This window comes from Rhea pennata, chromosome 3 (genome assembly GCF_028389875.1).
Source record: "Rhea pennata isolate bPtePen1 chromosome 3, bPtePen1.pri, whole genome shotgun sequence".
Lineage (NCBI taxonomy): Eukaryota > Metazoa > Chordata > Aves > Rheiformes > Rheidae > Rhea > Rhea pennata.
The window spans coordinates 44913085-45057263 of NC_084665.1; the positions used below are offsets into that span (position 1 = coordinate 44913085).

Below are 144179 nucleotides of genomic sequence, written 5' to 3' on the forward strand. Positions count from 1 at the left end.
TTTTATCAGTGATCTGTAAAAACTGCTCACAGCTTGTGCTACAAGACTTTAACCTACTAAATGAGGGTAAAGGCTTCGGTGATATGCCATCAGCCAAAACAACAGGATTTTCAGATTGCAATACACTTGAAACATACTATAAAACAGAGAAGCGGGAATCCATTTCCACACCACAAAGTTCTGGTTTCCCTTAATGTCCTTGTGGATCTGACTGCCAACTTGTGATTCAGGGCAGTATGTTGTAAAAAGCCACAAAAAGCTGCTGTTTCTTCGATCAGGTATTGTCAGGGATAGCAAAGAATAGCAGGTGTGCAGACCATGTTACAGACGTCCTTGCCCACAGGCAAGGTTGGCTGGGAAACCCTGCACTGCAGTGTTAAAACTTTTGAATAGATGAAACTTCGCATTCAGATCTCCAGTGCCTAAGGACTTAAACCACAGTTTGGTCTTCATCAAAATCCTACTGCCTAAGGATGTTGGGCAATTCCAAAGGATTTGTTTATATTAATATTTTCTTTCTAAGGGTCAGTGTCCAAGGGAATAAACAGGAGCGGAGCTTGATGGTTCAAAAAGTTGCTTAGCTACGCTGTCACACTGCTATTTGACTTCAAATGATCACAAGTAGATAACATGAAGTATCTGCTTTCTGAGAGTTGAAATGCTGCCCTGTTCCTGAGTAGAAAGGTCTAGGAGTCTCATCTTTGACATTACTTGACCTTAAAAGAGTCTGCTGGGAACACTGTTAATGAATCACTGTGTCTTAAAGTACTTTGCACCTAATGATTCTCACCACCTAGAGTATAGTTTAAAAGGTTTTTTAGAAAGGGCTTCACAGGAAGTGGCACTTCTGGGGAGCGAAAAAATAGTTTAAAATGCTGTTAGATACTGAAACTTCCACAATTTGATTTTATACTTTGATAATCCAGAGAATTGTCCTCAGTTATATTGGTGTGCTTTTCAACCTTTTGAGGTTTCATGCTTTTTGGAGATTCTGTTTCTTACAAATATCTGGTTCTCATGGTTTAACTCCTGAGTACTGAGTAAAGAAACACAGCAGGACCTAACAGTGTGTCCTTCTTTAAAACTTGCTTTTCCTTCAAGTTGTCTGAAAAAATTGTCTGAGGCTGCTCCATCCAGTTCTACCTCAGCTCAAGCATACCGGGACAGGCTGCCAGGCAAGTAGGACTCTTGCTGAATAAAGGAAAAAGAAAATGGTGTTCAGGTTCAGCATTTCTTTTTGCTCTGCACAAACATCATAAGGCTTGTGATTACCAAAACTCAATATCAACATTTCAAAGGAAATAACTCTTGCTATTTCTACTAAACAAACAAGTGGGACAGAAACTTGCTACTGAACAAGATCAGTCAATTAGCTGGTTGAATGTGGAAGTATAGAAACTATTTGGACTAGACAAAAGGTAAAGATACTGTAAAGATAAAGAAACATGATGATTTAATTCATCTGGCCACACTTAAAACTCAAGATCACGTCCCTGCAGTTCACTACTTACATTTTTTTCCTTATCCTGGTTAGGACTTTTTGGAAAGGCAAATTCCTCTGAATTCATGTAGCTATTAGTGAAGAGGAACTTAACTACCTGCCTGTGTCTACTACTTAGGCCACTGCAATTCGGTATGTTAAATGACATCAGGTATCCTGATGAGAAATGGTGACTAGGATGCAGAAAAGAATGGACATTTTCTTAGAGCAGGTTCAGGAATGTGACTTAAGTATAGGACAGGTATCTAGGCTAATGTATGTTCAGCACCATGGATGAATTAACCAGCAAATCTTGAAGACATAATTTCTCATTTGTGTTTAGATTCTGAGAAGCTTATACTGGAAGCTTTCTGAATGCTATTGCATTGCAGAGCATGAATACTCAGCCTTGGAAAACACTGTCGATGGGATACTTCCGGCCTTTGCTCAGTGTAGGCTCATCTCCAAGTCATGGACTACGTCATCATCTTTGGGATCCAGCATCTCTGTGCCATTCAGTATTTAGCAATTCTGACAAAAGCCGAACAGAGGGCTGGGAACCAGTTTTCTCAAGGGAAAAAATGTCCTTTCATTATTGGGCTTTCCCTGTGCCTGGGCATGTTAGATTTCATTATTAATCCTGACACAGACCTCATACTCAAGCTATGTCTAAATAAAGCCCTCATAATAAATCAAGATTTATTATTCTAATCTCATTTAGGTCATACAATGATGTACAACAGTACAAATGTAGGGCCCTAACCTATAATCCTTAAGGCAGCCAAAGCTTCCAGCGGTTTCAAATAAACCAGTGCCTATGCATCAAAGGCAGGATGCAATCCTCACAAACTAATCTGAGTAATTTAAGTAACTTTAAAGTAAGAAAATTGAGATTTGATATTTTCAGCTGATATATTTGGCCAGAAGAAATTTGTCTAGAATTAAATATGTTACTCAGTGAATGAAAGATTGAAAGAGATGGATTTTGTGAACTGTAAGCATCAGAATGTCAGCATCTTTGTTTCATTTTGGAGTTCTGTTTCTATCTGGTGGTTATAAACTGATTCCAGGCTCTTCTGCAGATTTCCCATTGCACAATACACAATAGGAACAGATTTGAGCTTGGAGAAGACCTCTGCATTCCAAACTAGTCAGAAGTCTTCAAAAACCTGAAATTTCTGTCTATACTCAATGTTCCTTGGAGTTTAAAACAAGACTCAGCAATCTGCAGATCTAAGATTGAAAAGCACCAAATAGGCTTTGTTGCTTTTCATTGCTTAAATAGTTCTTTGCAACCTTCAGTTTCCTGGGTACCTCCATAACTTCGGAGACTACTTTAAATCCATGTTAGCTCAAGTGGAATGTATTTTCCCTTTGGTAGCCTTCTCTGCTGGCTATGACTTAGGATTTAGCCTTTCTCTGCATTCTACCCCCCACTCCCACAGCTGGAAAAAACCCCTAAAACAGGCACCAAAGCTGCTGGGTATTTCCTTTCAATGGGGATTTCCCTCAGATATCTCAGTCAGCTGGGTATGAGCTGACTGAAAAAGGGAGGTGGACTAGAGGCAGACCCACAAAAGAGGAAGGTGGATTAGATTGCTAAGGATCACTTGCCCAGTGCCTGGATTTTTCACGTAATCTATAATGCATCCTTGCAGGGAGGGCGTCTTCTCTTTATAAGAACCTTGACGAATACAGAGTAAAAGCCCATTTAAATAGGTATGACTTTAGCCACATCCAATAAAGGGAGTTAAATTAATTCATTCTCCTCACTTGGCTTCTCATACTTAGACTTATGAAGTGTCTGGCTCACATCAATAAGGTTCCACATATTAGACATTAACTTACCTGTTTCAGCCCTGACTGTCTGCTAGTCCCAGCAGCTGAAAATTCAGCTCTGGAAGCAAAAAATACCTGAATCCTGCTGAAACCTGCTGAAGTCAATACCGGATGAGGACTTTTAACTCCAGCATCCTGTATCTGCTTCAAGAAGCGCCGATGTCCAGATTAGCTCAGAGGATTGTACGGCGTTAGGGAGCAGGCTCAGATACCCGCAGCAGCTTGACGCTCTCTCTGCCTTAGACGCTGGGTTTGGCAGCGCTGCCTTCTGAACGGCTGCGGAAACTGTTTGGCTGTAGGGCTGTCCTTGGATTATTAACAAAGATGTCGTCGTTGGTGAGAGGCTCGAGCCTGTTCTTTCTGGGATATTAAAAAACAGGGTGGAAAGGAGTGGCCAGCGTGGCTGCAAGCAAAGATGGAGCACGGTTGGGACTTCAGGCTTCGAGGTCATACAGCTGTGCAGAGGGACAGGGAACGCTTGAACTGCACATCAGAGCTAGTGCTCAGAGATGAGCTACTGCACAGTGAGGTTTCCTTGATTAGCCCATCTGCACTTGTCTGCGGACCAAAGACCTGAAAGGCAGCTGTAACTCCAGCGCTAAAAACAAAATAGGAAGCAAAGCTTTACAGCAAACTTACTCTCAACGTTTGAGGTTAACACAGAAAATTCAGCGAACAGCACCCCCGCTCCCCCCCCCCCGATGTATGCCGGTGTTGTATGTTTATACGCATGTACTTGGGCTCTCATTTGGCTGCTGCGGCTGCCTTGAGCCTGAGGGGTTCAGCTGCTCCTCAGCTGCTCCTGCAGCGCCAGCGCAGCGAGCGGGCGCCTCCCCCGCGGTGAGGGGAGGGCGCCGTCGACCGCCCCCTGCGCTGACCTGCGCCCTTCCCCGCTGCGAGGTGGCTCCCTGTCAGCAGCGAGGAGGCGGGGGCGCCTTGAGCCGCCGGCCGGCCGGCACGGGGGGCGCCGAGGACGCGCTCCCGGCGCCGCCGAAGCGGGCCGGGCTCGCAGCCTGCGCCGCTCCCCGGGCCCTGAGGGCGGCGGCGCGCCCCCTGGTGGCGCAGTGCAGCCGCTGCGGGGCGCCCCGCCGCTGTAACGGTCGGTAACGGCCGGAGGCGGCGGCGGCGGCGCAGCCGTTGGAGGGGGCGGGGGGAAGGGGCCGTTTTTGCGGCCATGTTGCGGCGGCGCGAGCGCGGCTGCCGCCTGCGGTACCGCCGAGGCAGTGCTCTGCGGGAAGAGGATGAGGAACGGCAGGGGCTTTACCAGCTGTTGGGGTGCTTTGAAATTGCAGATTTTGTATTCTTAAGAGTTGCATGGTGAGCTTAACGGCTTCTGTGTAAGGCTTTTAAGGCAGAGCCCTGGAAGCTCTGTGCCAGGGGCTGAGGGCAGCAGAGCACCTAGGTTTGCTGGGCTCGAGATGCGCTGCGGTCCCAGCTTTCCCGGAGATGCCTGCGGCTGGATCCACGCGCCAGCGGCACCCGGGCCCACCTGGCCAACGTGCTGTAGATAGCGCTCGTGTGTACTATGAACGCAGTCATTTTCTACATCCGTAGCAAGTCTGAATCCGAAGAGAACTAAGCCATGTCCTGTGGCAGTTTGTGATTTTTATGGCTATAAAGAAAACAAAAAGATCAGCGTTTCAAAGAAGGAGCCAGGTACTGAGCCTGATTCCATGCAGTGAAAGAAGCTGCACCAGGCCACCTTCCTCCCTGGTCAGCATCAAAGAAACCCTCGTGCTTCTGCGCCCTGCAGTCTGGCCTTGGCTACAGGGCCACACCACAGGGTTTCATACCACAGCTCTGCTAACTCTCTAAGCTGTTCCCCCAGACCTCTTGGTAGGTTCTGCTTTCCTCATAGGGCTCTGGGTTAGACTTTAAGCTCTTTGCAGTGTGTGTATTTCTTGTCTTGGTTAGTTGCAGGCTGCTGCACATCTATATTCAACACTCAGAGTTACGCAGGAGCCTGGAGTCCAGACACATAGGTGACTTGTCTCTGCTCATCACCTGAGAAGGATTGATTGAGAGGAGATTGTAGTTTCTTTTTGTTTCTGTACCTCCGTCTGCCCTGAGTACATCTGTTTTTTCTGTATTGCCTGCCTCTGAAGATGCCTGTTTTCTGCATGAAGTTACTCTGAAGGAGAAACAGAAAAGTTACGTAGGTTCGTGTCCTTGAGCCAGCTGTGTTTAGGCAGACAGCTTCCTGACCCAAACAGCAGCTTTTCCAGATTCACCTGGCTTTGTTGCAAAGCAATAATCAGAATGGCCTTGTTCTTAGTTCTGATTCCTTACCAGGCAATTAATTTGTTCATAAATTGTGACTCAGTGGCAAAAATCAGTTGTGCTTCGTCTCCTCTAACATCATTAGAATACATTTCTATTAAATACATATTTAATAGTAGCTGGTTTAGCAAAGTGTTGTTTTTGTTTATGGAAAAGTTCCAAGAATATATTATACGCTTTTCTAAATCAAATTACTTTTACTTTTGACACAGTGAAATAAGAGATGATCATTCCATGAATTTAATGATCATGCGAACCACGTGTTTGTTTGTGCTGTGATGAACTTTGCATACATCAGACTAAATGGCCTAGCTGGATAATTGAGTGAGTGGAAGCAACACAGCAGGGAGCTCTAAAAGTGTAAAAAAAAAAAAAAGGAGAAAGTGTGAAGAAATAAAGCTGCAGATGTTGTTACGTGTTTTAGATTAAAGAAAATCAAGCCTGCTAGCAGGATGTAAGTATTATGCAGATCTCTTAACCTTTGGGAAGTTTCTGTAAAATTCATTAAAGCAAGTGGTTATATTTCCTGCATATACTCTCAGATTCAAAATTAGAGTTTGAAGACATCATCATGCAGATAGTAAAGCATTTGTCATTCTAATGTCTTTTCAGAAACCTATCTTTAAGCAATTATAATAATAAAAAATAAGATACTATGCAATTACTTAAAAACTGAGAAATGGTGGAGTTAAGATTGTCAGTGCAAGCTTAATTTGAACCCATTTGCAAATGCTTTTTGGTGTTTTCTTTAGTGACTTTTTTTCCCCAGGACCTTTGTTTCAGTCAGAGGACAGGCTGGACAGTGCAACAAGTGTTCAGGGAGGAACCAGAGTTAATAGGGAGTGATACACTTGTTTGTAGGATAGAAGGTGTATGAGAATTGGTGTTTGGCAAAATAAAGGTTTGTCTTATGACACCAAAAGGTCTTTGTAATTGTAGGCTGCTTGTCCTCAGTATCGTAGAAAGTATTTTGGTGAGCGTAGGATAAAGACAACTGAGGAGCTTTGCAGAGAGGATAGAAACTGCCCAGTGCTACATGCTGTAAAGGGCAAAGAGGCAGAATGATTTAACAGCTGGGATGGAGGGTTGGGAATAGGTATTTATCCTGGACATACTTCTGTCATCTCCGGCCATGCTGGCTCTAGTTTATTTTGGAGCAAACTCCTACATAATACAATAGCAGATTTCCAGTTCTACAAATAGAACAGACAACATGCAGTAAAAAGACTTCTTCAGTCATTTTTGCTATTAAGATATATTATGAAATGTGTTCCTATATGCAGCTATATTTGCTTCCTCTTAATTATGCCATTGCAGAGCATGTTCTATCAGAAACTGTTGTCTTTTGTCTTAATTTCTCAAATTTTGATGTCTCAAAGCTGAAAAAGTCTAAATCTCAACTAGGCAAAGGTAGTACAACCATTTTGGTAATGAATAGAAAAAAATATATATATAATTTCAGAATACTAAAATGAAGGAAAATGAGCAGCTGATTTTGAGTCTGATCAATCAGAAGAATTTTGAGATATGCGTGATCTGATTTGTGTGCATTAAAGAGACTTTTGTCAGTGGGATCACTAACAAACTAAAATCAAAAGCGCTAAGTGACAATGCTTGTTGAGATTGCCATATTTTGGGACTCGTCTCAGTTATTTCTCATGGGCAACATCAGATGCCCATTACACACATCATGCTAAATGTTGTTTTTTGAAAAGAGGATACAGACTGTAGAGAATCACAAATATAATAAAATCATAGTCTTAAGAGCTCTACAGCACCAGGCCCTGTATTGCACCTGGCTAAAAGAATGTTTCCTGTGTTCAAAGGTATGACATAAAAGCATAAAGATAGTAAGAAGAAAAATTTGCCAGGATTGTATATTTGAAGATAGACTATGCAAACCTCTGCCTGTGTTTTCAGACAACTGTGATTCTAATTCAGTTACGATCCTCACAAATCTATTCCAACAGCTTACCTGTTTTACTGTGTTTATGTTTATCGATAAATTTGAATTAAGAGAGGCAAAATAGTCATGTGAGAGAAAGGTTGCAATGAAAAAGATAGTGTGACCTGACCTGGTAGTCAGAAGCAAGTTTGGGGGTCAGTCTCATGCATAGATTTGTATAAAACATTAGTTGCACAAGCAAAGTATAGTCTTTCAGATGTTTCCATTGAGGCATACTAAGTGTAGAATAATTTTATTTGTTTAATTTGTAGAATTTTGTAAAAATAAAGTAGTTTTTAGGAAATGATGTGAATAAATGAAAGTAGTTATTTGTGCAGTATGTTCTGTTTATAAGACATTATAATAATGGCATATCAAAAGTGATTTTAACGTTAGGAGACGTAAGGTTTGCGTTGGAAAAAAGTAACTTTTCATTAAAAAATAATGCAACCATCTCTCCTTTTATGCATTCTATTAAAACCAGTAATTCACTGTAAAATGCAGCGATTAATAAAGAGAAGATAAAAATGGTTCTAACACATTTTATGTTTCTTATAAGAAAAATGTTGTGCCTGTGTATGCAAAGTGGTTAACCAGCCCAGAAACTCAGATGCAGGCCCATTTTTCAGTGACTGCTCATTATTTGGGAGGATTCCACCGGTAAAGATCCAGCAGTCTGACTTTGTAAATTAGCTTTAATTTTTTGTTTTTCTATTTTTATTAGTTTCAACCACATTTTCCATGGTTTTTACATTTAAACATTTTTATAAGGTAATTTTTTGTTAACTTTTCTAATATACAATGTGGGCATTTCTAAATGTGTAAGACTCTACATGCTGCCTGAATATTACAAGGAAGCTTGAGTATCACTAGAAACCAAGCAGGTAAATTTACCAGCAATGCCACAACTTGTCTTTTGGGGCAGAAAGAGGTGATGTTGATTTTTATCTTGCAGTTCAGGGCCGTATTTCTGTCTTAGAAGTCACTGTGTATATGTTGTTTTCACTCAAGTTATGACAACATACTGGCTGAAGATCTAATCCAGTATGAATTCCTGAACATAGTCAAGGCAAAATTTGTCCAAGAATTTGTAATAAAAATAAGAATTAATCCAGTCATTACATATATATTCTGTGTCCATCCACTCACATGATCATGGAGACTATATTTCACATTCTCATTTGAATTCTACATAAATCTCCAAATTCCATGCAATTACAGTAAGCCTATGTAAGGACTGCAAGTGACCTTTCCCAGTTTCAATTAAGTATTTTTGGTTATCTAATTGGTAAAAAAAAAAAAAAAAAAAAAAAAAAAAAAAAAAAAAAAAAAAGCAGAACCAAATATACATTTCAGTCAGTTCTTGGAATGACTGCTGCTCTGCAGGAACAGCCACTAAAATAAAAATACGGCGTATAGACATGCGTGGATGCACGTATGTTCAAAGAAAAAAAATGCAAAAAATATTATGTAATCAGATCATGAATTGATTTAAATATGCCATTATTTTCAGTATGGCCCTTCTGGCAAGCATCCTCAGAGAAAAAAAAATGCATTTATTTCTGGAAGATACTCAGACTGTGGAGTGAGTTTTATCAAAAAATAATCTACTAGTATCTTTTTACATCCTTACATTGCTACTTTATTTTTTCTAAACTTGGGAACATATGTAGACTTGAGCAGGTCTTTACTATTACAACTTTTTCAATAATACAGAGCATCAAACCTGGTCTGTTTTATGCATCTGCATGTATCTGTAGTATTGGATACCTCAGTATGACTGGAAAAAGATTTTCCACATCTACACAAAGCAAAGATATGTCAATTGATAATTTACAGGTGATCTTCAAAGAAAAAATAACTTAGAATGTGCTGACTCTGCCTAATCACAGAGTGTCACTGTTTACTACTTCTAGGTCAAATGAAAGAAACTGTTTATAAATTCTCATGCACACAGACATCTTGTCTTCTCATGTACAGTGGGGAGAGTAGTGATTTAGATCGTCTGTTTTGCCTTTCAGATTTGAATTTTGCACATATCCAACTACCAGAAGTCTTAGAGGAAGAAAAAAATATTGATGATGATTCTTAATCTTACATTTACCTTTTTATTACCACCCCTGAAATAAGGTCAGTACTGTAATTAATATGTTAATTAACCTTTGTCTGTTTGGGAAAAGTGCCTTTTTATATATGGAATCATAATTTATAATACTTATTATTAACACTATTATTAAGTACATGTTCTGTGCCTGAGCTTTAAAATCACTACCCCTATTTTTAAAAGCATATGTGTATAGTAACTGGAGGCTGCTGCAGGCCACTTAGAGAGGAAACCATTTATTAGAATGATTAGTAAAAAGATCTAGGCTTAACAGATCTAGTAGCATCTCCAGCCAGCCTGTTTACTGCAAGTGACTTTATAACAGGGACCATCAGAGGGTGCTGTTGGCACTTTCCTGTAGTGAAGTATGGTGAAAAAAAGGCTGCAAATAGCCTTGTCCTGGGAGATGTGTAGTGTGAGGTGTGGGAAGTGGATGTCCTGCTGTTCTCCAGGCATGGCCTTGTGCAAACTCCCGCCCAGGACAACCTTAAAAGTCTACAAAGTAATTGGAAGTGGTTATCAGTGAGCACTGTCTCCAGTTTGAAAGATACAGTGTGTTAGCTGTGGTGAGCTGGGGAGAGGTGTCCTGGAGCAGGAGAGGAAGGGCTTTCTACCTGTGAGCACAAGTAACGCATAGTCCTTCAGCCATGGTGTGTTGCAACTTCTCACCCTCCTGTTAGCTACTTGCTTCAGGTTAGTCTGAACGCAGGTCTGGGGACAGAAAGGGTGTATGGGGCCTTGGACAAAGGGTGACAAGTGCCACCAAAAGGTTTTGCAAAGCAACATCAAGGTGTAAGTAAGACAGCCACCTTTTGCAGGGTTGGCCATGGCAGTGTGGAAGGTATTTCAGGTCTGATGTACAGAGAAGCCCAGGGAATCCTGGAGGTCTTTCCAGAGGAAGGTGAGCCAGGAGGCAGCTACCAAGCACATCACATGGGGCACTGTGATTGCCCTGGATGAGTCCGTGCTCTGAAACATGAAGCCTGCACCCTGTACAGGCGTAGAAGCTGTGCCTGTCCCAATAGGATAGCAGATCACAGATAAGGCTGAGCAGCTGCCTCCTACCACCATACATAGCTTTTTGCAGTGTTCCACCACAGACTCTCTAAATGATCCCATGTGGAAAAAACTATGTATGGTGGTGGGAGGCAGTTGTTTGTCTCAATTTAAATGTAAGAGGCTTGACACATTGGCAGGCAAAAGGTTCCTATCAGCCAGTGGTTTCTCTCTGCCTTGCTAACTGTTTAAGTTTGTCTGAGCTTTGTCTCTATTTTGAAGTAACTCTGCAGAGCTGCACAGATAAGTATTTACCTCCTTTAGCACAGGCTTTGACTGCATAGAGAACATCCTTTGTAGTGAGCTTTTGCTTCCCTTGTGGTAGCTGTGGCTACTTGTCTGTTTTCAAGCAATCCCAATGCCAAATTTGAAAAGACACCTTTTAAAGGTTGCAAGGTATACAATACTAAAAGTATCATGTATTGCATCCCTTGTATGTTGGATGGCATATACCTGAAGCTTTGTTCATTGACTTAAGAGATTTGGAACACCTCACAAGGAAAAACCTGTTGGAGCCCTCAGCATCCGCTTCATTATATTTTCAGTCTGTGAGATGTCCTAAAGAGAAAGCCTGAAATGCCGGTAACTCTTTAACAATCACTGAATGGAGCCAGATGATAGAAGGAGTTTATTAGATAGGAGAAGCCCATTGACCCTTGTTGAGTCAATCTCAACAAGAAGCAACCCTCAAAAACACAGTTTAAGCCTCTTAATTCCTTTGTGTGCTGCTCTGTCTTTTTGGTTAGCACCAACTTTGTTCAGTCTATGCTCTTTGGATGAGTAACAGTGCCTACTTTGGGCCCAAAAAGTCACGGATGCTTGTGTCTTTCCTCTCTCTAATCAACCTTCCTGAGTAGTAAGCAATAGCAGTCCTCCTTTACTTCAAACATTCTCATTTTCAGAATTCACCCGTGTTAGCTGAGTGTTAGTCAAGAGTGTAAGTGAGATCTTCAATCAAAGAAGAAACTTGTGTTTTTTTTGTACAGGTGTCAATACCAGCAGGATCAGCAGACCTTGCTGGGTTTCATTTGGTTGGGTTGGAACTGTATGCATACCCAAGTTTTTCTCTTCTGCTTGTCATTGCAATGTGATCAGCCCCCTCAAAGTGAATGAGGTTATTCTCAGGCACAAATGCTAGCAATGTCAGGGCTTATCTTTCTTTCTTGTTACTCAAAAGGCTCAGGTCTCGTTGTCTTTCCTACCATCCTCCTCTCATTTGACTCCTTTTCCAAATCCCCTCTTTTTCCTTTGTGGTTTGTCCCTTCTCAATTTAAAAAAAGACATCTTCCAAAGTAGGTGAGGTCAGTGAGGCCAGTGGAAGTGCAGCAGGCTTCCTCTTCTCTTTTCTGAGTCTGGCTCCACCACAGCTAGGAAGAGCTGAGAGCAGCTAGTGCTGCTCAGATGCTGGGACAATGACTGAGTAACAGCTCAGTTACTCTGCTGAGACACCACATGCAACATCTGGTTATATCTAGTACCAGGAGAGATAAAGCATGATTAGTGAGGGAGGGATTCTTTGGAGATGACAGCATTTTTCCTTGTCTGTAGAAAAGGCTGATCAGTTTGGGGGAATTTATGTTTAAATTTGTCTGAAAGGCCTGAGGAAACTGTAGGGCATGCTCAGAAATCTTAATAACTAGGAAAAACTACTGGAGTTAGTGGTAGTGAAATAATAAGGGTAATGTGCTTATAAATTCTTCTGTACTTGCAATATTTATGATGCTAAATGTAAGCCCAAGTCTGCAAGTGCTTGAGCAGGACCATTCCCAAGTATTTGAGAAAACTTAGGTGTATGAAATGTGGAGAGCACACTGATGAGTGGTTCAGTGTCATAGCAATATATGTGAAAATCAGCATTAGTAAACAAGAGAAATTGATTTTCGTCAGTTTGCTGTGTCAAATAGACCTGAGGCCATTCAGACTTGAAGGGTAAGGTGGTATTCAGCACAGAATCATTTCAAGCAGTTTTTCTGTAATTTGTATTTTATATTTTGCTGTCTTTGGGTAGAGAGTTATGGAAAAGTATTGTCCTGTCAGAGGTGATCCACTACTGCTGTTGTGTCGAATTAGCCTGTTTGATGTACTATACTCTGAAGTGTATTTCCTGTTTTCAAGGTTATGGCAGAATTTATAGAGATCAGAATTGGCTTGTAGTTATTTAAGGCCATTCTTTTAATGCCTCCAACACACCGAATGGAAATTGTTGCAAAACTTTTAGATCCTTCTCTACTTACTGATTTGTATTTATCAATTCTCTACTTGCCAGTAAGGCTGAATTTGTCAGGCTGCAGCAGAATTCTTCATTACATATTTGTCTTTAAAAAGAAAAAAAAAAAAGAAAAAGACAATACTGTAAATCTTCCAATCTTCCTTGTAATCTTTTTCATTAATTTCTGCTATGTAGGAACTCCCTGAATTATTTGAAGTTGGTGAGCTTTCCTGAGGTTTCTGAGCATTAAGAGTGAAAACACAGCTTCACACTCTGGATACCCACAGAGATAGTTAATGGCTGAAATGGTTAGTTAATGGTTAATAGTTAATGCTTACCTTGGAAAAGAGCATGATCTGGTGCAGTTCAGAAAGCTTTCTGTTTGTCAGGAAATCTCCACTGAGTTTCCTGGGTATCTTCTCATTCGCCATGTAGAATCATAAAATCATAGAACCAGTAAGGTTGGAAGGGACCTCTGGAGATCAGCTAGTCCAACCTCCCCGCTCAGCAGGGTCACCTAGAGCATGTTAGACAAGGCTGCATCCAGGCAGGCCTTGAATCTCTCCAGAGAAGGAGACTCCACAACCTCCCTGGGCAACCTGGTCCAGCACTCCGTCACTGTCACAGTGAAGAAATTCCCCCTCACGCTCAGGTGGAACTTCCTGTGCTTCAGTTTCTGCCCATTGCCCCTTGTCCTGTCACGTGGGACAACTGAAAAGAGTTTGTCCCCATCCCCTTGACACCCTCCCTTCAGGTACTTGTACACATTGATCAGATCCCCCCTCAGTCTTCTCTTCCCCAGGCTGAAGAGGCCCAGCTCTCGCAGCCGTTCCTCATAGGGCAGGTGCTCCAGCCCTCAGGTGGACAAGCTGTAGTCTTTTGGTGCCTTCATTTTTCTGTTTGTGTTTTGAGATGACATAATAATAATGAGAGAGCTGCTGAGACTATTACATTGTAGTTGCCATATGAAAATCTACTTTGTGCTTTAATGCTACTGCAGGAAATAAGTTGGAGAATACAATTACATTTTGAATGTGCTGAGTACTAAATTGTAGTTACTAATATGGAAGAAACAGAGTACAGTAGACTTCCCTCAGTAAGAGCACAATGGTCTTGTTTGTTCAAAGGCCATGACTCATTCTTTAGAATTTAGATTCTCTGATGATAAAAATGTAAGTATCTGTAAATCCACAAAACTTAGGTCTAATATCATGCACATTTTCCACTTTGTTCTCAATAATTGTGTTCAAAGATTTTCCAGTTGTATAAACTGTGTACACATGGTGAAAAGAATTCTCTAAATGGCAATTTTGTATTGTGTTTAATAGGTGTAAAGGTAGATGGGGATTTCTGGATTGGATCTTTGTTTAGGGGACAAGTGCATTAAATACATTTTAAGAATTTATTAGAATTACTGTATTTCAACAAAGAATTGAGAATTGAGGACCAGATTAAGATAATCTTACTTTAAATAATATGTTTTTATTAAATGAGTATTTTCTTTAAGTTCAGTGGTCTTGTAAATAAGCCAGCACTGGCTGACTGGGCTTTTAAAGGTCTGTGCTGTTGGAAGACATTAAAATGTTTTCCATGCAGGAAGTTTGAGAGAATCATAAAAGATTTTGCAATTAAAGGAAAACAGACATGAATTTCTCTGAGAAAGAATTCCAGGAATGGTCAAATAAGCCATAAAATGGGTCAGCCCTAAGATCCCAAAGGGTTACTAAAAAGCCTGTACTGGTGGACAAAGAGGAGAAAGGAAACAAAAAAGAACATACTGGTACAGAGTTAGGGGCTCTTGTGGGGAAGAAAGGGTAAAAGAAGGAGGATGTTATAGATGGTTCAAAGAGCTTAAGGGGCATTAAAAGGAGAGGAGACATAACAGGAAAAATCATTTAGAGAGAAGTCCAATAGTGGCTGGTGAACAGCAAGAACAAATAATTACCTGAAAATGTCTTTGATATCCCTTTTCTTTTGTAAGTATAACCTTTCAGATGCTGCCTGTCTTCCTTGAAAAATTCCCTGTAAATACACTTCTGATAAACTCAGGCTGCAGATACATTAAGTACATCTATAGTGTTAAATAAAAGAGGGCCAGAGATCTGCTTCATGCACTAGACCTCTGAATATCCAAGCTGCTTAAATTTTAGCTCATTTCCTGCCTGCTCCAAATGATTGTTTCCAAGACAAAACCCAGGAACAGTCTGGGGACAGTTTCGTTCAAGGACCATGCTCAAAAGGCAGCTGTGCACAGATCAGAACCAGTCTTGGTCTCTACCCTACACAGTCTTTGAAAACAAACCCCAAAGCTTTGCAACTTCAAATACCTGCACATGCCCTCATGTCACAGCCTATGGCATGTGACATGTACCCTCAGTTTTATGTTGCAACTAAACCACTTACAGACTGCGTAATGGTTCACTGTATTTTAACCACTTTGAACTGAAAGAGCATAAACGAAAACTATTTTTGTGTCTTAGGGCTACTGGGACTGAGCAGAGATCTGGACAAATGCTATGTAGTTTGGACACAGCCAGAATGCTCTGGTAGATGGCTCTAAGCAGTTGGGATACAATCCAGTCCCTGCTACTTGTCCTCAGGGATCACGCTCTGTCCCTCTTTTAATCACGAGTATGGACTACCACAGAATCTGCTCTCAGCAAGCTCTTGCAGGAAGAGCTGTTCTTGCGGCAGCCCTGTAACTTCACCAGTGAATAAGAGCTATTGCATCAGCCCTTGTGTTTCCAAATAATGCCTGTTTTCCCAGGGGCAGTGATTATTCCTGTGCAGAGTTGCTGTAATGCAGATCTTAATGTTTTATTGTTGCTCTGTGACAAAACTATGTTAAGAGCTAAGCTGAAACATTAAACTAGGTTTGGGAAGAAATGAGTGAGCCACTGTTTATATTAGTCTGCAGTTTCCAAGTGAAGTGAACAGCGACATAAAATCCTTGGGTCAGGGAGAATAAATAGTTGTAATTCATTGAATTACTCCTGGTTCTTGCATCTGGACTGTTTCAAGCTAGGGGAAAATTCACGAACTTGATACAAAACAGTTTTTTAAGAGAAAGAGAGAGATACCTTCACTCAGCGTTATAGATGCATAGTATGTTACAAACAACTATATGCATCATGTTCAACTAATTTTAAAAAATAGTTTGTCTCAAAGCACAGAAATTAACTCTTCAGGCTAAACATGTACCGTAAGTTCTTAAACTTTTGTGTATCTAATCTAAGAAGAAATGGTTATATTTACAGCATCTCAGAGCTTCAATTTTAACTACAAGGACTAGAAATCTTATGAGGAAAAGAATGAAAAAGAGATGAGAAAACTGTTGAAAATACTAAATTGTTATCCACAAATTTTCACTAACATTTTGTATGTCTCTCCAATATTTTGCCTGTTCTTAGAGGCTGAGGTTATGATTCAACCATCCTCAGGCCAGCTTTTGAGAGAGTATTTTTGCCTTTAAGCACATGCTTGAGTCCATCCTCTTTTAGCAAAATAGCTTAAGTTCGCAAATAAATTTTGGCAACGTGGTGAAAACTGTGATAGATGCTGAGTGATGCTGTGATAGATCCTGAATACAGAAAGCTTTTTGTTCAGCATGTGCTTAAGTCCATCACTGAGGAGACTCATCACACTGCTGAAGATGCATGATGTAATGAGTGAGTGTAATGAATGTAGAAATTTGGTCAGAGCTTGCATAGTGTTAGATACATAATCATTTGTCAGTAAACACAAAGGACATAAAAATAGATTTCATAAGTTCCACAGCTTCTAGAGTTACTACATGCGAAACAGCTGCTTTACTTTTATCATTCAAGACAAACCTTCAGACAAACTGAACAGTTGACCAGGAGATGTCAGGAAACACAAGTATCTTCTTTTTCTTAATGGAGGAAATTTCTCCTTTCTTAGCAGATCCTGTCCAACAAAGAAAATATTTACAAGCAACCTCGCCATAGGAAATATTAATACCTAGTGTTCAGTCTGGCCGAGGATAGACTCAAATAAGGAACCTTGTCCTCCATCTATGCAGGGTTTTCACAACTGTCTCTACATGTAAAGATGAGCCACCAGATTGTTTTGAGACCACATTGTAAGAACCAGTGATTACTTTACTAAAGATCTCTAATCTTATCCAATCCTGTTGTAAAAAATGGTAATTAAAATTGTTGGCCTTTGTTGCACCACAGCATTGTCTACCCTGATTGAAAATCCATTTCTCTGCTTTACTCACAGCTGCCCAAGTTAATGACATGTTCTTCTTGATGAATTTCACCGGCTTAGGCAGTGGATTCCACTTCAGAAAATCAGTTTCAGAAAAAAAGTCCTTTACTTTCTAAAAGAGACCATCGAATCATGGATAGGGAAAAATTAGGAAGTGCCTTTTCTAACTTGTGGTTATTTAAACTCATCTGAGACCATGTGTTCCCTTTCTAAATCATAACTGTTTTAACTTGAGTTACTCTAGCAGTCAGAGAATCGAGTCAGAGTTAGGCTCAATGAGACTGGATGCTGTAAAGGCACATACTGCAGTGAACTGTGAGATAATAGCTTGGATGTCACTTGAAAATCTGTGCCAATGTTTCTGGCTTTATTAGCCCTTTTGAATATATCTTCATGGAGTAGTTAAGGCTGAGCTTCTGTAGTATCATCTGTAGTTGAATTTCTAGCCACCGCTAACATCAGACCAGCAGTTCGCTTTTCTTTTCTTGTTCATTACCATCTAGAGGCTTTACTGCTGGGATTTATGCAAAAAAAATCTGCACTCTGTGTAGCTGAAATTCACGTTCATTTTCATTGCAGTAAAAGTCTGGATGCCTAAGAAAAACAGAAAGCAAAATTCAGCAATATTTTTTGGGTTGAGTGCACATTTATTCTAAAGTGATGGTTTAACATGAGATGCATTATATACCATCTCATCACCGGACTACAAGGAGATGTATTTCCTCTGTGTTTACTATTTCTATTCTGTCTGATACAGTAAGGTATCAGTGGGATAGAGTACTTATAGAATCATAGAATCAGTAAGGTTGGAAGGGACCTCTGGAGATCAGCTAGTCCAACCTCCCTGCTCAGTAGGGTCACCTAGAGTGTATTAGACAGGGCTGCATCCAGGCGGGCCTTGAATCTCTCCAGAGAAGGAGACTCCACAACCTTCCTGGGCAACCTGGTCCAGTGCTCCATCACTCTCACAGTGAAGAAATTCCCCCTCACGTTCAGGTGGAACTTCCTGTGCTTCAATTTCTGCCCATTGCCTCTTGTCCTGTCACACAGGGCTACTGAAAAATTTGTCCCCATCCCCTTGACACCCTCCCTTCAGGTACTTGTACACATTGATCAGATCCCTCCTCAGTCTTCTCTTCCCCAGGCTGAAGAGGCCCAGCTCTCGCAGCCATTCCTCACAGGGCAGGTGCTCCAGCCCTCTGATCATCTTTGTAGCCCTACGCTGGACTCTCTCCAGTAGCTCCATATCTCCCTTGTACTGGGGAGCCCAGAACTGGACACAGTATTCGAGATGAGGCCTTCCCAGGGCTGAGTAGAGGGACAGGATCACCTCCCTCGACCTGCTGGCAGCACTCTTCCTAATGCACCCCAGGAGACCGTTGGCCTTCCTGGCCACAAGGGCACATTGCTGGCTCATGGTCAACCTGTCATCCACCAGCACTCCCAGGTCTTTCTCTGCAGAGCTGCCCTCCAGAAGGTCAGCCCCCAGCTTGTACTGGTGCCTAGAGTTATTTCTCCCTAGATGCAGGACCCTGCACGTGCCCTTGTTGAACCTCATGGGGTTCCTCTCTGCCCAGCTCTCCAGCCTGTCCAGATCCCTCTGAATGGCAGCACAGCCCTCCGGTGTGTCGGCCACTCCTCCCAGCTTGGTATCATCTGCAGACTTGCTGAGGAGGCACTCCGTCCTCTCATCCAGGTCATTGATGAAGATGTTGTACAAGATGGGACCCAGTATTGAGCCCTGGAGGATGCCACTAGCCACAGGCCTCCAACTAGACTCAACGCCAGTGATGGCAACCCTCTGAGCTCTGCCTTTCAGCCAGTTCTCAATCCACCTCACTGTCCACTCATCTAACCCACACTTCCTGAGCTTCTATAGGAGGATGTTATGGGAGACAGCGTCAAAAGCCTTGCTGAAGTCAAGGTACACGACATCCACTGCTCTCCCCTCATCTACCCAGCCAGTCATTCCATCATAGAAGGCTATCAGGTTGGTTAAGCAGAATTTCCCCTTGGTGAATCCATGCTGACTACTGCTGATCCTTTCAGTCTCACAGTAGATAGGATACAAAGGATATCTTTTCCATATCTGTCTCCCTGTCTCATTCAATTTGCTTTTCCATGTCCCATTCCCATTGTTTAGAAAACAATGATCCTTCGTACTGTAATCATTTTTTTGCATATATGAGAAGCTGGCTGTACCTTTTGTCTTCCTGTCTCCTATGAGGTTTTTTGCAAATATGAAGTCTGTTCTTAGTGTCTTTGTTTGCAGTCTGTTGTTGCATAGAGCTTAAAATTTTAGATAATGACAAAAAAGTAAAACTCAGAGTAGGTATAGTAGTTTTGTGCTGTGTTGCGTTTTTTAATAGAAGGCTAACTATAAGTCTTCTTGCCCTATTGCAAGTATCTTTTACTTCAAAAGAAGTCAGATTATTTTTCCTGGGGACTCCTTTCTTAAGAAACAGCGGGCATTAGGATGTAAGAATATCTTTTTATGTTTGAAAAAAGCCTCATATTTTTCATGTGGCTAAATCACAGATGGGAGAATTTTAAGAACGCTTTCTAAACTAGCCAGTTGCTGTGAAGCTATTACTTTTCTATTCCTTTTTCAGTCTCATTTTTCTGAGAATATAAACTGGGATGAATAAAACTGTTTGTGCTTCTGTATAAGCATAATTTTACTGCATAGATTCCTCTGGGATTATTTTTTTCTGTTCTTTGTTGATGTAATTATCAGTTCTAGTAATGGGGCACAGAAGTAATTGAAGGTAACCTTAGAAATATAAGTAGTTTCTCCTAACAGCAGACCAAGCAAGAGCCTGAGAACTATTGTTTCTCCCATGCTTCTTCCCCTACTTCAGGCAGTAAATAATACATTGCTGCTCTACCATTATATCCCAGCAGTATATCTCTTCTGTGTTGACCAGGTCATTGGCCAAGTGTTACACATCCCTATGTCTGCCCAGCTGTACTCCAGAGCAGGATATGAGTTCCCAAGGAAGTTGTCCTTTTGTTGCTTTGTAATATTTCCACATGAGAGAAAAAGAAGGTATTTTACCATCTTTTATGTCAGTACTAATGCAGAGGGCGTGATACAATATTGCCTTCATGCACATCTCTTAAGCATCTAATTGTGCTTTAAAAATTAGTCTCTTTCTGTATAGCTCAGCTGCAAAATATTTTTTTTTTTTTTTTTTTGTGGTGTTCCTAAATTCTGTGACCTCCTTAATGATATTGGGCTCATGTAGAGTTACAGAGGGGAATCTCATAATGTTCCACTCTAATGAACAACAAAGATTAAGTGCCAAGCCAGAGTGATTTAAATTTATGAAGCTCACTCCATGATCTCCCTGCAAGCCTTGCCTTTGCTTGTGACCCTCTGATTCCCATGACCTTATGTCTCTAAAAAATGTTCCTTCTCAGCAGACTCAGTTCTATTCTTTCCTGTCATTATCCCAACTGTCCAATTCTTTCCAGTTTATCACCACACGATTTCTTTTGATGATCCATCCACTAAAATGCTTCATCATCCTTGGACAGCTGAAGATCCTCATGAGAAGCCCATGTCATTGTTTTCCTTCCCCCAGTCATGCCAGCAAAGGGAACATTTTAGCTCCCTCTCTCTGTTACTAGAACCTGGGGAGGAGGCTGAGAAGGTCAAGAGGGTGATGTCCAAAGCAATATCTGCAGTCACCTTTTCTACATCTCTTTACATCTAGGCAATGGAATTTTTCAAAGATATGCACATGTATCTCTGTGAACTATTTAAGTAGCATATCAACATAGAAACTCAACTGAAAAATCTGTTGGATTTTCTCATCCCAAGACCAAATACAGAGTTATTCCTCAAGGTTTGTTCTTTAGTAATCCAATCAACCTAGCACTGGGCAACTCAAAGGTTTCTATCGTTCTGCTGCTACTATGCCAGATATATGGATTTCTGAAAATAGACTCCATGGTTGAGAAGCATTTTCTAATGTTTGGTTTCATGGTTTTTTTTAGTTACTTTGATCTCCTAGTTACCTATACTTCTCAAACTTGCACTTACAATTCCTCCCTCTGCTTGACACCCTTAAGATATTTGAGTTGAAGACATCTCATATCTTTAACATGAGATGGTAATCAGATTTCCTCCCTGTTATCATTTAGCTAAGTACACATGTTCTGTTCTTTAGTAAGTCTTTGTATTCACTCCTTCTGGTCCTCTGAACTTTTTAATTGTTTCACTCTGAATTCTCTCCAGTAGTGCATTTTTTGTGAGGTCTCTTTATCTCACAAAAAAAAAAAAAAAAAAAAAAAAAAAGTGGAAAAATAGTGTCATTATTATCCCTTTAGAAAAGGTCATTTGCCTCCTTATAATTAATAAAACCTGCTCATTTGTAGCACAGGATCTAATTGGCTGTTCTGGACATAGTGTTGCTTTGTAAACTGCTGTCATACCTAATTTATTATCCACTAAAAATGTGATGTTCTTTTCAAGCATTTAATGTGTATGTTTTGAAAGATTTTGCTCCATGGTATATTATCTGGCATTATTCCAGTTGGTCTCGGAGTACATTTTTTTTCATCTTTAGTCTCACTAAAATCTTTTGCATTCTCCATTCTGATTGGTGTTTGCAATTAGTGTCTCTCAAGTTAATTACACCATCTGTGAGCATGTTTTTCCATCCCTTTTCCAAATCATTAATGAAGATACTAGAAAGGACAACTTAAATATTTCTTTGAGTCTAGAAACTAATGATTCTCATTACTCATCACAGTGGGAGCTGCATATGAGGTAAACTTATTCAATTATGACAGAAACAATACGATCCTCTCAATATAAGAATAGACTAAACAATTGCAATATATTGACTCATGGACAGAGGATTTACTATCATAAAGCTATTAGCGATTTAAATACAGAGCTGTATACATTTAACTCTCTAGCATTCAAATCAATTTCAAATTTACTAAGTATAAACACTTGTATGGGTGAAAAGATACAGACTGCCTAATTGCTTGTAGTTTAGGTATCTTTTTTGTCAGATGAGGAAGAAAGAAAGATAAGTCACATAGGTCTTCTGAGGATAAACCAATAATGACTACTCTCAGGTATGGTGATCTAGCCAAAAGTCTACTTTTGTAGCACTAATTGGCCAGATATCCCTGAATCCACTGGTTACTGTCTTTTGAGATGTGAAAATACAGAGAAGTTGGAGAATAAGCTACAGATAGCACTGCATTGTGTAGAAAGAAGGCTTTTCTTCCCAGACCACCGTGCTACTCGTCTCTGTGGCTGTCTTCCCTGAACACAGAAGTCAACTGTAAGTAGTTGCTAGTAATAACAATGTTCTTGATATACAAGTGCGTTTAGCTCTATTAGGCATAGTTATAACATTACCTTGGAATGTCCTGTGCTTCTGTAACCTACTAAAAGCAAAATTGTGTTCTCTTACCAAAAAAAACTTTTATAAGATTTTAGGAAAAAGAAACAGATGAATGAAAGACAAGGGCAATTGAGAGAAATGGAATGAGCAGGTGTTTAAAGAAAAGCAGTGTTGCATCTGGGTGTGTAAAAAGGCTATGTGAGTAGTGTTTGAGCTGCTTTCCCTTGTGTGCTTTTCTGCTATAAACATTCTGTTGAAATACTATGGTGTATGCTCTACTGGACAAGACTGAATCCTTAAACACTGCTGTTCACGTGAGAGCTTAGAAGATCAAATACATTGGTTCTTCAGCTGATTCTGAGTGTTTCTTGGGAGCAGTACCAAGACTATGAGGCAGGAAGGCGGGGTCAGAAAGGTCCTATATAGATATTTAGCTCAGTTGGTTAGAGTGTGGTGCTAATAATGCCAAGGTCACGGGTTTGATCCCCGTGTGGGCCACTCGTGGGGTTGGACTAGATGATCTCCAGAGGTCCCTTCCAACCCTCCTGATTCTATGATAAGAAACTATATTTCTTTTGTATAAATCTTGTATCATAATTTTTCATTTACAGATTGTGTTTGAATTTTATTTTACAATCAAGTGCAGCTCTGACAGTGGAGTTAATTATGAAACACATTTCAGCTGTTTCTTCCCATAATATGCAGGTGGTGTTGGAAAGATTTCAGAAAACAATGTAAGAATTCATAATTTTTATTCAGATTGATTTTTTTTTTTTGATCATACTTTGTTTCAGTGTGTTAGCTGTTGGTATACTATCATGATGTACTGCAGCTGTTGGAAAAACGTCCAGTGTGACCACCACGAGAAGACCCCCCCCCCCCCCGCAGCGCTGGGGAGTGAGTGAGCCGTGGCCTCGGAACCGCCCGCCCGATTCTCAAGGAACTGAACCGATCTCGGATCCGAAGCTGCTCGCTCACGGACGACCCACTCGCGCCGCCACAGCGGGGACGGTGCCGTGAGCTCGGCCTCGGCAGAGGCGGCGCGCAGACCATCCCACTGCGGCAGCGCCGGCGCAGCGGTAGTCTCGCCACTCGCCCGGCCGCGGGGAGCCCGGGGCTGGTCGGGCTCGTTCTGCCCGCCGCCTTACGGCAACCTGCGGCTTCCCGGGGCCGGGCCGGGCCGGGCCGCCCCTTCGCCGTCATTGGCGGCGGCGCCGGCCCCGCTCCGCCCGGCCCCGCCGCCCGCGCTTATAGCTGCGCGGCGCCGCCGGGCCGGGAGCCGCCAGCATGCGCGTCGTCGCCTCCTGCTGCCCGCGCTGGGCGCTCCTGGCCCTGGCGCTGCGCCTGGCGCTGGCCGCGCCCGCGGAGCGGCCGCTGCTGCTGCCGCACGGCGTGGAGCGGGGCGACGCGGCGCTGGAGCCCGGCGACGACGCGCGCTCGGCGGCGCTGGGGCTGCGCAGGGCGCTGCGCTTCTACGGCGCCGCCGTCCGCTCCCTCTACGTGAGTGCGGGCGGGGGTCGCGGCAGCTGGAAGGTTGGCAGGTCTGGCTGGGCTTCCCTGCGGGGTTGCAGCCTCCTTGCCTGGCTTGGGTCGAAGCGTGGTGGTGCCCGTTGGGTTTTACATTGTGTTACAGCATGGTCAGATGCTGGTCTGCAGTAGTTCGGGTCAAAAGAGCTTATTTGTTCCAGTTGGGTTGTATCAGGTCTGTGCGCGTTCACTTCTTGGTGCCGTGGCTGTTGTTGGTTCTTTGTGGTACACGCAGCCTGCCTGGGAGGTGATGCCACAGATGGGAGAAGGGAAAGGAGCATTTAAGTAGTTGCTCAGAATGAATGTTGTCCCCAGATAACTTCTATGCCTTCTGCATGGGATATGTTAACAGCTAAGAAAAGTCCTTGTCGTGGTATGTGTTTGTGTGCTCGATTGTGCCCAAGTCACGCAGCTTCAGCAATGGGTGTCTGATCAGCAGCCTGACATGTCCAACACTGGCATCTCTTAGCATCGTGGGTGTTGTTCTGTCTCTTAGTGTGATGTTCATTGCTTAAAGGTTTGAGGGCGTGTGGGAATGCACAGCCAGAGCAACTGCGAGCTTCATGCTGCAGACAGACCTCTGCCATGTGTGCATGCCTTTTAGCAGAATCTGCCTCCCAGAGTTGGGTGTGCGGGATTACAGCTCGTGGAGGACATTTATTATCTGAAACAGGGATTGAAAACAGATTGCCTGGAGCAGAACTGCTCAAAGATAACCTGAAGAAAATGTTGAAGATAGCAGTGTGTCTTCAGAGCTTTACTAGTGTCCTGGCTTGTAGCTCTGTCTGTTTTACTACTGATTCTTCCTTTCCCCTGAGGCCTCATCTAGGCTGGCAGTTGAAGACGCTAACTAGCATATTTAGAAGAGACTTATCAGGGAAGACCCGGTGTGTTTAACATGCTAATCTGATTAAGTTAAAACCCACCTTTCTATCCAGATAAATCAACATGCTTTAGCCTCATGGGTCTAAGATATGACTTTTGGGACTAATTACATGGAGACGCTCAAGAAATTGTAACTTCACAACTTTTAACTTCTTTGCTTTAAAGAATGCAAGACCCTTCACATGGCTGCTGTCATTCCGAGTTTGGTGCAGTTTTATATACTTGAGTCTGCTTTACTACCAAATGAGAGTTCACATGAGGATTCAGCATGCTTGAATTACATTGAATTGCACTATCATTACCGCTTTTTTCACTCTTTTTCATTTTCTCCACTGTCCCCGCTTAGATAAACTCTGAAATAGTGTCTGAAATCCAAGATCTAGGGGTATTCAAGTTATGCCTCGATTGAAAAGGGATGTTTGACACTAGTAGCAAAGGCGAAGTAAATTGCACTTATTAAGTGGAGTTCAGACTGCAGTTTGACCATTAGTTCATTGCTGTGTCTTCACTTGAAGCTTGGTAACTGATTAGCCAACCCAAGTAAAAAATATACTTTTTGGCGTATGGACATCTTGAAAGATAGTGGCTGTGTATCCAGTCACTGAGAAACACAGATAACAAGTAATGTGTAGGATAAGAGTTGAAAGGGGACAGAGTTTTCAAAGAGCAGTGAATTGGCTAACAATATGAGATTTCTTTAGTTTAATGATCTTGTTGCTTGCTCATGTAAAGCAGAGGAATGCTGCTTTTTTTTTTTTTTTTTTTTTTTTTCTTTCCTTCTTTCCTCTTTCTTTTTTGTCTGGAAGAATGCCTGTGTAAGGCTACTCCAGAATCGCCTTTAGAGATATTTCAGCATAATTACTGAATACTAACGAGGAGTGATTTTTTTTCATATAGGCAGAGTTAGATAATGATATTTCAGTATCAGTTTACATAATACCCAGAGATTTCATTTTGCATTTAATCTGTTAGAAGTATTATGAAACAGAAGCACAGTACCAAAAGTAGGGCAATAGGGAAAGGAAATGCATATCTGTTAAAGAAATGTATTGAACAGTCCTAAATGCACAGTCACAAGACACAGTTTTGTTGTATATTGATTGTAAGTACTTACTAAGCTATATGGTACTGTTCTGTAAGCAAAATTTACTGAAGTATTGCTAGCTAATAGTAAATGCTATCAATTATTTGATAGTAAATATTACCAATTTATTAGCATGCAGTTATTTCAGAAATTTGTAGATGAGATTGAGTTGTGCAGGTGAAATACATATTTTCTTATGGTTGATCAGAATAATGTGTAAAGCTTACCCTAATTACTGAGTGCTTGACTTTATGCAGCTTTCAGCTTTGATCAGCTCAAAATTTACATGGCGTTCTGCCTCTGCTTCTCAAACAGTTGAGAAGCTGAGTTGTTCAAGTTAGCTCTACATATGAATAAATAAGGCAGGGAATTCTAAGGAAAGATTGTTTAGTACTGACTAGTCTTAAAATCCTTGGCAACAAAACTTTTTTCTTTTTATAGCCAGAAGAGATAGTAACTTTTTATATAAATCGAAACATGAGGCTTTCACATACTAAAATCTTATGAGAGTATCTTCAAGGAGAATGTGGTGTTTTCCTATGCAACAGTAAAACAAGGTTTATAACATTGAATCCTATCCCTAGCTCGTGTTGATCTCTTTGTTTTGATAGGATGCATTTAGCAAAGTTTTATCTTGTTTATGCTAGGGCTCACTGAGGAGAAAAAGCTGAAGGATTTGGGATTGCTTCCTTTTAGGGAAGAAAGAGAGTCCTATAAGTCAAGCTTAGATCAATTTGTTAATTGTTACTTTTATTAACTTGATGAAGGAATACTTGGCTATGTTTATTTTAGAAAGTTCTACTGCTTTAACTCAACTAGTACTTGGTTATACAAACAAGTTCAGTTGTTCCAAACTCTCTTAACTAGAAAAGTTCATGTCCTCAAATGCCTGCTAACTGGTCAGGGAAAAATAGCTCATTTGTCTGAATTTTTGATTTTATGTTATACATGCATAGACGTGCTTTGCTCTTTCCCGCTCACGCACTCTTTCCCACGCATGCTCGCTCGTTGTCTTGCTTGTGCTTGTGCACGCTCTTTCCCACACACGCTCACGCTCCTCACGCGCGCTCCCTCTCCTTCTCGCACTCGCTTGCTCTCGTGCTAGTGCGCGCCGCTTCTCGTGCGTGTGCTCGCTCTCTCTCTCTCTCCTTCTCACGCACGCACTCTTTCTCTTCTGCCTTCTGCCTCTCTCTGTCTCACACGCGCCTTCTGTCTCTCTACCTGTGTCTCTTTTTCCTGGAGTATTTTGTTGTTTCTTCTTATGCCCCCTTTTCCTCACTTGCTTAGTTGAGGTAGGACTATGTATAGAGTGTGTGTGTGTGATTTGTTCTGGTACAAGCCATGAATATATCTTAACTGTCATCCAGACGTTTAACATGCTAAAAATACATCTGTTTTAGTTCCTGTCAATTTAAATAGGATTATACCCTAAAAGGAAAGATGTACAGTACAGCTGGTCTGGAGACAACGCCCCCCTGCGGCCTTTTGTTTTTCTTTTCTTTCTCATTTGACAGGAGTGCTACTTTTAATAAAACCCAGTGCTTACTCTGAATTACTTCTCTTTCTGGGGGGGGATTCTCACTTTAACCTATCAGTATGAGCTTAAAAGGAATAGGATGAAGTTAAATAATACTATTCACCATCTGTGTCAATATAAATGTATTGTTAAATATGAAAACAGTTTTTTTCAATAATGATGGATGTTCATTCTCTACACTAGAATCTCTTTACAAAATGCTCATTTAAATATTGCAAATATTTTCGAGGTAGTAGAGAACCTGCAAAGTTTTCAGTCAAGTGTTCCCTTAACATTGAATCTGAACTCTCATTTGTAAGCAACAAAAATGCCAATCATTTTAATTCTATGCTTGTATCTCCTTAATAAAATTACTTGGTACAGTTAATTTTTTAGTAATCTAAGAAATAAATAGCTAGAAGCATGCCCCTAATGAGTGAAAAAAGTGTTAGACAGTTTCTTCTGATCTCTGCTCCCTATTATGTAATATTTAGTAGTCCTCAATGAATTTTCTCTTAATGTTATTTTAATCTGTGACATAAATGGGGGACCATGTAGACATAAAGTCTGCACACTTAAACTCTGATAAATATTTTATACTAATTCTCTGCTCTTTCAAACACCAGTCATCTCTTACCAGAAGATTTAGAGTGGGACTTGGGCTGCTTGTGTAAAATAAAGTATAAGCACAGAGAAGGAAGGGAGAAACTTAGACCTGATACTATAAATCCTTACTCTCTACCTACAACAGGTGCTCTGATGTGCCAGTTTTAAAGGTGGGGTCCACCTCATGCTAACATGCCGTAGTAAGCCCACTGTAATGTTCACCATCTTTCTTATTGTCTTCCAATGGTACAATACAGCTGATGGCTTTTAATTTTTAGGATAAGTCTTGGCTTTGTTTTACAGTGATGAGAGGTATTTTATGGTGTGTGGGTGTAACAGATGTTCTGGGAACCGTTCTGAACTAGCTTTCTGTTGCATTGCTACTTGCAGTTGGAGAGTCTACACTGGGTTGACCCATACTGTCTCTTTAGTTTTGTGTTCCTAAAATTCATAGTTCACTTCAGGGTCTGAGGCCACTGTAAGTCACAAATAGGAGAGAGGAAAAATGATCACTCTATTTTCTTCTTCTCCCCTTTTCTAACATGACCTGCATTCCCATCATGCTTAAATACATTATATGTGCTGTTTATGACTAAAGGCAACTTTGTGGTTTTTACATGACTTTAACTTTTGTACCAGTATTTTTCACTGTAGAATTTAAATACTGATTTATAACGTCTAACTGAATTACTTATGTACCTGGTGATGATACAGCCCATATAGTTAAGCATTCTTTTTTTAATCACTTCTGATACACCATGTTAGCTGTTTGCAAAGTTGACCATGGTTAACCGTTATTTTGTATCAAGATGACTGACCGTTGGTCTTTTGCAGGGCATGTGTTCTGACTGTGGGTGGTCAAGGGAGGGCCCAAGGGGTAGGTGTGTGCAAAACGTGAAGGGGTGATTTGTAGCTTAAGTACCTGCACCAGCTTTTTTGTGATTTGCTGTCTATAGCAGTAGTAATGGAGGTCTGCATGTTGAAGGATGTTGCCAAGACGTATGCAGCCAGGATCCCTGACAGACTTGCATGGCCCACACTGACTGGTTACTTACTATTGATACCTGTGCTAAATAAGCCTACAGCAGGTGTGTTGGAATGTGCTGTAGTTGTGCTGGGAACAACTTGCTCTGCATCTTAAATTTTCATTTCCATCCCCTTGGAACAGCCATTTCTGTCAGGTGCTGAGTGGACTAATTAAAATTTAGATTGTTTTCATGAGGGGCACCAAATTCTGTTTTCTTCTTCTTTGTATTTTCATTCTACATTGTAAGCAACAAATATGGTAACGCTAGTAGCATCTGAATTCTGGGGTGTTTAGATTTTTGGCTTGGTTTATTGAGAAAGCAAAGATTATGAAGCGACTTCTGAACTATTGGTGAATTTCAATAAACTAACAGTTAGGAGCCTAAAATCTTTATGATCACTAGAAGTTTGACGTCAATAGGCTTCACAGTTCTTGTGAAGTGGTCTTTAATAATGTTTCCTCTGAAAGGAATTGTGAGTGTTGTACTTATTAGATGCTAGAGAAAGTCCTGGAAATGACCAGAAAAGGCAATGAGCAGTGAGTTGAGCAAGCCTGCTGATGAAACCTAGTTATTCAATACAGTTAGGATGAGGGAGGACTAGGAGGTGTTTCAAAAGGGCCTTACAGGACTGAATGACTACATAATAATTAGCAGATGAAATCTTCTGTAGATAAATGTGAATAAAGAAAAACAATCCTAGCTTCACAGGAAAATGGTAGACATTGTCATTCTGGAGCAAGACCTTGGAGGTGTGATTTTAAAAAAGAAATCCATGAAGACATTGGCTCAGAAGTAGTCAAAAGTGTTCAGAAGTATTAGGAAAGGAGTACAAACTGGAAGTCATCATTATGTCACTGTGAATCTGGGGTTCATCCATGCCTTGACAGATATACGTGGTTCTGGCCTCTTTGTTTTCCAAAGGATAAAGCAGTGGAGGGGAGGAAAAAATCAGAGACAATGAGAGCGATCAGAGACATGGAACAACTTTTATGCAAGAAATGAGTAAATAGGCTAGAGGTCTTTGTTCTGGAGAAGAGATTACACATGAAGAGAGGTGATAGACTGGGCAGGATTTGACAGTGTGTCTGGAGCTAGATTCAAAGAAAAAAAAAGAGCAGAGTATGAGTCACAGATCTGTGGAATTTCTTTTTAAAGGATTTTGTGGATGTGTAAAGTTTGTGTTCAAGGCTAGACTTAACAGATATTTGGAGGAGATCCACTGAGGGTGACTAAACAGTCAAACCACAGGGAATCCCTCTGGTTGAACATAATTGGAGGCTGGTTAGTATTTGGGGAAGTATATGTATGTCTTACTCTTGCTCTTCTGAAGCCGTAAGCTAGAGGCTATAGTCAGGGATAGGATGCTGGACTAGCTGGTCTCGCAGTCTGAGTAACTGTGGCAGTTCCTATGGTCTTCCAGGCATTCACAAAGGTTACGTAAGTTCTGAATGTTTCAAACATGAAAAAGATCAAGGGGAATTTGTTCTTCTTGGACATGCATGTGAATGAGACAAATTTCTAGAAAACTGCTCTTTTAGTTTCATAGCTTGTGGTGCCAGTTTGGGGATTTCTGTGCCCATGTGAGCCAGCTGGATGTGTGGCAGCAGCTCCAGAGTCCAAGTGCATGGCTGCCTGCAGGTAGTCAGATGGTCTTCTAGTATTAGGAAGTCAAACATGTGAAAATACATTTGTATGTGACTGATTCATGTGGTGTTTATACATCTGGAAGAAGGGCCTGGAATAAAAGGGTGTGAGGGTGCAGTCTATGCACTGCAAAATCTGTTACCAGTAGTCTTGTTTGCCCCTTCTGTGAGAGTCAGCTCTGGTTTTCTGCCTATATGTGGAGTCAGAAGTGGTGGGCTGCAAGTAATCATCTCACTGGTCATTTAAATCTCCCTGAGCCAGTCATGTTTGCAGTCTTCAGACCAAGAGTTTCACTTGTATTTATTACTACTAAATCTTTTTCAAGTAATGGAGCCAGTTGTCCGTAATACTGTGACAGGGCACCCGAAGAGGAACTGTCATTGTACTAGCCTGTACCTGTCACAGAAACTCTGTCTCCTTGGCTTTTGGAGTAAGCAGAAGCTTATTGTGGTCAATCTTGCACAGTGTCAAAAAAAAAAAAAAAAAAAAAAAAAAAAAAAAAAAGTTCCTAGAAGGATGGTTATAATGAAGTGAAAATTAGAGCAGTCCTGGCCAGTCAAAGTAAAATCTGTCATTGTCTCTGAAGACTTTCATCTAAGCTTCTATAATATTTAAGCAGAATGGAGCAGCTTTTTGGGTGGACATCTGTGTAGACTGGTACTGTGCCCAGAAATTCTCTTATTGCCTTCTGAGACAGTGCTATAATATCAAAGAAAAGCTCAACTGAACTACTTCTCTCCTAACAGTCTATCCAGGATTTCATGGAAATGGTATAACCTGTTGTGGTATGACTTCATCTTTGTGTGTGAGGGGAATAAGAGAGAGCTACTTACTTTCTGCTTTCCCCCTTTTCATCAGTGCCAGTCTTTCATAGGAATAGACGGTTTTCTAAACTGTTCAGATTAAGCCTCTTCTGCTTTTATAGTGGAAGCTATATTCTCAGGGGTCTAACTTTGTTATAGCTTCTCTGTAGTCAGCTCTGTTTTAAACACCAAGAGAAGAAACTCTTGCAAATACTTACTTCCTCCCCACCATCCTCAGTTTTGCTGTTGTAAAACTACTTTGCAAGAGTAATAGCGAAAAAGTGAGATGAGTTTATAATAATCTAAGCAGATCTGTGCACAATTCTTGACAGACTCACAGAAGGGATGCACTGGGTCTTGGTCTGTGAGACAACTGGAAAGAGGTGAAATGTGGGTGTTCTATACATCTTTGTTAGAAGAGACAATAAATATTTGAAATACCTGAATACCTAAAATCTTGTTCTGGGAGGAGAAGGTTGGTTTACCCCTAAAGTAGACAACTGTTTTGGGAAACTGAAATCCCAAACTCCTGACTTGGGATATAAAACAAAACAATGTGTGTAAAATTACAGTTACTTCACAAATACCAAAGTGACTTTTGGCTCAATTTAGTTTAGAAATGCAATGAAAATACCATGATCTCAAGCACATAGATGTGAGAGACAGTCATATGAACAGTATTTATCTTACGATTTCCACTTTTTTATTAGGTTGCCACTAACGGGATTATTGCAGTGAATGAACCTTCAAATGAAGAAGAATATCTTGGTGAATTCCCAGTCAGTTTTGGGGCTATTGCTCCCTTTATGGCTGATCTAGACACAACAGATGGACGTGGAAACGTATATTACAGAGAAGATTCATCCCCAGATGTTCTACAGCTTGCTTCAGACTACATCAAAAGAGGTTTTCCTGAGACCACATTTGATCCCAGCAGTGTTGTGATTGTTACATGGAAGCGTGTGGCTCCTTACCAGGCACCTGGAGAAGATGTTACTTTGAATGAAAAGGTGAATGTTCAGCAGAGCTTTAGTACATGTAGGACAGCAAGTTCAGTGAAGTTTAACACCATAGCCTATTGTTCTGAAGGCTTGAATTCCTTTATGTGTGAATAAATCCTGTACAGTTAAGAATGTATTCTTTTGTTGTTGAAAAGAGTGTAGCAAGATGGGAGCTTCCAGAGTTTTTACTTGACTTCTATTTTATAGTATTTTAGTCATTTAGAAGAAAATGCTTAAGTCTGAATAGATACATTTCTTTGTGTTGCCTGACAATCCTTATTTTGAATCTGTTAGTTGCGATGTATAACTGGAAATACATGGCAGGACATCCTAGTATCTGTGCAGTATAATCCAGTTAAGAGTTCATTGAACAGTGTAAACGAAGTCATTTTATCTAGTATCAAATTATTCAAAATGTGATAGGTATATGGACTGATGGAAACTTTAATTGTAGTGAACTATGAACTCATTTTTGATGGATGCCATTGCATTCACAAAAAGCCCATTCATTGTAGCTACTATTTTGGTAGGAGACTTATCTTCCTTGAATGAAGAAATAGGTAGCTTATGTGTAAGGGGCTTATTTTTTTTGTATTACTTGCATTTCATCTTCCCATTTGAAGTGTGTTGGGTCCTGTCCTGTGAAGACTTCCGAACATGTGTAACTATGCACCGTAACAATCCCAGCTTATGGATCTGCTCACAGTGTATTAAGTTGAGAGCATCACTGTGACTTAGCAGATCTTATTTTGCCTAACATAATTTCTTGTACCTGACTTGACACACCAACTATTTCACAGTAATGGTTCCACACTGTGGTGGTGATGAATAGCTGATGTATCAGGTACTGTGCTGATGATTCCTACAGTATGTAGGAGTGCTCCTATAAAGAATAACAGAGTTGCAACAACATAAAACTTGAGTTTTTCTTTAAATATTCTGTTTATAAACATATCAACTTTATACATCTTTCTGATTAGTCTAGTACATCACGCTGTTTTAAGGAGACTGCCTAGCATGCTCTGCATTTTATAGAATTTAGAATTGTTGTGTTTTAGGCAGCCTCTATGGCTATTTTGTAACACGTTCAACTTTTTATTATTTATGGATATTTAAGGAAAAACTATTGTAGCAAACTATAAGCTTAATGTTGATTTATCTGAAAAGTTGATTGATCAATCTGTAATGAGTACATGATACATTACCTTTTATGGAAACTCAGATTTTGATTCTTTGTTTATAAAATATCATCCTCTTGTCTATCTTGGCTATTTTTCCATGAGTAAGTGGATTTTAAATTTTCTTCACAGAGAAACACATTCCAGGCTGTTCTAGCCTCTTCTGATTCCAGTTCCTATGCTATTTTCCTTTATCCAGAAGATAGTTTGCAGTTTTATAGTACGTACTCCAAGAATGATGATGGAAAGATTCCTGCTATGGTTGGCTTTAGTCAAGCCTCTACAAATTACTACTTTTGGGAAAAACCAGGATCCTACAATATCATTGCTAATGATGAAGACACCATCAGAAACCTACAGAAGTATGCTTCTTTTGTTTGTTTAAACTCCCCAAGAAACACCAAGGAGTTCCACGCTCTTTTTAATAATTGCAGCATGAGACAATGAGAAATAACAAGATGCCATTAGCAATTGCATGAGAAATTGCAAAGTCTGCCTGCCAGTGATAAATATATACCCTCTCAAAGAATATAAGGACTTTGGTCTAATTTGTCAGAAATCCGTAGTCCTGTTGTCCCTGGCAGCTGCCAGGGACAGTACTTAGCCCTTCTAAAAATTAGACCTCTTGTTTAGAGCTTTAACTCTTAATACTTTTATGTGCACAGTCTTTTCTGCAGAAATGTGGGCAAGAAGAAAGGGGAATGTGTTAGAAAGTTCTAACAATTGCTAACAAGACCTTTGTGGTTCAAATGTCTCCTCTTTTTGTTCTCATCTCTTTGGAGACAAGGAAGGTAGAAATTCTCAAGGAAAACTCTGACTGTGGAAGGGAAAAGCTGCCCAAACGACCAGGGATGTTTTGTAGCTTTATAAAATGTACCTATTTAGTACTATGTAGAGAAAGATAACTCAGCAGTTTTATCCTGGTATTTCTCGATGGAGTATAATCTCCACCGATAGAAACAGATTATTTATGTGTAGGATGTAAATATCACAGAATTTGTACTTGACTGGTTTGATTTGGCATATGCTTCTCTTTGACAGAAGTAGCAATGTTGGCAGGCAAGGTGTCTGGGTGTTTGAGATTGGTAGCTCTTCTGACAGTATTGTGCCTGCCAAGATCAGCAGTGTTTTGGAGAGCCTAGAGTCCAGCGAACAAGACCAAGAGATGACTTCAAAACCATTTATGTCAGATTATGGCTCCACTGAAATAAGACTGGAACATGTAACCAGCCCTATGGACAGTACAGAAGGGGATCAGCACCACCTTACATATAGTGTTCCTCACCTAGCTGCAGAGGACTTTATGACTTCGTACCAAGATGTAACAGAAATACCTTCCACTGAGTCTTTGTATGGTCATCAAGATTTCCCAACAGCAAAAGCTCCACCTCGCCAATTCCAAGTCCAGCAGTTTCCCCCACAGCAACCCCAGGTCATAGACGTGGAAGAATTTGATGAAACTGGGATAGGTAAGGTCTCTTGTAGTGCTTGTGTCCTTGTACAGAGAGTAGGTTGGAAGAAATCAGACACACATGAAACTGAGCTATTAAAGGAGTAATCTGTTTCTTTTTCGCTACCTTTGTATCTAAAAATCTGTGCATATTTAGTAGATTTGTGTTATTCATGGCGGCAGTTAAGTTGGATGTCACCTCTGATTCAGATCCTGCCGGTTTAGTCAGCTAATCCTGCTAATCCGGCTCACAGGAGAGCAAACCTGCGGTGTCTCTCTGAGACCTCAATCTGTCGTAAGGAAAGCCTCCTATAGAGGTGCTGATATTTCTAAAGCTAGCACATTCTTGGTAGAAACTACTTTATCCATGTATTTTGCCCAGGAATTCTTGTTAAAGGTATGATCTGGACTTCAATAGCTGCATTAACTGTCTGTTCGTGGTGAGGATTTTATGATCAGTTCTATTTAAAACTGGATTTTTGCCTTTCATAAACATACTATTGAATAAAAGTGATTTAATAAAGGATGAGACTAGCATCTACTGTAAAAATTGTCAGCTTAGGAGTTCATGACCTCTTGTAATACAAGGACAGGATTGGCAAATCTGACTTCTGAGGGAGTGTTTATAGAAAATTCAAAAAAGTATGGCTTACTGCCCAGATGTTAAATGTTCCTTGAACCAGATAAGATTGCCATCTCTATGAATGAATGGGGTAAGCCAACTAGAATTACAGGGTACATCAGTTGGTACAGGCTCTTAAATATTTTATTGATGGGATTTGTTCTGAGTTTAGAGAGGCTGCTTTTTGTTTTGGTTTGGAAAGCAGAACGTGTTAAACTTTCTATGTGTTTAGTTTTACTGAGACAGTTTATAAACCACTGTATATTAATATAGGTCCACTGAAGTCAATAGAACTACACAGATTTCTAGCATCTGAAGCCCTGATGTTTTCTGGAAAATAGTGGACTACTATTTGCATAATTCAGTGTTAGCAAGTCAGCTGCAATTGTTTCTTTTCCATAATGACAAAATGAAGAACCTATTTCAGTGAGTCTACTGGGATTTTGAAACTACACCTGGGATGTGTGAATACTGCAGTAGCTATGTAGTTTAAATGACTGGTCTTATTTTCTGCAGTGTTCCGCTACCACACAGATGTCGAACAGACCTGTGCTAACAACCGTCACCAGTGCTCCGTTCATGCTATTTGCACAGATTATCCCAATGGATTTTGTTGCAGTTGTATTGCTGGTTACAAAGGAAATGGCAGACAATGTGTACCAGAAGGTAACTCTTTGAAAATTAGACACACATGCAGCAGTTACACATGACATTTTTGAATGGGATGACCTATTTTCAAGAGTTTTTTTTTTTTTTTTTAAAGATATGTGGTAAATACTACTTAAAAGATTTAGCAATAGAAATGTTTTGAAAGGTGTATTAAGAAGTGAAATATACTTTAAAAGGATTGGGTTTTTAAATGAAGCAAATTTATTTTGATCAATTAAATGCATAGTATTTTAGCATGACTTTTTAGAACAAATAAGCTGCTATGTAATGAACATAATTTAATTGATAGTGTAACATTCAGTGTTTATTGCTGAAATTATAGTCATGAAGTTCTTCTACTGTGTTGTATAATCTGATCTGGTCTCCACTGTAGAAATGGACAGTTTAAAAGGGATGAACAACTTAACTTTGATCATCAAAGTAAAAAGCATGGCTCCTCTTTATCCAGTTCTTAAGCTTCTGTACTAAAGGGCTAATCTGCTAGATTTTTGTTAGATAGCAGTTTAAACTTTGTTCCTGTGTAAGATCCATGAAGGAATTTCTTATGTATACACTTGTAATCCTCACAGTAATTTCACTCAGACTATGGATGCATTTTGACAACTAAAATAGCTGACTGCAGACTTCGTGTTTTATAAGGCAGGAAAGCAAAAACTACTGCTTAGTATTCAGTTGATGGATTTCCCAGAGAAGGAAACAAAGTTTCTGATGATAATGCTACATGAACTTATCTTAGGTACTTAGGGAATTATATATAGAAAAGACAGCTAGTAATCTGAATGTCTAATGGTGGTAGCCTTCTAATAGGGGATGACCAAATTTGCATTCAGGAGGTATTGATATGAAGTGTGATCTTCCACTGAAATTACTGTATGCCACTTGTGGTCATAGATATTGTAACAACTTAATCTGTTCATTGAGTTATCCACAGATGAAAAATTGTTAATGAGGATAACAAATATCTCTTAAGGCAGTTATAGCCACTCAGTCACAGTGTAATGACAAAAACATATATAGACAAATTCACAGGTGATTTGTAGGCAGTTTCCTGTCTAGCCTGTCTAATTAATTGTTATTTGCTTGTTTGTTTTTGCTCTTCATGTTGGTATTAATATCTTTGTTTGAAATAGTGAATGCTCTGAACATGTTTCTTGAGAGTATGTGAGAACTACCATTTTATTCTGATTCATTGTATTGATTTGCCAGGATCTCCTCAGAGGGTCAATGGGAAGGTCAAAGGAAGAGTCTTTGTAGGAAATAACCCAGTTCCAGTTATATTTGAGAATACTGACCTCCACTCCTATGTTGTGATGAACCAAGGACGTGCCTATACTGCCATCAGCACAATCCCAGAGACTTTGGGGTATTCTTTACTGCCGCTTGCCTCTATTGGAGGTATCATAGGATGGATGTTTGCTGTGGAACAGGAAGGATATAAAAATGGATTCAGTGTTACTGGTAACTTTTTAATTAAAATAATGTTTATAAATGGTGTTGTTCTTTTGTCTGGCTTGAGAGAAAAGAAATGTTTATCTAGTAGAAATACAGGGTGAAAACTTGCTTGCTTTGAGTTGAAAATGGGTTGTTTTGTCAAGAAACTTATCATTTTTCCTATTTCCGTTATATAGATATTGAGATTTTTATTTTTCGTCAGTGCACAAGCATGTAAGTCCCTTTCAGAGAAGGATAATGAATTGGCCAATTCCCATATAAGAAACAGATTATTAGAAACTATCTTTTTTTTTTCTTTTTTCTTTTTTTTTGGTAACAAAGTATACAGAATTACTGCAATAATACTACAAGAGGTGTAACATGTTTCTTGCCAGTGGTCTTCTAGAGCTACGCTCTAGCTGCGTTTTCACCTCCTTGATGCCTCCCATCTCTGCTGCTGACTTCATTCTCCTGACAGACTTATTTTCAGGGAATTAATATCTGATTAGGTCTGTGTTTACTGCCCTTGGCACAATCTAAGCCAATGAAAGTCTCGCCTCATGAAGGTCTGAAATTCTGAACAAGCAATTTCTACGTGAATGTAGACTCTAATGATTCTTTTAACTTGTTTGAGGGAAAACCCCATTTCAGAATTCAGGCTCTTCATAAGTAGATAAGGGCCTAGATTCTTATTTGTGCACATGAATTTAAGCTGTAGGTCCAGCCTGTTTTAGGAGAATGTGTACTTTTTTTTTCTTCTTTATGATGCTATTGTGTGAATTTAGATTTATATCATCATTGTGTTAACTGAGCATAACTTTTTTTGATTTTGTGTGTTTAAAGATTTTCCTGGAATTTACAACAAGCATTTCACTTGATTTTGATTTGGAAATAAGTGTATTGAATCTCCTTAACTTGACTGTATTTTCAATTGAGATATTCTATGATTCTGTGATTTTCTCTAAAATGTGCAACTCCTTTCCCATTGTAACTAATACAATAAAATCTAAGGTTTAAGTTTTTTTTTTTTTTTTTTTTTTTTTTTTTTTTTTTAACTACAGACTTCCTTGCAGTTCAGCATGTTCAGTACTTAGGAGAAAGTAGTTTACTTACAGTAGCCAAGAATATTATCTATACAGCTCTGGAAGTTATTTCTGTAGGAAACCAAACTGTTAGCAATTACACTGCATAAAAGCTGGCAGAAAGTACTCATTTATATTTTAGCCACTAGAAACAATAGTTTGATAGAAGGAGTCAGAAATTACTGTTAAGTGGTTTAAACTAATACTGTTTCTTTAGGTGGTGAGTTTACACGGCAAACTGAAGTTACCTTCCTTGGCAACAACGAGAAGCTGGTTATCAAACAGAAATTCAGTGGAATTGATGAGCATGGTCACCTTACCATCAGCACAGAAATGGAGGGCAGAATACCAGAGATCCCTTCTGGTTCATCAGTCCACATAGAACCGTACACTGAGCTCTATCACACTTCTAGTTCTGGTAAGGTGCCCTAAGAATGAAATGATATGAGAGTGCACATTTCTCAGAGTGGAAAGTAAGACAATCTGAAAAAATGTTATTTTATTGCATCCTTCAGATGTGTTTGTGACCAATTAATACAAAGTTGCTTTTTGCCTCTTAGGAACAGGTCCTGGAAAAGGTGAATTATAACTGAGACGATGCAAATACTTCTAATCTTTTTATTGAAGAATTTCTGAGTTTAACTTTCTCTGAACTGATGTTTGCAAAACACACCAGATTCTCATTCCACTGGTCTTGTTCTTATACTACTGGTGCAGTCATACAAATTACAAAACTTTTTGTGATGTGCACAGCTCTTCAGTAGGAGCTAGACTGGAATATACCTATTTGTAGGGATTTTGTCATTAAGTAGGCTTTGATCTTGTCCAGGGAAAGTGTACAGATTGCTTATATACCAGTACATGTTATGTAAGCTGCATAGGAATGGCCATGCTGTGTGCTAGTAACAAGCATTTGTCAGCATAATTTGAATTTAATTTGAATAACTGACCAGAAAATAAGACACTCTTAATTTCGGTACCAGTTTTTTTCCCACCGTTTTTTCAGTGCTTCTCACAATTCCTTTGAAGTCTGAGATTTGGTAAGAGTGATCTGCTTTTCATGCCACCATTTACAGTGGGATACCTCCTCTTCTGCTTTCCTCTTCTTGGCTAAAATTATGGGTGCTTCAATACAACAAAATCAAAGTGTCGCTGGAGTGTTGCTGCCATCCATCCAGCCCCACTGTCAAAGAGCAATAAAGATGCAGTTGCCTTGGGTGTACCCAAGCACCTGAGTACGTTTGGATACTTGGGAGAATAAACTCCAAGAGCATGCTCTGGTTGCTAGAGACAGCTCCAAGTGATTTAGCTGCGTTGTTGCTGCTCTATTTTCAGTAGTCAGTTTTGAACTCCTTTTCGTATTTTGCCTGTTGTTTTGAACTGTGATGCCTTGGAGGCAACAAGAAGCTTCCGCTTTGTGCCAAGCTACTTCAGAGTTTTGGAGGAGTTGTTTGGGCAATGTGTGCTGTGCTGAACATCTACCTGCTCTGTAGAAAGGCTGTCCCCTCTGGTGAAATTGAACTTTACTCTGTGGAGTGACAATCTTTAAATTTTGTCTAGATATATTATGTGGCTGGTTCTTCAAGGTTTTGCTATCTGAGGACAAAATAAGCCTAGTCAAGTGACATTTTATTCCTTTGCCTGGAAATAGGTCTGCTTTAATAGCTTCTTGCTGTTTGTTGCCATTCTGCAGTGATCACTTCATCGTCCACCAGGGAATACACAGTGACGGAGCCAGAAAGGGATGGGATTGCTTCCTCATACACGGCTGCCTATCAGTGGCGACAAACCATCTCCTTTGATGAATGCGTTCATGATGACTCTCACCATGCTGCTTCTGCTACTCAGCAGCTCTCAGTAGACAGTGTGTTTGTCTTGTATAACAAAGATGAGCAGATTCTGCGATATGCCATGAGTAATTCCATTGGCCCAATCAGTGGTATGTATGAATTGGAAATCTTTTTTTCTTCTCTTTTGAGAATAGTTGAGAGCCAAGCTCCTATAATCTTCTATCTTAACTTAGCTAGGTGCTAATTAATTAAATTTATTAGCTGCATAGGTCCTTGAAAGTCCGGTTCCATCCATTAAGAAGAAAAATAACCCTGTTGAAGGGTGTATTTTTACTTGGGGAAGGAAAACTAAGGGATTTTCTCCTCCTGAAATCCTGTGGAGTTTGTGTGCCATGTTGGCTTGAATCTAATGCTGTTTGGATGCATGGAATGTATCATTGATTTTTACCTGAATTATAGTTCCTTTATGAATATTTTCTTTTTTGCATTGATAGAACAAAAGTTAAAACAGGGCAATAAGGTCTGCTATTGGAAGGACTACTTTCTATAGTTCATCTTGAAACATGACATTATATCTTTGGAAGTTAGACAGCTTATGAAATGTCTTACTGGGATTAGGTGAAAACTTGCCAGCATTTTGTCAGTGTGTTTCCTTAATTTGCAGTTGCTCTGTTTTTTTTGTTTTTGTTTTTTTTTTTTTTTCCTCCATGAAAAGGTTGCTTGTGAGTCTGTTTCCGTTTTTTCCAAATGCATTAAAATCAGAAGAAAGCAAAGGAACAATTTGATAATGCATACCAAATGAGCACAGGAACCCTGTATCCTTCCTTTTTATCTATCTATCTATGTATTTATCTATCTGTCTATTTTTATTCTAAAGATAAAGTTTGACTAATTACAATGAACAAAATAGGCATTAAGAATCATATTTGGGGCCTGGAGTCAGGTATCTTTGTCAGTTTTGGGGGGTTATGTTTGTTTGTTTGCTTGTTTGTTTTTTAACACTCAACAATTATTTGCAGAAGTAACAAAGAATACAGGTGCTGTTGTCATATTTGAGACCTGTGTCCTGCATATTGCCTGGAAGGCCCCCTCTTCCTGGTGCAAAACATGTCCTTTTTCTTTGACATGTACTACAAGCAATTGTCTGGGCTGTGTCTTTATCCTTCTACTTGGACAGAGTCATTACAGCTAAATGTGATCTCTCTTGACAGATGGTTCTGCTGATATTAACCGAAATCCTTGCTACACTGGTACCCATAACTGTGATACCAATGCAATATGTCGTCCAGGAACAGGGAATCGTTTCTTCTGTGAATGTTCAGTTGGCTTTCGTGGAGATGGACAAGTTTGTTATGGTATGAGGAGCATTTTATTACAAAATAAATGACAGCTAACACAGAATCTGGTTTCTGTGGAGTGTATTGACCTTCAGGACTAGCTATTCCAGTAAAATGAACTGTCCTAAGAGATTGGTTTGGGGGGAGATAGTTTAGAGAGATGCTGAAACAGCTGGCCTATCTGAATAAGCAATTTAAAAAAAATTGGTCCCTCTGGAGGGTCACCTTGAGTATTTCTTGCTAGCCTACAAGGCATCGTTCATAGCTAATTCCTATTTTCATAAAAATTGTAAGAACTTACCTGTGAGAATTTTACTGCTCAGTAAAATCTGGTTAAAATTGGTCTGCTAAATTAGAAGTTGTTGAGGGAGAGGAGGAATGGCATATGCACGTGCATACAGAGCACAGGCATGTAGGATACAGGGCTGTGATGGAACCCCTTGAAACCATCTAACCTGAAACTTCCTTTCAAGGAATCTTTTATTCACAAGCTCTGTATAGCATTCTTGTTGCCTAAAATCTTCTCTCTATACTATAATGACAGGATTTTGTAATAGTTACAGAAAAAGTTAAAGTTCCACTTATTTTCTGGCATCTGTGTTGAATGCAGCATTGTAATAACTGGAATCCTTACAATAATCTAGATGTTGATGAATGCTCAGAGCAACCAGCATTATGTGGCATTAATGCAGTATGCAGTAACCAGCCAGGAACCTACCGATGTGAGTGTGTTGATGGATACCAGTTTGCAGAAGATGGACAGACGTGTGTTGGTGAGTTTCAGACTTCTTAAAGTGCTGCCTGACTGGTTTTGGGTTGTGCTTCATCTAGCAGAACCAGAAGACAGAGCTTCTAGAAGCTGTTCTACTTCTAGCTTGAGTTGAATTTAGGAGTTTGTGCAGCAGTTATTGATTACAATCCGTTAGGTAACCAAAGAAGGTGCCTACAGTACTTTTGTTTTCCTCTCATAAAAATTGCCCATTCATGCTCTGTCCAAATATAAAACAGAATTGTTTATGGAATGCTTCTACCTTTTCTGTACCATTATTTAGCTTCAGATTTCACACAGAAGTGAACTTTTTTCTTTTACAAATTTAAATTTAACAGTAGCCATTAATATGCCCTCATTTCACAGCATCTCAGTCTCAAGACTAGGTTGCATTTAATACACCATCGCTTTAAATAATTTTCTGTAGTCCTGAGCTTTGGCTTTTTGGGATTTTGTAGGTTTTTTTTCTCTCTTTGTTAATTCTAATTCCAAATAAATGTTTATGATTCATCATTTAAACAGGGCAGTGCCAGGTCAAAACAAGTGTGTCTAAGTTATATGCAGGTTTATACTGAAGTGATGATTAACTATACTGAAAAGAAATTATAACTACAGATTATTTCACTGTTAAAGTCTTTGAGGTTCTGAGGAAACCTGGCTGGTGTAGTAATGGACTATTAAAACTCCAAATTCAGTAGTTGTCACTGAATTATGTTTATTTAGTGTTTTAAAAACATTTCTCTAGGAGAAGCCTGAGTTAACCTGTACTTGCTGGATAAGATTATCTTACCAAGGGCTCTTTTTTCTTATTTGTTCTGGGTTTTTTTCCCACTAAAATTGTAAAAATTCCATGTAGTAGCTACAGAGTTTGAAGCTGTTTATGTGGAATGTGTATTGAAAGCAAATTTTCCTTATAGAGGGAAAACCGTTAAGCTTTACCCTAGTGAACATAAAGCTGATTCTCTTGGGTGTCAGTTACATTGCAAGTATCAAAGGCTATAAACCCCCAAAATCTACAAATGGCAGATTTGAAGAAAGGGTTGTGACTCTTCTGCAAGAGCTCCAACTGTTCCCCCCCTCCCCCCCCCCGTTTCACTGTTAAATAATATTTAAGGCAGGGTGTCCTGCCTACTTCCAGTCTGGAAGTCTCCTCATTGGGAAAATTTCTCTGGTCAAAGAGGATAGGAGATTATCTTTTTGTAATTAAAATTTTTGTCTTAGTTTTGCAGACTGGCAGTTTTCATAAACACTTATTTTTGTGTCATACTCTCCATACCTGATATCAAGGGACATGTGAAAAAGTTTTTAAAATGCAAAAAACAATTGCATGCTTTCAAAGCCTTGGTTTTACTATTCCATATATGGCAAGCCCTTTCAGCCTCATTTTATTTTAAAATAGGCTTTATTTTTTCCCCATAATTCTCTGATTGGTATATCTCTTGATAACAAGACCTGTACACACTATTCCAGTGTGATTGTACCAATTCCTCTTTCTCTTGGAAATAACTGAAACGGGTGAGGGTCACCTTTGCTTCTTTCATGACTGTTTCATGGTGGTAGCTCAGCTAACCTGTGATCAGCTAATTTGTTCAGCTCATCATACCTGTTCCCAAATGAAGAGCCTCTATCTTACATCAGGAAGTTGCATTACTTCCCCTAGGTGTGTGACCTTGCATGCTGTGTATTACATTCCAGTGCAAGTCCATCTCTCTCGTCCAGTAGGAATTACCATTTGCATCTGCTCACGTGCACCCTGACCCTCCCCTTTATTGCAGAGCATTTGGAAAAAGCAACTTCTGCTGAGACAGTGGAAGGGGTAGGGTGCAATGTGAAAGAAGAGCATTATATTCTTTCCATTATATCCACCACTGCCCTTTTGACACTTCAACCTGAAAGGACTCCTTCTTCTCTCCAGCCATGACCTCACTGGCTTCATTCTACCACTTCCCTGTGAATCTGACACACTTGTTCCAAATGCTATGCAATTCCTTGCTTAGTTTGAAAGATTTCAGTATGATTGCTTCCTTCAATCAAAACCAAACTTTGCATCCATAAGACTGAGTAAGCAGAAGATGAACTGTATTTTCCCAGCAGGCTGAAAAGAAATGTTTTGGTGTTCTTGTCCCCCTTCCCGCAGAGGGGTGCTTTACAGCTCAGAGACAACATGAACTCCTGAAGAGGCAGCAGTTACCATCTTTGTGCTTTTGTTGCTTGCTTTGGGATACCAGGTCTGACTCAGCTTTTTTAGAACTGCAGCTTTTTCATACTAGCTCTGTGAATCACCAAATGGTGCGAGAGAGTTGTAAATAAGTGCTGTTCTGTATTTGTAGACTGCAGAATAGAAGGACACGGGGACTTATTAGGAACTAATAATCTAAAATGAGTGCTTTTAAAATGCAGTTCTAAAAAGGTAATTTTGTAGTCTAAAACTTACTTCATCAAGTGGAACAGATCTCCTAAATGATTTTAACAATGTTGCCTCCCCCAGAGAAATGGAGAAAATAATCTTGCAATTGTAGCAAGATCTGAAAGCAGTTTTGTTATTTTCATGCTGATACTGTGGTAGTTTCCGTCCATGTATGTGGTGAAAGGAGCATTGTAGAGTCTGGTCTCAGCATCTGACAGCTCTTAGTGACAACTATGTAAAGAAAGCCTCAGTGACTTTTTGCTATAGCAGCTGAAAGTCTATTCCTAGATGCATATGCTGCAGACTTGTGTATTTCTGGGTTCAAGAATTTTGTAATATTTTGCCCCCCTCCTCTTTTTTTCTTTTTTTTTTTTTTTTTTCCTTCCCTAATATCATGGTCTCCTTTACTCTTCCTTGGCTTATCAGGTAAGCATGGGGAGAGTTCTGGAGAGTAGCTGAAACATTTTTGTGTGTAAAACAATGAAATGCTTTCAGAGTCACTGCTGTCAACACTGAGAAAGTAAGTTATGAAAAGCTGCAGGACTGGCCCCAGCTGCCTTAATTAGTCAAAATCTCTCCATTAGTTGACAAATGTGTTTATCTCCGATTGAGTGAGTCATAGTTCCTATTTGTTGCCAAGTGACAACAACCCTGGGTCAATGCTAGGTTAGTGTAGCAGGATATCTAATAATTCCCAGAGCAGTAAACTGGCCACTTAGCTAGTATGTGAGGTGTCTCTGTGAGATTCCTTACATTTCTTCATCCAGGACTCTCTTGTATAAACAAAAGTATCTTGGATGTTAGAGTCTGTGACTGTGGTAGCCTTTCTCCCATACTGCATGTTAACAAACATTTGTGCAAAGCTGAGAGGAGTCAGGCCCTTGCTTTAACAGTGTTAAACATGTAGCATGAGTGGAAAGGGAGATCTCAGCATAAAAACCTTTCTCCTTCTCTTTTGTATGCTTTTATGGCTGTTCTCTCTCTACAAAGATATTACAAGCTTCAGAGTTTGAGGAGGGAAATCCAAATGTTCATCTCTCTTTTCTTTTTTCTTTCTTTTATTTTTAATGCGTATTACCTGCAGCTGTTGAATATACCATAAACCATTGTCAGACAGGCACACACAACTGTGACATTCCTCAGCGTGCCCAATGTGTGTACACCGGAGGGTCTGCCTACATCTGCTCGTGTCTCCCTGGCTTCTCTGGTGATGGGCGTGCCTGTGAGGGTGGGTAGCACTCTTGTTTGTTTTTTTTTTTTTTTTTTTTTTTTTTTTTTTTTTTTTTTTTAATACTCTTTATTGTACAACTTGGCTGGTTATTGCAATGTCCTGTAGTTACTTCTGATTTAATATAGGAAATGTCATAGCTTAAGCCCCCCAGGCAAGCACTGCATTAAGGTCTTGTCCTTTCCTCTCTCCATGTTTGAATTCACTCTTCGATATTTGTGCTACAGGTGGTCAGAGATGAGGTAGGTATAAAAATTGGAGCAGTTGCAGTTAGCAGATCAGATTGTCATCTGATGGAACTGTTTGCACTAGGCTGGTTTATATTATTAAGGTAATACTTAGAATTCTGAATTTGTAGAAATACTATACTGTGTTTCATTTCTTTGGGTAGAGCTGCTTCCCTGCTACACTCCAGCTGACATGTTGGAAATCTTGCTATCCAAATTCTATCCCTCTCTCTCTGTTTATTGGTCTGTACCTTGCAAAACATGGGCAAGTTATTCTAGAATACTGTGAGTTAACAGTGCTAGTTACTCATCAACATTGTTCATTTAAGAATAAGAGGATGCAGGGATTTAAGAGCTAGAATCTAAAATACGTGTATATTTTTTTCTTAATGTTTTTGTACAGATGTTCTTTCAAATTCTAGTAATTCTACATAAGTTTATAATTCTGATCAGATAACCTCAAATAGGTGCCTGAATGTCATACAACAGACTTGTACTTTAATTAATCATTATAATTTGTAAGTTATTGTTTGTCAGGAAGAACAGTTACCGGAAATTGATCTTTTATCTTACAGATATAGATGAATGTCAGCAGGGCCGCTGTCATCCAGATGCCTTCTGCTACAACACACCAGGGTCCTTCAGTTGCCACTGTAAGGCAGGTTATCGTGGGGATGGTTTCCGGTGTGTGTTAGGAGGTAAAATTTTATAGTTCTTGAAAGTAGGACCGGAAATATAATTTGGGAATTGGATGACATGTTAATTTGGTTTTGAACTTCACCATGCTGGTGTTAAAATCTGTTGCTTGGCTACTATCTCTTTTCCTGCTCAATATCCCCTGTATTATGTTTTAATTGTTCTATTCCCAGCTGTCCTTGGTTCCAAAGTAGTGGTGTTTTTTTTATTACATTACATAAATATTTGGCAACTGACTGATTCTTTGAATTCTTTGTTGCATTTCATTTACATTAACAACAGTTCCAGATGTTTTGGGGCAAGAGGCTACTGTGTATGCAGAAGAATTACAAGAAGAAAGTAAAGGATAAGACCAGAGTACCCGCACTGGTGTTTTCAGTTGGATCTAGATGCCTGACTCGAGTTTCTAAATAACATTTAGATGTTCCTGTTTTCACTCAGCAGAAAGTTTTTCACCCCCTTGCATTTCTGGTCTTGCGTGTATGCCCTGCAGTTTGGGCCCTGAAGTATTAAACTCCTGATCTTGAAGGCATGCTAAAAGTAAGAAGTAAAGAACACTGAAGCACGAAGTAGTCTTGCTGTGGTTACTTTCATTCAAAAGTGTGGCAAAACCAGGAGACAGCACCCAAGTTTTGCAGAATAGTGCATGCTCTCATTCAGGAAGTAAGGCCTAATTTCTGAGCAGATTCAAACCCACTTTTCCTGCTTTCTAAGAGTCTTGCTGCCAGACAGAAGACCTTGCGTAGATTGCAACTCTGAACTATGCGGCCAAGAGTACGAAAGTCGTAGGACCAGAAGGAAAGAAAGCAAGAATTAGTGTATCTGAGTAGGCTGTCTTTATGAATCCACCTCTGCATTGTAGTCTTAATGATGTCCAAAGTCCTTATCTTCATGACACAACATCATTACCTGCTGTGTAGCTGGAACGTACTTTCTTTCTTTGTCCCTCTGCCTGCCACTGTCATCCCTAATTCTGAAGCTTTTACTTTTATTGCACAATTGGGGACTAATGCCTTGAACCAAAAGAACAGATGAGCATTCATTGGAAAGACAAAAAATAATTGCAAGGTGATTTCTGTTTATAGATCCTATTTATAGGACGCTTCCTCACGTGCTTAGCAGCACATGTGGTATGTCAAATCATCCAATGTCTGTAGGTTTTTCTCTTTCTTTCATAGGTAGGATTCAGGAGGTTTTGCAGCATTTAGTTCTAAAGCTATAGGTTTTGTCACTTTATGCCAGTCTTTCAATGTTATTTTAACTTATTTTTCATGCATGAATGCCCATTTGTATTTTTCCTTTTAATGTCAGATGAATGGAGAATTACCTAGTATTTCTGGCCTCTGTTAAAATATTTCTCCAATGAACCTGCAGATAAACCTGCAGGGTAATTCTTTCTAAAGGAGGAACTTGATGTGGATAGCTTGAAGCAAAATCAGACTGTAAAGCTTACAGTTCTTCAGTAAGATTTGCAGAGGCAGAATTATTTTGTCTGGCACATCCTCTTTCCTGTAGCTAAAATGGGTGATTTGGTAGACTGTGATACTTTAAACAAATTAATTTTATTACCACGATATATTTAATTTTTTCTGCATATAAATGATGGTATATTTAAGTTTTTTCATTGAAAACAACATCTTTTTGCATATAGTAGTGTATCTATTTAACTGCTAAGTACAGTCTACTAGTTAGTAGTAGCTTTATATTTTTACTGTAGATTTCTTGATTTTTTTCCATACTCCTTGCAATTGTACCTTGAGTGTGGATCTCTCCCAAAATGGTATTAATAACAAATTGTTTTGGAGGGCTTTGTAACTATTTGTTCAATGGGAGGGGATCTGCCAGGTTTTGTTGATATATACTTTTTTTTTTTCCTAATATTCTGTTGTGTACTACCAGTGGAACAGGCTTTAGAAACACTTATATCAGTTGATTCTGTTCATGAAATGCTGTGAGCAGAAAAACTTGGTAGATAAGAAATCTCACTTTTGCTGACTCCTGTACAGGAAACTATCACCTGTGCTAGTCTGCATCGATGGCAGTGTTCAGAATAAACTTAGCTGCTCTTCCCTCAGAGGAGAGGTAATGGAACGACTGCTGCCCTTGAGATGTCATCTATTGCTAAAGCAATATGTACTTTTACAAGTATATATCCAACAATCCAGCAGCTAATCATTTCTTGTAGTTAGGCTCAAAATATACTTTCTGAGGACTAATGAAAAGCGACTTAGTTTATTTTAGCACCTAATTTGCAAAGCAATTTCTACGATGGAGCTTCCAGATGATAGTCCTTTGTATTCAACTTTAATTAGAGGCTCTTTCTTCTCCTCTTTGTTTGCTAATTTTTTAAATCTAATTAGCCTCAGCCAGGTCACTGAAATCCTGGTTGTTAACAACATGGAAAACTTTTATTAATCCAAATACTTGGTTCTTTTTACTCTATCTTTCTACAAAGCATGTTTACAATTGCTATTTGCATGGTATCTTTATTATTTTATAAAGCATATTGTTAAATATAGCTACTGCTGAACAGGAACTCTTAAGTACATTTGACAAGTAAAATGAGTTCAAGTTGCATATTTTGGTCTTGCATCAGAAATTTACAAAAAAAAAAAAATCAGTTTTGGTCTTAGAAATTGCTTTTCAAGTCTTGTAGTCAAAATACCAAGGAAAATGTCTGTAGTATTACAGTTGTTCTAGAGTACACCAGTGGGTTAATGAAAGAGTTAATAATGTTGGAATGTCCCACTGCTTGCAGCTATTAAGAATGTCTGTACTTCATTATTTCCTCACGCTTCATTTTTCCATTTCAAAAAACCAGATGTCTGAGTGTTTCTACCCCTGCAGACCCCAGACACTGTTTACTAAACAGAAACAAATCCAGATTGTTAGACAGGGGTATGGCCCTTAAGAGCCCTACGCTAGTCCTGCTAGTCTGTATACAATCCATTTCACATAAGAAATGCACTTAGGGAGCAACATTGTAAGTGAAGGATTGCAAAGCAAAATGAACGGACAAAGGGAAGTGTGTTATTTCTTTACTTTTGTTTTTACCTCTTGTTTTTTTTGGCAATGTCTGAGAACACCAATTAAAAATCCTAGTATACCTTCTTGTAATATGTGAGGAATGAAGTGATTCAAGTAAGAAATTTAATAGTACTTTCTGATTCTGGATAAAGTTTTAAAGCACTTCTGTAGCTTTAGCTTTCCAATGTAAACCTGTTTGAGTAGCTGTATCAAGTCTTTACAAATTTTTGAATGATATCACAAAACTAAATAATTGAATTTGGTATAGTGTATCAGACTGTGATTCCTTCTGCAAAGTGGAAAGGAAGATGTCCTGTACATCCCTGTTTCTCACCCTTTATTCTCAGCCTCAGTCTTTCTAGAAAAATCCATAAACTATCTTGTGCAGTGCTGCTGCAAGAGCTTTCCTTCATGACCAGAAAGACTTTGAATGTTCATATATGGCTTTTATTTTTTCCACATTCTATGTTTTTTGCTTATGTGGGGAATTTGTATATGCATATTTTTAGTCTGACCCACTTTCAGTCTTGATGCTATTTTCCATTCATTTTTTTCAAGTTCCATGATATACTTTAGTGACTTTTAAATTCTAGATTGCTAATGGTGGGTTACAAAGCAGATGCAAAAAATTGTCTAAAACATAGTATAACAATTTAATTTTCTGAGGAAAGCAGTTCATTTTGCTGTAGTTCAAAATGCACAATCCTGTGTATCTAGTCCAACTTGTGTGTAATGTGGTCCATGAAACAGTACTTCTTTGTCTGGCTCACGATCCCTGTTCTGAACTACAGCATCTCTTTTAGGGGGAATTTTCTGTACACTGGTTCAAATTTTGACTAGTATGTTGAACTTTGGATATCAGAACTGGATACAGTAATCCATGAATTGTCTCACAAATCTCATGTACAGCAATAACATTGCTTCTCCATACCTGTGTAGTGTTCCCCCTGTATATGCTGAATTCTTTTTTTATATCCTCTCACACTCGCTATGGCATTCAGCTGAGTGATAACATTGAACTGACTGTCTTCTGATAGCTTTTTCTTAGTCATCATTTTCCAAGAAAAGTCTCCATGTTTAGAAGCTGGTCTACACAGTATATTCCTAGAAGTATAACTTTCCATTTGACTATGTGAAATGACCTGTTGATTTAATGAGCTCAGTTTATCTAGTCACCAGGTCATGTCATTCTCATCTTTTGCAGCTTATTTGTCTTCTATAAATCATGCAAACTATGTTTGTATATATTCCTCTAGAATCCTAATGAAGAAATTAAATTTCTTAATAAAGAAATTTAAAACCAAGACTAAAATAAGGTGGAAACTTACTGAAGATACCAATACTTCATCATATTTGCCCATTGACTCAGGTGTTTTTCAGGTTTTAATCATTTATTGAATTGAGGTAACCTATAGTATAGTGCTCCGTTTTAAAAAAATAACACGGTCTTGTATGCCCAAGTAGAATGCCATATAGAAATACAAATGGAGCCTTGAAGTAGGTATGACTTAATTTCCGTTTTCTAGAATCAGAAATAGGAGTAGCTGTAACAACACAGTTATACCAGGTAAATATTATTTGCTCTTAACTCCTATTGTAGTTAATGGAAGTTTCTGTTATACAAGAGTCAAAAAGATCAGAAAACTTTCCCTAATGTTAATTGTTTTGCATCTTTGAAGAACTTCAATTAGATGAAATATTGCTATGTTTATATAAAATGAGAAGCATTAAGAATCTTTATCAGACTGGTGTGCTGAAGGAAAGAAAAATTACTAGACATAGTGTCTGTCTGGAAGCTGATTTATAAAGTAGCCCCTGTACTACCTAAATACAGGCCAACTCTTGCTGTATGTTTTGTCTAACTTGTACTGTTAACTCGTCAAGGGAAGGAATGTACTGTATTTATTGTGTCAATCCCATCTTTCAAATTTAGTCATAGCTAGCCTCCTTTCAGACAGTTAATTAAAACAATGTAAGGTTCGCAAAATCAGATCATCATGTCTTAAGAGCACTGAGAAAATGTGTGACTATATAACCAGACTGTTCATCACAACCAGCTGTCACCTGTATCTAAGTTTATTGTGCTTCCATTGCTCTATAGGCTACAATGCTGGTCTGGGTTTCAGCTTGCTTTCTGTTAGGTGTCTCTAGTTAAGCTAGCTGTTGAGACTGTCTTTATAGTGAGTGGAAATCTAAGCAGCAGTTAGTTCAGGGCTTGATTTAGCTGACTAGATGTCAATGTCTACTTCAGGATAACACGAATTGCCCCTGAATAATGTGCTATGTTGACTAGATTTCTCTCCTCTTCGAAGGAGACTGTGGCTGTGATGTAGGTACCCACACTTAGTCAGACTCCTCACTCCTAGTTGAGAACCCTAACTCTTAAGTTAAGAAGACTTTCTTGTGTTTGCTGACCCAGTGATGTCTGACTAACACATGCTCAAGGGAGCAGCTGCAGTGTGCCTAGAGGTGCAGGGAAGATGCTGTTACAGGATGTGGGAGATGATGTTTACCATTTGCCTGGTAAAGGAGAGGTACATGCTCTCACTGCTAATCTCTTGGGTAAAAAGTGTTTAAGAAGGATTAACTACTTCCTTCCTCTGAATAGGTTTTGAGGAAAGTTTAGCAAAGATGTCTACCTGCAAATCAGTGAGCTGTAGCATGGAGCATAGTAATTTGTCCCATGATTCAGAAAGGAGGAGAAAAAATACAATATGGATACTAAGCAAGTAGTTTAGACTGACATAACTTGTTAAGTCTTTTTTCCCCCAATTATAAGTGTAATATTAGCTAAATTCATGATTATTAATTGAAATTGGTGGAAAACAGCCTTGGAGGACTAGTTAAAATGACTGAGTCTCCATCAAATGGAAATGATGACACTGCTTTTATTTCTTTTCAGAATATTTATTTAAGGTAGACAACATATTGTGCTTTATAGTGGTAATGTTTATCATAAATATATATAAGAAAGACTTTCAGCAGCAGGGATAGTAAGAGATCTAGTTACTACTGAAAGTGAGTGGAAGTGGGTATTTAGCATCTTCTTATGCTGTAGAATATCTGTGTTAATAGGCTTTTAAAAAAGAAAAAAGTATACTATGCAGTCTTCTAGAAACAGAGTTCTGACTTTGAAAACTAGTTTTTGACTAGTCTCTTGACTAGTTGCATAGGCAGGATATTTGTGAGGTGGGTTTGATCATTGCAATGTAGGTAATCTTCAAAACTTCCGTCAGTATTCCTGTTTGAAATCTACAGATATAAATGTGAGTTGTCTTGAAATTTGAACAGACATCAGTATTTCAAGTTCTTAGTTATAGGAGTATATTCTGTGTATAGTAGCTGAGTCCCAGCTGGGAGTTAATACATTTGTATGCATAGTTTATATCTGCTAACTCCTTCATAAAATTTATCTAATGTTCTTAATTTGAAAAATTGCAAGCCATTTATAAGATATTTGAGATTTTTTTTAATTCTGGGAGTTGGGGACAGGAAGCACAAATGGCCAGCTTCTAGACTTTTTTATTTATTTATTTATTTATTTATTTTTATCCCTGCTGAGGAGGAGCTAATAGCGCATCTCAAAGATAACACAGATGGATTGCAAAACAAAACCAAGATGGGGTCAATTTACCAATACTCTGTACCCCCCTGCTTTCTCTTGTGAATGATGCACGTAATATGACCTCGAAAAGAGCAGTGTGGGAAAACTCTCTATTACTGGAACTCAGTACTTTTTGTCTTTTTCTTTTTTTATTTCATTGAATGCATGCAAATAAAGTATTAAGTAGATAATGAACGCCTTCCTTTGGGGTCTAGTTGTGTAGGTTGTCTCAAGGCTCCCAACAACCCACATTAAAGTTGAGGCCAAATATTTCAGTTGTTTAGAGTGAGCTGTTCTCCAGACATTTATATTTCTCTAATTGTGTCCAGGTGCATGAAACTTATCCAAAGCTTTTGCTTGCATAACTAGTGTAAATAAATAATAAAAAACACAACTATGCTGTTTTGTATTTATATGACTGTTACACCGCAGTAGTTCACAGGCATATGGGATTAGCTGTGTGTTCTACAGGGCTGGGTCTGGCTTGAGCCACACATAACTAATGCTGTCTACCAATGCAGTCCATATATAAAAGCATGCAAGGAATAAATAGAACTGTGGTGTTTAAACCTCTTCATCAGGCAGTTTGCAGTAAGTATTTCTAACTGTCTATGGAAATCGTTGATAGGAAGAAGATAGGTGTCATAATTACAGCTCTTTCTCTCCCAATGCACCGAGTGCTTCAAGGGTCTCAAGGGGAAGGTAGATCTGACCCAGATTTGGTTATCTGGAGAAGGGAAAAGGTTATATTAATAAATGTTTTAATTTCATCAGGCTGTTTGACATCTGGAAAGATATATTGATCTAAAATTGTGTTCTCTATTGCATAAGGGATAGAAACACGCACACTCAGAGAAACATATGATACAAAATAGCTACATCACCTAAATGTATATTACTGTAGAGATTACAGAGGAAAGATTAGCTTCCAAGATCATCAGGAAGTTCAGAGATAATCAGTTCTTTTGATTTTGATTTTAAAAGTCTAGACTGAAAAAAAAATTTTCATATGTTACTATGTGTACCAGGCAGTGGACAATCTGTCCTTGCATTTCCTTTCTTTTTTCCAAAAATATGAAATGGATGCTCAAATTTGATGCCTGAACTTTCAAAATCCTAATGTGTGTCAGAGCAATGAGTTGTCACACTTCCCAATTCCTATAGGGACATGGTGTCAGCCTCTTCTCATGATTTTCTCATGTGACTCTGAACAGAGACTCCCCTTTGCACTACACAAAAGAGCTTTATCTACTGTATTGCCTGGCTAATTAGTCAAACTTTAGGACCCGTGAATAAATGCAAACTGATTGGGCATTGAGGTAGGCTTAGTTCAGCTCCATTCACATGTTTCTTGCTGATGTGCCCCAAAAGAAAAAGACAGGGATTTCCAGCTTTTGTTTAGGGCCCTATTGGGAAGGAAGCTGCAGAGAGGGCGACATTGAATATGACATAAATTTAATGCAAACATGTCACATTTACATAGGGCAGAGTGTTCTTGAAGGTGCCCTGAAGGCATATGCCTTCAAGATTTGTAACAGTGCCGTGGTCCTTTGAAGATGTGGAATGTTTATGTTGTAATTTTGTTCCATTCATAATTAACCAGATATTAGTTAAAAATAAGAGTATTCATTGAACTGTATCTTTTCACAGAAGTAGAAAAGACCAAATGTCAGCATGAACAAGAACGAGCTCTTGGAAGCGGAGGCACTTTCTTCCCAAGAGAAACAAGAGTTGGTCAGTTCATTCCCCAGTGTGATGAGCATGGGAATTACCTACCCACTCAGTGCCATTCCAGCACAGGATATTGTTGGTGTGTGGATAGGGATGGAAATGAAATTGATGGCACCAGAAGTGGCCCAGGAGTTCAACCACCATGTAAGTGGTTAAAGCAGCTGTTTCTTGTGGTGATGTCTTTGTTGGGAGTGCATTGTTTCCCAAATGCGGGGCTTGGTCACATTCCTGAGATAGTGCTGGCTTAGGGCAAGCGCTATCTGTTATCCCAGCAATCATACGCCTTGTGTGTGTGCACTCCAGCCCTTTGGAGTTACCAAAGTATACTGTTGCTCTAGCTAGCGCATCTGGACAGCTGTAGTGAGCTCTGAATGAAATGGTTATCTATGTTCTTCCCTGCTTTAAAACCATTGGATTCTCTGTAGTTCCTGCCTTCTGGAAGCTGTGGCAAATATGAATGTATGGCAACTAACTATAACTTCTGGATACAAGGAGCTTCCTCACTTCAGCTGCAAAATAGCATGAATGTTCAAATAAGCTTTTTCAAACATTTGAAAGAAAGCAGTTAAAGAGCTAAGCAGAGTATTATGTCAGCTGCTTCTTCTCTGTCATCTAAGGAGAAAAATTCAGAAGCTTTCCTCATCTGATTACTGTTATTAGTTTTCACTTATAGGGCTGTTTCCTTCTAAGAGGTCTAGCTGTAATTGTGTCTCTGTAAGTAACATGGGGCCTTGTTATGTTGTACAAGCTAATTTTGTTTCCATCTGTTTCTTTCTTTATCAACAAGGTTTGAGCACAGCTGCTCCTCCTGTTGTTATTGGGCCCTCCGTTCGACCAGACACAATACCTCTCCCCCCTGGAACGCACTTGCTCTTTGCCCAAAGTGGGAAAATTGAACATGTTCCGCTGGAGGGAAACAGCATGAAGAAAAATGGAGCAAAAGCACTCTTGCATATTCCAGTAAGTGCCCTTCTATAAAGGGCCATGTGCTGTGCAAAGAACTGTAACAAAGATGAGAGATTTTGTTTTCTGTGTCATTTGATTATTTAAGTTCCAAACTCAGTTTTTACTCTTCATTAAAATTTCAGTATCCTGTCACTTTGTTATTGAAAATTCTTGATTTGATTAGTAAAAGACCATAAAACTGAGCTATAGATAAAAATATTTGCCTTTAAAGGAATGAATCATATAGCAAAAATCTAATATTTGTGATCTTGCATGCCTCTAAGAACACGTCATACAAACATTGCTACACTCACACTTTCATTGGCTTTCTGTTCATTTTTGACTCTGGTATAACTCCAAGAGACCTAGAAGAGCAATAGGAGAAACAATTTTTTCTCAACACTGCCTCAAAATTCTGTCCTAATTGCTTTTGTTTTCTTCAGTTGGTACTCTGCACTTCTTGGCTATAGATATATAGTCCCCCCTCTCCTGCCCGTTTCCATCTCCATTTGTAGGCCCAGTGGGTGGTAAATCTTTTTCCCACGCTTCTCACTGCTGTCTGGAAAATCTTCCTTGAAGATGAATCTCTGATAGTGAGAACTTATCTTTTCCATTGCCTATGACACACTAACTCTTTCCATCTCCAGCTTTATCACATACATTTATTCTATCTGAAGCATGAGATTCCTGTTTTTCACTCCAGCATTACTGTATTTATAACAGCTACCAGGTAGTGTGCCTGGTATCTTCTGTGTGTTGCTGTGAATATTTACTAAACCAAACACTGACTAAATTAGAGTCAGTTCAGTGAATAGTATCATGAATTGTACTGTGAGGTAAGGGAAAAGTCAAGCTCTGTCCCTTGTCTAAAGCAGTGCTACAGTCATGTCTTCAGTAAAATATGATCTGCAAATAGGGTAGTTACATTCATACGCAGGCACAATTCTGAATCCTTGTCAGCTAGTCACATTACCTACCTGATCTAGCTTAAATAAATTCATTAAGAGTACCTTCAGGAAAGAGCTTCCAAAAGATAAGGTGCAACTCTTAGTTAAATCTTTTAATTAAAATTAAACTTGTGGGTTTTTTTTGCTAACAGTGCTGCCTCTATTTTTGGTTTTCTTTTTTTAAGACAATAGAAATTTCTGTAAATTTTAGAACATTGCAGCATAATTGGGAAGAGACAGTGTATAGCAGCAGGGAGATGTTCAGATTGTTTTATAGTATGCAATTCTATTGTAGGCTCAGAAATAAGCAAATCTCTGTTTTAATTAATATTTAGAGGGGAAAAAACATGCTTAGAAAGTCAGAAACTTTCTAAGAAGGTAATGACCTTCCATTTTTTATCCAATGAATGAGAATCTTAAGTTACAAAAGCATCAAAAGGCACAGGTTGAGGAATCAATGTGAAATCAGTGTTTTGCCCATGAAGTCTTTCTCATTTGCTTGGAGGAAAGAGTTTCAACTCTAAATTCAAACTCTAGTCCAATTTTTTTCTGCCTAGACTATTACGTGTGTATGTTCCTGAGCATGTTCACTGCAGCAGAATGGTTTATGGAGTATTTATTTTACTGGATAAACTGTTTATGTTTAAATGTACTTTGATAGAGTTTTTTTGAGTCTAATGATAGGTAGCACTGCTGAAATGCAGCCATTTTGCTTGGACTGGTGAATACAGAAAAGCAGTGAGACTTTGTGAAGTCATTATTCCTCCTTAAAGGCAAAGAATGATTGAGAGGTAAAAGTAGATGAGGAGTAACACAGTCAAATAACTGTATGAAGCTTCTTCAAAAGGATATGCAGATGAAATCAGATGAAATAAAAGTGACCCACAGTTCAGCACTAATATCTACAATACTTTTTTTGAGATAAAATACTTTTTTTGAAATAAAAGAATTGTAAATGGTGTCTGCTAGTTAAAAGGGACTTAAAACTGAAAATACTATTCTAAGCTACTCTTAGACTGTCCACCCTACCCTTTTCCCTGCTCACCTTCCTCTGCAACTCTGTCCAAGAATATTGTTGCTTCAGGCTTAACTTAGACCCATAATTGTTATTTATTATGAGCTTTGCTAATTTGCTTGTTAACAGGACAGAGTTATTATTGGAGTTGCATATGATTGCATGGACAAGATGGTTTACTGGACAGACATCAGTGGCCCTTCAATCAGTAGAGCTAGCCTGCATGGTGGAGAGCCAACAACAATCATCAAAACAGGTAGCAACATAAGTTTCTTCATCTTGTTCCACCCTAGGAATGGCGGTAGGGACTTGAATTTAGTAACAGACACCTTCCAGGTGTTGCCTGAGCTCTAGCATTACAAGTTGGTACTAGCTGGATAAACAAGATCCAAAGAGCGTAGATAACTTAAATAAAATCTATTTCTTCTGCAATAGCATTTCATCAGCTTCCTCCTCCTGAGATGGGCAAGAAGTCTGTTCTTTTTATATAACCTAAGTTTAAGGCCAGGAATGAGAGCAGCTCATCAGTGATATGTTTCTATTCTTACTTAGAATTGCCGTTATACAATACTGTACCTATCTAAGCATTGCATGTTTTGTGAACAGCATGGGAACATTTTAAAGGAATATTGGGGAATTTGAAGGATGAATTGAGCTGTTGTGGTGTTTTTAAAGCACATGTGAAAGTATTAACAGGTGTTGGGTTCAGAGCCTCACAGTTTAGAATTTTGAGTGTGCCCCAACTGATCCTCCCACAAATGTTTAGAGGGTTTCTTACCATTTTACAGCCTTAGGCCATGTTCTTGCTGCATTGAAAAAAGAAAAAACAAACAATCAAAAAAACCTAAAATTCTCCTTTGGATGCTTTGACACTTCTAGGAACAGGTCTTGAGGCAGGCTTGAGGTCTGGTTCACCACCCCTTAGTGCTCTCCACCTGTGTTGGCAACCTTCGGGGTGCCACCAAGGTGGGACAGGGCAACTAGTACTTCCAAGGCAGATTCCCCATGTAATGAAACATGCTCAGAACCTTACTTTCCTATGACCATTGGCCGTGCTATGCTGTGTCGAGCCTGGCAGCCTCTGAGTAGCCCACCTATTTTATAGTAACATCATGGCAACCATACTGATCAGAAAGGGTGGTCCAGCATCTTTTCTGAAAGGTTCTGGTGTCCCTGGCCATAAGGAGTGGAACATATGGGTAGCCTAAGCTCAGACTGCTGTAGATGGAGACGTTGTTCCTGGTTACAATGTTTTAATGGCCCTAAGATGTAAATATGTGAAGAAGGGGAAAAAAGCATAAATAAAATGAAGTTGGGAAGAGTTAACAGTTTGGATTAGTTTTTTATGGAGGAAAATCACATCTTATCTTTGAGAGCTTTTCAACAGAATCAGTGAGCATATAGGTAAGTGTGATCCAATAAGTACAGTGTACCTGGATTTTGAAAACCTTCAATGAAGTTCTTTGCAAAGGGCCTTTGAATAGACTAAGTTGTCATGAGATTAGGGGGATGATCCTATAGTGGTCTAACAGCTATTTATTGCCTGATTAAAAGATAAGCGACAAAGGGTAGCAGTAAATAGCTGATGTTCACAATGGAAGTAAGTTGCCATTAAATTCTAGGTCATGTGCTAGGGCAGACCCATGTTATTCAATGTATTTATGATCTGGAAAAGGGGATGAATGGTGAGTTATCAGTTTTGCTGTTAGACAGGTGCTGAATATAATTAAAACCAAAACTGACAAAGGACTTGCAGACAGGTCTCATATTTTGATATGTTCACACAGAATACCATATGTGTGTTTGACTTAGATTTTCGTTCTGGCAAGTAAAGAAGGTAATCCAGTGGCCAGGTGAGGTTTGGTTACGTATAGACCTTTTCTCTTCTGTTCTCTGCCTCTGAAAGCTGCCTTTCTGCTGAGAAGGGACTGATAAGAGGGGAGGATGAAAACTCTTCTCTGTTCCTGGGCTGGGGGATCAAACAGCTGAAAGATGGTTAGAAACTGTTTCAGCTGTGACTTTCCTTGCTTATCATTAATACTGTAAAAGAAAAGTGAGTAAACCCATTTTGCTCATTTCTAACCCTTAGAGTTGTTCTAGCCTTCAAGAATTAGGCTAGAGGATATTGTGCTTTTACAGTTCATGTGTTGTTCTTATACTGATTCCTGAAAGCCTTTGTAGCTGACTCCAGTCTGTGTTCTTTTTCATAAGAAGGATAAGTATACACCCATCTTGAATATAAAAACCTTTTGTAAATGGAGTGGAGTGAGAGAACAGGTAGGGAACCAAGTGAATGTGGAGGCATTAAAAAACAGCAGCAAAAGAGTAGCTGGAGGAACTTTCTGAGTGCTGGAGTCTTCAGGAAACTGGAACAGTGAAGGCAAGATACTGATGTAGGTTGTCCTTAGTTTTGAACCTTTGCAGCTGTCATCGCAAAGATTTAGGAAATTATTTTAGCAAAACAATCGATCAATTTTAAAATTCTACAATAAATGTACCTTTGTATTGTTTTGGATATGTTAAGTACCTGCACTTGGAGCCTGTGTTTCAGAATAGCCATTGTTTGCTGTGACTGCATTCAGGCTTTCAGGGGTAGCAGAGAGCTGGGAGCAGCCTGGATCCTGCCATTGCCCTAGGAAGAAAAGAGGGGGAGCTTAAATCCATCCCTAACTAATGTAGCAGCTATAGCGTTTGATCTTTCTGTCCAACTTGATGGCTGAGATACTTGAGAGACTTTCTTTTCAGCCTAACATACTTAATATAAAAGAGACTCTTAACTCCTAAAGTGAATGTGTACCTCTGTAACTACGAATTCAGTGGAGGAAGGGTTTCTAATTTCCACTATCAACTGACAGAGTTGTGCGTGTGTGCACCAAAAATCTTTCAGTTTATAATACATTTTAGAAATATTTATGAAAGCTTTCAACTAAATTTGATTATTTTAGGTTATGCAAGGTGCTTACAACATAGCAATGCCATATGGAAATAATAACCTTGTGGTTTTCATCTTCTGCAAAAATATCATGTGTAAAGGCATCTCATGATTTCTGTTGTCCTGTTACTTGTATAGGATGTGGATGGCACTCCTGAAGACACATTAACTAATGCTGCTTTTTGCTTTCTATATGAAATGTTAACTGGCTCTTTGATAAAGAGTCAGAGCAATACAAGGCTGAGAACTCGGTATTTGAATGGATGTCATCTTTGCTGGGCATGGCTGGCCAAAACTGAAACTTTAAAACTTTTAGGAAGAAGAAACATGTCTCTTAGAAGGCCCATGAGAATTTCTGACTTTGTTCTGATCTTTGCCTTTTCCCCCCTCTGTGAGCTGCAGCTGCTTGGTTTCAGTTCACTTGTATTTTTGTGGAATGCACTTTTTTTTTTTTTTTTTTTTTTTTTTTAAGCTCTTGTTATTCAAGTTGGGTTGCTTTGCAGAGACATGTTTTATTGTGGGGCCCCATCCACCTCTCATCTGCTTCTGCAGCTGTATAGCCTGTGGAGGCTTTCTGAGCTCTGCAGCTGTGGAGGCAGGTCTGGAAGGAGAGATTTCTCCTTTGTGATAATTGCTTAAATCATGTCAGTCACACATATCTGTATGAGCCTGTCTTTTTCCCAAGGACAGAGCCTTTGACAGGACCCCTGAGCTCCTGGTGATATAGCAGGAACACAGTTGTGCTCCTGGAAAGATGGTGAAGTGGAGGATGGTGGTACATGAAGTCTGTATGTTTCCTTACCTCTTCAAGGAGGCCGTTTTTTTCTGACTAATTGTCAACCAGACAGGAAAGAAATTTACTTTAATTTAGCTGTCCTAGTTCATAGCTGAAACAGGAAGTTGGCCAGGGAGCAGGGGCTCCTGGGAACCAGTGGTAGAAGATCTCTTCCCTACTGCTTTCTTTCGTTTCCTAAAAAGAGACTGGGAACTCTCTTGCCACCATTCACTCAGTGATCTTCTCCTCATCCTGGTGATGGGCTAGGGATTGTCCATGTCATCACCTCAAAGTGAGGCCATCGTCAGCAGCTCCTGCCTTTAGCAAAAAGGAGGTAGGAACGTTTTTGGGTCTGACTTACGTGAATCATAGAATTGATAAGGCTGGAAGGGACCTCTGGAGATCATCTAGTCTGAACTGCAAATAAGTAGTCTGTACAGGGATTGAACCCACAACCTTGGCATTATTAGCACCATGCTCTAACCAACAGAGATAAGTGGTAGTTCCTTGCAGATGACAAGTTTAGCTCCACATGGGCACTTGGGGAAATAAAGGCAGCGGTGTAAGGTCAGTGCACCCAAGTTAAAGTATGTCTAAATGCCCTTGAGAGGGGTAAAGAGGGAGCTGATCAGCAGCTTTGTTGGGAGCCTCCTTATGCATGAACTGTGCATCAGAAGTGGTGAGATACTTGCGCAAATCTTATTTGTTCATTTCCACCTTTTTAGCAGTGGACATATATCCAAAATGACCTGTGTCCAGGACGGGTTTAATCTATCCAGATTTAAAGTATTGTGCAACTTATTCACAACAAAGTTGCAGTAGCAAATTTAAGACAGCTCCATCCAGTGTTCTGGCCCAAATGTCTTTTCTCCAGAAATGCAGTTTGTGCATTGTGCGTACAATATGCAAATGCATATTATTTGTTTAATGGCTATCAGTAAATAAACTTGAGAATTAACAGAAGGCCACTATGCCTCATTCCCTCATTCTTGAACATGTAAATTACATGATGTGTGGATCTATATTTGAAAGTTTCCTTTGTGAAATGACAAAGGGTTATTTTGCCCTTTTTCGAAGTGACCTTTTGTTTGTTTGTTTGTTTTGGGTTTTTTTTTAAACTGGAATTGAAGTTAAAAATCTGTTTATACCTGCCTTTGACTTTCTTATATCCCACATAGCCTGTTAGTTCTTTTTCAGTGAATATATGGACCTTGAAAAGCATAGAACAATTTTTGTATTGGCTGAATTAAACCTTCAACTGCTATATATTTATTCTACATCCTTCATTTGAGTTAGAAACTACTAAGACTAAAGCAGTAAGGTCATTATTTGCTATTTCCTGTTGCTTTTGGAACAGCTAACTGTCCAGGGAAAGCTGCGCACATACAGTACCAAAACATGTTCCAAAAATTGCTTTGCAAAAACAAAGAAATTGATCTAAATTTCCTCAGTTAGCTAATGTCATTATCTCTAGTGCTTTGGAGCTTGATTATCTTTAAGTATTGCATTGGCTAAAATTAGAATAAATCAAGGGTTTCAGAGGGGTGTATGCCAGTACCAAAGATGGGGGATCATTAAAGATTATGAAATCCATTCCATGTCCTGGCTTGCTGAAGAGGGCAAAGAAAGATTCTGATAAACGCTACTGTGTTTTTTTTGGCATCAACTCTTAGGGTCAGGGTATAGCAGAACAGTCTGTGTAAATGGGGTTAGACATTGGTGAAACCCTAATATACTGAAGAGAAGATTGACTAATGTAAGACTTTTATGTTAGACAGTTTCTGCTGGCTAGTACCTGGGCACTGTGACCCTAGGCAGAGAGATGTGCAGCTCCATCAGTGTCATCTAGCTGCATTTGTTACTACATCCCAGAAAATCAATGCCCATGTAGTACAAGAAACTAAGAGCTGGGAAAGCTGCTGCCTGGTTAATGTCCTGCCATTTTGCTATTCTTGAGCCCATTAGGCACTCCAGTGCTCCAACCACTTAAAGGTGTACTGGAATTCCAGACAAAACGCGGATGTATTCAGTAGTGACACAAGTATTAGCACTTGGATTTTCTGTCTTTCACTGATTATAGATCTTTTATTTGTGCATCAGAGGCATCTCCAAGAATACTATGTATTTAAACTTCATAAAGCAAAATACATACTCCTCTTCTGACATGCTAACATATTCCATGTGAAGTGGCTTTTGTTAGACTAGAGTCATAAAACTGAAAGAAGACTTCTAAATTGAAAGCTGAAAATGCTTATGAGGCTGATACTGTATATTGGGAGTAAATGTGATGGCTAAGGTTGTTCTTTGTTCTCTTGCAGACTTGGGAAGCCCTGAAGGAATAACTGTAGATCATCTAGGTCGCAACATCTTCTGGACAGACTCTCAACTTGATAGAATAGAAGTGGCTAAGCTGGATGGACGCCAACGTCGTGTCCTCTTTGACACTGGCCTGGTGAACCCTAGAGCAATTGTAGCAGATCCCATGAGGGGGTATAGATATGTTTTCAAGATATGCATGCAAAGCTTGATTTTTTTTTTTTTAAAAAAAAACTTTGTTTCTTTAACATGAGCGTATACTGTATGTCCATGTTTTAGACCTTCTTTAGAGAACAATAGGACTGTATTTTCCTAAAACAGCTAACAAACAAAAACTGAATAAACTACTTGAGTGTCCTATATCTGAGTAGTATATTGGAAATAAAACTTGTTTAAAATGTAACTATATAATCTCATGATGTTTCACTGAGAGGAGCATGAAATGCTTGTTTGTACCTTGCATTCATTACAATTTTTTTTTTATAAGATGACAAGCATTTCCCCTATCTAGAAGAATTTATTTTTGCAAGATTCCTGGATTAAAATACTAGATTAAGCAATTTGATAGTTTCATTACCCTAGTGACAGACATTTTTCTTGTACGGTGTCCCTTCTTCAAAAACTCTCATAGTGTGTTTTCTGTCATCATTTTCATTCCTGTCATTCAGTTGCCTGTGAAGGTCCTATTAAGCTTTTATCTGAAGATATAGATAACTATATACTTTAAAATTGGACTCGTAAAATGCAATCACAGAAATAGCCCTGTGGGGTTTCAGTAGGAGAATTTAAATTTTTTCAGACTGTGGCCTAGGTCTGCAAAAACAGAAGCAGACATACTTTTATGTAGTCTTTGATCTATCAACATTATTTTCTGTGAATATGGAAGAAATACAGGGAAAACTAGAACAAATAGAGCACCCATGGTAATGCTGAATGAGTGTTCATGAGTTTCTGAATCAGTCTGCTATTGTCCTAGTGCAACTTTATGCAGCAAGGCCACTGCTGAGAAGAGGCATTTCAGTCAAAAATACTCAGAAGCAGAGAGGCTTTTTTTTTGGTCATGAATTTCTGGAAAGCTGTAATAAATGATTATTCAGTTGATGTGAGGCATTTGGAATGCTGTTATGTGAGAATTCATTTGTGAACACATGTAGTATATTGTTCAGTGAGACATTTTTGGAAGATGCATCCTCATTCCAGATGTTTGCAAACAAGGTTTGTAGTGGAAAAAAAAAACAATGTCTGCAGCATTTGAAATTGCAGGTGGTTGAAAATTAAGTGAAAAAGTAATGGTACTGACTTCTCTCATTTATATAATATAATATAAACCTTTCAACTAAGTCAGAAAATTGTGAGGTGAAAACATCTGTGGATGAGCAGCAAGTGGCAGCAGGGTAGAGAAATCAAATGCACTTAATTGTGTGAAGTGAGGGGAGAGGCACAAGCATAATCAGACTGAGGGGGATCTTCCATTAACAACCCCACTGACTCTGGCAGAGCCCTGGGTTCAGATCAAGCAGCACGGACTTCTCAATTTCCCAGTAGATTTATTTTTTAGTGTTAGAGAATGAACAACAAAGGTGCTTACTTTTAGGGGCTATGTTAATTCTCAGCCACAGAAAGTGTATCCAGATTAAAAATGGTCACTAACAAATGGCTGTTAATAATAAAGCATTAGTGAACTAGTAGTCTTGCCTGGGTTTTTCTCATGACCATAAGCTGCTTTGATCAATTCTGTTGTGAATTGCTTATTTAGTGCACTGAAAAGGAAAATGTAGTTTTGAATGAATCCCATAAATGCTCCTGGTGCCTAACCTAAGCAAATGTTACAGGCAGTGAGGAAGGAAGCTTTAGGCGAATGTTCAGAACAGTTCAAAACTGTTGAAATAGAGATGTTTTTGCCTGGCATCTTGCAAATAATATACACAGTAGAGTGAAAGCATTTTGTGTGTGTGCATATGTGCATTTGCTTTTTTTGTTTTTTAATGGGGGTTATAACATTTGATACATCTTTACTACTCTTATGTATTCAAGTGCAATATGGTGGTTCTTATGGCTTTAGCCTTTGGTCTGTTTTGTTATTTTTGTTTCCTTAGCATTTTCCTTAAATTAAGAAAATCATTTAGGATCAATCACTGTCTTAATTCTTACCTTTTTCTTCCTCTTAAGGAACTTGTATTGGACTGACTGGAACAGAGAAGCTCCCAAAATTGAAACTTCCTACATGGATGGCACAAACAGAAGAATTCTTGTGAAAGATGATCTGGGGTTACCAAATGGGCTGACATTTGATACTTACTCCTCCATGCTGTGCTGGGTAGATGCAGGTAAAGAGATGATGAAATGTAACTTCATAATAATAGAAGACTTAAGTATCTCCAGTCCTGAAAGATGGACAGCTAATTAATGTTTATAGTTCTGTGGACTACACCTTAGACTTCACACCTTGCTTTTTGGCTTTAATAATCTCACCTGATTTGTTATTAGCACTGTAGAATTTGCATGAGAATGTGTGCAAGTTGAAAGATTTAAATTCTGACTAGGTAACTTTCTAGGAATATTAACAGGTTTACATCTATGTTTCTTATATGCAGATATATTTAGCCCCTTGTATAAGAAGTTGTGCCTTCAGAGATAAGAGTTTAAGACCAGAAAAATGCATAGGTTCATCTAATGTGGCCCTAAGGAATATCATCTTGTCATTATAAAGTTGCATTTCTCTCTTCTTCCATTTTCCCTAATCTTGAAATTCCCTACTTGAAAGAAACCTGTGACTGTTTATGCTCACTGGTGGTGTTTTTGGGGTGTGTAGTAGGATGCTTCTATCTGTACCAAGAGAGTTAGCTTGTGAGTGATGGCCATGGCTAGAGTGGACATGTGAGAACCTGCAAGTTAGATGTTGTGCTGAACAGTGCTGTCACAGCAAAGTACTTTCCCATCCAGTCTTTGGCACATACAGATATGTGGCACGGGCAGGGCTTTGGCCAAGTATGGTCCTGGAGGACTTCCAGGAGATTTTACTCTGTTCATGCCTGTGTGCTTATGCTTGTCCTTCATACCCCATGAGAGCTCTCTTATACAAAGACTTAATTGTTTCACTGTACTCAGGCACCAAGAGACTGGAATGCATGAACCCTAATCAGCTTGGTCGACGAAAGATCATTGAAGGAATTCAGTATCCTTTTAGTGTTACAAGCTATGGGAAGAATTTATACTACACAGACTGGAGAAGGTATGTTATCTGCTAAAGAAATTATGGAGTGCTTTAATTTGTTCTTCCCTTTGGCACAAACTGAAGTAAATAAGTAAATACTGTGTTTCTCATTTTTGACCACTTGCGTGTTCCTTTCTTTTCTTCTTTTTTTTTTTTCCTGCTTTCCTGGCAATAGCTGATAGAGGGTGGAGTGGATATGTAGAGTTGACCTCTTGGTGTTGCCAGTTAACTGGGAGGGGGGGGTGTCAACTTAATGGTTTGCCTTCTAAGAAAATGCTTTTAACCTTGAACATTTTTGGGAAAGGAGTGGGAGTTAAAATGTTTGCCTTGTGGCTATACTTACTGTCATACAGAGGGCAAAAATTAGTCATTTGAGGCTTTCTATCCTTAGTATTAACTGAATATTCAACAAGAAATAAGAAAAAGACATTTTTTACTGTCTTGACAACATTGTCTTCTGTTGCAAATGATTTTAAATATCTAGACATTAGAGTTTATTAGAATTCCCAGCAAAAATTACAGACTGTGTATTTTTAAATCTATAGTTTTACTTGAGGTTAATTGTGATGTAGGCTGTATCTGCAAACCTGTTATAGGAATGATTCCGTCAATTGCGGCAGGAAGAGCTATTAATAAGCGTTCTTATTCTTATTAATAATAACCTTAATTATTAAATTCTTAGTATTAAATTCTTTTATTAATAAGAATTTCCAATGTATACTGTAATAGCTCTGAAATACTGTTCTAGAATAGTCTTGTATAAATGGGAAACAGTGTTACAGTTCTGGTAGTTGACTGCACCTTTGTTTCTATAGAGAAGTGACTGCTTCTGAATGTGTATTCCTGTCTTCTGGATATCAGGCTCCAGCTGAAATACAACATTGTTCATAATCATTATGCATAATAACTAATGTCAGCTATGCCACTGAAAATATTGGAGAGGCAGAATATGGAGAAATGTGTCAAAATTACCAACAACTGTGTTCCTTCAGAGGGATATAACTATGTTGGAAGCGGCTCCTTGATGCTAGATCTCTTTGCTGCCTAGAATGAGAGTTGTAATGTGTTTGAGTTGTCCAAGAAAGATGGGGTCTAAAGGGATTTATGCTTGTGAAGTCACTGGCATATCATGAAAAAAAAAAAAAGCAGCTCCAGATTTCTTCCCTCCCCCCTCCTTTTATTTTTGTTCCCTGTACTTCCAAGTTCATCTCACTTCTGTATATTCTCTCCTGCATACTGAAGGGATGCTGTTGTAGCTGTGGATCGCTCACTTTCAATAGAAAATGATAACTTCCAGCCTCACAAGCGTTCTCGTCTCTATGGAATCACTACAGCCTTTGCTCAGTGCCCAGGAGGTAATCCAGATGTTCCTCAAATTTCTCCAGTTTGCAGCACCTCAGCATGTAAATTAATTTACCTGCAGCTCCCACTGGGAGCCTGCAGACCAGTCTAGGTAGTTAGTTAGTGAAGAGCTGGTTATTGTTTAGATTCCTGTTTGCTGAGAAATTAAAAAATCACTTTAAAATTTGTTCTAAAAAAGCAGTTTTTGTAGTTGCCATATAGAACCAGAATGGGGAGGGTAAAAGGGGCCTATTTTGTCCTTTATGGAAAGATCAAGAAGAGAATTATGAACAAGATGAAGATCTGATATAGCAAAAGCTATTATGTTGCCATCATCTAAACTGAATGCTATATTCATGGCTGGGGCCTTTTATTTGCTTATTCTTAACTTAAAACTATAGAAACATCGTGGTTTTCCAGATGTCCTTAGTGGACAGTATTTTAGAGAATGAATGTTCAGAAAACAGCAGGTGGTGGGGTGGGTGGACTGATCCTTCTTCTCTGTGAATGTTAAGCTTCTCAGATGTATTATTGAAAAGCCTCATGTGAAGCTTAGAACAGAGGAAGTTGATAGTCTTGAAATAACAATTTGTTCTTTGAGAAGCAATACCACTACTCAGTTATGTTGTTTTTAGCAAATTGCAGTTAGGAGAAGAGTTTGCATTTTTATTACTACAATTCTGCTAGAATTGTGGTTCTGGTCTTTTACTGCAGACCAACAGCTCCCTCCACCCCACCCCCTCCCCCCCAAAAAACCTAAGATAACTTGTGTTCAAATTGTATATGTTTTTTTTATTTTATATGTATTGCATAATTTAAATGAGTGTTTCACTCAGAGTACTTGAGAAGCCAGTTATTTTGTTACTACTAGTTAATTCACAGTTCCATTGTGGTAGGCACTGCGTGAGCATAATAAAACAACATTGTGTGCTCTGAGTAAATGCTTATGTTTATATTATTCAGAACCTTGGCATCATTTCTCTCTTGCCATATGTCTGTTATGTGTTTCATTCTCTCAGGCTGATTTCCTGTCAGCTTTTTCCATGACACTGTCTACTTTTTCATTTTATCTCTCAACATCAGTTGTCTTCTCCATCACTCCTTTTTTTTGTTTGTTTTTTGTTTTTTTTTTTTTGTTTTTTTGTTTTTTTGTTTTAATGGATCATTCCTCCGTGTTTTTGTAATGGCTGCTCTCCAGGGGTTTTTGTAGAGTTTTGGACTTGGTCCTCTTCTTTTTCACTTCCATATTTCTTCACTCACTGTCTCTTCATTCTAATGTGTGTGTGACCACTCAGCTAATTTATAAAGCACTTTTCAGAAACAGCCCAATTTTCTCACTTTGCTTCTCTTGCTCTGTCACGGATATCTGGATCTTTGAGGAAAATATCAGAAGTTGACACAAAGGATATGATAACTCCCATCTCCCCAAAGTTTCACTCTCTGCCTCAGTGTGCCTTGTCTTTCTAGTGTAATCATAAAATCTGCACTTTTGCAGGGATGTGTTTGTGTTTTTATTTTTGTTTTTTCTCTAATGTTTTACATCTCTGTTCTTTTTCAGGACATAACTACTGTACGGTGAATAATGGCGGTTGTACTCACCTTTGCCTGGCTACCCCAGGAGGCCGTTCTTGCCGCTGCCCTGACAACACAGTTGGAGTGGATTGTATAGAAAGAAACTGAGCATTAAAACAAGCTAGAGCAGCAGGCTCCTTTTGGAATGTACTGTAAATACTTCAATCCTGTCAGTACAATCAGACCCTAAAGATAAGTGCTCCATGCTGCCAACAGCAGGCCACAACAGATACCTGCAGCCATGCACACTAGCAATAACCATTTTGTACCAGTTAGGCAAGACTGGGCAGCCCAGGTTTGGTCCGGCTGCTGCTTCTTCCTTGTGATACTGCTTCTTGTTTTTAAAGGTGAATGTGGGGGCCTAGCTGCGCCTGTGCTGGATTAGGAGGTAGTGTCTCTAGGCAAAATTAAAGTACAGAATATAGAGAGGATGACATGACTTAATCCTGAGACTGGGTTGTACCTTGGAGCATACAGCAGTTCATCTGCATAGTGGTGTGCTTAGTCCAGCACAAGCACAGCTGGGCCACAGCTTTAGCTGAGAAGCAACCGTGGGGTCCCAAGGATGAATAGATGTGGGTGAGAACACCTAGTAATAACACACATCTAACGCCTAACTGCTTTCCTTCCACTGCCTGCACCCTACCATTTTCAAAAATTGAATCTTACCTTCTGACTCTTGTAAGTGCTACAGAAATGCCTTATCAATTTGCTGACATGGTAGTTCTTGCCCTGTCTGTTTTTAACATTTTCACTGGTTTTCAAGTGATTTATTTTTCATCAGGTTAATGTGGGTTCCGGAGTAGTTTCCTAAAATTCACAAAACAGGCTTTAGATATGGATCTCAATTGTTGATTGTTCATCAAAGAATGGGTGTTGATTCATCTGAAGGTCTTTGATTCTTAAAGAGACAGTGACATTTGTTTGCTTCCTAAGGATTTTTAATAATGTCTTTATATTTTAATCCTATATTACAAGCCTGAAAATGATTTTTGAATTTCATCCTAATCATCTTTTTTCTTCAGCAAACTTGACATGCCCTTTTGTAGACCATGGTAGTTAAAAACGTGATTTTCAGAAAGGTCATCTATCTGTGTCTTAGGGTTTTAGAAAATAAGTGAAGGTGATGCCCAGTTCCTATGCCAGTGTTCAGTAACAGTAAAAAGCTATACTGGAAATCAAAGCAAAGGTGAAATGTTTTTATTATCACCACTGAGTTTGGAATTGGGAGTGAAAATGAAAATGCACATTCTTATGTCAAAGTAGTGGTACGTGTCTGGGAGTGAAATTTAGCTTCCACGCTGTATGTTGGGAGGGCAGCTTACCTGCAGAAATAGAACAAAATAGGGCTTTGGGACCTTCTGTCAGAACACAGTCTGATGATCTGAGCAGTAAGCTATTAACATCCCCGTTTCCCCACTTCTTCTTCAAACACTACAGTCTCTGGGCAATTCTCCTCCAGGTCTTAAGAGTTTAAACAGGCAATTCTGAGTCTTAACTATGTGACAAATTCCTCTTTAATTATATATTTATCATAAAAGTAACAAACTATATAAAACATTTTAAAGTTCTTTTGTATAACTTTTTGTAACTGTTAATTCATTTTACTCATACACTTAATCAGTCTTACTGTAAATATCAAATGTATTGAAATGAAGGTGCTTGATAACTCTTTCTCCAGAATTATTTGCATATCTGGTGAAATATTAAAGTTTACACTCTGTACAGGTATCTACAGTACAGCCAATAAAGAATTTTTTTTATTTTCTCTATAAAAAAAAAAAAGCGTGCCTACAGAAGAGAGTGGTATGTTGTGTCCCAGTTTCCTGCAGAGTTCTGGTTTTCAGCTAATTCTCATAGCCATTGTTGATACTTCTGTTCTAAGACAGAACACTATAGGAAAAACTGCTGCTTGGTCTTCTGTATTTTAAAATTAGTAAGATATTCCTATTCAAAACAAATATGTGAGAGTACTTCTTAAAAGAATATGCAGCTTCCTCTCTTTTATGACTTGGATGACACAGACTTTTTATTAGTTTTTAACTGCTGTTTAACATTGTCAAGTGAACATAATTCAGTTATATGTACTTTAAACTTCTGCATTAGTCCAAATATATGGGGAGGATTAGACTGAGTGGAGAATAGAATCTGTTACTTACTCAAAGATGTTCTCAGTCCTGAGAGTTTTGTTTTGTTTTGTTTGATTCCCCACCAGCATCATCATGTGGCTAGAGCTTAATGATGGGGTTGCTTTGCTGCTGGGCAGCACAACACTGTGAGGCTGCAGGTTTGCTGTGCCTGCAGGACAACTGCAAGCTAACTGAAGTGTGGACTATTGGAGATGGCAATGCTGAGGGTTAAGCTCCTGCACCTTTACTGCTACAGTGCATCCGTGCCTCAGTGGGGATAGCAAAAGGCTGTTAGTACTGAGCAATGGACTTACTAATACCAAAGCTGACAGCTGGAGAGCAGCATGCCTGGCAAGTGAACCACGGGGAAGATAGGTAGTGAGACAGCAAGCAGGGCTGCTGGGATCTAAGGGGTTGTGTGGAGTTGCAGGAGACTGGTGCTGAGCCATTCTGGGAGCTACACAGGAAATTAGTGGTTATCTGGCCTTTAGAGTGTGCATAGGGCTCATTCTTTACTAAATGCTTTTTTTTTTTTTTTTTTTTTTTTTTTTTTTTTTTTTTTTTAAATTCTGATCCTTTAAAATTGATGATTGCCTGCTTTGCTTTTGAACTAGTACAATATTCCTCCTTGTGAATTATGAAAATTATTGTTACTAAGCACGGGTTAATTTATGCAATGAGCAGTGACAGACATTAAAGAAAATATACCGTAGCATACAGAACTTTTAGTGTTAATATGCGAGTCCTAGAGTTCTGTAAAGTCTGTTTAGTCTGTAGAGATAAACAATATTAGTATAGAGAGAAGCAATATTAGTATGAACTGAGTTTCTAGACTGAATGTCTGTTAACTCCAGTATCACATTTGACAGTAGCTAGCACTAGATTAGAGTGCTAGATTAGATATTGGAAACTTGAGAAGATCTGTGCCAGCAGTATAGATGTGGCAGACCATCTAGCGCTGAAACAACCTTCAGAGTTACAGACCCTAAAAATGAGAAACTTGTTTAAAGCTGGAACATCAAGTTTTTTTAATCAGCAAATGCTCATTGCTAGCTTGATATTTTAACTTTGTCCGGGTGCAGCAAGGGCAAGTTGTTCCCTCATGGAAAGGGAGCCAGGTATGGAGCATAGTAACAAGACAAGCAGAGGTAGTGGCCTCACTGGCAAAGGACCCGAGTGAGAGGAGCAAGTGAAGGTAGGCAGGTTCAGCCATAAGACCACATCACCAGGAAAGTCTGAAGTGATGGGGCAGATCCAAAGTCAAGCTCGGGAAGTCGAGTCAGGGTGAGGATGAGGTGTGGAGACGGTGACCAGGGTCAGACACAGTCGAGTGATTGCCAGGCAAGTCCATAGTTGTGAGGCAGGTCTGAGGTCAAAGGAAGCAGAAAGTCCATGGGTCAGGAAAGTCCATGGTTAGTTAGATTTAGCTCAGTTGGTTACAGCGTGGTGCTAATAATGTCAATGTCATGGGTTTGATCCCCGTATGGGTCACTCATCTGAGGGTTGGACTAGATGATCTCTGGAGGTCTCTTCCAACCTTACCAATTCTATGATTCTAATTCTATGATTCAGGGTCTGGATCAGTGGAGTACATCACAAGGCACAGGTAACAGCGCAGCTCAAGCAGGCCCACAGTGAAAGTCTCAGCTTTATAGCAGCCCTCAAGGGAAGGAGCGTTGCTCTCTGAGCTCCTTTTAGCTTTGTTCACACCTCTTGTTAACCAGTCAGCTAAGCTGCTAGTGAAAGGGTAGTGTGCTCCAGGACCTGACACTCTAGGCTAGATTCATTATTCTGATAAACATCTGCCTCCTCTTTGAATCTTGCTAAATCTTTTGGTCTCTAAAGTATCCTCTGTGTTGAATTCCATATTTTAATCACTATCTGGGGAGGAGTCTCATCCTTTGAGATTTGGTATTAGCCATTCCAGGAAGTTTGTCTCAACCTATCCTATTTTTTCATTTAAATGTTCAGGAGTATTTTGAATGGGACATTAAAAACGTGAGTTTTCTGTTTTCTTTCTTCTAACTCTAAAGAATTAATTGAATCTTTTTTTTCATTTTCTTTTTCTTTTTTCTTCTTTTTTTTTTCCCTAACACAGGGTTTTTCCATGCTGGCCTGGGTCTAATTCATCTACCCAGTCCCTTTCCTGGCTGTTGCTTATTACTGTTTTGAGTACTGCAATCTTGCTTAGGAGCAACTGAATTTCAGATATATTTTTACACTGTGCATGGTGTTAGAAAAGTATAATGGAAGATAATATGCTTTATTTCATCATTAAAATTAATTTATTTCACCATTATAATAGGCTGGGACTAGCAGTCATCTCATTTTCTGGTGCTGTAGTGTCTGAAGAAACGATTCAGTATCACTACAGTTCACTTTGTTTTCACAAAAGGAAAATAGTAGTTTCTCAAGTTTTACAGGAAAGGAGAACAATTTGTTCAGTGGTTAAACAAAAGACAAACTATTTCTCAGATTCTATGCAGACATAAGTTAAATGTTTGGTGAAATGTTTCCACTCATATCTTCCAGAAAACATAAACAAATGATAAGAAATTTGGTAAGTTTTATCAATAATGTAATAGGTAGCAAATGAATTAATTCTATTGAAAGTAGTACTGACTTCATGATGAATGGATGGGATGATTCAGAACCTTTCAGTCTGAAGGGTATTTGAAAACCCTTACTTTTATATGCTTTTTATCCTCTAGAGAACTCTCTCCTTATGGTGAAAACCCAATGTGGCTTGCTGAAAGCCAGTGTCCTGTCCAGTATTGTTCCAAGCTAATAAAGTGTTTAATCTGCAAATCTCCAATTGCACAGTTTTGTCACAACAGATTAGATTTTTAACTTCCAGGCATGTAATTAAGAATGACAGATAATTATTAGGGGATAAGAGGATAATGGCCCCTCAGTGACAGTTTCACATTGCATCAGTTTAATCTATGGTTAAATGCAATCTATTTTTGTGTATGATTTCATACTGTCTTGCTTGAGAGAAGCATCAAGACTGCACTGTAAAACGGAGATCTTGCTTAAAAAAATCAAGTGGGAAATACTTCTGGTTAAGGAGAATACAGCTGTGGAAAGCCCCCTATTTGTCCTCTCTGAATGAACTAAATACTACCTCCATCCAAGTCCCCAGCTGGGGCTCTGGCAGCAATTTGTTCAATAAGTGATGGAATCACCTTCTCTGTTAATTCTTTAAATTCTGCTTCACTTGAAATCTGTCCTTATTTGTGAGCTTGGGACACTCTGATAACAAAATGGATGAAAGATCCCTATATTATTTCCCACAAATATATCTACTGATGACTGAAGCTCTGTTTAACTACCAAAAGGCTCAGTTGCCTGTGGAATGCAGTGAGCAGTCGCTACTGTAGCAAAGCAGTTGGGCTTGCAGTAACATTTAATGCTCTTCTGTGTTGTACTGAGATTTTCCTCAAGAAGGATTCTGACGTTAATGAGTGAAGACAAACTACTGGTCTCACAGTAGCCAGAATGGCATATTTCAGCCTTTAGTTTCTTTGTCTTAAGTATTCACCACCATCCAGTCTCTGTTTGCCATGTCATTGCACCCTGGGCAAGCAGTGTTTCCTTCTTTGATGGGATATCTAGAAGACATGTGAAGCATACAGAGGAATATGTATTACAGAGCCTTCAACTTGAGAAAAAAGGCCTGCAAGTGGGGGATATGGATCTGCGCTGGCAACTTACGCAGTAGTTTGGGGGATGGCGATGGACATTCTCCCTGGAGCTGAGTGTAGGGTTATGGAGAAGGGAGAATTGTGGTGCTATGGAAGGCAACTGAAGGGGAAGAAGATTCTGAGGCAGTAGATGCAAATATGTGTGAAGTTGTGGGGGGACACAATCAGGATGGTTATAGTATTCACTGTGCTTTTGCGGTCATCAGTTAGCTCTCTCCTTCCCATCTTTCTGCTTTACACAGATAATAAACCTTACTAGATAGGCAGAGGAGAGTCAGAGTGCACTCTACTCAGATCCCTACCAGATGGAGGATGTGCTATTATGCACCGTCTCCCTCACTGCTGATACAGGCACAGAGCCACTGTTGGTGTTTCGTGACGTAGGTGCTCTCCCAAGTGCATGCTGCCAAAACGGCTTCTAATCCCTACCTGCACTATCTCTTTCAAGACAAGGTTTTCTAGCCATGACTTCGCAATGCGTTATCAACTGTGCACCAAGTGTATAGGGGGCCCTTTAATAATAAACAGCAGCAGAACACTAGTCTGCTAACAAGCTGCTGAACCTACCCAGCAGCTTGAATCCAGGGATTACTGATGACACATTTGTAAGCATGAGATTGTTTCCCTTGCATTGTGTCACAGTCTGTCTTATTGGTTTCTAACCTTTAAGTAGATGTATCTTGTGTATTTTTAATTGATTGCACTTTGATTAGTCATTTATCTGAGAGGCCTGAGGTCCTATCAAACATATACGTATATGAAGTAGTGGCAAAGCACATGGCTAAACTCTTTCTCTTGCAGGCAGAATGTCCTTGTAGGCTCTTGTATCCCAACTGACAGTCAAACTATGACACTGATTTCTTTAAAATAGTAAGAAACTGGTATGTTGTAATCGGTTTCTGTGCTTAATGCCTTGTAACTCAACTCTCATGCTACACTGACATTTATAGTAGACCTTAACTTGTAGAAACAATTTTTTTTTGTTTTCAGTTGTCTCAGCATAACTCCTGGTATGTCTGCTAGATCATGTAGTGTGTTGCACCCAATTAATAGTCAGAGTGCAGAGGTTGGTGTAGTCTCTATAGCAATTAAATAAAATGTATATGGTCCTAGGACAAAAAGATTTGGCATAGCACATCTTTTTCAGATAAACATATCTGTGCTCTCTCATTGCAGGAATAACTTTCTGCAGTGTCAAATGGCTGAGGTCCTTATGTGCCTTATGTGCTCTTTCTGTGACTTACATTCCTCTAACTGATAGATTTTACTGGTTAATTTTGTGAACTTTGGAGTCTGGACTTTGTCAGTAAAGTTGTTTTTTATGTTAACCATAGATTAAGACAGAGAGGAGGAAATTGTTCTCTCGAAAACTTATGCCAGAGATTTATGTGCTCCCTGTGAAAACTCCCAGTCCTCACTACATGTTCCCTGAAATCCAAACTTTTCAAATTCAAATTGGCAGTATTTACATTCGTCTTGATCAGTCCTTCATTTGTCTACTAGATTCAGTCCTCTCTAAAATGCAGCCATAAGGACCAAAATGTGTGTAAATTTGTTCTGACACAGGATTTTATTAGTAGTGGAATAAAAAAAAATATTTTTGTTCTCCAGTACTGTGACAAATTTATGTTTCTGCAATTGTGCAATTCATGTTTTTTTCATTTTCAGCTTCATTTTTATTTGAATGAAGAATCACAAAGGGAACATGAGCATTTTCTTGTATAAAAAAAGGCCCTTTAAGACATTTTTTAATGAGCAACAAATGCACAACATTAGATTGCTAATTACTGGCTAGTTAAGGAACATGCAATAAGAGTTTATTCATAGATTTTTGTCAGGAATATTTTCTCCTACAGCCTCAGCTCTTAGACTCATGATCCCCCAAAACCTTGATTCCTAAAGGCAAATTAAAAGACCTAACCCACATTATTTTTTTGTGTTTAATATATACTTTCTTAGACAATTCATGGAGATATTCAGGTTGGAAGGTACCTCTGAGGCCTGTCAAGTCTAATACCCTGCTCAAAGCAGGGCCAACTTCAAGGTAAGAGCAGGTTGCTCAGGACCTTGTCCAGTCATATTCTGAAATCTCCAAGGATGGGGATCCCACAGCTCCCCTGGGCCCCATCGCAGTGCTGAACTGCTTTGGTTGTGAACAATTTTTTTGTTTAAGGCAGTCAGAATTTCCTTAGATGATACTAGTGACCTTTGCTTCTTGTCCTTCCCCTGTGTGTCTATGAAAGGAGTTTGGCTTTAGGACCCTTCTTTCAGGTAGTGGAAGAAAGCAATTCCTTCACCCTTTCCTCATATGCTGTATACTCCAGCCACCTAGTCATCTTAGCGGTCCTCTGCTGGACTTTCTTTAGTTCATGAATATCATTCTTGCCCTCAGGGCACAAAATGGCACAGAAGTGCTCTAGTTGTAACCTCTCAAGTCCTGGGGGCAGAGGAATAATCGCTCTCTGTTCCTGACCAGAGCTTTGACTAAAATTCTGTTACTGCTCACTTGCAATAGTGAATGCAGTTCTTAGGAAGAACTATCTATAGAATCTGTGTTTTGCTTTTTATATGAAGTTGGTATTTTTTTCCCCGGCCATTCTAAAAGCCCTTTATTCTTCATGGTTCTTTGCTCTTCTCTTTTGCTGGAGTCTTATCCCTGCATACAAAATAGGCATTTCTGCACTTGTAGATCATATTTCAGTTTTTGGAACTAACAAGGAGGAGCTGCACCACTGCCCTTCTCCGATAGCCCTGGGCATAGCAAGAGTCCTGGAAGATAAGAGCTGTATTCAGTCTTCCTCTCTGTGTCAGGAGAATTGAGAATTCTACAGCACTGCAGCTGTAGAAGGATGGGGTGAGCAGGGGAGTTTTTTTTGTCAAAATGCAACTGGAAGGCTCTTGTGCATGAGAAAGCAGGAACACTTGGAGGTGCTTGACTGGGAAGGATGATGTGAGACAGGCAAAGGAATCACTCACCGAGAGCCTTCCTGGGGCGTAGGCACTGTCAAGCTATTGGGAGCTGAGTATGCACCGGCTGAAATTCGGACCTTGTAGAATTAGGCAGTGACTGGGCAGAAGGGTGCACGAGGGTCTCATCTCTGATGAGATTTAAGCCCACTCTCTGGGATTGGTCTTCATTCCTTTGATTCACTGAACAATGGTAGCTACTGGTGTCATGCAGTGTTGTGGGATGTTCTGTGTCAAAATACTCTCCGTCTGTAAGTATTTAGTATAAAGTAGTAAAAATTCACCAGCTGGATGTGAAAACTTGGAAACTTTAGATGGTTGAAAACAAACATCAGACTGTAGTCTGACAGCGTGAAGTTCAGGGGCACTGCCATCAAACCTCTCTGCAAAGTTATACACGCCTGCCAGAGTCCAGTACTCTCTGACCATGTTCTTCTAGATCCTCCACACGTACAGAGAGTGCAATGTTTAATATAAAAGTTTACTTTGAAAATATTTGATCTTACACGTGATTTTTGGTTTAGCAAAGTGATTTCAGCAATATACTGAAATTATAATGCAAGTGTACACTTACGCAGTTCAATCACACCACCAATGTAATTGATATTACCGCTCACTATAATATGCTCACCGTCAGGACGCTGGGTGCTCCCAGTCTCCAGAAAGGAATATGTGGGTTGAAGGCAGCTCAAGCCCGTTGCTCTCTTTGAGATTCCTTTTTTAGATGTTGAGGCTTTGTATTTTATGCTGGGCTGAGCCATGTATACATTTCCCCCATGCTGGTCTGGCTAATCTCAGGGAGACATTCACAGTGTTTTGATCAATTCAGGAAGAAACATTTACACCTGGTCCAATCAACAGCTGTAGCTACTTATCTCAAACAAAAGTCATCCTCTGGCCCCCTTTGTGTTGAGGTAAAGTCAGTTCTCTGTGCAACAGCAAAGATTAATGAGCTGCATCCTACGCTGTTCTTTAACTTCATGGGCACTTTGCCCTCCGAGCCTTCCTCCACTGTACGGGTTATTGATCGGTTACAATGCTGCAAGCGCAGAGTGGTTGGGGCAAAGTGTCTTCCCAGAGGGCAAGAAGGATTTTCATGTAAATAATTTAGATAATGTTAAAGTCAGGTTCATTTAATTGTTGCTGTCATGGAAAATGGAGTCTAGTTAAATACCTTTTTTCCCCTTATATTAAAGACTGTCACTTCAAATGTTAGCAAGGTATAACACAAATAAATTAGTTGTGCTAATAATGTAGCAATTTAAAATATGGTACAGAAGGTAGAAATAGTCAGGTGCAGTTGAAGGCTATGTCAGAGATAAGATCTCTTATTTTCTGTATCTGTCTGTGTTTCAGATTCTGCGTTTATTCCATTCTGAGTTGCCATTAGTCTCAGGAGCTTGTGAGATGTTTAAAAGACAGTCTAGTCACCACTGAATACAGTATGACTTCAGGCATGTCACAGAGCTTAATCTTTGATGTCAAGGTATATCCTCAAGTGGCATAACATATATAATGTTTTAAACTGTGAGTACTCTGTTACTTTACTCTGTAGTCACCTCTGCAACAACTCACTTGGCTGTAATTCTAGTGTTTTATATTAAAAAAAGAGTAAAATCAAGGTAGTTCTATAGAAAATGTGAGTTACTCTGAAGTCATCTGATTGTCATACATGGCAGAACACAGTGACTGAAAATTTTTAGAGTATGCTAGCAATTACAAGCCCAGGGTCTGTAGCAGAAGGACTGCATATATAATCTGACTGACATCAGTGAAGTCCATTTGTAGTGGGAGCACTGATTTGTAATAATCTTACAGGATAAGAGTCTAAATTGTTCTTTTATATACAAGTATCACTTCAAGGAAAATAGAAAAGAAAGAACTCTCTTAATTACAATGAAACATCCCTGAAATCATAAGCTCCACCTCTCCCTTGAGCTTCCTTTTCAAACAGCATAGGTTGCTATAAAAACGTGTCATTACCTATTAGTAGAGCTGATCAAAATGTCTTAAACTAATCCTTTTTTTTTCTCAGTTGTAAAACACTCATTTTCCCTATACAGCACTTTTGTAACATAAAGGTTTTTTGTTGTTTTCCCCTAATACATGCCATGCAAATAGTATAACTGAGCTGGAGTTAGGTTTTCTAGCAATTTCATTACAGATTTCTGTAATGAGAGCTTTAATGCTCCTCTTCTATTGCTCCTTCCTCCTTTTCCTGTGGACACATTTTTTACTTCTGCTAAATGAAGTGTGTTAGTTCAGCAGGTGAAGAGTTAATGTGATGTCCTTTTCTTGCTAGTGAATGACTGAGGCTTCCTGTTGCCTGTTGCCTTGTTCATTAGCAGAGCTGGGAACTGAGGAGTGAGGCATTGTGGTAACTGAGTTTTCCATGCTCGCCCTGTGTTTAATTTTATGGATAGTAGAGGGATAAAGGTGGAAAGTGAAAAGGCTGTCTTTTCCAGTGCACATTGCTCTTTGGTTCTTGAAAACCTTACTCTTACATTTTATATACATATATATATATATATATATATATATATGTATGTATTGTTACTATCTCTGGGCTCTCTTCAGTGCTCTCTTTCTTTTTCTTGCAGTTTTCCTCACCATAGCTCTCAGAGGAGAGGTAGAACACCACATGCCAAGATCCCCACCAGACAGGAAGAGTTTCATTTTGCTCATACTGGTTTTCATAATCTTTATTGTTTGCTCAGTTTGGTACTGGTTGTAGTATTCACTCTGGACGCCCACTTGCCATTCTCATTTCTGATTTCCCCTATACTCTTAGGAAGGATATTTTGCATTACTTCAACCCTGGCTAACATTTCCTTGTTTGCAGTTAGATGCTCTGTAGTTCATGGCTTCTGTTTATGCAAAAATCCACATCAAAGACTTCATCGTTCCTGGTTTAAAGATCATACAGAGATCAAGAATAAGACTTCAAAAGTCAAATCTCTCTGGAAAAGAGCTTACTCTAAATATCAGCAAGAGCTGTAAGAGTGAGCATTCAGCAATTCTGAATGTTGTTTTTCTGATTAATGCAAGTGCTGTCGCAGCTTCTGTAACTGGACACCATCTAGTGGCAGAAGGTCAAAAATAGTCTGGTTAGAGTGATATGTTGATCCAGTGTGTGGGGTTTGTTCATGTGTTTACACAGGAGAGCAAAGCATTGGTTGAAAGGTCTTGCTGAAGATCTTCCTGTGACCACTAAAAAATAAATTAGTTATAGTGATTCACAAATTCAGTAAGTGTAAAGGTCAACTTCTTGTCAAATCATCTATCAACCTTCCCTAGTGTGTTTATTAATTGGAATGATTTTCCAATGAATACGATTGATCAGTATTTTTTTTAGGAATAATCTGATTTTAGAATTCAGTAATTTTTAAATCATTTGCTTCCTCACATATTTTTTTCTTCTGCTCTGATTTGAAAACCTGGATGGTTTGATTGCAGTGCTTAGGAACAACTTTGCAAGCAAAAAGTTCTGTTTACTATTCACAACACAGGTTTTTCCCTAATATTTGCTTAAAACCTCATGCATTCAGCTGCTCTGAGATTGATGGAGAGTGCAGTGTCTAAGGAGGCAAAAGGCAGTTTGGTGTTTGGTTTGGTTGTTGCTTATACAAACAAACATTTGTCAAAGCTTTAGTGCCTTTTGCCCTTTCTCTGTAAATAAGGTGTTACTTTCTGACTTCTACTTGCTTGCATGCTGCAAACAGGATGTTGGCTTGCTTTGTGTTGGCTACACCACATGATGGATGAGTTGTGAAGGCTCTAGGATAGTAGTATGGATTCCTTGTGTTGCCCTTTTCTCAGCAAAATACAAACACATTCAAAAATAAGGAATAAATCTCAACCTTAATAATACAAAGCTGTTATATATAGTACAAAGTACTAAAATTGAGAACAGTGCTAGGTACTTTTTTTTCTCTTAATAAATAGGGCAAATCTCTTCATAGTCTGCAAGGTCTTTTAGTCAAGAATGAATATTTGTCAACAGAAAGTAAAACTTGAGAGCAGATAACTTGAAATTCATCCTTCTCTCCTCCATAACTCATCTTTCTCTCAAACACAGGAAGTTGATACAGAATTTACGCCTTGCTCACTGGAGCTGTCTCCCAATACAGATACCTGTTAGCAGTGTATTTTGATTCCATACTTCATCTTAAGAAAAGTATTCACTCCTCAATGGATGCGTGAAAGATGAGGTCACTGCTTTGAAGCCCAAAGGTCTTAAGCTGGCATCTAAAATCAGAGCTGCCGAGCTGCTGACAATAAAAAAGCTGTCCCCAAAAAAACAGACCAGTTACTAATTTAAGGCATTCAAATGGGACAACGGGGTTTAGGCGTTGTGAATTCCAGTGCATAGGCACTATGTTTGGAATGAATCTGCAATTCAGAAATTGCTATGGAATATAGGCTATGCACAGAAAGCTTGAGGTATGAACCTCTGTCTTGAGGCAGATGTGTTAGAATAGGCTGACTGTACACACAAAGGCAGAAGAAATGAGTGGGTGTCTTGCACCAAAAGGCACATACCAGAAAATCTGGTAGATGTAGCCCCACTTTGTCCAGTAATTAATCTCTAATGAACCCTCTGAAGAGTTGGGGACCATGTAACTAGTGAAGTAAATTTAAAACTTGTATTTAGTATAGCTCAAGCTCATTTTTATTCAAAACACCTTAAAATACAGCCTCCACCTTCCCCAATACTGGAAACATGAATGGGTTGTCTTAAATCGTGGTTTTAAAGAATCAAATTATCTTTAGGAAAAACTATGATTGGAAGCATCGAGTAGCAAAGAGCCCAATATTGATTCCATGCGCCCTCACTTTTTCCTAAAGGGCACTGAAAAAGGCCTAGTCAATCCTTGTGGGAGCATCCAGCAACCACTTCCTACTTAGCACCATCCACCCAGACCCAGCATTTTGAATTAGCTCTTCTTCTTTCTTAGGAAACAAGCAGTGATACACCAGCAGGGGTGGGCAGCCCCAGCAGCTGCCACTTTCTACCTGCCTAGCAGCTATCAGCTCTTTTTCTGTTGGACAACATCTGGAAGCTTTCCCCAGGCTTCTCTTCCTCTCATAATTCACCTGCAATGGCCATTTTTTTGCACAGCTCCAACCAGTTATCTTTGGCGCTGCTTTCAACAGAGAAACTTGACAAACTGACTGATTGGATACACAAGAGAGATCTCTGATGTCTCTCTCATTACGAAGAGGCCAAGTTTTTAGGAAGCTGAGTTATCTTTTATTAGAGCGAACAGCTGTGGAAAATAGCTTTAAGATACAGCTTAAGAAGCAACACACTTCAAATCAAATACGTATTAGAAACAACTACTCTGAATTTAAAAGTGTATTTGGCATCTACTCAGCAGAAGTTAAGAAGGCAAAAGGCAAGAAGTTGGGTGGTTATTGCCTGTGGGAGAGAGAAGGAGCGGTTAGAAGGTCGTGGAGTATGTTAAAGTCTTGTAGTATTTGCTGGGGTTTGGTGTCGAGGACCCTCTTTGGTTCCTCTGTTTTGCTCTGAGGTTTGCTGTGGGTGAGTGTACTGGTTCAGTAGCACACAGAATTGCAAACACTACATAGTAGAACGGTTACTGGCCTGAGAAGTAATAATTACCAATTTCAGAAATAATGAGAGTCTTAATTCTTGTATAAGTTGAGCATGGAGGAGAGAGTTATGCCTCCTCCTGTGTTCAAACCCTAGCAACATTTTGTGTTCAAACCTTTTCCTTTGGTAGTTTTGGGACAGCAGGATAATACAACTTGCTCAGTTGCTTTGCTTTAAAACAGGGGTGATAACAGCTTCTCACCTCACAGTTACGCTGTCAGGATGAACTTAAGACTCTTAAGTGAGCATGAGGAAGTTTACAGAATTGCCATATTACAGAACCAAGGCAGATGCAGCTTTGGTCAAAAGTGGGGAGAGGGATAAGAAGGAAGACTGCATAGGTCTAACCACATTTGCTGGTTTGCTGCCAGTGATAGTGGTGGACTGCAGGTCTGCTGCTCACTCATTAAGTCTGTTCCTCATTTACACCATGGTGCAAGACTTTTTTACTTTTGTGTGGGGGCTGTTCACTGAGGTATCTTAGGTAGGGGGAAAGGCCAGATACAGGGGAACGGAGGAGGGGCGGACAGTGAAAATTTTTGATCTTTTTGCTTTTTTAAACAAATGGAAATGTTCACAAATCTTCTCTAAAGCAGAGATTTTAAAAATGCTTCGTCAGTCTATCTTTGCTGCCTTAAACAAGGCTGTCAAACTTAAGACAATGTTTTCTGATTTGGTTTGCTTAAATTCTACCTTATAGGCATATGCATATGTAAGAAAACAATTACATGAGAAAAACGGTAGTCTCATTTGTGGAGTATGGTACACAGGTGCTGCTAAAGAGCAGTCTGGGTCTGGGGAAAGTGGATAGAAACAGCTGGGTAAAAATTTTGTCCACAGAGCTCACTGCTTGCCTCCTTGTTATTGAGTTGTAGTTAACAAAACGCATTAGGGAAGGGCCTGGTTTTGAAGAGAAGCTCACCAGTGCAGTAGTGACGGGTTTAGTGACTTGTGAGAGGAAGTTTTTCTGGGGTAACACAGGAGGCAACGTGAATGTGAAAGAAGAGAAGTATAAACTAGGTCTATTACCAAAGCAGACTTGCACCTCCCTGTCTGCTCATGTAGCCCCTACTTCCTCAGCTTGCCTGGGAGCACGTAAGGTGGGACAGCGTGGAAAGCCTTACGGAAGTCAAGGTAGACAACACCTTGTGCTCTCTCCTCCTCCACCCAGCCAGCCCTTCCCTTGTGGAAGGTTATGCGTTTGAGCAGTGCTGGGGAGCAGGACCAAGAGGGCAAGGTGTGCCTGAGGCTGGGCAGCTGCCCAGAGCCGGAGCAGCGGGCTCTGAGGCCATTTCTCCCTGGGGCTCCAGGTCGCCGGAGGGGCAGCAGTGCGGGCTGAGCACCATGATCAGGTGAACCCCACTGGGGACCTCAGCATGCCTGTGGCACGGCCGGGCTGGGGAGCAGCCAGGGGAGCTGCCCCCAGCTAAGCATCCCGGAGGTGGGGGAAAGGCACGACCATGCACGGGGCAGCTCCAGGGCTGGATGCGGGAACTGCTTCACCTTGGCATGGTCAAGCAGCGCCTGCCCCTGGAGCTGGCACCACAGCTGCTGGCCTGCAGGCACAGGCAGCCTGGGCGGCTGTTGTCAGGCCCCACGGAAGAGCCTGGAGGCAGCAGAAAGGTTTCCTGAGCTGGGGCGGCGAGGGGCACGGCGCTGGAGTGGGGCAGCGAGCAGAGACGCTGGCTGTGAGCGAGCTCTGCCCTGGTCCCTGCCCCGTGCGCAGGCAAAGCCCAGGAGCCCAGGAGACCTGGGTCACCCACCTTGCCTCCCTGCGGCTGCGGCTCCAGGCCGTGGGCTTCGACGGAGCTGTCAGCACCCCGGGGCTCCGGCTGTGTCCGGGGCTTTGGGGAGCGGTGCCCAGGGCAGCTGTGGAGAAGCTGCTCCAGGGTGGGGGAGCACGGTAGGGCAGCCGGTCCCCCCGGCCACGGTGGGGTGGATGCCTCGTGCGGGGCTGCGCCTACTCGGCACCCGCCAGCCCCAAAGCAGGGCAGCTCTGCAACCTCAGCCTCGTTCTTGCAGGCTGCCAGCGAGCAGCGCCCCGTCTCCATCCCCCCGGCTGCTGAAGAGGGCCATGGCCACTGCACTGGTGAGTTTGGGAGAGCAAACTCTCTCCAGAGCAGCAGCCCCTCCGGCCACCCTGGGGCAGGGGCACGCTCAGAGCGCGAAGCCCGAACGGCTGCCACAGCAAGCTGCCCAAGCGACATGCGGGCCCTGCAGGGACCCACAAACCTTGGCCATGCCCCAGACCTCTGCCCGTGTCCAGCACGCAGCAGGTACTTCCGTGCCCTGGGTGCCCCCTGTTCAGGAAGGGAACAGACACGAGAAGGTCCGAAGAGCAGCAAAGTCGGGGTGCTCAGAGGCACGGTCCCAGCTCCACAGCTGAGGTGCTTCCTCCCTCATGAAGCCCTTAGCTGTCTTCCCGTTCCCCCCGCTGCAGCAAAGCCACTGCTTCACACCCAGCTCTGCTCTTCGTGTGGCATCACCCAGCCCTGCACACCCAGACCAGGCAGCAGAGCTCTCTGCTCCCGTCCTTTGAACCTGACTCACGCTTTCCTCTTGCTTGCAGCAGCTGGGAGTGAGAAGAGAAAGAGGCTGACAGCGTGGCCCTTTGCTTGGAGGCGAGCCTTGGCCAGCAGGGACAGCCCAGGGCAGCCGGTCGCTGTCCTCAAGCGGCCTCTCTTTGGGCAGCCTCTGGGTGCTCTTTGCTGCGAAGAGGAGGCCCTGCCCCAGCCAGCCCAGGTAAGCCAGCCCGGCCATGCAGCTTTCCTGCTGCAGGCAGGTCAGGCCAGGTGCCTTGCGCAAGTCCAAGGTGTCAGGGGTGTGGGTTTGTGCAGCCCAGGCAGCTGCCACAGGAAGTAGCTTATTGGAGTCATGAAGTCATCTTTTGCAAGATTGGAGGGACGTTTGTTTTCTTCTGGTCCTCAGCCACCTCTCCCCATTACCATGACTTTTCCAAAGAGATGGAAAGTGCCCTTGCAGTGACCCTGGCCAGCTCCCTGAGCACTTCTGGGTGCATCCCATTGCGGCCCATAGATTTGTGGGTGTCAAGTTTGCCTAAGTGATCTCTAATGCAGTCCTCCTTGACCAAGGGAAAGTCTTCCTTTCTCTAGACTTTCTCTCGTCTCCAGGGTTTGGGATTCCTGAGGGCTGGCTTTAGCAGTAAAGTCTGAAGCAAAGAAGGCATTCAGCTCTGCCTCCTCTGCATCCTTCATCACCAGGCCACCCACCCCATTCATCACTGAGCCCACATTTTCCCTCATCTTCCTCTTGCTATTGATGTTATTGAAGAAGCCCTTCTTGTTGTCCTTGACATCCCTTGCCAGATTCAATTCCAGATGGGCCATAGCCTTCCTCATTGCATTCCTGCATACTCTGACAACATTCCTATATTCCTCCCAAGTGTGCTGTGCTTTCTTCCATTGTGTGAAATTTCTTCTTCTGTTTGAGTTTTGCCAGGAGCTCCCTGCTTATCCGGCAGGTCTCCTGCCCCTCTGCTTGACTTCTTTCTCAGAGGGAGCTTGGAGGAAGGGATGCTTGGACCCCTCTTCCTTCTAGGGCCCTAATCCATGGGATTCCTCCCAGTTGTTCCCTGAAGAGGCTGAAGTTTACTCTCCTGAAATCCAAGGTTGCCATCCTTTTTATTGCCCTGCTTCCTACACACAAGATCCTAAACCCCACCACCTCATGGTCACTGCAGACAAGGCTGCCCCCAACCTGCACATCCCCAACCAGTCCTTGTTTGTTAGTACAAGGTCCAGCAGCACACCTCTCCCCATTGGCTCCTCCACCACCTGGGCCAAAAAGTCATCACCATTGCTCTGCAGAAACCTCCTCGACTGTTTGTGCCTAGCTGAGTTGTCTTTCCAGCAGATACCAGGGTGCTTGAAGTCCCCCATGAGAATCAGGGCCTGTGATGGTGAGGCTACTTCCACCTGTCTGTAGAAGGCCTCATTGCCTTCCTCTTCCTGATCAGGTGGCCCTGGGTACCTGTTGATAAACACCCTGTCGGCCCAGTTGCCTCGCTTGAAGCCATGCCCAGCTCCTCCTCAGCCAGGCCACTAAATCAGTTCCTTGATTGCAAGTCTCTGGGAGGAGTAAGAGCCCTTCTCCTCCTGCAAAAAGTGACCAGTTTCCAGCCGCCTTCTGCAGTGCTGTGATGTACCTACCCTCCCACACGGCACAGAGCCCTCCAGTAACACCACCGCTGTGGGGGGCTGGGACTCCTGGGGCTGCACAGTCCCCGAGAACACCCTGTCTTGTCTCCTGCTCATTTTCACAGATGCCTCCCAGCCTACTGACTTCCTCCTGTGACTTACCTAGGCCCCTCTCCCTAGGTGACTGAGGGTGCTTGACCACCCTGGTCAAGGGCCACCAGGATCAAGCGCCCCAACTCCCGCTGTCAGGGGCAACCTCAGCAGCACCCACCCCAGCAGAGCTTCTCCCAGGAGACCTGAAGGCCTCTGGCCCAGCTCTCCTTTCCCCTTAGCAGCCATCACCCTCTGGTGACCCCTGGGGGGTGGGAACCAGGAAACCCCCACAGCTTCCAGCAAGGTCCCCCAAATTTCTAAGCTGGGCCCGGACGCTGCCGCGCAAAGTGCGCAACACGGAGAGGGCGACGCGGGCGGGGGAAGCGCCCCCTCCCTCCGCGGCGGGAGGGGAGGCGCCCCGCGGGAACGGCCGCTCGGCACCGCCCCGGGGCGGGGGGCGCTGCGGGGCTGTTCGCGCCGCGGCCGCCCCCCCCCCGCCTCCCGCCCCCGCCGTGGGTCTGGCGGCGCCGCGGGCTCCGTGGCCGTGCGCGGCTGCCCTGTGCGCCGGGCTTCGGCCTGGCCGTGGGGTTTTGTGCGTGCGAGTTTATTACTATTTTTAATTTATTTCCAATGTACTCCAAATAAAACAATTTTTACAGAAACAAATGGAAAAGTCGTGGGGATCCGCTCCGGGCTTTGGGAGGGTCTTCCTGCAGCAGCCTGGCCGCCAGCGCCCCGAGCCGTGGGCTCACCCGGCCTCCACGACGGCCCCGAGCCGCTCTGGGACTGCGCGGGAGGCTGCCAGGCATGTGCTAATTTCCTCGTTCTCTCTTTGGGCACCTTATTAAAGCTCGCAGCGCTTTCGGTTAGCTTTCTCCTCGGTTTCCGTGGGATTTGTCAGGGTTTGCCACGTTTAAAGATCAGGTCACACGTATGCGTTTGACTTTATGGATGCCATCGGGGCGCTGGGTGCTTTAAATCTGCTTGGACGGAAGGATCTGTGAAAGTGCCAAGTATTCTACTGCTGCATTTTGGCTTCTAGGGGCTGAGAGACTTCCTCAGGTAAAACATCTTTATAATTTTTTTTAAATGAAAAAAATCTGCTGAAACCGAGAAGCCGCTCAAACAACGAACGCGACAGTCGTCAGCTTGTTCTGCGCTTCCTTGTTTGGAGCAGGAGGCTTTGAGCGGGTTTGCCTGGGTGGAATAGAAGAGTAGTGGAGAGGATGCAGTCTTGGACCTCTACTGTCTATTCCTTTCCTCTCCTGTCCTGCAGCCTCCACAAAAAGTGTCCAGGGACCAGCAAGGGAGGTCTTTGTGGTCCACAGAGAGCATCCAGCATGGTTGTTGCTTAGTTCTAACATAGCAGCATTTGAGGACTGCAAGTGAAATTCCATGTTTAATTATGCTGGGCATATGTATCTCAGCTTATAAATGTTGAGAGAGAGACTGTCCCTCCTCAGAGTGGTCAGTGTAAGTAAGTAAACTGGCCGCTAAAGGATGGGAATTGAGCAATGAGGTGTCTGATACAAAGCTAGAGAGCAGAGCAGGGAGTAGGGGACAGTATAAAATGCAGGTGTCCTAGATTTCAGGCAGTGTTCTTGCTGCATCTGTGTTCACTGAATATTGCCCCTTTGGTGGTGGTTCCTCCCCCAGACCTGTGAGGGGAAGTTCTTCATCACGGTGCTTCCTACTCTGGGCCAGTCTTATGAACTAAGCCTGAGCCCTAGTATTTTGTAGAGCATTGTGTTTTTCAGTAACCGCTTATTATTTCTAAGTCTGTCTAACCATGTATATTTCTGAAAAATGAAATAATAAAATAAAAATGCCATTGGACAAGAAAGACTAGGAAATAAAAATAGGGGAGGATGCTGTCAAAACCAAAAGATTTTTCTTTCCTGGAACGTAAGTTATTGAATCAGTTATTGACAGAGCGAATTTTAAAGCTGCTTTTCATCAATAGTGCTGTTGATTTACATTTAGCACATTTTGGAATTTTACAGCTAAATCTAAACCAGCAGGGTATCTGCTTTGATTCTGTTCTGACACCTTACTGGAATGAAATGTGGATGCACACTACTGTCCTGTTTGTGCTTTAGCTTCTATGAGAAGGAGATCCCAGTACAGAGATGAGAAGAAAATGCTGGCTCATGCTGGGAAATGCTAGGTAATTCCAGGCAGAATAGCAGAATCTGCTAAAACACGTACTGTCTGCACAATGTCAGTGTAGCCTTTGAGTTGTGAATTGGCAGAGGAATTTTTAAATACGGAGGTCTACCTTATTCATGAGAAGTAGTATACACCATAAGAAATGCCTAAACACAAAGTCCAGATACGATGATTCCTTCTTATTAAGACACATTCCAAACCAGATTTTCATACTACATTTTTGTGCTATTTTCAGAGTCCAGAGCAGCAGGACCAAGTGGTGAGGCAACAGATGGAGCAGCTACAAAGGCTGGTGGCTGAACAGCAGAAAATCATTGCATTTTGCAACCCAGGTACTTGGGGAATTTCTCCTGAGGCTGCAGCAGTCACTCCCCCACCCCAGCTGCTTACACTCCAGCAGCAAAAAGTTGCAGTGCCCTGAAGAAAGACAAGGTTTGCTGGCGGGTTGCATTGGCAGAGGGCTCTTCATCTGACACTTGGACTAAAGTATTTATTTCTGCACACACACTTGTGCACAAACTGTAAGTCCCAGGAAATGTTTCTTTCCACTTGTTTACATTGAATTTCCAGGAGGAATAATAAGAAGAATCTTTTATGTTTAATAACCCACCTCCATGTACAGACATCTTTTGAAGTACAGATTTGAATGGTACTGCAAAAAAGCTTTAGGATAGTGGGTGAGTATTACAGAAAAGTTGGAGAGGAAAAAAAGTCAACAAACGATGCTTCTGCTAACAGACTCTTAACATGAATAATACAGCCTGCTGCCCCCAGCGTGATACAACTTGTTGAACAGCTTCATCTTTACAAGTTGCATTGCCAGAAAGTGGCATCTGCTTAGGAGTTAGCAAAGGAGGAGACCACCCTTCCACCCTGTCTCAGCAGTAGCGTATTTTCCTTGGGTGTGACTCAATGGAGAAAGAAGACTTTATGGAGATCATCTGGAGTTGCTGAAAAATTATGTGTGTCTTTAACAGGAGTGCTCTACCTAACAACAAACAGGCAACATAGACCAGGGCACAGGAAGGCCAGATCATCCATGGCTTGCTGCTGTCCTCAGATATCCTGCCAGAGGAGGCAGCTTTACCTAATGTGCAGGATGTGGTAGGAGCCTGATGAGCCTAGCGCATGCCCTGCAGGCGTCTGTGCATTGACCTGGCCTCGGTTTTCTCTAATTTCAAGTTGCTTTGCCCAGTTAGGGTCCATCAAGCATCTCCTTCTGCTAAAATCCCTTAGGACTGTTAGGAGAGCTAGGTTATGCCCTCTTGCACTCTAGTTTAGTGCAGCCTGATGAGTTCTCAGAGACAGCTTTCAAGAGCTGAAAAGGTGATTTCTTTTTTCAGTATATTCATCCCATGTTCTCACTGTATGAAGTGCGAGGAAGCCCTGTCTGTGGAAGACAACCACTTCTTTTACTGTCACTCTATGCACATATGAAAACACTTCATAATGCATAGCCGACTAATTTGGAGAAAACTTTAAAATCAGAATGGGGAAATTTTGCTTGACAAGGTCCATTTCAAACAATAGACCTTACGTTAGGCAGAAGTAATGATGCTAATAAAAAACTCTGAGAATTTATTTGACCTCTGTGTGTATCATTATGCATGGTTTAGGACTGCTTACTTTTTTTTCTCTGGAGTCTCTAGGATTTTTCCAATTAGCTTTAGAGAAACAAGGTTTTATATTGTCATTCCCATAAAGAGAAATGGAAATTGCAGCAAGTCTTCTCTACCTTGATAATACATATAATACAATTATTGGGCAAGGAAATAAAAGGATTTAGAAAAGTAGGTTTAAACAACAGTGGTCAGTGCAAAAAAATAGAAGAAAAGGAAAAATAGTCTCCTTTCAAAGCTGTATATGTGCATGCATGCATCTGTATACATTTATCAGATTATCTCCACTGATTTCATATATCAGTATCCTTTAAGAAAATCTGTGCTCCTTTTCAGCTGCATGGGGTTAGAGAATTTCCTGTAGAAATGCTGCAACCATATTCTTTGCACTATTAAGATAACTACAGCAGATATTGATATCAGGTATTCTAATACCAACCTGTAAAGTTGTACAGGTGTCTGATCTCTCCATGATGTGCACAAGCCTTGTGCCCAGCAAAAGGAACATGGTGTCATGCCTGATGGTGCAGAAGGTGATCTCTCCTTCAAACTTGATGCTGTGGCACTCGATCAGATTTCTAGGTTGGGGGGTAAGCAGGATGTCAGCTATCCACCCTGCTACCAGAGCTAAGCACCACCAGGAACGATTTCAGCAGTCCTGGCTGTGATTATACTGATTTTCCGGGTGGAGCAGACCACCTGTGAATAGATAGCAAGAGCCAGTGCTGCAAGGAATACTATGGAGACAGACTGAGAAAGAAACAATATGATGAGTCTGATTAGATATATTAAATTTTTATGATCCCGTGCTTTTTGTGTCAGAGGAAAGACCAGTTGGAATGACATACAATGTTGAGCAAGCCACCTGCGATGACCAGGTTGAACAAGCGCTCAGTATGTCCACAGAGCAATTATATCAGTCACTAATCCCAGCCCAAATTCTGCTCCAGGTGAGATGCTTGTAGTTATTTCCACTGCTTCACTGTCAGCAGAATAGTATAGACTGCACCATTTTCTTCTGGGTCTTGTTCAGAAATTAAGAGGCTCTTTTTTTTTGGATCCCATGCCCATATCAACCTGACAAGATTTGAATCCACAGATCAACCTTCTTTCAAAAAATTCCCCAACTAGAGGCTAGAAAGTATTTCCATCACAGGCACTCTCTGTTCCTCATGTTGAAGTTGGGTCACTGTATAGGAAGGAATCATAGGTTGGAAGAAAGAAAGTCAGAAGAGGGGATTCTTTCCTGGAAGCAGTGAGGCCTGGGTGCTGGTCCCCTTGCAGAGCTGCTTGTATCTTTTCCACTGGGAATCTTCTAATAAGATGCAGGCTGTGCAGAGTTCAAAACATTCCTTTTTCTTGCAATGAGGCATGCCTCAGAAATGCTTTGCAAGACTTAGCTTTTACCTGCTAAGAGACTGAAGAAGAGCTAGAGGAAAGGTGAGTTTTAAGTGTACTTTTAAAGAATTTTTTAATGGCAGCATCCTTGTGGCATTCAATAATTCAATAATTTTGATTATGTCTCCTGGTTTTGACAAGCCCATTTTATGATTCCAAAAAGATAACAGGAACAATAGTTGATGCTTTCATGCTGAATATGCAAAACGCCATGGAATGTGGAAGCACTAGTGTCTTTGTGCAATACTAGTATAGCAAGAGGTTTCCAGCTCAGCTGTCTGTATATTTCATAGATACAAATATATCTATCAATAACTGTCCTGTGCTTGTCTAATGTTTCTTTTCTGCTAACTTTCTTTCAGGCTTTTCAGGTTCTGGTGGGATTTCTTCTCATCTGATTGCCACAGTGGCAACCCTGCCATGCTTTCCTGCTACTTTAATCCCTGTCCAACTCCCATCAGAAAAATCTTCACAGTTCCAAAGCCAAGACTGCTCACAGGCTGGTCTCTTGATAATGCACTCTACCCAGCAAAGAAGATCCCCACTGTTGGTGCCAAATGAGAGCAGTTTGGAAATCTCAGGAGAGCACCTGCATCTTTTGGATTCAGGTGAGTAAAGAACATGGAGCATCTGGGTCTAAGGATACTTTACAAGTCCCTTTCTCTGAGCTAAGACTGTCCCTGATTTTATTGCAAGGCAGGGGGTGATTGTTTTGTTTTGTTTTGATAGCTTGTCATAAAAGCTTTTAAAAAACTGGAGACTTATCTAAATGGAGGAGAAAGTCATTAAGATGGGAAAGTTAAGTTATATGAAATAGAGAATTTATTGCTTTTAGGGGAAGAAGTTAAAAAGTAGAAAATGAATCTCACTTCCAAAAATGAGAGAATGTGTCTGTTTAGTGGAGGAGGCCAGCTCTTTATCAGCAATCTCAATGTTTCTCACATCTCCCTGTAATCCTGTTGTTTCGAGGAAAAAAGATGAAAGCCACTGCTTGGCTTCCTCTCTTTGCTATGATTGGCCAGCCTTGTTTTCTCTGAGAAGATACCAAAGGGTAAGAAAGAAGAAGGAGTAATTTGTGAGCAATCAGAGGTTTAAAAATGGGAGGGAGAAGGAACACAAAGAAGAACTGAAGGGGAAGAGGATGTGAATAAGACCTCAATGCGAGATTGTTTCAGACTTCTACAACAGGATCTGCTAATGATGCAAAGATGCAGTCTTAGAGAACAACTGAGATTTCAGTTTCATATACTTTAAGTTGGCTCAGACGAAGGCTCTCCCTGAAAGAAGCAATCTTGACTCCTTCCTTTGTCCAGGAATATGGATTTTTTGCTGGGTTAATCTGAGCCTGGATGAGTTCCATGATACAGTTCTTCAGAGAGCTGTAGAAATTCTTCCACTGCAAGCACAACTGGGGGAGGGTAAATGAGAGCAACGGGAGCATGATGACATGTTTAACACATTTCATGTTCTTATTTGAAGAGATGAACGCAGAGCTGCTGCCTCAGTGTGCTGGGAGCCCCACAAAAACACTTTCCAGACAAGATGCTCAAGAAGAGGACATAACAGAAGACAAAGGTGAATAACAGAACTCCTTGGACCCTTTTGTTGTTCCACTGTACTGGGAATAACTAGTTTTTGGTGTGAAAAAGAAGAAATGTCTTTCAGAGAGTTGTCAGGAACATCTTGTTCAGCTGTATTTTGTATTCACTATTTCCTTTTTAATTTGAAAATTGCAGTAGTGGGGCAGCTCTCCTGTTAGGGCATTCCCATTGCCACTTTTCTCATGGAGAGATGGATAGGCCATCTGAAACACTGGTGACAGCATAGCCACACATGAGACTGGAAATGCGCAGGGATATGTGAGTTGTGTGTCCCTTTCTGCCATGTGCTTGCTGTGTCATCTCTAACTCCTTAGCCATGTTCTGGTCTGAGGCAAGTAAGAGGATTGCAGAAGCAGGATTGCTTGTCCACCGTGAGACTGAAGAGTTTTAGAAACTTTTATGTTACCAGTGCTGATGGTTTATTGGAAATCACTTGCATTATGTTACCGAAGACAAAGGGAAATAATTGTTAACCACTATACTCCCTCAGCCAGGTGGAGTCATGAGATCTAGCAAGAGCATTGCGAGGTTTTGTGGAAGATGAAGATCAGAAAGTGTTTTCAGTATCCTACAAAAGATTTAAGTAGCATTGGATGCCTTAATTTCAAAGGAAGTGAGCTGTGTGGCTTGTGCCTATACAACAGTGTTTAGTATGAATGAACCAATAAAGGCATTCTGCTCCAGCAGACAGTCCTAACTTGAGCTGAAAGAGCAAGTCTCCATTAGCTGACATACGTAAAAAAATGATAGGGGGTAGGAGCCTTTTTGCTCTAGTGAACATAGCCAGTAGACGTCAGTGGGAAGTTGCACAATGTGAACACTTTGGTGAAACAGAATAGAATACGCTTAGTTACAAAATCTGCTGGATACAACTACTCTTCTCTGTTTGGTTAATGAACTGACTTGCAGTCCTATAATCACAAGCATATGAGCAGTTCAGTACTGTCCAGCAAAGTGAAGAGAAATGTTCTGCACTGAGCGTGTTAAGCATGCATTAGAATTCTTTAGGGCACAGGAGTAGAAATCCTACCACTTCCTCTTTCCTTCTTTCCAACCATTAGACTTGAGGATTAGAAGGCATATTTTTGTCATGAGCTGCATCATTCCTTCTACTTAATTCTGAAGCATTCGAGGAAGTATTTTCAAAAACCTAAAATTTTCATGTTGTTGAGAATATTACTATTTCTATTTTATTTTGTTCATTTTTCATTTATTTATGTAAATAAAGGCTTTGCTTTCATTGACCTTTTTATTCTGTTTAGATAATAGTCAATTAGAAGAAAGAACTTTCGCTGAAGCTACTTCTGCAATCAAAGAACAAGTTAATGAGGAGATTGCTCCATCTCCCCTTGGCATGAAGGCGACGTTGAAGGCTAGAAGTCCAGAAGACAGGTGAGAAATGGGTTTACTCAGTTGGGCACAGTTACAAAAGCATGTTTTTCTTGCTTATATGCATACTGTATGTGTTGTATTTGCAACTATTTGCAACACAAAGGCTCTTTCCCTTGCTTAAGAGTGACCAGGATGAATGGGCAAAGATGGGGCAGGTCTAAGAACTGGCAGTTGATATACTTCCACATTTTCTGGGTTTGCTGGTTTTTGTTTTGGTCTGTATTTTGTTAGAAGATAATGTAATAATCTTTAATAAAAACAGCCTAAGGCCATCAGAACTAGCCTTGGCTTTTCTTTCCAATGGATTGCCAAAGTAATGTGTATGACTGTCGGAAAGATTTTCCATTTTAAGACTGTAACACTAATGTGAACAAGAATACAGGAGATTAAGACTTAATACTTTGTATTTCAAGGACCGGAATTCAAGGACTCTCTATCTTACTCCATTTCTATGATGAAAACTGAGATGTGTTAAAACACCCTGGTAATCACACTAAAAGTAGCTAGTATTAGTGAATGGTTTTCTTGTTAACATCCTTCACTGGGTGAGAGATGCATTTTACCACAGGAAGCACTTTTGAATGATCACCTCTTTTTATATAGCTTCCCTTTCCTCTTTTTATATAGTTCCCTTTTCATTTTATAAGCAGATCAGCCTTGTGAAACTCCTTGTATGCCAGAATACTTCCTGTCCAGTAACAGATGTTACCCCACAAATATTTTTTACAAGCCCCATGTATTAAAATACTGTGATTCAGCTTCTTATAAACTCAAGAGAACTACAAAATATAAAATTGAAGTTTTTCTATTTGTCTTTGTCTTAGCATTCAAAGATTAAAAAATTTTTTAAGGAGTAGCAGCTGTGTGATTATGATGTTGTAAGGATGTAAGTAAAGCAAAAATTGTACGGGAGAGATAATATCTTTTGTTATGCCTTCATTTCTTCTGCAGTGGCATCACAGCCTGCAGTGGCCATCACTTGGTGATGGCAGTGTCAGTCTGTGCTTGCCCTGCCTCTTCAGCTGTGCCAAGACCAATCGTTATGTGCTTATATGATAAACAAGATCAGAGCAGTGATCCAGGTTAAAGTTTTCTGGAGAGGGGAGAAATATAGTTTTTAGCTTCTATCGGTGCTCTGATCTAGTTCCTCACTCAGTTGCTGAATGAGTTGTACCAGCACACTAGCATGGAGATAACTCCGGGCCAGGCAGAAACTGATTAGCAGCACCTTTTCTCACCTAATGCAATACAGGAGATTAAGACTTAATACTTTGTATTTCAAGGACTGGAATTCAAGGACTCTTTATCTTGTTCTGTTTTTGTGATAAAAACTGAAATGTGTTTAAACATTTGCAAACAGAAGCAGCAACTTTTGAGGACACTAAGCCCTCCTTCACGTTTTAAACAGAAGCAGCAAACTTCTAGCCAAAATAGACTGAAAGTAATTACTCTGCTCCGGTTCACACTGTGGTGAGGTCTTAGAGAGCACAAACTGAATTTTCTCTGGATGAAACTAAAGCAGAGAATGTGCTCCAATTCTAGACATTTTTCTCGTGTGAGCCGGCTGCAGCTATTTGGCAGTGACCCTACCTGAAATGTGTAGTATGACCTCAGCAACAACTGTTGCTCTGCAAACCTACTCCTGTTAGGCCATGCTGCTTGCTAAAATGGACAAAGCCAGTCCGACGAAGAAAAAGATGATCTGTAGTCAGTGGTGTTAGGTAGACGTGTGGTATGGTAAAAACTGTAACGTGGTGTATAGCCAGGATGTCTGTTACGTGCAGGATTTTTTTCATATTCAGCACAAATTTTTAGGAAGTGCCTAAATTAAGCCTCTAAGTACATTTCCAATGAAATAAGGTATGTTCATGTATGCTGCAATATGCTGTATTTTTAGTCAGACTTCAGTTTGTCATTCCAGAACATTGTAGACATCCCTTTTCTATCACTTTTTTCACCAGTTTGTTCAAACCTCTCTGACAGAGAGTTACAGAGTTCTTTGTGACTGTAACTAGATCTAGTCTGGGGAAAATGCCTGAAATACTTTTCCTTTTGGATAGTTTCTATTTTCCATTTTTAAGAAGAGGCTGATACCAGCCTAAAAATGTAATCTACTAAAAGCATAATTTATGTTCAGTCTAAACAGGATATTTTAAATTAAAAGTTAATACTGGTCTTATTGCTAAGACACTTCAAGTTTTTTAAAAAAAGAGGCATGACATTGGAATTCTGAACTCAGTGTCAGCTCCCTCAGAATTACCAAAAGAAAACTGGTTGGAGAACCTTACAGTTTAGTACTTTCTTGCTTAGGCCAATCACACCAGGAACTGGTATAAGACAGAAGACTTTTGAAGAATTTGTTGAAGAACAACTTAAAGTAGACGCGCAGCTCATGGAAAAACAGCAGCAGGAGCAACCGGTACTGTCCCACGGGTGCCTTCACTGAGTGATCTCAGTAACTCATACCAGACTTCTCACAGGATTAACAGCAGAACTGGCTCTGAGCATGGTCAAGTTGGCATGTGCTGCTGGCACGGATGCCAGTGGTGCCTGGGGGCAAAACAGCCGTGGCTCCACTGCCCGTTTTGCCTCCGAGAGCTCTGAAACGGCAGCGTGGCAGCGCCGCTGTCCGAGTGGTGGGGCTGGCGCAACGGTGGCAGTGACTGCTGCAGGAGGAGGAGCAGGTGTGCGTGCACACACGTGCACACGCAGACACCAGCAGCCGTAGATGTCCGATCATGCGTCCTGTCCCCGGGGCGGAAGGAGGAGCGCTGGTGCTCTGTCCCTTTCCCTTCCCCTCCTTGGAGCAATCCAGTTCTAGCCATACCCTCACTTTCTATTCGTTAAGAAGCAAAACTATTTTTTTTTCACTGAGAAATGCCGAGACAGCTCTGCTTAGAGATTACTGTGAGTTTGTGTTCAGGGCGGAGTTGGCAGCTTTATGCCCTCCCGCCTTGTGAAGAATTGTGCCCTGCAAAGGCCTGGAGGCTGAAATACTTTGTTCACAAGGGAGAAGCAGCTCACACGCCAGCTGTGGAAGGATCTCATAAGCTGTCTTGTTTTTGCTCTTTGTGGTGTATATAGTTAAAGGTTGAAAAGATTTTTTTTCCCCTCAAGGCTCTTCCTGCCAAGTCTGACAACAGTTAATGTCCAGCTTTTCAAGTAAGCTCAGTACTGGGTGACTGTTTTGTTGGAAACTCCTGAGTTCTTTCGAAAGTCTAACCCGTAGTGCCAAACACAGAGGGGATTTTTTTGCTGGGAGCCTTTAGGTGTTAGACTCTGCATTTTTTTAGGCTAGTTGACTGGGAAGATGCACATTGATTATCAAGCAATTTTCTCTTAAAAGTAAATAAAGCATGCTCTTAAAAGTAAATAAAGCAGGAAAGTGTTACAGATGCAACACTTAGCACCATCTCAACCATTTGATTCTACTAATGAACTAAAGGAGGAGTCACATAGCTACTGATTCTAGAACCTCTTATCTTCCCCGTGGTCTGAAGGCTGTTATTCATGCAGTCAGCTATCCAAAGACATTGTCTTACTTTAAGACTTCTGGTGTCTCAACTTTTTACGTTACCATAAATGTCTTCCTTTTTGGGTAATATTTCTCAGTTCTTGATTCTCACAAGCTTGTGTGATTCTCACAATTTTTGGTGTTTTTCAGAGCAAGGCAAAACTAAACTCTCGAAAGTCTTTTCTGAAACGTAGAGGAAGTATTGTAAGGCTTAAAAAAAATAAAGAGAACCTTTTAAAAGAACAGAGAAAGCATTCTAGAAGAGCTGTTTTTGACTGCTGGAATCACTCCTCCTGGCCTGGCCCAGGGCATGCAGGCAAACTGCAGCTAGGGAAATGCCCTCAGTTAAATCTGCAGGCCAGAAGCTCCGTGCAGATAGGTGCACATAAACAACGAGCAGAATGTGTTTTAGATGAGAGGGAAATGAAGGCTCAGACTGAATGTGAAGCAAAAGCACCTGAGCAAAGTGCAAAAGAAAGAGAAGGAATTGGGATAGATGAGGATACAAAGGGGAGTCCTACTGCCTCATCTCAGATAAACTGGCCTGAACTCCGGCAACTCTGTCCTGAAACAGTAATAGAAATGAACTTACGAGTAAGAGAGGAAGATGAAACTCGTCATGCAGATCCTCTAAAAGAAGCAAACAGAACTGAAAGAAGACCTGTGGAGGGTACTGTGCAAGAGGACCTGTGTGTGGTGGACCAGCCTCAGACAGGTGATTTCACAGAGAGAGCAAAAAACCCCTTTGAAGGCCTACAAAGGCATTCTCCACTTCAGAATTTAGGAGGAGGCCAAATAAGGCATGCAGAAGGGAGTGCAGCCCCTGTGTTCACACAGAGTCAGAAGGGAGGTCAGATGTGTGCTGAGGAACTTGTCACAGGGAGCCAAAGCTCAGAAAGCAAAAGAGGAGTCTCTTCTGGGTTTAAGATGGTCAATGATAAGATAGTTGTCCATAGCTCACCACAGGCTGTGGAGAAGAAAAGCTCGTCTCTGGCATTCCAGCAGGGATGGCAAAGGAACGGCACAGCTGCCTCGATGTGCTGTGTTGCATCTTTGTCTAGTGAGTCAAGCATCTTGTCTTCCAACAGTGATGATGACCTCAAATCTCACCGTGGTTGTTTTCCCTTGAACTATACGGCTCCGGGGGTAGACTGTACTGGTGGGCGTTTGGATCACTGTGATGATGATTATGCCAGTGATGAGCCCAGTGGAACAGAAAAAATGCCTGTGAAGAAGTATAGCAGATCAGCTCTGAGGAAACAAGATGTTCAGGAGCTCTCAAGACAGCAAGGTCTGTCTCTCAGCACAAGCAGCAGTGATTCCAGTACTGGAATTGTCAGGCCACAGGTGAGCAAGGCTCACACTTCTCTTCAGCGATCTCCAGTTCATCTTACAACGTCCAAAAGGAGAGGGCATGAACCTAAATCAAAGAATGTGAATAGTGTCAGGGATGTTAAAAGCCTGGATGTGCCACCCTCAACAGCAGTGAGCCAGATTCCTACTTTCAAGATTAAAGAAATGCTTGTAGTGGAGGAACCACGGAAAAAAATGTCTGCAAACCCATTAGGTAAGACCTACCTGAGTTTTGATTTCCACTGATACAGGGAAAATAAATTTTTCACAGTATATGACTCATTCTGTGCATACTACCTGTGTATATGCCTCCATCAGTGTTTCTAAATCCTAATTTGGAAAAAAAACAGAGAGGAGAGAGGGAGAGGAGAGGGAGAAGAGGAGAACCTGCAAGCCCCTTATTACGCCTGGCTCCCCGTCTTTACTGGCTATTTTTCCTAAACTTTTTGCTTGCAGTGCACTTTCAGATACAGAATCTTGACCACATGCTCTGTTCAGTGAATCCGTGAAGTCAGTGCTGGAGTTCCCTGTAGTGTAGATGTGTTCATCCAGTGTTCCCTTGGTAGTGGGAGGTCCATGTTTTCTATTAACGCTCCTCAGAGATAATGTGATTTCAAAAAAAGAAGGACAGGCTGGGCAAAAGGTTTTGTCAAATTCACTTATTTTGTACCTAAAACACAGAGTACTTCACATCAGTGGAAAATGGTGATTTCCTACAAGCACATTTTCTCAGCTAATCCTGGCTGTTGTTACAGTTCTTCAGCCAACCAATCTTTTTAGCTCTTTTTGTCCTGGTCATCTTATTTCTAGCAGTGAAATGATACACCGCTTAGAAGAGATTTAGTCCTTTTTATTAAACTGCTTTTTACACTTTTCCCTCAGTTTCCACTGAAGGAGTTTTTCCCCCCTTCATCTTGTCTCCTTATCCCAAATCCACTGGCTGTCTCTGATTAGAGTTAATCAAAATCAGTTGTCCTGCCTGCAGCAATCCCTGAGGCAGAAACTTTCATTTCTGGTGGTTCTCAGTTGCTCTGTCACAGCTTACTAAGCATCATGTGTCTACTCCACATTGAGTTCTTGCTACAAAATGAGCACCTGAGGACTATCTGAAAGTTGCATTCAAAATAAGGTTAAACTATCAGTTGGCATTCACATACTGAATAAGGAATTATCCACTGACACTGATATATCCCCAAATCTACTTTCTTGTCATGTTCAGTCGGGCTTGGATTCCACCAGCAAGAACTATGCTGGGAACTGAATATTGCATAGTTAGGCACAAGCAAGTTAATTCTGTTTGAAAGGTTAAGCAGTAAAACTTACTATACTTATGCAGTCTGTTTGTGGTTTTAAATATGTAGACAGGGTTTGTCAGTATTCACAAAATGTTGTGTACTAACATAGTTGTCTCTATATAAGAAACCCAGAACATCCTTACTAGAGGATTAGAGGCTGGTGTGTATCTTGGAAGAACCCCTTCACTGACTAGGATGAAAGAAGAACAAGAGAATGCAAGGCATTTTCTCAGGTAAATCTAGATCCACTGAAATCTGTTTGAGTATGAAGTAAGGCCAGTATTTCCTTCAGGATCCTTACAATGAGACTGCTAAATTGATATTTCCTGGCTAGCCTCCTTTCAAGGGCAGCCATGTAGTCTCTGAAAACTGAAGTGCTGAAAATAAACTGTGGTGATAACACAATGAAGTGTTTGACTGAAGGGGCCAACTCTGAAAATGCTGGTGCATTGTGTGGGCTTAAAGCTGAGTAGTGCCAAGTGTTGTTTTATAAGTTGCTGAGCATCTTCAAATTACACTGAAATCAGTAAGAACTGAGGATATTTCATTTTATGGGATCAGGCCTATAATAAAGGAGAAACTTCTCATGTCATGTGTCTCATGTGTCACATTGTCTCATGTCAAGGGAAGCCTGTATTTCCAAAATCAACCCAAAAATGTATAGCGCATGCCAATGCCACTGACATTGTAATTTCATAAACACATATAGATGAGATCGAGGATATGTTTGATACTGTATAAATGACAAACTTGAAATGTCAGGAGTTGCTTTTAAAATTATTAAAATGCAATAGAAGTGCTGAAAATTGCTTTTTTTTTTTTGATTTGCTTTTTACATCTTCATAAAAGGGAAATAAATCTTTAGCACAAAATCCCTGCAAGAAATAAGTTTTGAAACTATGGAGTTCAGAATGTAAGTGCTTTCACAACTGTAATTACAGGTCATGCAAACGAGTGTAATAAAATTTTAGTGTATTTACAATCAAATCAAACATGTCTTTTTTTTAAAAAAAAAAGATGAAATCTATTAGAAATTACTATGTGCCATCTGCTGTAAAAGCAGATGATATTCTTTTCCTTTTTGTATTTACAGTATAGTTCTCAATAGGTATGCAAATTTGGTTTGTACCAAATAAGAATAATGTATCGATTTAGCCTTTTACTTTAATAGATAATGCAAACTCAAAAATCATTTTTCACAACTATTTGTCCATTTCTCTTAATTTCAAAGACCATGTGATTAGTGCAAAATGGTATTTCAGAATAATATTTATCAATCTGTATGATTTCCTCTCATAGCTATCTTTTAGCAAAGTACATTTGCATATCTTGAAATAGATGGCTTCATTAAAGATCCATCTTGTTTGCGATCTTGCAGCCGTCTTGGAAGATGATCTCCAAGTGACTGTGATAGGAATTACAGACGTGAATATTTGTGGGATTGGGCAGTTTATAAAACTACTAATGAAATCAGGTGCAGCTTTTACTTTTTCTGGTGTTAGTTTTTGCTCTGGAATGGTATTTTGGTGCAGAGTGACTGCAGTATGCTCTCTGCCAGCACTGCTTTCTCTGTCTTCTGACAGCGTTTCCCGATTACCCTGCCTTGCAAATGGCAGTGTTTTGATGTTTTGTAATACCATACTTTTTTAAACAAAATTTTAGTGGAGTTATTCATATCATCAGCCACAGTACCCCTAGCATTTTCACACTGATATTTATCCAAAAAATGCATGAGAAATTTGACGTGTTCGTCTCTCTGTTTCCTTTTTCTAAATTACGAGTTAAAACTATCTGTGAAAAGCAGCTTATCCTCCTTGACTGCGTTGGCCCTGCACTGATTTATGCAATTGGAGTATCTGCTTTGTAGGTTTAAGCCAGCGAGCCTACCAGGCGCCCTAGCTGGTTACTACAGCAATAGCATTTCACCTCTGTCGTGGTGACGGCGTGTGCTCCCTGGAAGCAATGAAAATCCTTTTGAGAGCAGCATGACTTGCCTGGACCTGCCCAGTCTGTCCATTCATCGGTTTCCAAGCACTTTGTTTTCAGACCTTTGCAGGCATGATAGATTTAGGCAGGAGGTTTAAAGCAGTTGGGGTGTAGCATGTTGTGTTTATCTTGTGCCTAAAGGAGCCTGGAGAGTTACCGAGGCAGCGGGCTGCAGCTGCACCCAGGCAGTGCTGAGGGAATTGCTGCTAACTCTTGGTGTTCGTTAGAGGATTCAGTGACGATGATTTAAATTCCCTCAACAAGGATAAATTCTCTGCCATTTGTAATACATAATTTGCTTGGAGTATTGGATCGACAGTGTTTGTGGAGCCACAGCAGTAGCCATCTGTTTTTTTTTTTTCCTCCTTCCAATCTGTGTTTGGCTAAGAGGCTTTTTCTGAAAGCCTTTCTGAAAACCTTTCTGACCTTTGCTTCACATGTATATGCTTTTCACTTCACAGCTAACTCGCTGCAGTGTGTTTCATGCAGAAGTACGCTCAGGAGTCATGCAAGATTTTGAGTTCATACAAAATAGCCTTTTCTCTCCATTCTACGTTTCTGATGGGTCCCTTGCTCCTATTTGCAGTTTATAGCAGGAGTATGAACTCTGCTATATCTAAGGCTCATAAGAGGTTTTGTTGTGCGTGCTTTTGATATTTTCAGCTATTGCATCTCTCCGCGGTAGGGACTGTTGGCCTGGAGACCAGCCATAGCACCTCCATACAGCTAAGCTATTTTACCCTGCAGACTAGGGTGGCTGTATCCAAGCTGCCTATTGGTTTAGCTCAGTTGGTTAGAGTGTGGTGCTAGTAATGCCAAGGTTGTAGGTTCAATCCCTGTATGGGCCACTTGTTTGAGGGTTGGACTAGATGATCTCCAGAGGTCCCTTCCAACCTTACCATTCTGTGATTCTATTGGGAATGATTCCTGGCCTGCACTAACCTCCAGGACTTGCTAGGAACTGTCTAGTGGCATGGTGGCTGTCATATGCCAAGACCAGAGATCAGCAGAGTGGCACTGTGGACAACTCCATGCCTGGGTTTGTGCTGTAGCTCTGATTAGCTTACTTCTACAGATGTAACTCTTGTGTAGTTATGAAGAGGTTGATATCAGCTGAGATGCTGGAGGGAATAGCTTCCTGGGCTTTATTTTACTGGATGCAAGAAAAACAGTACTGTTCAGTCTTTGGTGGAAGATATTCTATACAGAACTTGATTCTTGCTTTTCTTCAAGTGTATTGTATTTCAGGGCACTGATCTGGATTCAGAGAAGTGGTGGGCTGCCTATATTTGATAATTTAACTGGATTAATGTGAGAAAAATTAATATTTTTATTGAATAGTGATGAGACATTATTTTCAACATGCATTTTACCAGTATATTAGATAGTCAGATTTAAGATAGAACACAACCAAAAATTAAAAATTAAATAATAATTGTAATGGACAGCAGGATATGGGAAGCTTGTTTGTGTACTTTCATGTTTTTCTGCTGAAGTGATAAACTGCATTACTGAGAGGAAAATACAAGATCATGGCTGACTCCTGTAGCTCTTGTTGCCTTTCAAATAATACTGATGGCCAGATGGTGGCTGTAGGCCATTAAGTGAGCTGAAGCAGGAAGCTAACAAATAATTTAATAACACATTAAAAATGAACTAAGCAGCTGTGGTGCAGTCATATGAATGTGCTGCATTTAGGTCTATACAAAGTACACTTCCAGACAACTCATGCCTTGACACCTTAGGTTGGAATGCAAAATGTCTTCTTGATACTGAGCTTCCACATTTAACACTTGGAGTTTACTTGTCTGTGGCAAGCAAAGTAGTTTACCTCCTTCCATGCAGTTGCATGACTTTTCTCATTTGTGGGAATGATGAGGCTACTAGAAGTACAGCTCAGTCCCCAGCTTTGCATGGTCAAGTGCTTCATCTTCCTAGGTGTAGTGCCAAGGAATAATCAGTGCCTTCTGCAGGTCTATTCTAATTTAGCTTTCCCTGTACCCACAAAATGAGTTTGAAAGTCTCTTAATTCTGTGGTCATTGAGCTGTTTGGAAAGAAAACCACAATGAGAATTGTTTCCATCTACTCAGTAGAATAAATTCTGCAGCTGAACATGTGCATGACAGTTTCCCCCTGACAAAGGACCTGATTTTGAGAAGTGCTGATCTCTTGTTGTCATTCCCAGCAATATCAGTGTATTTGGGACATGCTCAAACTCTCCAAAAACCATGCCTAAAGAAGACATATCTAAAAGCAGTCCTTTGTTGTAGTCTTTATGCCAGCTTCATGCTCCTTGTTTACCTTCTGAACAGAACTCAAATGGATGAGTGTGAGACCATCGGGAACCAGGAACTGACTCACCTTTTGGAATACAGCAGAGAGCAAATTCAAACACTACAGAAAGAAAAAGTTGAATATAGCAAGTTCAAAGGAAGAGTAGAGTCACTGGAGAAAATGTGAAATCAGAAGAAATACAAGTAAGCTATCTTCTGTAGAGTAAATGCACTGTTCTCTTCCATGTGTATCCTTCAGTGCAGGCATCTTATGGTAGTTACTGAATCCTTCCATTTGTCACAGGTGGCCATTTGTTTTGCTACTTCTTGGGAACAGTTGTCTGTACAAAAATGAAGATTTTTTTTTGTTAGTAGGTCATTGTTTTGTTTTTTGTTTTAAATGTACATCCCACTGTCTTTATATGAGAAGAAAAAATAGACTGAAAAAATGTGCTTTCTATTTGGTACAGAAGGTTGTGAGGTCTGCCTTATTATTTTATTTCTGTGGACTGGCTTTTCCAGATTTGAACTGGCACTTGAGAAATTTCGTTCTCGTGCCATACTGGACTTTAAATCTTTGTGAAGGTTTTTAACTATCCTGATCTTTGTTTTTCTGGTACCTGGAATATATCTAGCTGTATATCTAATTTAACAGCCTGACGTGCCCAATCAAATCCCACATTCATCCTAAAAAGGCTCTAGGTTACTTTAAACTTGAGTGCCAGATGATAGACACTGGCTTTCTGGAGACATGAGGTTACACTCAAGACAGAAATGTGAGTACTTCCCATTGTACTTTCCGGACATAAAAAAATAATCTGGGAGTGGCTTGTTTCCTAATTATGCTATATTTCCATGAAAATCAGTCTTGGGAGCCAGGCTGTGTATATAAATCTATTCAATCAGTCCCTTTCCTACATGCCTTGTCTGCTCTTATAACTGACCAAAGTTTCCAAATTCACTTTCACAAGTTTCTCCAGAAGTCTATAGTTCTTTCAGTCAGCCTTTTCTCTGACTCTGCACCTATTGACAACTAAACTCTATTCTACCTACTTCAAATGAAACCTACACATACAAAAATAATCCATTTTACAAAGCTTTTCTCCACAGAGCTATCCATAAAGTCTCTAATGAAGGCATGGAAATCTCCTGAGGAAAGTCAGTGAAATGGAATCTCAGTGTCCTTAGAAATTGCCCAAAGTGCCCATGGGAGGCAGAGCATGCTCTCCAACATCACTGTCATCAGTAATCTCTGAAAACTCAATGTAAGAAAGTAATAATGAATTTACCAGAGTCATGAGAAATAGAAAGAAAGCATGAATTTCATGTAAATTTAGTGAGAATGTCATCAAAACCTATTGGTTTGAAGTGGATAGTAACACTGAGAAAGAATAATACCAACAAAGGCAATTTGTCTGCTTCTTGCTAGCTGTAAAAGGCTTAGTTCATGGATCAGAAAGGTTTGAACTTGAAAAACTCTTGGTGGGTGGATGAATGTAAGGTAAGAGATGATATATAGACTAATTGAAAAGTTAGTGTGCCTGAAAAGGGAAAGCAAGCTCAAGCATCATTAACTCATTTAGATGTGGACAAAGAATTATCTCCAAGCGCTAGAATAAGCTGTGAAGGCCATTGATCGTCTGGTTTTGCTGAGGAAATGCATTACAACATTTGTTTTTAATAAGAATTTGAAAGCATCTGATAAAATCATGTCAACTGCATGCTCTGGTGAGCTGCACTGCGGTAGTCCAGGTAGGGGAGGAAAGATGTGCACAACTAAAATAAAATTATAATCTACTGCAACAGGATAGTTTCTACTTAGATAGGATAGAAAGCGTGAACTGCAGTTGTTGCTTAGGAGAATCATGGTATCATTGAGCTACTTGCTACTGCATTGTGAATGGTACCAGTCCTGGATGGATATTCTCTCTCTCCAGGTGTTCTTCAAACGCCAAGTTTCCTGTAGGTGCTCTCGAGTTCATTTTCCTATCATTCATTGCAAATTCTTCTAAATTTCTTTAGGGTGATTCCATCTATTTGGATCCTCTACTTCAGTCTCCTTAGCAATAAAGTCATATTTGAATATCTGTCTGGTCGCTATGATCCCTAGTAAGAAAAGCTGGACAGAACAATGTTCTGCCGCACAATGATGTTTGATCTGAATTTATAGACTTGACAGGAACCCGCCAATTTCAATTAAATTCTTGACCAGAAAAATTTTGGAAAGAGTCAAAATGGCAAGATAGTACTTTGTTCAGACTTTATGTACTTTTTGCTTTTCATCTATATGTTTTTGAAATACGTAATTTTTGTACTATACAGATAGTGAATGGTTTCTCTGGTCATGTTTCATATTTCTCTAAGTGAAACATTTACAGCATATAAATTTAAATAGTTTTAGTGAGGTTGTTTTAGCTTTTTGAATAAAAATATTTTGAATGTCTTCTCTGCAAACTATTTTGAAACATCAGCTTTTTTTTCCACTTGAGCTTTTAAAAAGTTGTTAGAATTTCTACTGAGGACTAATTCTGTTTCCTGACTAGGTCTAGCCCAGGAAGTGAAGTTTGATAGAATTGTTTTAATCTTTTGTTCCCAGCTGTCAACGTAATGAGCTGACGTTCAAAAATTAAAGTTTGCAGCCGAACAGTAGTATATCACTGAGTCACTTGCCTGCAAGATTCCCATGTTTGTGAGTCTGTTTCTTCTCAGCAATGGCTGATTGATGTACAGACTTCTGACAGTTCTGGGCAGCTCCCAGCAAATAAAGAATGGTGATGAGATGGACAGAATTAGGCAGATACACAAATGAAGGGGAAGCAGGAAAAAGGGAGTGCACATAACAGTTGGTAGACTACAGAGCAAATTGCACGTTTCTTGCTTAACTCTACTGGTGTCACAGTTTCAGTATCCAGCATGAGTGCTCTGAACAAAGAGGAGGACTGAGTTTTGGAGACAGCATGGGTGAGTGCAGAAGAAGAGTATAGAGAAAAATTATAGTGACATAGGCATGTGAAAAGTCATCTTCAGAAGTCAAATTAGATTAATTCTGCTCTTTATGTATATAATGCCATTTACTTTTTTAATAAAACAGCCCAGCTGCCGGCTGGTTGCTAGCAATAGATATAGTGGGACTTTTTAGTAAGCCTCATTTCATTTCTTATGTTGTGCTGTAAATACTCAGAAGAGAAAACACTCTCAGTGGCCTGCCTTACAAAAGCAGCAGCTGGACAACTGAATGGGAGTTAGTGGAGCAGGGAGGAGGAGCAGATTGGAGAATGTAATTGGCTAGTGTAAATGTCTCTGCTGATCTTCTGACATGGAAGAGGTTTAATTATAGTTTAACAGTTTCTTTTGTCCTTTCTCATTTGTATCATCTCATTCGTTTAATACGTTTGTAGGATCCTTCGTTACCTTACTGTGGAACTGAGTAACCACATTTACAGCGTACTGGGAGGGAGAAGAACGTTATTATCCACTTCTTACAGTGGGGAAAGCAGCCTGGAGAAATTAAATCGTTCAGTCTGGAATTCAAAAGACAGAACTCTGGTTGAAGTTGGTCATTTCATCTCCTTGTATACTCATTAGAGAAATATAGGTGCCTTCAAAGAGTGATTAATTTCATCCTATATGAGATGGAAGATCTAGAATAGATAACTGTCTTCTAGATGGTGCAGGCTGGTGAGATGAATCCTACTCTTCCACAGAAAGCATGCTCCTAGGAGAGAATTGAATCTAGCCCTTAACTCCTAGATATTTCCCTAATTTGTATATCTAATTTCTATTAATGAATCTTTAAAACATGTTAGAACAACCAAGTAACCTGTCTCTTGCTTTATGTAGTGAACAAGTTTTTGATCTCTCTTTTTATTTGGTTTTAATGTTCTCATTAATGAAACTTATCACCTAACACTGTTATGTTCATTTGAAAATGTCATTTCAAGTTAGCATTTCACTTTACTTTTAATTTGCCCACACCTGTCTTTTAATATGGCTCATCTTTTCATATATTGTTAAGGTCAGAGAAGAAAAAAGATCAGACTCACATGTGCAGAATAAATGATATAAAAATTCCAGTAAAAGGATAAGAAAAAGCCAACTCACTTCTACTGCAGGACAGATTTCTGTATTATTTCCATTGCTTTGGGACATTTGGTGATGTAGAAAGCTTTCATTCCAGCCACTGCAGAATTTTTTTGTGTGAGAGTAATTCTTGCCTGGCATGAGGATGCTTTGCCAATCATTAGGATCTGTAAGTAAAGAGATTAGGATGCTACATTATAAAGACTGCTGCATCAGGTACTGGGGAACATCAGCAAAACAAAATGTGGAATTTTATTCAAATTTTATTCATTGTGCTTAAATATATAGAGGTTAGATTTCAATCCTAAGCTATTAAATATGGCTTTTTTTTTCATAATGAAAGACTACCATCCTCTGTGGAAATCTTTGCTTTGAAAGAAATTCTGAAGTTATGCACCATTTTAGCATATCTGGTTAATTGCTATCAGTGTACTTAAATGACATCATTCTTATTACAACAGAAAGCCTAAAGGCTTTGAGAGTTGTTGCTTATTTTTGCCAGATTGAAGAAGTGTCTGATTCTACTAGAAGCAGCTTGAACTATTAGTTATGTATTTATAACAAATTCTCTATTAGCTTGCAGAAGCCATTTTGCGAGAGACATCATCTTTGTCCAAACAAGAAGAAAGATCGTGGAGAGACAGTCATAAAAACTGCAGCATCACCCTTGTGGGGATGAAGACATCTTTGCAGAAACCCTTTTTCAGAAGTGTGAATAGCAAAGTATGCATTGCCAGTAGTTCCGCAATTTCGACTATTGATTTTAGAGAATGCTCTCTGGGATCAAAATTTGTGCAAATGAAAGTGTCTATAAAAGCATAGTCTTTTTTTTTCTTTTTTTTTCTTTCTTTTTTTTTTCTTTTTTTCTTTTTTTCTTTTTTTTTTTTTTTGCAGTGAGTGTGTGCTGTGGTTCAGCATGACTTTGCTTGTATTTGTTTTCTGGTTTTGCAAAAGCAGGAGAGAAATCGTCTTTCTCCCTTTCCTAACTGAATTGCCTGATGTTTACAGATGTACTTGGAAGTCGTTGTACCTGCGGCTTCGCAGCTTGGTTTTACGGAGAGTGGCCCCAGAGTAAGGCTGCAGTACCATATGGACTCCACTTAGAGGAGCTCGTTCCAACCTTTCCTCCATGAAGCATAAATCCAGAATGGCAAATTTTGCCATTCGAGGCATTACTTGCTAGTAAAATGCCAAAGAATTTGCCCTGTGTGTAAAACAAAAAAATTATCCCTAGTGCTCTTATGCCTAATAAAGTCAGTGGGAAAATCACTTAGCTTTTTACAAGTTGTGGTACGTTAGCTCTTTACATCAGATGAGGTGTTTGTTTCTGAATGGTGGCTCTGTGACTGCTCTTTCACAGCTAGCTTACAGTATGCTTAATACAGCTCACAGTTTAGAATATATATATATATAATATATATTGTTGTGCTTTTCCTTCTCTTAGCTTCGTATTTCTTGCTTTTTGAGTGCCTTGATTATTACAAGCCTTCCTTCTTCCTTTTGGTCACACTTAGCTGAAATCTGTTGGAAATTAATAATCTTCTGATAGGAACAGATTCCATTGGCTATGCCAAAATTAGCTCAGATTAGCCAACATACTTCCATTCTCTGCCTGTTTAGGGACTGAAATGAAATTTAAAGCATGTCAGATGAGAAAGGGGGCTCCTATTCTCTCGTAGTGGCAATGCCAGAGTAGCTTGAAATTCACTAGACAGCGACTTTAATGAATTCTGTATGGTACTAGATATGAAAAAAGGTGATCCTAAGAATGACTCCATCTGGATATGCCTAAGAAAGCAGTTAGTCATGTCAGAAATAGCAGCTTCTGAAAGCAACATGGATGTTAGATGTCTGCCTTCAACACTGGCTACCTTCCTGAGCATTTCAAATGCCATTTAGAAATCAGGTGTTTGATGGCTTTGGTGCAGGAAATTGATTTGTTTGTTCTAAACTGATGTAGGACCTCCGCAGTCTCTTCCTTAGCCGAGATCTCCCTGTTACTGAATGCTGAGGTGAGCAGAGTTGTGCACCAGCATAATAATGTGAGATATGCTATCTGCAGCTGAGGTAGGCAGTAAAGGAAAAAAGCCAACTTTCGTCCTGTTAGCTTATCCTGTAAGTGTTCACGGTATGAAAGAGTTTGTTTCATTGGAACATCCCCACTGTTCTTGTGAAATAAGGAAAATACAGAAACATTCAATCTTCCTATAGACTTCTTAAGGCTTGCTAAGTTCGTTTTCCTCGTACAGTGCTCAGCAACGTGCAAAAAGAAAAAAAAAAAAAAAAAAAAAAAAAAAGAAAAAAAAAGTCTTCAGCAGTTCTGAGAAGGAGGAAGTTGAGGACAACAGACTTTTGGCTAGCTGATCTCTGAGCCTTCATAATCCAGCCAGTGTTGGTTCCACTCCAGCTGGAATCCAGCACAAGCGTGACATAGACTAATGGGCATAGTGGCCAGATGTCCTGAGTGAACTCTGAAATATCTGACAGAGACACACATTCTTTATCTGATCCAGTGGTAGAGAGAGGCCCTGTAGTGTGCGGACTAGCTGCTGATTATTTGAATGAGGAAATGAAGGCTCAAGTAAATAGAACATTAAAAAGTAGTGCAAAGAGCCAGGAAGGGCAAAATCTGTGCAACAGTGATAGATCTGAACATAGTGACTCACCTGTATTTCTTTTGCATTTGAGCTCTTGCTAGCAGATGGATGCTTTTCTTAAAAGATTTTGTGAATCTGGACAAATACGAATTCTGGATATAGATAAAACAAACTCTTATGCTTTTTCTGTCTCGAATTGAGACAAGATGCATGGGAGCACATGAAAGTGAATGGCATCAACTGATAATCCCTTAGAAAGAATCAAGTAGCCCCTGAACACTCCTATGCCAAAGTTTAGTATAGAGAAAACTAAGAAAAGGGAAAAAGACATTACAAAAGTTTAGGGTTCTTCTGTACCAAATTTTCCTCTTGTGTACTTAATTGCACTGATTCATTCACTGAAGCACTGGAGGTAGTTCCTAATTAAATGTGGAAGACCTTTAATGATATGAATGCACCAAAACCTGTAGACTTTGCTGTATTTGCATTGGAGAGATTGTCTGAGTCTGTCCTTTCTGTCTGATGCTGAGAGGAAAAAGCATCTAAATCAGATCAGGAAGTTGCTGCAGGATCACTGATCTATACTGTGACTGTTTTGAAAGATAGGGTTAATAAAGCTATCTCAGCCTATGCAGATTGTAGATTCTAAGAGAAGGGTTGAGTGGCTTTAAGCAACAGTGGCAGTGGTTTGAGTTCTGCAACCACCTGTGTCAGTTGTGTTTGATGAGAAACTCACTGAAAGTTCACAGATAAGGGCAGAAAGTTACTTGAGAAATTGTATTTTTTAAAGAGAGAGAAAAAAAAAAGGCAGGATAGGAGTGTTGAACAAGGTCCAGGAATCCTCGTCAAGGTGTTCTGCAGCAGGAGAAAGGTGTGGAGGTATTTTCAAGTCCAGAGTTCATGTCTTTTACAGCTTAAAGTGTATGTTTTCTTATGTTTTGCTCCTGCATGATGATGCTTATTGTGAGCCTGGATGTCAAAAACAAGTCTGTGTAGAGCCAGGTGTTTCTGAGAGTTGTGCCATGTTATGCATAGCCGTTGAGACAGCTATGTTTGCAGGTTTCTGTTAGTTCCATAAGAATAGAGGCTTGACTTGGGGAGCCTGGTTATTTTCACATTTATAAAAATACCTTAAAACCAAATACTGTGTGATGTCTCCTCCAGGCACTGGACTTGACAGCCTAATACCTAGGGAAAAAAACAAGTTTCTGAAGTGGTACTGATATAATCAAAATAATACATTTCACCTACCAGAGATCTGACACGTTACTGCCAGCAAGATACCAAAAAAAAAAAAAAAAGTTACATTGTTTACATTGTTCACAGGAAAAATAATAGCGGTAACTGTAACTGCAAGAACTAACGATGCTAAATTGATAAGGAAGTGTTGTCAGGCAGTGTGGCTGCATACTTATAGGTTTAAAATCCTCAGAACTCCACCAGGGCAAGAAATATTGTCCACAGAGGTCCTCTTCCATGTTAACCAGACATTGTTTTATATGACTTATGAAAAACGTAGAAATATTCAGCGTGTCTTGAAGGGTACTTGCACTGTCCCTAAAGCTTTGGATGTAACGTGCTTCTCCTCCGACCCCAACTCACATTGTGTCATTTACTGATGTCAAATGATACAGAAGCCCCAGAACTGGAAGGAAAGAACTATGCTGGGTCAGTTTTATTACCAGGGCACTTTCCCAAAAGGCAGATATTTGTAACCAGAAGAGCATAAATGGAAAACCATGGTAGGATCAAGTCAGGGTTCTTGGCAGTATCCTAACTGTGGTGCAATTGTCTTCATTTTTGGTGTCCAGGAGTGTTCTTTTGGGGGTAAGGACTAATTCCTTTTGTCTGTATTACAAGCCTAAAGTTGGAGAGCTAATCTACTGTTAGAATTTTCCCCATTAGTTTATAAAAAGAATAAAGGTGACACTTGGAAACTCTGAAGATACTAGTCACTATTTTTCTCACTCTTAAAATACTTTGGAAGTGCAGGGACAAATGCATATCCTTTGAAAAAGCTGTATTTCCTCTTCTGTTACCTATCAAGGGAAGTGGCAAATGCGTGTTTCCTCTGTGCCCAGGGAATACAGGACATGAGCAGCTCATGCAATGATGAGTCAAGAGCTCCTGCAGGCCCTCTGGCAGTGGGGAGCTGAGCGTGGCCTGGAAGATCTGCAGGCTGGCCTCAGTGGATAATACTTGCAACTCTTTTCAGGCAACCTGATTTCTGAGTGCATCACATTAGACTTTCAGCAGAAATGAGATGTGGTTTCCTGCAAGGCATACAGATGTAGATAAATATTAGTGATTTCTGTGAGAAAAAAACATTCTTTGCATAAGGGTGAGCTGTACACTGAAAGACAAATTGCTGCTTTTTAATGTACTTGTTGGAAAATTTTCAATGGAGGTCAAATGTACTTTCTTCTAATCTTATTAGAAGGATTTTATTGTCTGATTTTGCCATAGATTTTGAGAACTTTGATTGTGTTCTTTCCTTGTCCATGAGAATTCTTGCTGAGAATTTACTAACTATGAAGCAGGGAAGTATGAGTTCTGAAAGTATGTAAAGAGCCTTTTATGGCACCTGCATTTTCACTGCTTTTTCTGAGTATTTGTTGCTTCTTCCCAGCTTTTCAGTGAAGGTGTGGGAATTCAAACTGTATATGACACGAGCTGTGACGTTTGAAGGTTATAAAAGTTCCTTATTTATGGGATTTGACAAGTAAGAGATTTCCAGATTAATCCAGTTTAAATCGGCACCACAAAAAACTATAGGTATAAAATCTAGGAGGAAGATCCCATTAGAAAATTAAAAGAATTGCTGCTAAACATGGGGAACAAGGAGAATAACCACATTTATATGGTGTACATAGGCCCTAAGTAATACCACCTCCTCCTGCTTTCTGCTGCCTGGCTGTTAGCATAGATCTGTAGGACTGGAAGGAGCCTCGAGAGACCAGCTAGTCCTTCCTTTTGCCAAGAGCAGGACCAGTGACACTGACAGTTTTTTAATCTGTGCTTAGCTAGCTCTCATGAAAAGGATTCCAAAATGAGTTGGCATCTTATGCTGCCTATTTTAATTAGAAAGTTTTACTCAACGCTGAGAGGCTGTTTCCCCTCAGTCCCTACTCCTTTTTTGCTTCAAGGGTTTGCATTTAGTGATGATTTATTTGCTTCCAATGAATAAAAGCCAAAAGTTTTCATAGAATCATAGAATTCAGTTTATTCAGATGATTTGGTGACTTTGCCTATGAAAATGATAGAATTGAGATCAAGAATCTGATCATGCTGAATTAACCCAAATACTGAGTACCGGGTTGCCTGCATTACAGTGATTGCTCTTATTTATGAAATAATTTCACTTAGAATGACATCCATCTATACAAAAATAAACACCACAGGTACTTCTTTACAATTATATTGATGCCCCTGTCATTATTGCTTTTAAAGTAGGTATGATAGTGTATACTGTAATCAATGCTGTGACCAGCATTAAAAAATGAAATGGGCAGCAATAGCATATATAGCAACCTGGAGCACCTTTACTAATGCTGTTCTGCATGGAGGCCCTCACATACAGAAATGTACATTTTCCTAAAAGTGTTGAACAGTTAATCATGTTCCTGTTGTAGGATTTTTCATGATATTTTAAGATGTTTATATCAACTTAACACAAATCTATTCAAAAACTTTCAGGCACTAAAAAGCTTGGTGCAAAGGACTGAGTCTTTAAGCTCAGTAACAAAGGAACATCAAGAAAAGAAATCATCTAATTGCTTCCTTAGCAGAAGCACAACACCCGCTGGCAGGAGAACACCTCACCAAGGAAGAATAACACCTTTTGAGCCAGAAAAAGTAAGTCAGAAGCAAGGACAATTTAGACTGTCACTATTTTTTGTTTACAGTGTAGTTCAAAAGCTGGATTGGGATCACAGTCCTCACCTAGCTACATCTTCCATCCCGATTCTTCCATCCTCTTGCCAGAAATAACCTCAGGCACTGTTCATACATAGAGTTATTCAGGTATATCCAGGCCTGAGCAAGAGTAAATGCTGGAAACTTGCCCTTCTTATGGTCTCAGAAAAGTTCACAGCTGATCACACATAGCAAATATTGGTATGCAGCATGATCTGGCATTCCCCGGAGACTGAGGTGACAACAAGGTGGGCGAGACAGCGACCTCACTGATAGGGGCCCCATCCCACTGCCCCACGAGGAAGCAGGGCAGCTGAGAGGGTGGTAGTTGGGGTCAGCCAAGAGTCCTGGTCATCAGGCAAATTTGTAGTGATGAGGCAGGTCTGAGAAGTGTCAGGTCAGGAAGTTGGCCAGCAGGTCAGGGTCTGAGTTTGGATCAGTGAGATGTTTGGCCAGGTACAGGCACGGCTGCAGTGCAGCCCAGCAAAGACCAGGAGCAAGATCCTCAGCTTAAATGCAGTTCCTGAGAGAGTGGGAGAAAGGAGCCCCATCTGAGACTTCTTCCAGCTCTTTCACCCCTGTGTCTTTCATTGCAACAGTCTGAACCAAGATTAGACAGCTGTGGCTCATCAATGAGCTGGCTTTGAGTGCAGACAGCTAAATTCCTAGCAAGGAGAAGTGCACTCTGGGCCCTATCAATGATGATTCCCAAGTTACAGTGAAGCACAGCTGTCTGTCAGTGCCTCTCCATTTTATTTCAGGTTGCATACCTGCCCTCTCCTATGGGAAAGAGGACAGATGATGGAAAATCATCTGTAGCTGTCTCATGTCCAAGTGGTTTTAAGGAGCCTCGCTCTTCTCATGTAAAAGGTAAGGTAACTTTCTGCCTGCTGATAGTGATCTCCAACCTCTGGATCACAGGCAATGTGTTCTCACTAAAACTCTCCTTTGGTTCTTAGAAGAAGTTAAGAAAGTTATCTTTGACAAGAGAAGGGAGCAGGTTATGCTGTTACTTGTAGTTACCTGCTCAGTTTGTTGCCCTGGAAGCAGAGAAGGTGGAGAATGGAGGTGGTCTACACTATTCTGGTCCAGGATGAAGTGACTTTGGGAGGCTGGGCAGGCTGTTAGCAAGCGTTTTCACTATACAAAGCAATATGTTGCTGGAATCTGAGAGCTGGCGTCTTTCAAAAATGTTCTGGGTTGGGTATAGAAGCATGTGATTCAGCAATTTCCATATGCTTTCAATGATCCTTTTCATTTGCGTTTCCTTATGGGCAGATATTTGTCCATTTCAGGTAGCTCAGAAGAAATGACCACCTCACATAACCAGGGCAGTGACACTTGTAGCTTTACGTTCTGCAGTACCCCTGGCGAAACACAGGTATTTCACTGTATATCTACAAAATGATTGAGTGCCTTTGAGATATCAGTTTTTGTATATAGGATGCTAACTACTATTTAGCTGGGAACAGCGCTCTCTCGGCTTTATTTTCTCACATCTGCTCATGATGATCTGTCTTTAAAACAGTATTGCTTGCAGATAATGTAGTAGATTTCTGTATCAAGATAGTCCTGTATGACTGTATGTTTATGTTTCACATAAACATGTTTGTGTTGCTAGTTAACATTTTAATTTTGGCTCAGGAAGAAGAGGATCTTAAAAAGACAGAAAAAACATGTAAACCATGGAATAAAGTGGCTTTTGTGACCTCTGATGGGAGAAATGGTATAAATGCTTACGACAGCAAAGCAGAGAGTTCTCTGACTTTTCTGGAGGCTGAAGCAAAGGTTTGAGCAACTTATGGTTCTGGCTCTCGTATTGATCAGCAACTGTCTTCCTTCTGTCTGTGAAATGAAATGAAACACATTGGGGGAAAAAGAAAATCTTGCATTCACACTTCTTTCCTGGCCACTATAAAACTTAGAAGCTTTATTTCTGAGACTAATAGCAGGTCATAATCTGAAAAAACGTAGTTATTTTTTAATGAAATTACATATATTATTATTAAGAAGGGAGAGGGTTTATTCTATCCATAAGATTTGTACCTATCTTCAATGGAAACCTGAAGCAAGACAGACCAAATCTGATTTTTTTTGCCAGTGTTTAGGTGCTACTGCTGGCTTTGGAGTTCCCCAATGTGTGGCTTTTCAATCTGACATTGCTAACGTGCTCTGGAGGATCTACTGAAAAAGCACACTCAGTCCTTGGGAGGTATTTGGATGCTTAGGCAACAGCACCAGAGAAATCTCAAACTGTCTTGGCTTGTGTACAGGAAGTCTGGATTGGAAAGGAAATTGAAAACTGCAGGATTTTATCCTTAGAGGGAAGGGAGGCCACTGTGGAAAAACGCCACAGCAAGAATGCTAAGATGAGAGAGGGCATTCTGCTGGCAAACGCTTTGCGAGAGTGCTGTGCAGCGGACACAGTGCTTCGGGGGTGGATCTGGGCACTTCAGTCACAGGTTACATCTTTTTACTAAGAACACGATTGCCCTGCAGGGAGAAGAATTCACTGTTCCATTGGATCCCACAATTCAAAATACACCAGGTCCTCGGACTGTAATTAACATTAGTTAATAATTGTGCTGGATGCTCTCCTGCCTGACTCTTTTCCAAGCAAATAACGGCTGGAATATCAATTAACATAAGGCTGCTTTCCCTTACCCAGACAATACAAAGAGCACTCACTGTAACAGTGAACAGGATGCCTGTAGCCTCCTGATTAACCCTTAGTTACACAGTTGGCATTACCTGCACTTAAGAATCATGTCATTTGTTTCAGAAGAGAGGAGCCAGCTAATGCAGGTACCTTCCTTTGCAAATCAGTGACCCAGTGTTCACAGATAATTTTGTTCTTTCTTCTTTTTATTCGTGTCACTTCTTACAGAGCAGTTTCTCAGAATGCACTCTTTCCCTAGATTTTTGGACTCTCTGTATTTTATTTTTTGTTTTGCAAAATGAACATACAGGAGTGTATGAAACACTCGTAGTTCTGACTAGCAGATTATCAAAATCTATTGCAAATGCAAGGTAATACTTCAAAGAAAGACAGTTTTTGTCTCTGTGTGTGTGTGTTCAGATAAACACTTTTTTGCGTAGTTGATTAAAGTTAATGAAAATATTTTAAAAACTTTTCTGTTTATATAACTCTGACTGTGATATTTTCATAGTTATTGCCTCCAAAATCAATATTATCTAGAAGGTCACTGTTACATGAAGAAAGAAGAAAAAGTGAGGAAGATGTGCAGGAAAAAATAGAGCATCGCAATGGAAAGGTAAGAGAAATTAGGAAAGAAAAGGACTTGAAGAGATTGTTAATAGTTCTGCAGTATAGATGGGAATCATTGCTTCAAGGAGTCACCAAGAATTATTTCTCAAATGAAGTGTCTTTTCTTTACAAAGGAGCTCAACTATGAAGTAGGTGAAGGGCTGGCAGTCCAGTAACCAAATTCTCTTATCTCTGACCTGATTTGCTCAATGATTTTCATCAGGTCCTTTTTGTTTCAGCTACCTCATTTGTGAGATGGGAGGAATGATACTGTTTAGAGATGAAAATATGCTAGTGGGGTAGTGATGGTGACAGTGCAAGATAAAAGACTTTTTCTTTCTTTCCTTGGATGTGAATATAATGTCAGTAACAGTGCCACCTACACACCACTTGTGGGAGAAGTCTTTCCTTACGTGCAGTTGAGTACACCTGGAGTAATGTCAGAGGCTCTGTGCTAAATGCAGCCTAGTCCAGTTTGCTCAAACCACCTGTCAAAATCCCCAAAGATTTCCCAGCTGCTTCCTACAAATTGCCCATCGTCCTTAGGACCAGAGCTCAGCTTGGCAGCTGGCTTTCCCCCACTTCAGCTGTCCTGGCCACTGGGAGGAGAGGACGAGCAATTCCTGTTGGCTTCCCTTTGTGCCCATGTTCCTTCCCACCAAACTGGGCAACATGTTCCTGCATGGCACCTCAGAAATGATCTTGAAAGGCTGATTATGCATCGCAAATCTGGTGCGTTGATATTGGGAAGGATTGTCAGCAATGCGACCAAGTGACCTCGCACTAGCTTCGCTGCTGATAGAGAAGCACTCTTCACAACACCATCACTGATCATGTAGTTCAGATCTGATGTCAGTCTTAGATGTCTCTTCAGCTACACTGCTCCAAGCAGGCTTACCCTGTTAAAGCCTTTTCTGATGCTGACTGAGGGAATTCTCTGCCTAATCACGGTTGTCAGCTCAGGTAAGGTTTTTAGGTAGATGAAGCTAAGACAGTAGTTTAGTTTCTCTGTTTACACAGTTCTGGGCCTCTCTTCTCACCCTGCCAGTGCAGGTGTTGATTAATGACACTTATTGGTGGTTTATCATAGAAACATGTTTTGTGATACAACAGTTGTTCAGGGGATACTGATTTGAGATGCCAGTTCTTTTGTAGTTGATACTGAGATGGGCTTTGTGAATGCTTCTACAAATCACAGTTCCTTCTTGCAGGAGTAGTAAATTCAGCAACTGTTGTTCTGATTCTTGAAAGAAAAACAATTATGAAAAAAGTGCACTCTAATATTTTACCACTGGATTTTACTCATAAAATTGAGTGGTAGGCTGGACTTTTTTGTGTGACTCAAGAGAGGGATTGATGGGGTTTGATTTGCCCCAGTATATTTATTCCTTATTGTTCTGCTGGGAGATGTTTCCTTCTTGTGGAATGTGTGATAATGCTGAAACCATATAGCAAAGTTATATACCCCTTGTGGTTGTATTCTTCTTTGGATTTCACCAAATGAATTATGGGATTTGATATATGCTAGACAGAACTAGCTGCCAGAGTGATTCCAGGAAAATTGATTAACCAGAGGCTGTGCTAGGTGAGAAGTCTGTTTGACCAATATATTGGTTGTAGAAGGGCATACTGATGGCATTGTTGTCACCTGTTGTCTTGTTAAGAAGTCTTGACTAGTTTTGCAGGAGATTGCTGACATACATTAACAACCATTTTATTCCAGGTAATGCAAGGCAGCAAGGTCATTCAGTACCTTAGAATTAAATGTGGCCACATGCAGCAATCAATGTTAATACATCAAATTCAGTCATTTTGGTTTGCATAATACAGAATCTGGGCCTCTTGGGTGACTTGGGTGGAATCATACCAGCATATATGAAATGGTAACTAACTGATATCAGTCAAGTAATAAACTGAATGGCTTCACTATTGCCACAGGTTGTGTTTAACAGAAAAAGAAAGATGTGTGGTTTTACTCATTTCCCTATGGTTTCAGATGTTGCTTTGTGATGAGTCTGCTTTGACTTGATTTGTCTTCATTTGCGTTGGATGCTTTATGTGTTTGAAGGTGGAAGAGGTGTTTGCTGATGGACGTTGAATCATTACTTTCCGTGATGGTACCAAAAAAGAGATCAGTGCTGATAAAAGGATGACAGTGGTTAGCTTTTTCAATGGAGATGTAAAGAAGATCATGCCAGATCAGAGAGTGGTGTGTACCGTTTGCTTTTTCTTTTAGGAAAATTAAGTGACTTGTCCTGTAAGGTCCTACCATTTGTGTTGATCTATCATTTCTGGGAGAAATGGATTAGGAAGGGTGTTGATTTAATAAACCCGAAAAGGGAGGCTGCTCTGTCTACAAGGACAAGAATGGAAAGAGGCTGGAAGGAACAACAGGGTAGTTGCCTAACCACAGAGAAGGAGACCGAAAATAGACAAAGGGCAAGGGCAGCTATCTGAAGCAAGAACTGACTGTTACACATTTACATGGTAGATAGCACAGAGGGTTCTTCTCTGTAGGTATTATGTATATATAAACAATTAATAATGTGAGCTACAGTGGACGTTAGTGAGTCTGATGAGTGTGCATATATTTTAAATTAATGGTGCATGGGTGGGAGCTAGAGCAAAGAAGTGGGAAGATCGCCTCCGTGAGTGGACTATTCTGTTGTACTTTATCAAGAGGAAAGTAGCAAAACCTAGACACATCCATAAGGAGTGGAGTGATTAAGAGTTACAAATAGAAATGTGAACATAGCTACTTTTATAGATGGCAGATACAGAAAATAACCTTGAAATGACTTTTCTGAGATGGCTTATTTTTAAGCACATTTTTATAGTAGAAACTACTTATGCAAACATTGTGAACAAGCTGGAAATGCTTCACTCTCCTTTCAGATTTATTATTATGCAGATGCACAGACAACCCACACTGCTTATCCAAATGGCCTGGAGGTGCTGCAGTTCCCTAATAATCAGATAGGTATGCAAGAGCTCATGAATGTGAACTGTATGTGCAAGAGAGTTATTATTCTGAAAGTATTGTCTGATGCTGACTCTAGCATATTGTGGTTTTTTTCCTTGTTGATTTGCATTTTATTTATATTTGACTTCCAGTATGACTCATGCTCAGATTCATCTTACAAAGCAAAGATAACAATGAGGTGTGAATGCATTGCTTATATTTCTGGTCATCTGATTATTTGATTCTTTAATTTCTTTAGCAATCTATTGGATATCATTTCCATCCTTACTACTGTGTCCCCCCAAATTCTAGCTCTGTGAAAGCAATGTGAAAAAAAATATCAACAGACTTTGTATGTCTTGTTTCCCACAGAAAAACATCATCCTGATGGCACACAAGAAGTTATATTCCCAGATCAGACAGTGAAATGCCTCTATAGTGGTGGACTTGAGGAAACTTTTTTCCCGGATGGTACAGTAGTAAAAGTAGAAAAGTAAGTCTTATGTTAAATGGCAGGAACTGGGCTTCGGACAAAGGTACAATGATTCTGACATTTACAATATGGTTCGATTCTGTATGACTGAAAAATTTTAGGATGAAAGGAGAAAGGATTTGGAAGATGACTAGGGTTTTGCTATTACGAGGCACTGAAAATTTTTGACTTCTTAAATCATAGACTATAATTTATCACAGGCGAAGTGACTGTGAAATGTTCCTATAGTTCAGTTTCATGTAACTTCACACTTGTTTTGTGCATCAGGCCCAGTTTGCTGTGCGACTTGCAAGACACAGGAGAAACAGTTGTGTGTATTAACAGTGCAAGCACTGAAGGACCAAGGATACGAACTTCTGAGCTTATTCGTAGCTTTTTGGCTCACTTTCTGATCTTGGGCAAGACATTTTAAATATTATCTCTTTATTCCTCTGTGTAAAATTAAAACTAATGATTAAAACTAAAACTTACTTACGCATGTCCCTTGCTGGCTTAGGAATGACATTGTTGCAAAAATAGATTTCCTGCTTGCAAAATGCCTTGTGGTCCCTGCATGAAGAATTCTGCAGGATCTGCAGATCCTGCCACAGTTAGGTATTATACTGAAGAATCTGTCATGCTCCCATATTGTGGGATCTGATCTGTAATGCCATTGCATGTAAAATTCTGAGGTGAATTACAGCCTGAGAAAGCTTCTGGCTGACATTATTTTTCACTTTTACTGTATCATATTAGATAGATCAGTGAGATAGATTAATAACAGACAGAGCTTTCCCCTGGCAGAGGTGTATGTATCTTCTGACCTAGTTTTATCCTCTTTGCAAAAGGAAATGTTGGTTGCACATAGGTTATTATCCTATCCTCAACCCATACCTCACAAGAAAGATTCATTGTGAAGGAGCTAGGGTGCCTGTGCTGTCTTTGTTTTGTGGCTTTTTCTGTGCTTGTCCCGTATCTCATCTTCATCACTCTTAAAGGCTGACCACTCTGGAGGCAGTCCAAGGAGGGGTGATGTTCCTGATGACACCTCCAGGTGTCTACTGTGTTATTACAGTACCCCTCATAAAGTATATTTGTCTTGGGCAGTGCTATATTGCTGTGTATATCTGGATCTTCTGATTGCTTTGCTTCGCTTTCAGGAATGGAGGTAAAATAATGGTATTCAGTAATGGTCAGAAGGAGATCCACACTGCGCAGTTTAAGAGGCGAGAGTACCCAGATGGCACTGTAAAGACTGTCTACTCCAGCGGCAGACAGGAAACCAAGTATGCTTCTGGACGGATTCGAATCAAAGATGAGGAGGGCAATATCATTCTAGATAAGAGGTGATTCCTCCCTGTGAAGGGCAGCACTGTACATAAGTGGCTCAACCCAGTATTAAATCTCTGTAGGATTTAATATATCCACCCCTCGGACATATATAGCTGTTAATATTGATCTTTCCTTACATCCCTGATAGTTTTCTGTTCCTTGAAATAATTCAGATTGGAATTTGTGTGACAGTGAAAACTACCGCTTCTGTTGAAATAAATTAAGGATAAAACTTAGAATAAACTGTGTTCTCTACATTTACAAATTAACATAATATGCCACAAAAAATATATATATATATTTATACACACACATATATACATATATATATATATAGACAGCTGAGTGGATGGAGGATTCTTATCTCTTTGTGCTGGAGTTATGGAGTAAGAGGAAGGACTAGAAAGCTGAGGGTAATGTTACTTTGCCTAGCTTGCTTTAGAGCATAGGGTCAAAATCAACAAGGAAGATTTAAGCCTTGTGAAAATGAATGGATGGATAAGGGTTAAAATTTACCTTGATTCAGTGACTGGTGCTTACTTTGGAGTAAGGACCCTTTACTTTCTACCTGAATGAAATACTTCTTGAGTGAGATTTTAGAGAAATAGTCATGCCCTCTCTGTGCAACATTAAAATACCTGTGGTACTTCTCATCAAAGTGCTTGTTCCATGATACATTTTCCTTTTTTGTTTTTGTGCTAGTTGGTTACAAAAGTGGTAGTAATTAAGGAGTATGACTTAAGAACCTCAAATCTATAAAGTGCTTGGGATTCTTTGGAGAAAAAGATAACTAATCAATGTGAAGTTTTACCATTGTTGTTCTGCATGGTGGTCCAGTTCATCAGTTGAAAATACAATGCAATCTTTAATGTAAATGCAGCTTCTCAAAGTTGAAGAGAGCCAAGGTTTTCTTGGGTCATATCATTCTCTGGTGAGAGCGCTGCTGACTCTTGAGCAGAGGTGAACAGACTGATCTCAGAAGAGGATCTGAACCAGCATCATCTAGTTTAGACAAATATGTATTGTTCATCATCTCTCTTTCAAATTAAATGACTGCAGCTTTCAGAATTTGTTTGCAGGATCAAGCATTGGAATAGGCCCCCAAAGTACTTAGAAACTTAGAAACTCTTTCCATTATATTGCCAGTGGCACTACTGTTTTGCTGAATGGTTCAGTGCATCCATCACTCCCTCCAGAATCAGAAGACCTGAGTTTATTTCCTCAGAGAGGTTAAGCAGAGGAATGCTTTGGTGATTTGGATACTAAGTTGCATGACACCTTCAAGACCAAGCTATTTTGGAGAGCTTGTAGAACTGAACTTTTGGAACATGAAATAATCCAATTAGATATAGTGAAAAAAAAGATTTTACCAGGAGGGTGGTCAAATACTGGAAAAGGCTACCCTGAAAGGTTGTGGAATCTCCATCGTTGGAGGTGTTTAAGGACTTGGATCCTTGGACTTGACTGGACACAACCCTTGGTGAGCTGATCTAATTAGACCTGTTTTGAGTGGGGGTTTGTACTGAATGGCATCTGGGAGACCCTTTCAACTGAAATTATCCTGTGTTTCTGTGTTTGTAATCTGATAGTCTATTGCATTTGAAGTAAAAAGATAATGTTTATTCCTGGTCATTATTGCAGATGAAACAACCCTTCCTTTTTCCCCCAGCAGTTTTTCTTCTGACCTCCTCTGTCTCACTTTGCTTTTGAATTAACCTTCTCTATACTGCCTTTATTCTTCTGGTACTGTAGAAATATTTCTGGTCAGTGAATTTCTCCCGCTGCAAGGCTCTTTGGATTGCAGTTTGTACCTAGGGGAATTAATCATTTATCAGATGCTGCTTTCAGCTGCCTTCCCCATAGACTATCTGTCCATCATCTGTCTTGAATTTTTCTAAAGCACTGAAGCATTTCCCATGTAGAGCTCAACTCATTACCTGCCCAGTGACTGAGAAGACCAATTATCTCCTTGTGGCCTTCAAATTCCTATTGCAGCAAACACACTTCCAGAGCATGCTGCTTTAGCTTTTTCTCACCCCTAAATGCAAAATAACTGCAAGACTATGGAATTACTCGCTCTTGTGTTCTGTTTCCTGTGGGTTAGACTACCAACAAATCAACATTCAAATTACAGAACATCTTTGGAGGTTATAGACTTAATAGAGCAAGAAGTGTTATTAATACTGAACATACACGTGCTGCAGTCTATGAATTTAATTATGATCTAAACATCCATGCAATTTGATGTCAGCTGGTGTGATAATATAATTGCACTGGTTTTCCTTTACACCTGTATAACAAAGAAACTATTAATAAACCTGTATTTTTCACTACTGAGATATTTAGTACACTTTATGTGCTTTTTAAAAGGCAGCTCTAAAGAATTCTGAGAGATCATTCTTTTCCTTATTTTTTTTACTATGAATTTCAGTTCAATGCTGACTGAAACAAATCTAAGGTTTTTCTCAATTAATCATCACAACAAAAGTGAATGTGAAGATCCATTTTCAGTTTGGCTGGGAAAATAAATGTGATACTAACGTTTTCCAAAGGAACACCATTTTTTCTACAGTACTGGAGAAAACAGACAAGTTTTGTTTGCAACTTTTAGCCTTAAACCATGGTTTACCATTCAGCAATCTATCTGTGTAATTTCTTCTGATTGTAAATTAAATAAGGGGATAATCTTGTTTGTATTTTGCTTGCTCCTTAGTATCATTAAGCACTCTCAGGTCTCCTTGTGGTTGCAGGAAGCATTCATGTTCTGCAACACTCCTGCATAATTGTAACACGTAGGGGATATGTGTAAGTACCTCAGATCCTGGAACTGTGTGCATGCAGACATGCATGTGTGCAAACACCTGACTCACATGTGCATACACCTTGCTTAATCTGCTTACATGGGCATGATGATAGCACATAGGTATGAACCTGATTCTGCTTTCTGGAAAATTAATAGGAAAACTTTCATGGGAGAAATCAAAGGGGCAGGTTCAAGACCTGTGGAAGTATGCAGAGCTCCCAGATGTGCAGTATGTGGGTAATATGTTTTAGAAAGGCAAGTGCATACAGAATTCTAGAAACCCGTCTGAAACTTTAATCTGTAACCTGCTTGCAAATTTTATAGTGCAAATGCAGTCTTTTGGAATATCTTTGAATAGCAAACTGTAGTGAACATCTAGGCTTATTTCGTAAAACTGTGCCTATGATGCAACTAAATATGTGTGGCACATACAAACAATAAATCAAACTTATATATTGGTCCCAATCATTTGCAGAGAAATGCCTTCAGGTAAATATATTTATCAGTGGAACACCTCCTGTCTGACTGGCACTTACTGAAATCTAATAAACACACTTTTAATGTCTGTTACAGAAAAGGCCATAAAATAGTTCACTTATCCCTGTAAAATATCCAACAAAATACCATTTTCCATCTGCTTTTGGCCAACTTCCAAATAGCATGTTTCACCCTAAATATGAAGCAAATTACACTGCTGAGGGCTATCCACAAAAACTATCTTGAACCCAGCCTGTAGCATTTATATGAAGGAAATAACATCTTGAACATCTTCAGTGACTTGAGTGACAAACTACTCAGCTCTAATTAGCGTTTGAAAAATATTTGTAAAGTTCAGTGAGCAGATATTTTTGCTTTATTCATGTGCTCCTGCTGTCAGTTGCCTGTGTGGTGTAAAGGGCACCAGGAATTATAAAGCCCTTTTCTATACATTTCACTGGTTACACCCTTGCTCTGAGAAATGTTTGAATGAGCTGGAATTAGGACACGCTGCTCACAGTGTGCTTACGTGGTCTGCTTACGCTGGTGTTCGCTGCTTGGCTTGTCTGGGTTTGCATTTGCTAACATCAGCAAAAGCGTAGTAATTGTTTTGTGACTGCTGCCCTTGCCAGTGTGCGTAGGGTGATATTAGATTTTGTAGCAAAGTATACTCTCTGGCATATGAAAAAAGAGGCTGCTTCTCACAATTCGGTCTAAAAGATGTGCTGTAACGCTTTCTAGGTCAAAGACATCACTTTGAATTACACCAAAGGTAAAAATGGGATATATGGAGCAATCAAAAATGAATGGGATATTTCTTATTTAAATTCTCAACTAACAGTTAAACAATTACATTCTCCCCTTCTAAATTGCTTGGGAGACATTCCCTCCATTGGTTCATGCCACTGCAGTGTACGTTGCAGTCATTGCAATCACATAGATTTTTGCAGGTAGGTCTTTGAAAGGAAATACCACAAACACCTTTCCAGTAACGCTGTTCAGATTTTTTTGTACGTGTGTGTGTGTGTGAAATACTTGCTTTTCTTTAAACCAAATCTGTTTTTGTAGGATTCTACTAATTTTTTTTGATGAGATATCACTGAGTATTATTAGTTTCTAGGGGAATTTTTGCTGAAGGAACAAGAACAACTTACCTCTGAATAACCCAGAGGATAAGAAACTCCTTAAAGAGATGAAAGCCTGCTGCTTAAGTCACTGCCTAATTTAAAACAAGAATTAAAATCTCTGCCTCCTCACAACCCATTGGAACTGTAAGGGAACTATACCTTTCCTAATGCTGCTTCTCACATGCATGTGAAGAAGAAAAGCTTTTTTGTCCAACAAAGCTTTTTTGTTTAACCAACAAAACATTGAAAGACTCTTACAGAAAAGATGGCAGGAAAAAAAGTACTCTTTAAGTTCTTACTAATTTTGCCAGGACACAGTACTGAGGGTAGTATTCAGACAAGAGGTTTTTTTAACTTTTGTTGCTGTTTTTTCAAGAAAAGCCTTGGAATACTGACCTTGGTGAATGAGGGCCCCATGAAAAGAAATACAGAATTGTCCATTGTCTGAATGCTGTCCGTATACGGTGGAAAGCCAGATTTAAGCATAACTTTTTAAAGCTGTAATGTAGCAAAGCTACAGCATAACAAAGAACGACCGATTGGAGGGCAAGACTACCAAGGATTTCACGGTGCTTTTGCCCTCTAGCTTCTGGCCATCAGTCTTACCAGGGCATTTTTTTCAAGTAATATTTTATAGTATAAAAGCAATGGGTTTATTGAAACAAGTGGCAGAAATTACTTTGGTTTGAGAAAGAGGAGGCAGATACCTAGATGAATGACAAGAGCCATGTCAGGTGTGTTACAATTAGAGGAGTCCTTTCAGTACTAATTACAACGTATATTACTGGTCATTTTTTCAGAGGCAGATTCTTACATCTTATCTTCTGTATTTTCTCTTGCTGCAAAAGCAATGGTGAAGTGCACCATGCATCAGTTATCATAAGCAGTAATGACTCTACCAGTTATAGTTGATTAGTTGTAGAAGCAGTAATAATCCAAACAGGTGTGGCTGTGTATTTACTTGAACTGTAGTTTAAGTGCCTACTTTGGAAAAGAGCTGTATGATTTTTGTCCTGGAGGACACATAGTGAACAAACTTTTATGACTCCTTCAGGGAGATGGAACACAGTGGGAAGCCTCAGTTCTCTTCTTTCCACAGGTTTTCCAGGCATTAGATGAAGGACACGACAGCCAGTATTTAACCTCAGTTTTGAGTCAAATTTACCGTGACTTGCAAAATTCACTGTGACTTCCAGAGTTACTTCCATTCAGACAGCTGGGGGCACCAGAGATGTTCAAGGGAAGGATAGTATTTTGGAAATACTTTGGTTTAGTGGTTTTTTCCATGCACAATTTATCATTGCGGAAGTTTTACTGCAAGCAAAACAAAGCTGCCTAAGTGCTGCACCCATCAAATGGCTAATGCAGAGGCAGTGAGAGAGAGGTCTGATGTGGTGTTCTGACTGTGATCTAGCAGTTTATATTCTCCGTCCAATATCAAATTTCTCTGTTAGCTTGGAAAACTTAATTAATGTATTTTTCTTACTCATGTGACCTACAAGGCCTTCTTTATTAAGAGTTTATTTGAGAAACAAACTGGAACAGTGTATAGATTTTTTCTTAATTACCTTTCATAAGAATTTCTACAGAATCTTACTGGTGATAAAATGAAAGGTTTTTATTTGATGGTATTTTTTCATACAGTGCAAAATTAATCTGTGGAAAGTCATGTCAGGAAGCTCACAAGATTCTTCAATAACGTGATAGCTTTATAACCATTCACATCGCTTGCACTTTTGTAAATTGAGCACATATTTAATGCTCCGGAGTGCAAACTGACCAGCTTCTTCAAGTCATAAAGCCCCCTTAGTCAGGAAAAGAAAAGAAGCAAAGATCTCTGAGATCAAAGTTTGAAATTAATAGAAGAATAATAAACAAAGATTGATGTTTTTGAGAATCTTTTGAGAACAACAATTCTCCATTTTTATTTTGAGATTTTAAAAATTAGAAGAATTAGTTTAAAGAGGTATTCGGTGTGGTCTATTTAAAAATAATCTCTCGTGGTAATTGCTAAATTACAAGATCAATTTCTAAATTGTGTATGTCTTAAGATATCTCTGTTTCTGATACAATTTCAGTGCACCTTTCAGCTCAACGTGTCATTTATGATATGTCTAGCAGTTAACACCATGATGTTACACAAAAGCTAAGTAGTCTACTCTTTTCTTTGTCTTCTGCTGTTTCGATGGTAACTGTTTGTTCACTAACTTGTTTATTTCCTGTATGATGCTCTTTACATCTGTCCCATCCCTGGAAGCTTGAAGTGCAGCTTCATTAAAAGGAAAAATAAGGACAAAATTTCCTGCCCGGGGGATAGGCCTCTGGTCTTTATCAGAGAGAAAATAGGGGAGTGTGGTTAATTTGCAGTTCCAGAAATCAGGTGTGGGTAACCAGCGGCTGGGCTGGACGAACTGGTGTGGATAATGCACAGCTCCTGGGATTTGTCTGCTTTTTGCTTCATCTCTTGCTTGGGAGGATGTTTTTGGCATGTTCATCCTTTCCCGTAGCTGGGAAGTCAGTGTCTTCCTTGGATGTCCTCTGGCAGTTTTCTTAGTCTGAGTGACCACCTTATGAATTGATCCTTTTGCAGCCTGCACAGCAGACTGCACTGAGGAAGCAGCAGTGCATTCAGCCTCTCCTTGGTAGGTGAGTAAGTCAGGGGCCTCCTGCAGTGCACTTTTGCCAGGTGTGCTTAAAGGCACACGTGTTCTACCAGCTTTCGTCCCAGCTGCTGGGTTTTGCCTGAGAGCATCAATCTGCTTGTAGTTCAGCAGTTCCACAACATCATGAAGAAGTTTTCTTTTCACAGTGGCATCAGTGGAACAGTCTAAACACAAGGCTGGATTGTAGTTGACTTCTAAAAGCCATGGCTTGAATTTGTCATCAATCAGGATGTCAAAGCCAAAGAGCTCAAAGCAATTGGAAGCTGCTGGTAAGGGAGTTACAGCAAGCAGGGTCAGCATCACAATGTTGTTGATCTTATTCCAGAGGAGCAGGTCATCCACCCCATAAATTCGAAGGTAGGAACGAAATTTGCTGAATGTCCATTTGCAGCCACAGCCAATCCCTTCTTTATATTTTTTATATGAAGCTCCATACTTGTTGATGCTAGTGTTTGTTAGGTGAGAATATACATTGTCCAAAGAACTGAGGTCAAACTTTTCAGTGGCAAACCTCACCAATCCTTCTTCGTAAGTGTAAATAATGAGGGGGCAAAAACTCGTGACACAAACATAGAGGCGGAGATCCAATTTATACCCTGAAATGAGCAAGGGGTTGCTAATATACTTCTGCACAATGACTGTACAGTCATATACGAAGTCTTTAATGTCTTGGAAAATGAGTATTCCCCTTCCACGGGAGAGATCCACAGGCTTGCAAATCCAGTAGCTAGGTCTTCTATCCAGTGACTGTTTCTCTTTGCTATATTCTGCCATAAATTTGATGAAGTCATTGGGCATGATGAAGGCCACTGGACTAAATTCATATAGAGCGGATCCATATGCTCCTTTCATACGTTTCAGATGCCTTGCCAGATAGTCTTTTCTGGTGATCCTGACAGCTTCTGGGTAGTGATTAAGTCTCTGCCATGGTTTAATGCTGCAGTAGTCTGTCATACGGAAAGGTGAGTTCCGCCAGTACAAGTTCCAGTCTGTGTCATCTTGCTCTTTTTGGTCAAATTCAGTCCAGCCACGTTCCAGCAAAACCTCACGGACTATTTCAGGGACATTTTCATGGAGACGGAACACCAAAGGCTTCAAGATCTCTCTTGCACCATGATCATCTGCCATCATTTAGATCTTACCAGCTGAAAAGGAAAAGAATCACCAGGAAGCCAGAGGCTGTGCTAGCAGTCATCACCCTCATTGCATTCTTAATGCCTGCCACTCTCAGTGTATTAAAACATCTCATCCCTGTGCTTCTCAAGTCTGTGAATGAGAAATCGATTCAAAGACTGTTTACTAAAGATGTGTAAAAGGGCATTTATTTCATATAACTGTAAGGCAACACAAAACATTGATTGCTGCAAACTTGTATGTCTCCATACTTGCTTTATTTACTTTTTCTTTAAGGTAGCCTATTGCAGCAGTACTTGCCCCAAGGCTTTTGTAATTCATCGATACTTCTTCCCCCCCCCCCCCCCCTTCCCCGGCAACTACCTTCAGTCCATTGGCCATAACTTTCCCTAACAAGACTTGCTTTGCACTGCTACAGTGCTGAGACACTTTACTCATTTATCGAGTTGCCTGGCCCTGAGCAATCTCTCTTGCTTGAGATTATAAGGCCTGATTCAAAACTAATGGCAGACTGTAGGAAAACTTTCACTGAGTTCAAATCAATGAATCATTTTCTTCCTCTGACATCTGCTAATTAAACTAGTTGATACTCCTCTGTTATTCTTCCACTGAAATCTTCCCCAGTTCCTGAGGAGCTGGGCACATTCTTCTCTCCTAATTTCCCTCTCATGAAAATAATATTTTATAGAAATATATGTAGACTCTGAATGAAATAGCATTTCGCAGGATGTACAGTGGAAGCTGGTGATGGTTCCTGTCTATTCTTATGGGTGAGAAATACACTTTGAGTTCTTTTGGGCATAGCAATTTTCACATAGACTGTTCATGATGCGTGTTCCTCTCTCCCCAGCTAGTTCAAAATACACAAGGCTAAAACTAAAAACCCTGTGCATGATACTGGTTGATGGCACAGGGGGGAAATATTCAATGGACCTGTAAACTAGAGAGTGTTGCTGTCTCTCTTTTTTTCTTTTCTGAAATCCTACAAAACTGTTCCCTAAGGATTAAACTCTGCATCTGGAGAGGAAAGTGTTTTGGATGAAAGAAGAGTATTAGTGCTCTGCACCAGCCTGACACAGTATTAACAGACCTACCTCTCCCTCCTCCAAAGAAGAAAACTCCCCTCCAGGGACAAGCTCTAAACCCTACTCATAGAAAATAGCAAACAATAGAAATACAAAATAGGTGGAACATATCCTAGATAAGACTAGCCAAGTCCTGCTCATATATTATCAAACTAAAATTCCTCTTCTTTCTTTTCAAGTTAAGAATCATCACCCTGGAGTTTTAAATTCCAGAATGTGTAGCCCCTGCCTTCCAAACTGCTATGGAAACCAAGGGCAGACATCAAACTTGGAAGCATTCAATGAAATATGCGGATGAACTGGCTGGGGGTGATTTTTTTCTGTAAAAACTTACGATTTGTTGAAATGGAAAGCTTTCTTCCTCAGAGAAAAAGTAATCTTTGCCAGCTTTTTTTTCTGATTTGAATTTTATTTGTTTTGAAATAATCAGATTATCTCACTTTCATTTTTTTAAAAGCCAGACTTGAGACCTCTGGTTCAGGAAGATTTTATGTTTAAAATTAGGCTAATATAGTTTTAAAACTAGAAGTTCAAATATGAAATGAAATGTTTTACCATGTTCAAAATGTTAGTTAACGTAATTCAAAAGCTTTTTTATTCACAAAACATTATTTCATTCAGATGTGAAAAATAATGCAAAAACTCTTGCAGGATGAAAACCTGTTCCTCTCCTCACTCTGACAAGCAGGGACCCTCTTGCGTGATGTAACTGTGTCTTGGCTGTCTGATGCAATCTGCTGCTGCTAACTGACTCTTCAGGGTAACTGCGAAGCAGTTACAGAGCTCTTCACACAGTGGTGTGAATGGGGATGGGAAGGGGGTCCTCATCAGTACAACACTGAGACCAAAACCAGGAGAGTCTCAACAGAAGCTTGATAGGAGTGGGGCTGCAGAGGGGGGTCCAGGGAATATTTCAGGCAGGCAGGGAAGGAGGGAACTGGTGTCAGAAACATGTAGTTGCTTTACCATAGGATGCCACCACTGTAACATGAAGGGAAAAAGGCCCTGCAGGGACCATCTTGCATCCTGTAGTAAGGGAATCAGCACCTGAAAAAGGAAAGGTTTTGAAGCCAGCTTTGTCCCAGGCTGTGTGAGGAATGATGGGAGTCTCCTGGAAAGGGACTTTGGGCCTTGGTCAGATGTAGAGACTGTGGCCAAAATTTGTATGTCTGTATATGATGATTTTTGTATTCTGAAGTCATTTTAGTAACGTGTATTAATATATTAATATTAATATACCACTAGACTTAAAATACCTTTTCACCTCAGGTTTAAGCTAATGGTGGAATTGAGCAAGATATAACTTCCACTGTGATTATTTCTTTGAAACCCCTTAGAGATCAGAGAATCCCTCCAGGCCCCTCCTGCACAGATTGCGGTTGAATTTGTCTTAATGAAACTTTTCCTTGGGTGAGGGATTTGTAGGGAATGGGATAAAGACATGATGAGTAAGTACCGAAATGTAGCCATGATGTAACAGAGGATTCACTCAATACTACAAAGAGAAAAGTAGTCTTGCTGCATATCTTGCAGTCAATGCATCTTTTCAGATCGCAGCAAACTATTGGCTTGTTTCTAAGCTTGCACAGGCTTATGTGGTGGTCCTCAGAAATGTTTTATTTTGTTTCTGCTTTCTTTCCTAGAACTTCTCTTTCATGCCTGCTTGCTAAACAGCACTTTGTAAAAACATGATAAAATGAAAAACTAAAATGTACAACAGCTAAACATTTTTTTTAGTACCTGATTCAAATCCTTAGGCAAAGATTATTAAATTAGAAAAAAAAAAAAAAGAAGAAAAAAAGAAAGAAGGATGTAATTGAAGTAGCCATAATAAGCATCCGGATGAATCAACTCACAGACTACAGCTAAATTTGAGTTTTCTACACCACGCAACATTGCTACTAACAGTGTTTCAGTGAAAGGCACAGTTGCATGGGAATCCAGGGCCATGGTAAACTGTGCCACCATGGTCTGCACTAGGTAATCATAAATTAAGCTGTTAGTAATGGCTGAACCATGCAGCCTTCGTTGGTGTTTTGTTTGTGTCAGCGGAACGTCTTTCATACCTCTGGGGTTCAGGGAGTAGTTTGCAGGAAACTGGCTCAACAACGCTGGATATAACAGAAGTCAGCTTCAAATTCCCTGGTAATTATGAGATACAAAGAAAATAATAAAACATTTTCACTAACAAAGGACACCTGCTTGCTTTTGAAGAAGTCATATCACATATAAGCAATTCCTAACTGAAGTGCAATTAGCAAAAGACAACTTTGGATTAGTCATTGGTCTGAACGAAAAATTTCGCTCACTTCACTCTGTGTAAATGTATGCCTGGATGAACACTCGTCTCTTCATTCAGTGAAATGAAGCCCGCGGTCCCACAGGGCTTTCTTGTCAGTCCCTTCTGGAGTAATTCAGAGATCCAGCTGCGCATTTGCAGGCGCTCCTTTGCAACGCACAAATCTGACTGCACTCAAGTTTAACATCTACCCATGACGGCCGCCGACTGACATCCAGAAACGATGATGTTCCCCTAAAATAAAAATAAAGGGGCGCCGCCGTGCGTCTCTCGCGGCTCCACGCAGCCCTGCAGCAACGCTGACCCGGCGGCGGCAGCCCGGTCTCCCACCCGCCGCGCAAGGGCCACGGGGGCGCTCGGGGGCCGCTTCCCCGTGGCTTCCTCGGGCAGGGCCACGCGCGTCTGCGGCAGTTCTGCGAGGCTGCCGCCGTCTTCGGCAACACGGTCCTTTACAGTCAAGCGTCCAAACAGCCTGTCGGCTGCGTCCATGTGGAATACGGCTACAAAATTAATCCGAACAGACCGATTGGTAGCCAGTCGCACTAAGCGTTTAATCCGTCACGGCCACGGACCGTGACGCGGACCCGGAAGGTGGCCCGCCTGCTGATTTAATTTCATTTAACTCATTTTGTTTAAATGCTGGCGCTTTGGTCGCACCAAATCCGCCAGCAGCAGCATTAGTATCAGTAGCGCGTTAGCCGTGTTGCGGTAAAGCAGCTTTGCTAAGGGAGCGGACCGGTACGTACCGAGTGTGCGTTAGAGCCCGTTGCCATTTTAAAACCGCGGCGGCGGCGTCCGTTGGAGGGCGGCGGCGCCTTGCCCCCGCCGTGCGGCTGCCCTCCGTCCATGCCCCGGCCCACCACGGGGCACCGCCGAGGGGCGCGCGTACCTCCCCGCGGCGCCTGCCCGGCGGCGGCGGGCGGCCGGGGGCCGAGGGTCTCCTGGCCGGCGGTTGCTTAGCGACGGGAAGCCGCCGGCGGGGCCCGTGCAGAGGCGGAGAACGGCGGCGGCGGTGGCAGGCGGCTCGGCTGGGCCGTGGCGCTTGGGCGTCGTGGCCGTGGGGCCCCTTCGCCCCGCGGCGGGGGGCTGAGGTGTGTGGCGCTTCCCTGGCAGAGGGGGGCGAATAAAGGCAGCTCGGCCCCGCCGTGGGACTTCTGCGGCGTCGCGCGGGGCTTTAGGCACAGGGCGATAACTCCGGCTGTCCCCCTGCTGCCCTGGTGGGAGCTGGGGCTGCTTTGGGGTTTTTTAACCCTCTTTACCCCTGCTGCACTGTGAAAATGAGCCTTCAGGCAGCCCAGAAGGGAGAAACCCTGTCAATGGCTGCAGGCTGGGACAGAGCCTGTCCTGCACGGTGCTCAGGGCAGCTCGTGGGGCAGGACAGAGCCTGTCCTGCACGGTGCTCAGGGCAGCTCATGGGGCAGGACAGAGCCTGTCCTGCACGGTGCCCAGGGCATCCGGTGGGGCAGGACGGAGCCTGTCCTGCACAGCGCTCAGGGCAGCCCGTGGGGCACTGGCATACAGAGTCTGGGCGTCCTGAGGGCTGTCAGAGGCCTCACTGGTCTCTCACCTGCAGTCCAAGACCCTCCAGCTGTTCAGGCCTTTGGCTGCTGCCCCGAGACCCTGTGGTTTTACACGCTTGCTCAGAGCAACTGCTTAATGTTTCAGGATTGATTGCTCTGATCTGACCACCTTGTGTTTCCAATGAATGCCATAATTCCCAGGCTACCTAAAACCCGCTTCCTGAAGAGATGTTGGTGTGCGAGTCTCTGAAGAAATGGCTCCGCTGTCCTTTCCCAAGGCCTTTCCCAACCCTGCCACAGGGGGTCCCTCCCCGCTGATGTCCCTCACGTACTGAGTTCTCGCGCTGAAACGCTTGACACTCCTCACGCGCCTTTAGGGAAGTACAGTTTGTGAGTGAGGATTTCAATGGGCACAATTCGTTTTGGAGATAAGCATTACCAGGCTTATTGCCTGTTGCCAGGCTTATAGCTCTTGAAGGCTTTAGACACATGGATTTGTCTTGCTACGACCAGACCCCAAAGCTCGCATCCACTGAGATTGCTAGTGCTGCTATTGGATGTGCTTCACAGAGTCAGAGTTGGGCTGATAACAGCTTTTGTTTCACTGTGGACCTGGTTGTTGCTGTGGCCTTGATCATAAGTTGTGCAGTAGTGAAACATGAGGTAGAGAAGGATGAGTCTAACTGCACCCTGCTGCTGGTCCAGGGCTCAGCGCAGCAGCACATACGCTGCTTGCTGCCCACTCAACTACAGCATGGCTCATGGAGCCTGGCTTGGCCATGAAACCTGTGTGGCCTTGCACTGTGGTGACCTCAACCAGGATTTCCTTTCTTGCATTTTTAGTAAAGAGGTGTTTCTAGCTTGACTTTTGCCTTATGTTGTGTTGAAACACTATGCTGCAAAATCCCTATAGACTTTACAGTAAACAAAAATCACAAAAATTTTATAGCTGTTAACTATTCATGCACAATGATGTTCTAAATGGCAATTTCAGTTTTAGTGGTGTCTAAGACAGACAGGCATCTTTTTCCTCACCCTATCTGAGGAATAAACATGTTCACTGTATCCCCATGTGTATCTATGGCTTCCATTAGCAAAGTAATTGAGCTTTTCCTTACACCATCTGTGGGATGGAAGAGTCGATTCTTCCCCTTATTTTGTAGTTGGGAAACTGACTACAATAAAATTATGTGACAAAGTCAAGAGTGGAAAACAACTCTCTAAACCACTTCTAGGGCCACAAGGTCATCTCTCCTGTGTTGACTCTGTCTTAGTGGTGCTGAGATTCTCTCCAAGGTCAGAAGATGTTTTCCTTGCTCCTTGGTAGCTCCTCACAGTTTCAGCTGGAAACTGTGGAGTGAATAGCAGACTTCTGGGATACTGTTGCTCAGTTTTGCTATAAATACATCTTAGGCACAAGAAGCATAATGCAGTTAAGGAGGAAAGAGAAAAGTTTGACTGCTGGGCATTTAGATAGCGTGGGAAAACCTGCTGCATTTCAGATGCAAAGTTGCACATGTACAAATATACATGAGTTGAAGGATATTAAAAACACATGCACTGAAACAAAGGTGTGGCATTAACGGTTGTGTGTGCAGGTCAAATTGGACTTCAGAGGAATTCACCCCTTGAAGTGGTCTTCATATGACTGGAGGCTTGCGATGGAGAAGGACCAGATCTCCTTTTAAGGAAAACACATAAGGCAGTGCTTTATGAGGAAAACAAACTTAGCATGAAACTGGAAGCCAGCCTGTTAAAAATGATGTTAAGTGATGATCTTTGCAGCAGGGAGAAATATTACTGTTTCTCAGACACTAGATTTATTTCTTTACATGGCTAGAGCTCAACCTGCTGCATAAAACATGGAAGAAGAGGAACTGCTCATAGCCATTTTTTTTTAAGTCAACAACTTTGTTGCTCATTGGCTGTCTGTCTGTTTTTGCAGATACTGAGTGATTCTATGCAGTGAAATCAAGTTGTGTGTCCTCTGATGGAGGGACCATCTTTTTGCTTTGAGACTGTGTAGCATCTAATGTGATGAGATTCTGCTTTCTGTGTTGGGCTGCTAAGAGTAGACAAGATATGATTTCATTTGCACCGATCAGATTTTCATTGATGTTGATCCTGAAATTCAAATCCTCTTTTGCTTAGATGCTGTTGAAAATATTGATATGTAAAAAAGAAAACATGAGGAGGATATGGAGATGTATTTCATTGTCAGTTATCAAGATGAAAAAATTAAATTTCTGTATCAAATTGAAGCATGATAGGATGACCATCAGCCGCAGTCTAGCAAATCCATCTGTAATCTCTGGACATCTGGGAGACCTTAGGATTCTGTGGCCACAATAGTTTTGTCACTTGTATTTTTAACAGGGGGATTAATGGCATGACTTTGAGCTGACAGGACAAAGGCACATGAGAAAGGTGGGTCTGAGATGGAGCTCACTTGCATTTTTCTTCTTTTCTCCAGGATTTAATGAACTCTACTTAATTGCATGAGACACAGAAAAGAACCAAAAAGCCATGCAGCAACATGGATGAACTTTGTGGAGGAGTCCTGATGCTTGGGCAAAACAAAGTCAGAGGAATGGGAAAGTAGTATGAAAGGTACTGTTACTGAAAATCCGTAACAATTTGGGGTTTTTTTCCCCACATGAATTGTATTATTGATTTCTATCATGTTGTCATACCAGAGAAGGACTCATTCTCCTGTTGATAACTTCAATCAATTAGTTTCAAACATTAACTTCACTGAATGCAGCAACATAACTAGCACTGTAGTTTATTTCCAGAACAGACACTAATCTTGCAGACAAACAGCATTTGTCTTTAGTTTCTCTTGCATTGTCTGCCTCATGCAGAGGATATGATCATGGTGTCATTACCAGTAATGATCATAATATTTGTACACTGCTTTCTCTTCAAGGTGTTGGGATGCTGTTCAGTAACTTCACAAAAGCACTCTCTTCCTTGCAATAAAGCCACAACAATCTAGACCTTACAACAATATAAAATGGTTAAAAATAAACAGAACTTCAGATAAGGTGGGAGGAATTCTATATGAAGAGCTAATGTTAGGCTCATACAGGTCTCAAAGAGGTAGTTTAGTGTTGGCCATTCTCTCTTTTCTCCTTCTCACTGTATGACTTGCACTGTTACCTGCATCCTATTCATGACTGGGGCCACAGGCAGATGCTCTGACTGCTTACTTCTAAAATATCTATACCCATAGGTGGGAAAGGTCATTATGACTTTAAGGATTTGGTGATATGGAAAGCATGTGTTTTGGAGAAAGGCTGATTGAAGTGATTAAGGAACCATTTGAAGCAGGAAAACCAAAAGAGAAAGAGTACTATGATGAAGGGACAACATCAGCAAAAACATTGTTTTCTGATGAACTAAAACAAGTGGTGGATTCCTCAGTTAGTGGATTTTATGATGTTTGGATACAATCTGTAGATACAGCCAGTCCATTCCACGATGTTATATACAGTAAGCGTTAAAAATGCAGGATGAGAACAATACAAATCTTTATAAGTAGTGATTCCATACTATGGTGTGTGTTCTCTGTAAACGGCTCAGCAATCCTAGTTGCTGTCTTCTGATGTTGCTTGTGTGCTTTTCATGTTTGGTTCTAAAACTAGTTTGCCATTTCTGATCCACAGATACAAGAACGTAAGGATTTTAAAAGTCTTTATTAGGATTTTATTAGTTAAAAAAGAGACAAAATTGAGTTGGTTATCTGTATGAAAGGATGAAGTCAGATAATCTTCCCTTATTAAGCTGAGATGTCGAAAGGACTTTTTACTCCTAAGACTTTTATATTACTCAGAGCTTGAAATCTGTTCCTTTACTCTCTTTCTGGAAACAGGCAGCACACTTCAGAGCACCACTGGAAACACTGTCTGTAGGAGCTAGCCAGCTTGCGGTGCGTGCATCACTCTGACCCTGTTGGATTACATGCGTGTTTCCTGAGTAAGAGATCCTACTTTTTCCTTTTCAGTAGTAGGTGTAGTAGGTGTCCCAGGAGAGCTTTTGACTTCTATGTATTCCACTACTCCGTACATCACCATGGACACCACAAGCACGGCCAATAGAATGTACAGTTTGATGTAGACTTGCAAGAAAGTGCTATAACCAAAAGCAATGACAAATCCAACTGATTCCCAAAGGCGGTAATTTGCAAAGGCAGCCTCCTTGTGTTTCTCAAATAAAACACCGTAGAGTCCTATGAGTAAGGAGAGACAAGGCTTGTGA

General features: G+C 40.4%; 3 protein-coding genes and 1 pseudogene across 3 annotated transcripts in view; 2 read left to right on the forward strand and 2 right to left on the reverse strand.

Moving 5' to 3' along the window:
• The first annotated feature begins 23802 nt into the window (after nt 1-23802).
• Nucleotides 23803-72102, forward strand: NID1 (nidogen 1). The gene is made up of 20 exons (XM_062572172.1): nt 23803-24015; nt 32319-32618; nt 33920-34149; nt 34829-35256; nt 36376-36525; nt 37735-37986; nt 39259-39459; nt 40735-40980; nt 42043-42186; nt 42813-42941; nt 46429-46572; nt 47375-47497; nt 55777-56001; nt 56645-56817; nt 58894-59020; nt 64790-64961; nt 66957-67114; nt 67896-68019; nt 69244-69356; nt 70901-72102. Exons 1-20 carry the CDS (start codon nt 23803-23805, stop codon nt 71020-71022), a joined length of 3774 nt encoding a protein of 1257 aa, XP_062428156.1. The 3' UTR covers nt 71023-72102.
• Nucleotides 72103-95284: 23182 nt separating this feature from the next.
• Nucleotides 95285-126829, forward strand: LOC134138841 (uncharacterized; annotated as a pseudogene).
• A 6524-nt stretch (nt 126830-133353) lies between these two features.
• TTLL2 (tubulin tyrosine ligase like 2) lies at nt 133354-135012 on the reverse strand. The gene has a single exon (XM_062573040.1). The coding sequence runs from the start codon at nt 135010-135012 to the stop codon at nt 133354-133356; it is 1659 nt and encodes a 552-aa protein (XP_062429024.1).
• An 8866-nt stretch (nt 135013-143878) lies between these two features.
• The window catches only part of UNC93A (unc-93 homolog A), a 20065-nt gene continuing 19764 nt past the window's right edge, over nt 143879-144179 (reverse strand). Inside the window, exon 8 of the mRNA XM_062573661.1 lies at nt 143879-144150. Coding sequence (XP_062429645.1) covers nt 143879-144150 — 272 coding nt within the window. The remainder of the gene's footprint in view (nt 144151-144179) is intronic.

Bases quoted from the DNA above. Each gene is read 5' to 3' on its own strand.
- NID1 (XM_062572172.1), top strand. From the start codon at position 23,803: ATGCGCGTCGTCGCCTCCTGCTGCCCGCGCTGGGCGCTCCTGGCCCTG. The intron at 35,257-36,375 runs GTAAGGTCTCTT...TATTTTCTGCAG, and splicing joins ATTTGATGAAACTGGGATAG to TGTTCCGCTACCACACAGAT. The intron at 56,818-58,893 runs GTAAGTGCCCTT...GCTTGTTAACAG, and splicing joins AAGCACTCTTGCATATTCCA to GACAGAGTTATTATTGGAGT.
- TTLL2 (XM_062573040.1), bottom strand. From the start codon at position 135,012: ATGATGGCAGATGATCATGGTGCAAGAGAGATCTTGAAGCCTTTGGTG.